The 144179-nt window shown below is 43.4% G+C and overlaps 2 protein-coding genes across 2 annotated transcripts in view; one reads left to right on the top strand and one right to left on the bottom strand.

Moving 5' to 3' along the window:
- The window catches only part of TTK (TTK protein kinase), a 35927-nt gene extending 34068 nt beyond the window's left edge, over positions 1–1859 (bottom strand). The window contains exon 1 of the mRNA XM_044421639.1: positions 1719–1859. The gene's annotated coding sequence lies outside the window, so the exon portion shown is untranslated. The remainder of the gene's footprint in view (positions 1–1718) is intronic.
- Positions 1860–39814: 37955 nt separating this feature from the next.
- ELOVL4 (ELOVL fatty acid elongase 4) lies at positions 39815–93576 on the top strand. Its single transcript, XM_044421646.1, has 6 exons — positions 39815–39905; positions 70840–71027; positions 76183–76263; positions 87661–87832; positions 91797–91924; positions 93307–93576. Exons 1-6 carry the CDS (start codon positions 39815–39817, stop codon positions 93574–93576), a joined length of 930 nt encoding a protein of 309 aa, XP_044277581.1.
- The last annotated feature ends 50603 nt before the right edge of the window (positions 93577–144179 follow it).

The raw sequence follows: 144179 nt of genomic DNA, 5'->3' as shown, positions 1-144179 counted from the left end.
TCAGAGTTTTACTAGCAGCAGAGACTGAACACAAAATTGGAATGATCTGCCTGGTAAAGAAGCAGTCTTTACATAAAATAAAAGAACATTTTCCACAATACCACCCCATGGGCAGCATACATACAAATCCTCAAGGCCAGAGGATAACCATCATATCATCTCAAAAGCATTTGGGAAGGTAGCATGTCAAATTAAGCCAAAGTGAGAGCCTCATATTTAGCTACAGGCAATTGACTCAAAGAAACAGCTAATTGAAGAAACTGTCAAAATACTAAAGCACCAGGTGAGCAAGATGCACATGTGTAAGCTCAAAGGTCTTGAAAGGAAATATCCTGAATCTTCATTTTATTACAGCTATTACAGAATCAGATCAGTCCTATTTAAAAAGGAAAGAGGATGACATCCTAAAGTATCAACATTTTGAGCCACAATCTTATTCCAGGTGCAATTGTGACATTCATCCAGGAGTTAAAAGCCCTGAGCATTGCTATCCTTTCAAATATGAAAATACATTTAAAAGTCTGCATTGGCTTCAGGAAAGCTAGTTTTTCACAACTTTGAATTCTACATTTAGTATGCCAGAGCCACCATATAAAAGCAATGCTGGAAGATCTTCAGAGCCGTAGTAGATACTCTGCATCATTAATTCTTGGACCTGCTAGCTGGGTGCCACCCCTACTATCCTGAATTCTTGCTAGATGACACCCTCCTCGAGCTTGAGCTTGGAACACTTAAGACTCAAGGCCTTTCACTTGGCCTGATGGATTACCCAACCATAGCCCCAGAATGGCCATTTCTTAATTTCTGGATTTAATCTACCCCAGGCCTCCTCTCCCCTCCTCCCTCTCCACTCCTAAGTAGCAACATACCAAGAATAGTAATTATCACCTCCTTTTCGGTCTCTTACCACCACTACCACCTTCCTTATCTTTCACTTTCCCATTCTTAAGCCATCTTCCCCACTTCTGACTGATATCTGTTTCTGATTTAAATCCTGATGTCTCCATTCAATTTTCATTCTGAAAACCTTGTGATGATACTGAAGTTTCAAAAACAGATTTTTTGTTTGTTTGTTTGGCAGAAGTCTTAGCTTCTAACCCAGGTTTACTGCACAGGTAGCAGCTTGTGCTCCAGCAGAAATACATACAGCCACCAGAGGGATATAGCAGCGAAAGCACCAGACTAATTCCCTCCTTGCCCAATTTTCTCGCAGGAAACACGCACAGGATATGAAGCTAAGTTGAGATGTGTTTTAAATACATGCTTCCCAAAAAACAAAAACAATAATAGCCAAATACATTATACTCACAGAGGTTTGCTTTATATAAGGTTATATAAAGCCATGGCATTTCAGGGAAAATATAAATTTTATTCCAGGATTAGTCAATGCTTTATTGAAACCCACCTGTTATGGAATTGAACCTCCCTGTTATGGAATGAACTATGATGGTTTTTAGTTCGAATGTATTTTCTATTGTTGCTAGGTGCCACAGGGATTTTAAAAGCATGTATGGTTGGTTATAAAATACAATGGCAAGCATCTTTAAGGTCAAAAGAATATGTAAAAATGAATGTAAGGTCGTTTGAAACTTCAGAATGCACATTCTTACAACGTTGTAGCTCACTGAACAAGCACATACTGTAATCTTTCCCCCCGAAACACTTTCAGGATTGTCATATATAAAAAGAAGGCAGAAAAGTATATTATGTAGCCTTACCTCTCCAACTTTGAATTATTGTTATCTGTATATTCTTGCTCAATAAATTTCAATTTTATTTATATGCTGCTTAATCCTCTTCATGAAGTGTATGAAGTATCTTCAGAGGAATTAAATTTCCATTTAGGGTGCTTAGCCAGTTAGGTGGTCAGGAAGATGAACTGCCAAGTACAAAATTTTACATAGAAAGGGTATATTACATGGAATATTACTTAGAATTTGGACACAGATTTAGTGGCAAAGTAGGCCAACAGCTGCTTAGCTCCTAACCATATGCAAATTATTCAGTTTCTGCAGTAAGCCCTGTGCGTAGTTGGCACTTTCATTTGGGGAGTGACTATAAATTGTAGAAAGATAAAGGGCGGATGCCTATCAGCTTTACATAAAAAGGAGTGTCTGGGGTATTGCAAGGTGTACTGCTTCATTCACAATAACCTGAACATAGCCACTTCTTAAAGGAATTTATTAAAGACCTAGGAGGATTGATCTTTCAGCTTCCATGAATTGTACAAATGAGAAAAATGGTTAAGTAACTTTGATACAGAGTGAGTATCACATTAAAAATGAAAGCCACAAGCAGATTAGCATTCAGAAGAATAAAGATCTCTGTATGCCACAACAACACCCAGTACATTTTTACTGCTTTGTTACATGCTCTCTGAAAGTAATACCTGATTTATTTACTGTTACTTTAGATTTAGAAACGCTATACACCTCTTCCCACCATCCTTCCTTCAAAGGGCATGAAATGAAATACAAGAAATTCAAGGCATGGACCAAAGAAGCATGATGCACTGATGCCGAACAGATCTCAGCCTTGTTAGCATCTGGATGAAAGCAGTCTGGTAGCCCTATGTATACTACCTTGACTGCAAGAAAAGTAATATATAACAAAACTTCTCATTTCATCAAACTGAGTTTTTTCCCCTTTTTGTTCTGTAATACAGGGCATTTGCATTACAGAGTTATTTCTCAGGGCCACAAATTATGGCCAATTATGGAGTGTGTGAATTATTCTGTAGATTGATAGTTCTCAAACTGATGAAAGTAAACCAGAACTGTCCAGATAGCGATACCCAAGCAAGAGAAACCTTCCCACACCATCAAGCAAGGCATGGGTAGCCTGTTTTTTCCTTAGCGGTGGATCTACCAGATTAGATTTGCAATGGTGATTGCTCCTACACTTGCTCTCTCATGCTAGTTCAATTCAAGAAGCCCTGTTCTTTTGTTTTACAGGTATTCAACTGTGCAGGATTTAGGTTCCATTTTAGTCTTCTTTCAGATGTATCCTCAGTCTTCAGATCCTCTCATCAGCAGCCCACAGAATCATAATTGAGAACAAGGATCTCTATATGCTCTTGATGAAATAAATTGTATGTGGTGGGGACAGAAAACTAACATGAAATACATATACAAGGCAAAATTTTTCCAAAAAAAGTTGGAGAAAATGCACCTGTAAGTTACTGGTAAGCTTTACCAGATTTCTTTTTTACATGTCTAAGTTCAATATCTAATAAGCATGCCCAACTTGAGAACAACTGACTTAAAACTAGTCAGAGCTTGATAAACCTCCTGTCAGGGGAGCTTCAGCTATTGGGTGGTACAAAAATATAATAAAGAAATAAAATAGTTATTTTATTAACAGAACATCAAAAGTCCATGAGGCAATATTACACCTGCAATTTAGCACAGATTTAACTAGTTTGCTAAACTCCAGAAAGCAAAGCCAGTATGGCACTCTTTCATTTGTTCTAATTGTACTTTTCAAATAATTAAGTGAAGAAATTCTCATGCCATGATTAGGAATACCAAGAAAAGCGTAAGAATGGTTTTTCAAGGGATGTATAATAAATCTGTCAAGCAAAATGTTAAAGCAGCTCTACACATCTTGCTGCAAAGCTTCAAGCAGCCCAGCAATTTGACAAACAAGGCTTATCAAGCTCCAATTGACTAAATTTATCTTAGTGGCTCACAAGTGTTACCTACTGAACTTAAGAGTTCAGTGGGAAGCAAATTCTGAACAACAGTTAAAATAGCCAAAGTCTACTGAAAGAACAAAGATAAAATTTATCATGAATTTTGGTATTCTGCAGGCTAGGAACAAATTAGTTTATTGAAGATAGTTTCTAAAGTTTTTAGATCCTGACCAAGAAAAATGCTATACTCAATTGCTTTTGTTCAGGCTTAGGGAAACCTCTCATCTGGATTACTGCAATGCGCTCTACATGGGGCTTCCCTTGAAGATGGCCCAGAAAGTTCCACTGGTCCAGAATAGAGCAGCTAGAATGTTAATGAGGACTATCAGATATGATCTTATAAACCAAGTCCTCTACCATCTTCATTGGCTCCCAGTTGAGGTCCAGGCCCAATTTTATTTATTATTTATTTATTAAAACATTTCTATGCCACCCCTTGCCGAAGCCTCGGGGCAGCTCACAACATACAATAAAATGCACAATAAATTAAAACAATAACAATTAAAATATATATATTAGAACAAAATAAGCCGCCCTGGCCAAATAAAATTTCCATGGTATTAACATTTAAAATGCTGCTTAAATAAAAAGGTCTTCGCCTGGCACCGAAAAGCAAATAACGACGGCGCCAGGCGGACCTCTCTGGGGAGCGCATTCCATAACTTAGGCGCCACCGCTGAGAAAGCCCTCCTCCGAGTAACCACCCTCCTAACTTCTTTCACGGAGGGCTCCCGGAGAAGGGCCTCTCCCGCCGATCTCAGGGGGTGGCTGGGCATATATGGCTGTAAGTGCTCCTTCAGGTAGCCAGGACCCAAGCCGTTTAGGGCTTTATAGGTCATCACCAACACCTTGAATTGGGCCCGGACTTCAATGAGAAGCCAGTGAAGCTGACGGAGAACTGGAGTCATGTGAACATAACGTCATGTGAACATAACGTCCAGGCTGTCAGCAGCCTGGCAGCTCTATTTTGAACCAATTGAAGTATCCGGACTGTCTTCAAGGGTAGCCCCACGTAGAGCGCGTTACAGAAGTCAAAACGGGAAGTCACCAGTGCATGAGTCACTGTTGCGAGGCAGTCGTACTCCAGATAGGGGCGCAGCTAATGAATCAGCCGAAGCTGTAGGAAAGCGCTCCTCACCGCTGCTGTTACCTGAGCTTCAAGTGAAAGCTCCGGGTCGAGGAGCACTCCCAAGCTGCGGACTTTATCCCTAGGAGGGAGTGCAACCCCGTTCAGGACAAGGTTCAATTCACCTTCTCCGAAGCCTGAACCGCCTACCAACAGGACCTCCGTCTTGTCTGGATTGAAGTGTTAACGGCTTGGGTATCTAAAGGAGCGCCTCTTCTCATATGAACCTATCCAGCACCTTAGATCTGCATCTAAGGCCCTTCTGAAGGAACCCCCTCCTCAGGAAATACGGAGGGTGGTGACACAAACAAGGGCCTTTTCTGTAGTGGCATCCTGACTCTGGAACAAGCTCCCCTGAGATGGTTCACCTGGCACCTTCTTTACATTCTTTTAGGTACCAGGCAAAAACCTTGTTATTTTGATGGTATTTTAATTGTTAACTCATTTTAAGTACTATTTTTACTGTCATCAATTTTGTGCATTTTATATTGGTTTTAATGTTTATTTGTAATTGCTGTTTTATATTGAATTTTATTCTGTATTTTATTTTGGTGTTGTAACCTACCCAGGGAGCTGAATGGCTAATGGGGTGGGTTAGAAAGTTAATAATAAATAAATAAATAAATAAATAAATAAATAAATAAATAGAAAAATCCCATAAAGAGCATCTCCACTGCCATCACTTGAAAATGTCCATTTAGGACTATATGAGCTTACCAATGACAAGTACCAGTTAAATACAAAGCACTCAGGGAACAATAATCTTTGAAATTAATCCCAAAGGAGTAAGCTCACAGATAGTTACAGACTTCCCTTTAACATAGAAGGATTTTCTGCATTCTCACATAAGGAGAATTGAGAAACACCCACTGTAATACTAGCAACTAGATTCAATGTCCCAAATCTTACTCATATGGAAGCAAGGGAAAGACACAGGCATTAGCAGTTACAATAGAACAATCTTCCCAATAGCAATAAAGGATTTTGTTGTTTGTTTCACTGATTAAACTGATTTTTCCCCCAACAAACCACTCCTTCACCTTCAAGTGATCACAGCATCTTGAACAAATATAAACTTGCAAGAGGTTAGAACCAAGTAAGCTAGCACTTTTTCAATCTCAACTGGCAAATTTCCTAAATGACCCACTGCACCATTTTATTCCAGGGAGGCAGCCATGATAGGCCACTGAAACAGAAATAAATCATCTTGTAACGCAGCAAGCATGTTATGTCATAAACACGGAAGGACTAGAGTTCATTTTTGACAGGTGCCAAAGTCTTTTCCTCAGATACATTTTTCTACAGTTATGGGATGAGGGGAAAGAATACAAACAGTTAAGGTGGTAAAGGCCACAAAATGAAAGACTGCACATCCCATGAGGCTTACTTCTACCCTCTCTAAGTCAAGGAATTTTTGTGCCATATCACTGCATAGGGCTGCCATGTCAATGTTCTTTATGAGATTGTTAGGGTTATTCTTATTGTATTCCCTGGGCCTGAACAAAAAAAATTGAGTGTGCATTTCCTCAGCCAACATGGTAAGCATCTTCACACTTCCGAAATTATGTTCAATAAACTGATTTCCTGGGTAATTGGCTGAATACCAAATGCAACAACCCAGAGTTCTGATTACACATCAAACAATTTACTTCTAGTTTAAGAAAAGCTGGTGCTCCTAGTTTAAGTAAACTGAAAGCAACATGTATACAGGACTTGCTCCCTTACTCACAGTCCTGCTAATTCATGAGTTAAGAAACCCATGTAATGGCATTACATACAAACCAGGCCAATGACCCTATCTAGGGCAGGACTAAGACACTGCTCAGCCTGCATCCACCCCTCACATTTTAAGACATAGGTATGAACATTTTCCTTCTGCCTTTGTCAAGGGCTGGGGAGAGAGACTATTCACTATCCCGAAAGGTCTTGACAACCATTCCTGCGTAAAGTGTTCTTCAACTAGCCCCACCCTCCCTACCTGAAGTAAGGTCTTATCTGTTTACTTCTTCAGATGGCCAGCCCAATTCCTGTCTCCCATACATATAACAATGCTATGTGTGATTGCATGGTGCTATCAACTGGGCATAATGCTGAATGCTGTACACTTTGTTTTCTAGCAAAAGGAGCAGCGTTCCCCTCCTCCATGAGGTGCAACTATAAATTCACGTCCCTTTTGTCTGAGTAGAAGAAATGATGTAAACAATACTTCTGCAGCTATTTCTATAAAGAGAATATACATGCAAGATCAAACTTCTGCATAGACCCTGCACATCACTCTTATCTTTTCCCATAGGCATAAATAGTTGAATCATGCCCAGGACCCTATCAGGCCTATTCAACATTTCTAATCAAGAAAAAAGTAACAGAGAATTAGAACACTCAAGACAAAGCTACTCCTACTGCCTCTCCAGCTTTTCAAGGACCAGGAAAAGCAGGCAAAATGTCACATTGATTGTCCTTTAGCTGTTAAGCTTTCTGGCGTAATAGAGCAGTAAGTCTTGCTTTTGGAAAAACCAAGATGAAGCAATTCTAGCTAAGTGGTGCTCTGACTCTAGGAAAAAGCTGCTTAAGAATAGACTGCTGTTGTTCTGTTTACTGGGGACAACACCGATTCTCCAAAGACAAGTGACAAGCTGTACCTTTATCTATATTATATTTTATAATAAACAAATTCTTCAACAGCTAGCAAACTCAGTGTTTTCTTTTCAGGTTATTAGCACTATCCCAAATGTGCTTATTCAGAAAAAGCACACCCCATATTAGGTTGCATTAATTGAAGCATCACTTCCAAATCATGTGAAATTCCCCTTTATTCAACTCTGATTAAGCCTCATCTTGAGTAGGGTGCACAGTTTAAGATGCAAACAAACTGAACAACATAATCTAGGTTTGTTAAATGTTTTTGGAGTGGAATCTTGTACACTTGAAATTCTTCTGCTTACTATGAAGGTATACATATAATTTCTTTCATTTTTCCCAGGACAAAGCTCTCCCCTAAGATTAAAACTTAATAAAACAGTTCCTACTCAGTCAAGGAAGGCAGAATGCAATGGTAACCTCCTTTCCAACATTTAGAGTTCCCACTTCATTATTTAGGTGGGAGAAGGAAAAAAAAGCTCTTTAGATAAAATTTAAGTAAATAGAATGTGGTAGGAATTAGTAAATAGACCCATCCTTGATATGTTCTTATGCCTTTTCGAAGCTACCACCAGAATAAATGACCTACTGAAACAGTAGAGAATTTAGTTTTGCTAATGGATAGAGCTACATATGTACCATTTCTAGAAAAGGGAGACAAGCAAGCTTTGAAAAACTGTTTTCTTGCCAATGATTAAGTAGCTTTGCTTACTTCAAAGGAGATCCCAATAACCACAATTACTTAATTTGCTATTTAATTGTGGTTACCTTGCAGCCCCAAGCAGATTACAATCTATACAATCAGTTGCTGGAATGTGTAGCTCTTTATAGCCATGAGTTAGTGAGACAATATGTAGAGCAACTGTGGTAACACAGCCAGCCAACTTAAAAGTTGTGGAAGGATGCTCAACCACATAAAAATCTATAAAAAGTTGTAATTTTAGAAGCATGACCAGTGGCTGTATTAAATCTATAATATAGACGCAAAATGGGACTCCACGTGTAACAAAATAGGTGACTCTGTCCCAGTCCCGATATAAATAGATGCACGGAGCAGTTTAAAAGAACCCCACCCACCAAATGGGCACCTAACTACGCATGCGCGTACTGGCGCTTTCCGATTCCAGTCCTTAGCATTTTCGCTGTTCTGGTCTCGTACACGTCTTAGGAGGCAGAAGTTTTTAAGCAGGGATAGCCAGGCCAGCACGCACCCAAAGCAACCGATGGGGTCGCTACCCCACCCCATACACACACGGCATCTCTCCGGCCTAGGAGCCACTGCTGCTCCCTTAGGCTGCCCCGATAGATGCTACATAGAAGCGAAAGCCATGGGCCCGAATGCTTACCGATATTCACGCGCTCACAAAAGCAGTAGCTGGCACGTTCCCCTCATCCGCTGACACAACCGGAGGAAAGACGACCGCTCCGGTAACGTGTTGCTGGCAATGGCAACGCTAGTGTTGTTCTCTCCTGGAATAGTCCACGGAAGGAGGAGGTGAAGAAAACGCGCTTTCCTGTGTTTGAATTTCTCCAGCTGGTTTGTGATTGGCTAGCGCTATTAACGGTAGGGGGGAAACCCTGCTCTTGATTGGTGAATCCTTTGATTGGCACGGGAATGGGCCACTCGTTCTTTTCACCTCCCTAAAGTAAAATGACACCGACTTTACATCTCTTGACGTCACGCCAGCGCCGCCAAATCCCAAGCCACGAGCGCGCGCTTTCATGACGTGTAGCAAGTTAGCCAGGAGTGGGGGTGAGGTGCGCTGTTTGCGCGGTAAAGAGCTGTTGACGGAGCAGCTGCCGAGGGAATGGTGCGTAAAAATGGCTGAAAGTACGGAGATAAAAGAAAGCGTGAAGGGGAACAGCAGGGTGGGAGCGACTCCGGTCTCCGCACCTCATGAGTGAATGCCAAGCGAGTTCCGGAGTATCTTAAGAAACACTTCAGCGTTCAGCACCCTGCTTTTCCTCTTCCCCAGAAGGAAAATAAATTCCTATAAAGCCGATGGCTATTTAGGCTAGAATTAAGGAATTAGAGACGGACTTGTTCATGTCTAGTCAGAAGTGCCATTGTCTTCAGGGAATTATTCTTAGGCGGGTGTGTACAGAATTGCAACGTAAGGATTGCAGTCCTATGAACTCACTAACTGATACTCAGCGTCTCTGGAAGCAATGAAATTTATGTCTGGAAGGGCATATATAGATTTCCCTCTAATGGGCAGAGTGGAACGGGAGGTTGTTCAAAGAATGCCCTCAAATTGAACTTAACCCTTTTCACTGGACCATATAGTAAGGAGATGGTCCCTGGTATCACAAGTCTTTCTCAGCAGAGTAGGCATAAGTCTGTCACAGCAAAAAGAAAAGTCTTCTGACACTTTAAAGACTTAACATTTTTTCCCCTGCTATAAGCTTCAACTGCAGGAAGTGTAAGCCTCATATTGGCCATTCTATATAAAGATGAGATGAGAAGTAAACTGTTGTCAGAGGGAACTGAAATGCCCCACCAAAACAAATTTATAATTAGTGCAAGAAGTGGAAAATAGTGAAAAGTTGTCAGGACTGACACCTTGATAGAACATAAAAATCAGCATGTCCAAAGTCCATCAAACATAAGTTTCTTACCAATCTCTACATCTGGTTTTCCTCATAAAGTTGATTCTCCACATTGATGTGAAAATACACTACAGCTCTCTAGCTACCACCACAACAGGAGAAGCCACATTATCTGTTTTAGTATGACAAAAGCCAAGTGCAGTCCATTTGAAAAGATCCAAAAAGGAAAACTCCCCAAGTGACCAGCAAGAGGACTCTCATTTAGGTGGATGAGATAGGCCTGATAGTATAAGGAAGAATCAGAGAAGCCGAATCCACCCTCTTATATACAAAGATATTCATGGTAGAATGGACCTCAGTAAAATTTTGAAACAAAGCAATAAGCTTCCAGAAGTACCTGCCAGGTATAAACAGAGGAGTTTTGTGTAAAACATTGACAGCTTGAGGTATTACATTCATTTCAAGTATTTTTACCCCACTCTATAGATGTTGCTTGAAAGATGCTCATCCGTCAATATCCCCTGATTGTCATTAATCAACTTTCTCAATTTGCACATAATCATTTGTGATATATTTCTAGGGAAAAGTATTTCCAAATAGTTAATAAACTTAGTGCAAAGTACAGTGGTACCTCAGCTCACAAACACCTCAGTTCACAACCAAATCAGGTCACGAACAGAAATTTTATAAAAATTTTGCCGCAGGTCGCAAACTCTGCATTGGGTGACGATCGCGAGCATGCCCGCCTTCCCTGCACGGGCACGATAGAGGTCATGCTGGGGGAGGGGGAGATGGCTGCAATTGCACCCGTGTTCCCTGCCTGAGTGGACCCGTGCGTGCCTCCCCCTGCGCATCCCTGCCCATGCGCATCTCCCCCCCAGCGCTCTCGTGATTGCACCCATTTCGCCCCACCCACTGCACAATCGCTGGGGGGGGGAGATGGCCTTGTTCTTTGTTGTTCTTTGTCACTTTGCTTCACATTTTTCTGATTTAAAAAAAAAAAGTTGCAGAACAGATTAACCTTATTTACATTGACCCTTATGGGAAAATTTGACTTGGCTCACAATTTGGGTCATGACCAGAGTCCTGGAATGGTTTAAGTTCGTGAGCCAAGGTACCACTGTTCAGGTTGCTAGTTAGTTAACACTCTATGGGACATCAATTCCAACTTTGACCAGTTAATAGAATACTAAGATAAATATCTGAAATCATCAAAGCTGGAGTAGATGACTGGAGATCTGAAACAGAGAATCATCAGCATAAAGAATAAGTCTGTATTCTAACATATTAACTAGACATCCATGAATATTAGGATTTTATCAAGTACCAAGTTGGGTGGCTGTCTGTAAGCAAGTACAGGCCTACTTCTCAGAACCAGTGAGAAGGAAGTGGCATTGCCCTGAGTGGGTTGTTGATCCCTTATGATTTCTTTGAGTGGGTTTAGCTAGGAACTGTAGGTGACCACAAGAAGTGTTCTGCTATTTTGAGGCCAACTGAAGCTAGTGAGTACTGAGACTGACTCCCTATCCAACACAGAAGCAACACATAAAATACTGATAGTCTTTAATCAATAGCACAAGGGACCAACTGGATACTTCAAAGATAAATGTATCTGTGTGTGTGTGTGTGTGGTTGTAAATCCATCCCGTAAGCCTTCTGTTGCTGGTTGGGAACCATCCAGCAGCACTCATGGCTGCTAGTTATTTATTTATTACATACCAAAACTGCCCGGTTACTAAAGCTCTGGACAGTTCATAACAATTGAAAAACATAAAATACAACATAGAAAACACTATAAAATTTAAAGGTTTAAATGACAGTATAAAATAAAAGTAAAGACTACAGTAAAAGATTTAAAATGTGGTAAAAGATTTAAAAGAACAAACTGACTAAATTTCTCAGGAAAATAATAGGGTATCAGGAAGGGGGTACAATGTAGGTGTCAGGCAAGCATCTCCGGAAAGTTCATTTTACAGTTGGGGTGTCACAGTGAAAAAATCCTCTTTTGAATACCCACCCAACTGTCTGCTTTGGCAAGATTAATCATCACCTAGAATATCTATTTCTAATGAGTTGTGGAGGAGAGGAATTCATGTGGATGTAGAACTGTAAATTCACATGTCCAAGTGCTCACTTCACTTCCTCCTCCTCCTCAATTGCTCCTGCCTGTGACCCGTATGCTTCCTGAATAATTTGTGGGTAGGCAGATGGAACTGGAATTAATAAACAATCAAACTACCACACTGCTGCTGTTGCTGTCATACCAAACAGGTTAAGTACCATGAGGCACAGCTTCCAGCCATTCCATTGTCACCAGCAAACACCCCACATCTTCCTTTTCTACCAACCAATTAAAGGAGAAGGGCAGAGCACCAAAGAAATCTGTAGAAGAAAATGGCATAGGTGGGAAGAAAATGATTCATGTTTCCCTTTCTATTTCTGTGACTTGGAAAGGAATTCTGGGTGCTGGATCTCAACTGAAAGCCATTTCCGCTAAAACCCTTTCCATTTGACACATCCAGGGGTTGGAAGGTTTGGGGAAGGGGGTGTAGTCATCATCTACCACCATCACATACTGCCATCTTAGGTACCTCTCATAGCAGGACTGCCCTTGAAAGAAGCTGTTGTAGCCTTAGTGATTCACAGTGAGATCTGCTGTTTTATGCTTTGGATAGGCATTTATGAACATTCTGTTAAGTAATTTTCACTCATACTTACCAGTGTGCTTGAAGATACTGAGGTGATTATTGATTATAGGTCAAGGTTCTTGACTGAAACATATAAAAGTCTCAGAGCAGTTAAGAATCTTAGAAGTACTTTTGGTAAAGTGCAATGAATCTCTACCTTCTTGTATAACTTGTGGTGGGGGGAGATAAATTCCGGGGGGGGGGGGTTCCAGTAACGGATGATGATGGGGCTGTTTGGCCCTGATCTGTCATTAAATCCCTATAGAAAAAGAAGTTGAGTGTCAGTAAAGGTGTGAGGCTCTGACACAGCTCCTCTTGGGGACATAATGGTGAAGAGTTGTGTGAGTCACGCTGTAAGTGTGTGCAGGACCAGGATCAAGCCTGTAGGTACTTGTAGAGATTGGAGCCTGTGCAATCCTGTAGTACCACTGGGAGGTCTGAAGGCTCTATGGAAGGCTTTTCTGCAGTGTTTAGTTTTGTCACAGCAATATGGCTTTCGGGGTGCCTATTGCATTGCTGTTCCGATCCTGCTTCTCCCCCTGCTTTGCCTTCTGCCTGTTCTTGACTACAGTTTGACCCTGCCTTGTCAGATACCTGATTCTTGCCTTTGCCTCTAGTCTTGATTTGCTTTGTCAGTTTTCTGATCCCCAACACTTCCTGGCTCTGCCTTCGCTTCTGGATCTGTCATGCCTTGTTTATATTTGTCCAGACTTGTTTCTGGGTCTGCCTTTGCCCTTGGACCTGCTATGCCTTGCTAGATACTTGCTTGTTCTTCCCTCTTTGCCTCTAGTTCTACTGTATCAATGCCAAGATCTCCATCCTCCTCAATCACCCCTGGTCATGATACTACAGCCATAGATACCTATGACCTACATCCCAGACCTGACCAAAAAAACCCCAAACAAACAAAAAACAGTGAAGTTTGATAATCAGTGGAGATGAAGAGGAAAGGCATAAACTGTAGGAGTGAGCCAGAAGAGGAAGAAGGTGGAGGTGGTTCTTCCGGACAGCTTCTGGACAGAGTAACAGTAGTTAAGTAATTGATCTAAGTTGTAATATCTTGACTTGGTCCAAGTTCCTGTCAAGAAAGAAGACTTCAGGGAATGTTGAAGTGAGAAGAGAAGACTTCTGTATCAAGAAGGTCAGGGTCTGGTGTGAGTGATAATTGGAAGATTCTGTTCAACTCTATCCTTCCAGGGAGTCTCTGAGCACAGAAAGAACTTAAAATCTTGTCCTTTGTGTCATTTGTGAGAGCATATTAGGATGGAGTTAGGGAAGGGATAACTAGCTTTAGAGAAATGAATTAAAGATGTAATAGCTTTCTTAAAGTGACAGTACACACCCAAGTAGCTACTGTGACATTGGTGGCAGTGTCTGCTCTGATATTGGTGGCATATTAGGGGAGTATTTTCTTGCAGAAGTAAAAAGAATGTTCCAGTCCAAGGACCAAATTCAATTTCAGAGAAACTCTCAGGAGCATGCATTCCAGTGGTGTACAGGGTTGAAAGGAAAGAACTGGAGCCCAAGGCTAAAAGGGATGAGTCCTTCCTCCAAAGAAACTCAAATTCTAAAAATGCCATGGTGAGTAATTTATAATAGAAAGTAACTTCTATTGGATGTGACCTCTGCTCCTCCATGCAGCTGTATCTGTCTTCCAGTTGTCCAATGTCCTTGTATTTGCATTTGTACTGAGGAACAAAGCTATTGAGGCATTTTTAATTTTTTATTGTGAAATTTCAACAAGAACAAAAATAGGAAGAGTATTGTTTCAGAACTTTAAATATATCAATTTCAGTGCAAGCAAATGTAGTGCATGTATGTATTTGTGTGTAAACATATTAACCTTCTAAGCATTATATATAAACTTTAAAAAATCAGGACAAACTTCCAGACAAGTACCATTTGCAGGTGGAATCCTGTTCAAATGTTAAAAGCATTGGAAGGTCTACTCCATGGCTACTCAATTTCTTCTGAGGGATTCTTGCCCACAGTAGTATACATGGTGGTCATCTTAAATAGATTCACCCATTCCTATCCATTTTAGTTCACTGATTCCCAAGAGGTCGATGTTCAGTCTTGTCATCTCATGTTTGACCACGTCCAGGTTGCCTTGATTCATAGATCTTACACTCCAGGTTCCTATGAAGTATAGATCTGTACAGCATCAGACTTTCCTTTCACCACCAGATACATCCACAACTGAGTGTTGTTTCAGCTTTGACCCAGTCACTTCATTCTTTCTGGCACTACTAGTACTAGCCCTCTGCTCTTCCCCAGTAGCACATTGGACATCTTCCAACCTGAGGGGCTCATCTTCCAGCATCCTATCTCTTTGCCTTTTGGTACTGTCTATGGGGTTTTCATGGCAAGGATACTGGAGTGGGTTGCCATTTCCTTCTCCAGTGGATCACCTTTTGTTAGAGCCCTCTGCTATGACCTATGACCTTCTTGGGCGCCCCTGCACAGCATAGCTCATAGCTTCATTGTGCTACACAAGCCCCTTTGCCATGGCAAGGCAGTGATCCATGAGGGAGTTCCAATGGGTTACAGACGTAAAAAGTTACAATGGCATGATCTTTCCCACTTGCATGCCAAAGAAGTTGCTCTGAAGGAGGGGAGAGGATGGGGTGCTATTACATAAAAGAGGAGGAGGGTGGGGTGGGCTGGTGTGAATTGCCTTTTGTTTGAGCTGCTGTTATTTGTCAAGTGCCAACGAGTTTGCTCTGGACTGACGCCTGATCAGTGTCAGCTTCATTTCAAGGATGCACACATGCTGATTCTAGAAAAGAAGGTTTTCTCAGGCCTGGTTATGTTTCAATGATTGCACGATTTAACCAATGACACTTCTACCTATTGCTTTGGGCATCAAGATAATTCAATTTACTAGTCCCTAACTTGTAGCCTGTAGATGACTCCAGTTGCACAACCTGTCATATGCAAATACTTAAATTTCCACGCTTACTCAAATAATTTCAAAAGCCAATGTAACAGCATACAACTTGCACAATGAACACACATCACCATGCCAACTATATTTCTACTCAGTTACTCAGATGAAATTAGTTGAATATTAATTTAAAGGTCAAGATACAAAATCATCCTTACAAACAAGTACACACCTTCAGGTAACTGACACACCCATTAAAGTGGGTGTTGAAACAATAGCACACACCTGCAGTATATGAGACAGCAGGCTTACTGTGTAGAAAAACGCTTAAGATTTGACCATACATTTTACTCTAATTTCAACATAACATCATCCAAAAATCAGTTTGGCATATGGTTAGACTCCAAGTATATATCTTGCAAAAGTATATTTAACCACACCTAATATGTTAGATGCTGTGATGATACTTATTTAAAATGAGCTTTTAAATGGATGAATTGTACTGTACATGCTTGCATGGTACAAATTAAAGTTTATATGGAAATTCTCTCTTTCTGTCATGTGCAGTTATCAATAATTCATCTGAAAGATTAAACATTTGTTATGAGTCAAAGGCCACAATTGTAGCCCATCTGTGGACAATAGCAGCGATTAAGGGTGGCAAGCTCTAAGATGCTCTTTGCCTCATTCATTGGGACCTAACCGCTGCCATGGGTGTTTTGATTGTCAGCTACCAGAGAGAGGGTTTTCTTTGTAGTAACCCACAGCTGAGAAATGAATTTTATCTTGGTCCAGCCCAACCCATCTGTACAGCGTATAGAATAGTTCTGAAAATCCAGTTTTCACTGGCTTTCTTCTGTTTAACCCATCCCATCAGCTACTGATGAAAGAAACAATAAGACAATCTCATGGACTTTGTTAGGTCAAGTGGCCCAGACCAACTACCTCCACCTCTCTAGAAAAAACTCTTAATATTTAGAACAATAAAAATCTCACACCAGTACAGTTTTCATTAAGTTTTATTTAAAATACCAAAACCAGAAACTAGCCAGTCAGCAAGTACACTTGAGTCTTTCTTTTGCCATGTACAAATTACTCAGGAATTCTATGTTTCCTTTATGTGCATGTATCAAGAACTTATCTGCAAGATTAAACATATGTATGTGCTGATTTTACCAGATTCTAGTTGGAACATTTGGGAAATCAGAAGAAGACAGACTTGGAAGGGCAGCAGTGAAAGAACTAGCAAAGATCATATCAAGTGCAAGGTTCAATTTAGATGCCAGGAAGTACTTCCTGACAGTTAAGACCCCGAGGGTGTGGAATGGGCTTTTACAGGGGGTGGTTGAGGCCCCATTGGTGAGAGTGTTCAAAAATAGGCTGGACATGCACATGGTGGGCATGTCGTGAGTGGCTGGAGCTGGGGGTCAGACTAGATGGCCCAAGAGACCCCTTCTGACTCGTTCTGTTTCTATGTTTCTGTGATATTTTAGTAGACACCAAGGCCAAGACCATCTTATTCTCAGTCACTGTGTATTGAGTGTAAAAGCTGAACTGTGAAGAAAGCTGCCAGGAAGAAAACATGGTGCTGAAAGAGCAGCTTTTCAAATACTCTAGACCAGTGGTCCCCAAACATTTTCAGGCTGTCCCCTCCTTTCCTCTTGGGTGACAAACCTATGCCTCTTTCTTTGTATTAGAAGTGCTGGGTTGTTGTACCTTAGGTGAATTAATCAACACCCCTTACTTGCCCAGCCCCCCCCATCCCTCACTCCCACTCTCACCAGGCCATTGGGAGGGAGGTGCCATGGTGAATGGCGGCTGGTGGGGCTGCAGGGGGATGAGGCAGTGTCCTTGGTGGCGGCGGTGGCGATGACAGTGCAGCAGGTGTGGATAGTCTTGGGTGCCAGCTGACTTAAGCCCTGCAGGGAGGAGAGCCCCAGCTTGGCCTGCCTCAGCTGTGTCATTGCTTGCCCAGCCTCTCCCTCTCCCTCTTCCCCACTCTCACCTCATTAGGAGTGGGGCAGTGTGGTGGACAGCGGCTTGCAAGGCTTTGGGGATTGAGGCAGGCTCCTCAGCAGATGTTCCTGAAAATGTCCTTAAGTGGCATTTATAGGCAAGTCGTATCACGTAAGTCAGTCAAATTTTGTCTTAGTATATGTATTTATATATTTACCTTTCTATGTATATAAAATACTTAAGAAACACTTCTATCTTCACTAAAACTTCTTAAACACAACAATGTAATAATGATAATAATACCATAATAATAAAGTAACTACAGGTACTAAGGAGAGGGAGAAAGAGAGAGAGAATTTGAATTTGTGTGGCTTTTTAGTATTGTTAAAAATATATCTTTAAATGGTTTAGAACATTCTTGAGGTAACATTAACTGATGATGGACCTGGTGCTGGAGAGTCAGGGTTACCACTGGAGTTGGCTTCTTGCAGTAGGCCTCAAAGGTTGCCTGTGCAGCCATTTTCTTTTTCTCATCATAAATGGCCTTGTAGCATCTGAGCAGCAAATTAAAAAGTAAAACCAAAGTGGGACTACACACCCTACATGTGCCCTGAATCACATTGGCTTGGGTACACTTGACCCTGTGGAACAAAAAGCCATGGATAATCTACCTCTAGGGAATTAGGCTGCCAGTGGTGACACATTTCTAACCCTGCCACATGATTCTTCAGAGATAGCCTTGACAATCTCTAGTGAAACTTGTATCTCTAACGAAAAGCCATGCATATCTCTAGGAACTATGCAGCCACCCAGCTTGGCATGTCTAACGTGTTGCATAGTTCCCTAGAGATATTCATGCAGGGTTTATGGCAGCCCCTGTGTTCCTGAGTATGGGTTATTTGTAACCTGGAGACTACCTCTAATCTAATGCCCCCTGCCAGCTCTTTTTTCCTCACTGCCCCCCTGGATCTTTCCACCATCCCCAGGGGTGTGGTATGGCCCACTCTGGGAATCACTGCTTAGACTGACAGAAAGATGAACAAGTGAGTCCTAGATCAAGTCAAGTCAAAATGTTTCACGGAAGCAAAAATGACAAATCTGAATATGTTATTCTTTGGGCACATAATAGGAATGCAAGACTTCCTGAAGAAGATAATCATGATACAGAAAAGACAAGTCTACTCATCAAGTAGTTCTTAAGCCTACTTGATGAGTAGAACTAAGCCTTGAGTTGCTGGTTCAACATGGGCTTATTTATAGAAGCGGTAGAATCTTGAGGCTTATGAAAACTACTTTTTCTTTATTTTCTTTCTTGCAATGTGCTTTAACTAGAAGGGAATTATTATGCCTCTTTAATTCTTACAGAAACTTCATCATGAAAATGGGGTTGGAATGTCAGCATTTTGGAGGTCATGTAGACATGGCTGAAGATTCTTTACTGATTTTACTGCTTCCTGCTCGAAGAAGGGAACTGGCAGCTACACCTTTTTGCCACGTGATAGCAAAATATCAGGAGATCATATGCATATGACAAAGTGAACTGTGCTAAATGCTTGCTAATTACTGCACCCTGATGGAACACCCTAACATATATTAGTGCCTCCAGATGAAAGAATGCTGCTAGTCTCCAGCTCCCACCAGCCCTAACCAGCATAGTCAGTGATGAAAGTTGACAGAAGCTGAAGTCCAGAACAATATCTGGAGGGCCACACAATCACATCCAGAACGTTATAGATGGATATTACAGACATCTAGCAGCAATCTTTTTTGCTGTCTGTCATAATGCTCAAAGGTTATTTTATCTTCCAATGAAGCTGAATGGTAGGAGATTTAGGACCAATCAAAAGAAGTACTATTTCACATTGTGCATAAACTATCAAATTCGCTGTCACAAAATGTAATCTTGGCCACCAACTTGATGGCTTCAAATGAGGGTTACATCAGTTCATGTAAGATAAGAGCTATCAATGGCTACTAGTCCTGAAGGCTATATATACCTCCTGTATCAGAAGCAATATATTCTACCAGCTGCTAGGGAACATGGGTAGAGTGGTGGTGATGTAGTCATGCCCTGTTTGTGGCTTCCTCATAAGTATCTGATTGATTACTGTGCATACAATTCTGGACTAGACAGGCCTTTCGTCTGATCCAGCATGGCTTTTCTTATGAATCCATTCCTACTAAACTGAGGTAGCATTAGTTATAATCTTTATATACTGCTCATCAGCTGAAGTTTGTGTATTTTATTTGATGTTGTGAGCCGCCCCGAGGCTTCGGCAAGGGGCGGCATAGAAATGTTTTAATTAATAAATAAATAAGTTATCTGGGCACATGACAAAACCACATAAACTGCAGGTGGTACAATCCAAGTTCAGCCAAAACTCAGGTGGTGAGATGGTACATCATAGGAGAACTCAGGTGGCTTTCTGAGTCAGATACAAGAAACGCTGCAGAACTACAAATCAAATCTAGATTATGCAGAATTGCACAAGCCAAGGCCTAGAAAAAATGAGGATGCAGTATCATCAGTGGCAAGTCTAATGCAAAAGAGAATCAAGCCTGTTGCTGGTGCACATGCTATTATTATCATCTCCACAACAGAAGCATTTGGTCAGGAAATACCCTCCAAATGGATGAGAGTGTAGAAAACAAGACATCAGAATTATGCCAAATTTGCAACTGAAAAATACCTGTGATATCCTATACCTAGAAAGATTATCCATTATACCTTGAAAATGAACCATTTGAAAATTTTCAATAATGTGTGCAAGAAGAAGCATGTGAAAAGCAAGGGAAGATCAATAATTCTGAAAGTATTGAGTGCACTGTTTGGTTACATCCTGATGGCACAGAACCAGACATTTGATGGCAGATATACTGTCCCATCCAGTATGTCATTTGCCATGGTCTTCGGCAACCCAGAAGGGCTCCATAAAAAGCCCAACATGGTTGTTTTAGCTGGAGGGCTGGCCCTCTCCTGAAGCAGAGTGAGGTGCCCGCATCAGCCAGTGGACCTCTCCCCCACCCCCAGCAGGAGGTACCACTGCTGCTGCCTCCACACATGCTCTAGAGAGCCCCACCTGCTACTCTGCCACACGTCATTTTGTATTGTGTCTAAGCCTGCAGGCAGAGAGTGGGTGAGTTTGCATGACATGGCAACCCACCCTGCAAATTAACCATGCCGTGGCTTGGTTTGCATAGCAAGACAACCCATTGTGGGTTGTCACACACAGCGGATTGTTGTGTGAATCCAGAGTGATTCCCATAAGATGGCTTACCTGAGTCCAAGAAACACCCCCTGACAACCCAAGTGTTCTTGGAGAGGCTCTTGTGCCTACAGTGGGTTGTGTTGTCCAAAACCAGGCAACCAACCATATCATGGGTACCATGAATTGGCCATTTAGGTGCTTGTCGAGATGGCACTCAACATGTAAACAACCCACATGTTCAGAGCAATAAAACTAGAGTCCTTTATTGCTACTTGTCTACAAGATTTACAACTCAATAGATAAGCTCTTTAGCTGAGGTCCTTGAAATGCAGACGTTAACCCTCTAGTGGTGTCTCTCCCTGAGCCCACATGGGACTAGCTCCCTTCGTTCCGCCTTTCTTCCCTCTGACGTAACTGTCCCTGCTTTTGCTTGTATCTTCTTAGAATTCTGTGATTGGTCGCTAGAGAAAAGTCAACCTCGCCCCCTGCATCTTCTGTTTCGTGTTCAGGAAGTTCAGCATTAGAGGGAGGAGGGGCAGCCTGCTCTGACCCTTCCTGGGTGGAACTGGCAGTGTCTTTTCCCTCAGGAGTCTCTTGCTTTGATGAGGGCTCGGGTGTTTGCTCAATGGGCAGGGAGTCAGGGGGAGGTGCGGCTACCTGCTCAGCCATCCCCAAGTTAGGTTGTGGGATTGGCTTTTGGATACAGGGTCCCAAGTGCAAGACCTCCTCGTGAGGTGCTGTCTCTGTCGGGGCTTCAGGCACAACACTACCCCCCACTCCACGACCTCCCCCTCCCTGGTGAGGACGAAGATGGTCGCCCCCTGGCTTATGTGGGAAATGAGAGTGGAAACGTCTCAGGAGGGTGGGAGCATGGATGTTAGCGACAGGCTCCCAACTTCGGTCCTCGGGGTGGGTAGCCTTTCCAGTGTATTAGATATTGCAGGCGCCCCTCCAGAATCTAGAGTCGAGGATCTCTTCGATTTCAAATTCTTCTTCTCCATCGACTATGACGGGTGGAGGGGGTGGAAGGTGAGAGCGGAGGGGGTGTTGCTGTGGAGCTGGAGAGAGTAATGCTCGGTGGAAGACCAGGTGGATCCTCATGGCAGGGGGTAGGGCTAAGTGGAAGGCAACGGGGTTGATTTGAGCAGTTATGTGGAATGGTCCGGCACGTTTGTGGGCCAATTTGCGGGAGGGTACTGAGAGGGGAAGATATTCGATGGATAACCAGACCCAGTCGCCAATGTGTAGAGGAGGTCCAGGCTGTCTTGCCGGTCAGCGACTTCTTTGTAGGTCGACTTGGTTCTGTCCAATTGTTGCTTGAGTATAGATTGTACTGAGGCCAAGTCGTGCAGGAAATTTCCAGCAGCGGGGACGGACGACGACGGGAGTGATGAAGGGAAGGCACGAGGATGGTAACCGAGGTTGGCGAAGAAAGGAGTTTGGCAGGTGGAGGCGTGGACGGAATTGTTGTATGCGAATTCTGCCAGTGGAAGAAAAGAGAGCCAGTTGTCCTGTTGGTAGTTCACGTAGCAGCGGAGGTATTGTTCGAAAGTTGCATTGAGGCGTTCTGTTTGTCCATCAGTTTGCAGGTGATGGGCAGAGGAGAGGCGGAGATCAACCTTGAGCAAGGTCAAGAGTTCCGACCAAAATCGGGACATGAACTGACTGCCCCTGTTGGAAATTAAAGTGAGGGGCCACCCATGTGCTTTATAAATATGGTGGATGAACAGGGAAGCAGTGGTCTTGGCGGAGGGGAGTCCTGTGCAGGGGATAAAGTGGGCCATTTTTGTAAAAATGGTCCGTGACGACCAGTATGGTGTTGAAGCCACTTGATCTGAGTAAATTGGTAATGAAGTGTGCCAGGGTCTGGGGGGCATTTCCACTGGGTGAAGCAGTCTTGATGGTTTTCCCGGTTAGCGTTTGGCGTAGGGCAAGAGAGTACATACGATTTGACTTCATGGTACATGCGGGGCCACCAGTAGTCTCTAGAGAGGGTGTGCAATGTTTTGTAGACTCTGAAATGTCCTGCAGGTGGAGAGTCATGACATTGCTGTAGTATCCTTTTGCGGAGTGACAATGGAACACAGGGAACATGGTTGTAGAGCAGGATGTCGTTCTCAAATGAGTAGGCGGCAGGAAGGGTATGTGTCCTACTTTGTTCCGTTTTTGTGCGAACGAAGGGGTCAGCTTGTTGTGCATGGCAGAGGTCATCGTTGTAGGAGGCAGAGATAGATGCTGCGGCTGCAATTTCGGGTTGTAGAATAGGGGTTGGGTCGGGTTGTTCCTCATTGTTGGGGAAGTATTCAGGTTTCCTGGATAGAGCATCAGCCAGGAGATTTTTCAAAGGGGGTACGTACTTGATGCGGATGTGAAAGCGGGCGAAGAATAGAGCCCATCGTGCTTGTCTTTAGTTGAGTATTTTGGCAGACATGAAATGGACAAGGTTCTTGTGATCCGTTTGTGTAAGGATCGTGTGGAGAGAACCTTCAAGCAAATGTCACCATTCTTCTAAGGCAGCTTTGATTGCTAACAGTTCTTTCTCCCAGATCGTGTAGTTTTGTTCTGAGCTGGAGAGTTTGCGAGAGTAGAAAGCCACCTGTCTGAGGTCAGTTGTGGACTCGTTTTGTGACTGTAGGAGAATTGCTCCAATGGCTTTGTTGGAGGCATCGGCTTGTAATATGAAAGGCGCAGATGTATCTGGATGAATCAGTTGGTGTTCTGAAGTGAATTGGCATTTCAAAGTGGTGAACGCGGATGTGGCGTCGGGTGGCCAATTCAGGCGGCGCCCCTTGTCCTTCAAGAGGTCAGTCAATGGTGCGGTTAGATGAGAAAAGTGTGGTATGAGTTGGCGATAGAAGTTCACAAAACCCAAGAACTTTTGCAGTTCTCTCTTTGTTTGTGGTGGTTGCCAGGATAGAACTGCCTGTATCTTTTCAGGGTCCATCTGTAGTTCATCTGGGGAAATGCAGTAGCCCAGGTACACGAGGGAAGTCATGTGGAATTTGCATTTTTCCAGCTTAGCAGAGAGGTTGTGCTCTCGCATGCGTTGTAGGACTGTTCGCACGTGGTGAACATGAGACTCAGGATCATTGGAGAAGATCAATAAATCATCCAGGTATGCGATTAAGAAGTCATCGAGAAAATCGTGGAAGATCTCATTGATCAATCTGCGAAACGATTGTCCCAAATTTAAAAGTCCGAAAGGTGTTACTAAAAATTCAAAGGTGCCAAATCTTGTGGAAAAAGCAGTTAGATGTTCATGTCCAGGGCGTATGCGCAGTAAATTGTAGGCGTTGCGGAGGTCCAATTTGGTAAAAATGCGTGCTTGGCCCAAGCGTTCCAAAATCTCCGAGATAAGTGGCATGGTGTGCCTGTTAGGAACGGTGATTGCGTTCAAGTGGCGGTAGTCAATGCAAACCCTAGGTTCTTCAGAATTTTTCCAAGGCACGATGAAGGGTGTCGCTGAAGTGGGCGATGAGGAAGGGCGGATGAAGCCTTTTTTTAAATTGGTGGATATGAAGTCTTTAAGGACTTGGAGTTCCTTAGGTTACATGGGTCATAGTTTGCCAACTGGGAGGGTTGCCCCTGGTTGTATGTTAATCTCCATGTCACATGAGCGGTAAGGCGGTAGTTTGTCAACCTCTTGTGGCTCAAAAACGTTCCAAAAGTCTTGGTATTGCGGAGGGAGGGCGGTGGTGGAAGGTGGGGAGGAGGTAAGAGGAGCTTGGGTTGTAGGGTTGGCGCAGTGTTGAGAACAAAAGTTAGAATTGAAGTGAATTTGTCCTGAGTCCCAAGATACTTGTGGTCTGTGTCTGATTAGCCAGTCCATGCCAAGTACTACAGGGTATTGCAGGTCCTTCAGTAATAAGAAAGCTGTTTGTTCACAGTGTTTTCCAATTTGTAGAGTGAGGGGGGAGGATTGACCGGAGGAGGGGCCCCCTTGCAGGGGACGTTTCTGGATAGAGTCCATCTGGAGCGGGGTTGGAAGTATTGATGTAGGACAGGGGTCTCAAACTCAACTTACCCGGGGGCTGCTGGAAGTAGAGTCTGGGTGAGGCTGGGCCGCATCAAGTAGTCCACCACCGCAGTGTTGGTGGGCTGCTCATCCCGCGTCGCTCCCGGAGGCCAGCCCAGGCGCCACCAGCGCTTTGAAGGCCGCAGGGCCCCTCCCCTGTGCCCCGCCTGTCCCAGCAATTGGCCCACGGGCCGCGAGTTTGAGACCCCTGATGTAGGAAAACAGTGACTTTCAGCAAATTCTTCATCTATGAAGGAAGCAGTAGCACCACTGTCAATTAGTGCTGTGGCTCGAATTGCAGGCTGTGGGTGTGCTTGTAAAGTGATATCCACCAGCAGGTGTTGGGCGGTAGGAGTTTTTTCCAGGGATTGGCACCCTTGTGATTTATGGGTGGGTCACGGTGCTTAACGACGTTGGGACTGGAAGTTTCCCGCCTGCTTTTTTAAAGGGCATGACCGTGCCATATGGCCGTTATGTCCGCAGACAAAACATGGCCCGGTCAGGCAACGGTAGGCTCTATCTCCCCTTGGAATGCAAGGCCCGGAAGCTCCCAGCTGCAATGGCTCAGGTTCCGGTTCCAGCTGGGGTGTCGCCATGGCAACGTAGCTCTCAGGCGGGAATTGTTGGGGGCTGGCTTCCGCACACAGGAACCATCTTCCTTTAGTTGGCTGCAGGTCAGCATGGCATTCCTGTTTAGCGCGGGCTCTCTCATTAAGCCGTGCATCAATTTGAATGGTTAAAATCATCAGCTGTTGCAAAGTTGTTGGCATGGATGTGGGTGCCAAATCATCCAAAACCACCTCCCTCAAGGCTTCGCGGTATTGTACCATTAAGGCTTCCTCATTCCACCCTAGGTCATTCATAAGGAGCTGGAATTTAGTAGTGTAATCAGTGGCTGAGGCGTGCCCTTGTTGCAGACGTTTTATCTTCCGGATGGCCATTTCTTTGCAAGATTCTACACCAAGGAACTTCTCCAGGGTGCCTATAAACAGATTGGCGTCATTTAATACAGGGTCTCGGGCGATAAGCCTTGCAGTTGCCTAGCGGGCTGGGGCCACCGTGAGTTGATTTATTAAAAAGCCTACCTTCATCTTTTCGTCGGTGAAGTCATTAAGGCGTAGACTAATGTAGAGTTCACATCGTGCTTTGAAAGTTGAAAATCCTTCTTTTTTCCCGTCGTATTTCAGAGGAGGCTCCAGGGGGCATCTTTTGAGGCTCAGCTCTTGATTTTTCTTTGAGGCAGTAGCTGTTTGTAGTTTAGTGTGGAGGTTATCTAGCTCAAGTTGCATTGCATCCATTCTCTGCGTAGCGTCTACATACTTCGTCCTGAGGAGGGTGTTCTCGTCCCATAAAGTTTGGAGTTCTTGAGCAGCTTGATCTCTTGATTCCATTGCTGTGGTTTCTCAAAGGTGGAAAAAGGAAATTGTTGGATGAAGAGAGGAGAAAAAAAATTTTTCACTCGGCTGTGTGGGTTGCACTAGAGGGTTAACATACTGTCCAGATGGCACTCAACATGTAAACAACCCACATGTTCAGAACAATAAAACTAGAGTCCTTTATTGCTACTTGTCTACAACTCAACTTATTGCTACAACTCAATAGATAAGCTCTTTAGCTGAGGTCCTTGAAATGCAGACGTCAACCCTCTAGTGGTGTCTCTGCCCGAGCCCACGTGGGACTAGCTCCCTTCGTTCCGCCTTTCTTCCCTCTGATGTAACTGTCTCTGCTTTTGCTCATATCTTCTTAGAATTCTGCGATTGGTCGCTAGAGAAAAGTCAACCTCGCCCCCTGCATCTTCTGCTTCGTGTTCAGGAAGTTCAGCATTAGAGGGAGGAGGGGCAGCCTGCTCTGACCCTTCCTGGGCGGAACTGGCAGCGTCCTTTCCCTCAGGGGTCTCTTGCTTTGATGAGGGCTCGGGTGTTTGCTCAATGGGCAGGGAGTCAGGGGGAGGTGCGGCTACTTGCTCAGCCATCCCCAAGCTAGGTTGTGGGATTGGCTTTTGGATACAGGGTCCCAAGTGCAAGACCTCCTCGTGAGGTGCTGTCTCTGTCGGGGCTTCAGACACGACAGCGCTTACCAAGCACACCAAAAACCACTTGCTGCACTTGCCAAGCTTTTCTGGGCATCTACTAGTACCAGCCAGCCCACAAGTGTGCAAACAGCACTGACTTGCTGCTGCATTTGTGAACCAGTTGTGGCTTCTTGTGGCTTTCTGTCCTTTTCCCCTGTTTGCTTATTTAGGATATTGCAGAATCTTTCCAGCTTTTGTGATCCCCATTGGGATAGCCACTGGGCCCCTTCAAAGTGCCCAAGAAGGACTTCGGGGCTCTCAGTGGTGAGCAAGCATATTATTGCTGCTGTAATCATTAGCACCATTATTGATGTAATAACCATAGTTGCACAATCCAGGATCCTTGGCTGGGCAATGTTTGGGGGGAAACCTGCTGACAAATTACATCAGGCATCAACTCTGGATGTTAACCCAAAGAGTCCAAATAGGCTTTTTCTTCCCTTTGCTTTCTTTGGGCTGGCTCAAACGACAACTGTCAAGGGAAAGCAAAAGTGTGAGTACGCTTTACACACAAAATGGGGGAAGTGCAATTTACACCCCTTTGATGGTGAAATCCTAAGTTCTTCCTTTTGCCCCTCATAGTCCTTCCGTTGATGCACATTTTGCTGTCAGAATTGGGTCCCCTTTCAAACTGTGATTTGACAGAACTATGGGTGTTTTCTGACTGGGACATATCTATGCACAAGCAATGGACCACTGTGTCATGAAAGCCAGGCCACTGTCTTATTTCTAATGATAAACGATTGGTAGCTTTTTGTTTTAGCAGAAGGATAAACATGCTTCAAATGAATACACTTAAAAAAAAAAAACCCTGTAAAATTATGCTTGTCTGCCCAGATGCCTAATTTGTGTTACACTGCATGACTGCGGGTCATTTCCAAGTGTGCAGATTTTAAAAAATGTAGCTGATCAGGCCCTAGGTTTCATTAGTTTATATTTAAAAAATAGAAAGCTGAAGATTGGCAATACAATACGCAGATTTTAAAATAACCTACATTGTACTATGCTGCAAGTTTTGGACTAAATCAGGGCTTGCAGGTTTCAAAAATAATTGCCCAGGCTCATGGTAATGTTAACTTACAAATTAAACTACATTTCTGTAAATATCTACATTTCCAAAGCCACACAATTGAGTGAGTAAGTGACTGACTTCTCTTCCTCACTGCCATGTGAAGGATCCTGAGGAAACATATTGCCCCCAGTGGCTCAGAGAAGAGCTATTACAGCCTAATACAGTGGTGGCGAACCTATGGCACGCATGCCGCAACGGGCACGCAGAGCCCTCTCTGTCGGCACACAACCCAAGTCGCCCCAGCATCGCCCCAGCAGACAAGCATCGGATAACAGCTTACATACAGGCCATGCACATGCTCGGAAAGGTGTAGTGGCACCAGGCAATGATGTCACAAGCCGCGACTCATTAGCCACAACCTGTCCGAGCTTCCACATGGCCGGTCAGTGCACTGCCAAGCGGGGGGGGGGGGGGGGGGGATTTGCTTGGATTGGCTGTGAGTTGTTTTTTTAAACTAAAACTTCAGTTTTCAGGTTTTATTGCAGTGTTGGCACTTTGCGATAAAGAAGTGGGTTTTGGGTTGCAGTTTGGGCACTCGGTCTCTAAAAGGTTCCCCATCACTGGCTTAATACATAGGTTAGGCTTGAAGTCAAAAGAAGGCAAAAGGAATAAGCTAGTGAAAAATCGGCAACAGAGTTCAATTCATATCCAGTCAAACCCCAACTTTCACAGGTTTAACTCTCGCAGATTTGATTATTTGCAAGTTTGCCATCAATAATTAATAGGAGGTTTTTTGGAGTTTTGCAGCCAACTGCAGAAAGTCATCACCATAGAGAGAGGGGCATCCCTTCCTGCCTCACCCATTTGGAGAAAGAAATCCTTCTGGCATTTCCTTGGTGCAAAGAGGAGGCACTTGTGAGTTGAGCGTGTGTGCGGTGGGGGGGGTAGAGATTTTCACAATTTTCCCATTTTCCGCACCCCCATCTCATGCGAATGTGTGTTAACTGTACTCCTTTATATCTGTGAGAAACTGCATTGTGCTCCTCCACCCCCATGCTTTGTCCTACCAATCCTTCACCTTGTGTCTTGCGCCTAAGGGCATGGACTGCTTTTGGAAGCAGCTCTGGACATCTAGGGATATGCAAAAAACAAAGCAAAACAAAATAATTCTGAACGTATGTAAAAAGAGGCCTCTGAATGAGAAACCATTACATTTAAAATAAAGCCCTGGTTCAGATGACACAACAGGCTTCCATGGGTTAATTAAAAACTTTGCAATGCCAGCTCCCATTCTAAATATGAAAGTTGCAACTGGGTCTTGCCACAGCATTCAAACCCCAGCAGCTGGGGTTATTTAAGAATTACGCAGCCCTTTCATTAGCCATAGTCTGTTTTAGGGGGACTGTGTACCACCAAATCATCTGTGTTCTCTTCTGGTGATATTATAACTCTTAGCAGTGTGACTAGCTTTATAAAAGTATAATTTGATGTGTAAATTGCCACCTGCCTTCCTCCACTCTACACACACGAGCTTTCTCTACCGCACCTTCCCAGTTTTTTATTTTGACGGGATTTGCAGGCAGAAAATAATGCATGTGCGAGCACACGCACACACAGAGGCTTTTTTCAGTGCACAGCTGCACAGCAGTGTGACTGTTAATAACTTTAATGGCTAGACCCTCCTAGCTGAAATATATCTAGGTGCATGGCACAGTGTAGCTAATGCTCCTGTTAACCATATATTTTGGCAATCTCTTGTTGTTGGTTCTTTTTTGAGGGGGTAGGTTTCTATACTGATAAACTCTGTACTCTGTACTGGAACAGTGATGACTTGTTCACTGATGAGTATGCTTTTAAAAATAATTTACCTGCTTCTTGGAAATTATTTAATGGTCAGTTGACATGGATCTGCTGTAAATCATTTGACGGGTAAAAGAATGCCGTTACAACATACGTCCTGTATAATACAATGGACTGGAGATGTTATAATGTTTTCAGTATTTGAATGGATATAATAAAAGTATTTGTAATTGTAATAACAATGCTAGTGGAAAAGATTCAGACCAAGTAAAGTTGATTGTGTATATACTGTGAATGGGGCTTGCTGTTGTGTATAGCAGCAGTCCCCATCTTTTTGGCACCAGGGACTGGTTTTGTGGAAGAGAAATTTTCCATGGACCAGGTGGGGGGATGGTTTCGAGATGATTCAAGCACATTACAGTGGTCCCTCATATGTCAAACTTAATTTGTTTCAGGAGGCTGTTTGAAATCTGAATCATTCGAAGTCCAAATCAGTGTTCCCCATTAGAAATAATGGAAAGTGAATCAATCCATTCCCAGACTCTAACCAATACCCATTCAATAAATTTAAATAGCAAATACAGCCTCCTGAAATGAATTAAGTTTGAGGTTATATATGAGATGTGATAAAAATATGGTGAATGTTTTAATAAAAACATTATTACAGTAAAAGACACATTGCCATTAATGTCATTAATTTTTTGTAAGCCATCCCAAGATGTTTGTAGTGGATGGGTCAGAAAAGCGTTTAATAAATATAATTAATTAATTCCCCCTCAAAAAGCTCCTCCTTGCTTCAAATACACCCCATCATTCTTGAGTGTCTTTAGTTGCACTGCCATGGCTGCCTGGATGTCCTAAATCAATTCAAGAGGATTCAAGACAAGACAAATTGATTCAAGATGAATCGATTCAGGCCATCGGGGCTGAGTACCATACGTATAAGCCAACTGAAGTACATAAAGTCTCCAGAGATCATTTTTGGATCATAATGCTGAAGGGTCATCATTTTTTCATCATGATGCATCTGAAACCTTTGTGCAAAGCATGTTGTTACACTGGGCAATGAGCTAGAGTTTAACTTTTATGTTAATTGACAGTCTGCCTGGTATTCTGCCTTTACTGATGCTAATGTGTTCCTTTAGATTAAAACAAGGTCAAAGTCTGGAAGAAAGTAGTAGACTGCAGAACACTTGAGCTGAAGTTCTGCAACAGTCATATTCTGTTCAGCCTCTGCTTACTGGTTAAATTGGTACCTGGATGAATAAAACCTCAATTTGTTCATATGGGACTGGAATGGAATATAACATTTGGCAATTCAAGCAAGAAAATTTGACTGAAAGGACCATACCCAGTAAAAGGGCATTGCCAAAGACTGAACAGATCGGAAATGGTCTGACTACTAGTGAGAAAGCCTACTTATGGAAGCTGAAAAGCTTAAGAAAGTACAGCTAAGGGAGATTTGTGATTCTCTATGGATCTCTGGGGCAGATCATTGTAAATTTGCAATCAGAAGTCACTGTTCTAAGGGATATAATGTCACACTCAAATAGTGCTGAACATAGAGAACTAAGGAATGAAAGACTGCATATATGGAAACTGAGAGAGCAGATTGAGGAGTTCAGCGCTTTAACAGAGGAAGAGAAAATACAGAAGCGATATAGAGCGGTGCCTCATAGTTCGAACAACTCTAACTTCAAACAATCCAGAATTTGTACATTACAGTTGAAATAAAATCTCTTTGAAGTTCAAACAACACTTCTAAGTTTGAACTGCAGGTGCAGTGTAAAAATACGGTTGCTGCGTTAACATCACTTGTGCAGAAAAGTCATCTTTCAACTCTCATTGCTTCTATGCCTTTTCAATCCTTTTCAGTGCCTTTTCAATCATTCTCAGTGCCTTTCAACTGCCTGCCTTCCTGATTCTTCTCACTGCCTTTTTGATCCTTTTCTGCTTCACCACTCCTCACTAAAATATTTGGACAGTAAATACAATTTTCATTTTATTATATAGTACATATTTACCTATTTTATTGTTTTCAAGTTTTAATTAATACATTTGGCATTTAATTGTGCTATTTTACCTTAAATTATGCATAGTTGCTGTTTATCAAGATGGGTATTGTTCAGGATCTGAGAATGGATTAATTCATTTTCCATTATTTCTAATGGGGAACATTGCTTCAGACTTCAAACAATTCAGAGTTCCAGTGGCCTCCTGAAACAAAGTATAAAGCACCACTGTACTGAGAAAATTAAACTAATACAGACTCAATTCCAGACAAAGATAAAGATAGGAAATGCTGGTGGACTGCATTTTCTCACAGAAAATCATTTGTGAGAGTGGAATCAGTGTGTGTGGGGGGGTGATTTTTCTTAGAGAGGCAACCCTTCAGTCAAAAAAGTGCTGAGTTTTAGCACTGAAAATGAAAATCAGATATAGAATGGGGCAGCGACCAAAAGGATTCTAATTAAGAGAATTTATCCTTTACTCTTCTTGAAAAGCTATCTGATAGGGGGAAAGGATCTGATTTCATAAAGGCATATTTTGAGACCCTTTCATGAGGACTATGATGCAACTGAACTGTGGTTGCAGTTGTCAAATGCAGTACAAGAAGCACCCCAAAATGTACTATCAATTTGTTGGATCCAAGGCAGATCCTCATAAGAGATTTGATTCTGCATGGCTAGAAGTAGATTCTGGCCTAAACTATGAATATCCCATGTACAAAACATGTTTCTCCATCCCCTTTTTACAGGACGCCAGTGTTACAATATTGGGATTTTGATGCAAACTTTTTAAAAATGACAGACAGGGTACGAGTAACATTTTATTTGAAGGGCAACTTGGTTATCAGTGAAGAAAGAAACTGCAAAAATGGGAATATAAGGCCTATGTCAATCCAGATAAAGGTCCAAGTGTACAGAAAGGATTATCAGTATTTTTAAGCAGGAGCCAGGTTAGCTCCAGGCAGTACCACCAAGTCCACCACCAGGTTCTTCTCACGGGAGACCTTTCTACTTCCTCTCCCTGCAGCTTGGACAAGTGATGATCCTTTACTCCAGATTCAGCTGGGCGGCTTCCTGAGCCACTCCGCCACATCCGCCTCCATGTTGTCTAAGCAAGTCCTCACTAATACATCACCAGACAAGCACTTTGTGACAGGCTTGCTGAGTTTTTGGACTGGAATGGATCTTTTTCTCATTGCTGAAATAGCACACAAGCTGCAAAAACTTCCAGCACGGGTCCACGTCACTCTCTTTCTCACTCAGTCAACTTCTCCACCTTTGCATCTGCGCAGTGCACTACTTTCGCAATTGTGCTGCACATGTCCCCTTGGGCTTCTCCCCACCACAACTAATGACTGGCTGTTTCTACATTGTCTCCTCTTCTTCCCACTTGTCAGCTCACAAGTCCCATCAGCCCAGATTATGGCAACCAGCCCACTGCTAAAGTGTGCGCCAAGGCAAGACTGCAGAGCCCCTCGCTTGATGTGACTGAGCACTTTAAGTGGCCGTCAGGCCTTGCAGTAAAGGACACTGACCTAGAGCCTGGGCAAGGAGCGGCCCCTTCTCCCAAGGGATGGGGTAACCCTTTGCTTCAGGGAAATGAAAATCAACCTTGACAACTTAAGAGCTATAAACAGGGGCATTAATCTTTCAGAGCAAGCTATGCAGGCTACCAACCAAAGTGCTAATTATGGAAGGCAAAACATTGATTCGTACCAAAAATGGAGGAAGGGTTTATAGGTCTGGCAAACGGATCAACTGTAATAACACTTGCAACCATTACTTGAGATGTGGATGTAGTGACCTGACCTCCACTCATCAAGGCAAGAGTGACCAAAACACCCGTTATTGTTGTAATTCCTTTTGTGAACACGCAGCTATCTTAGAGGTAATAACCATATGCAAACTCAGGCTGTCAAGGAGTCCCAAGCTGAGAGAAGAGCCAAATTCTCAACACAGCAAATCCACTTCCCTAAGTTGGTCTCCCACAATGCCCCTGTCTGAAAAAGATCTGGAAGCTATTCAGGATTGCAATTGGTTGTGCCCCACAAAGGCTATAATAACCTACCCAGATTTATATACAGACATTTGGTCCTGGCAGGGAAACCAATGAGTCACTAACCCTCTTCTGCTAACATTGGACCCAAGGACACCCCCTTGAAACATTTCTGCTAAATGGTCCTTCTGCTGCCCTGCTCCAGGGTTGATGTTCCTGGCTGAGAAGCAGAAGACTCTATCAAGACAGAGCCTTCCAGTGGAGAATGATTCACCTCATTTGCCAGTCCTCTATGCTGCCCTTCCCACTCCGTTCACTAGGCGTAGGATGCCTGGCAGAACTAAACTATCAGGTCTCTCATTAGCCACAGCTGGGCCATACACGGCACGGTTCTCATTTGAGCCTGAATCTGTGTGTGGGGTGGAACTCCCATCAGTAAGAGGCCACGCAAGTATGATGTTGCAGGAAAAACTGGCAAGCAGGAAATTGTACAGCCAACACATCACAGTCACTGGGTTCGTACCAGCAGGAATATTAATGCTGAAATAGAAAGATCCTCCAAGGATAGTTTGTTCAAGAACTTGGTAGTTCAACTGTGAAAATAGCTGGAATCCTCAGAATAGATACCACAATGGGTCTGATAAACATGATGAGCTCACTCGTAAGCCTGAAGTCCTGCTTTGCTAGTAAACATCTTTGAGTTTTCAGAGCAGGTGGTACACATCCAAGAATTCAAAAGTAAATTCTTTGGATCCTGTCAGAAAGTACACAACTTTGAGGAGTTTTTCAGCTTGAAAGAATCCACTGAAGACTTCTTTTTTAAAGAGATTCCACAACTTTGGAGCAAAGGCAGATAATCTACAATTGGTTATTCAATCCACAGTTAACCTATACTGTCTGGGTTTCAACATCACATAACAATCCTCACCCAGACTAATTGGGCTTGACTATTAAAAAGGGTGAAAAACACATCTGGCAAATGCTATGGCAAATTGTGGGTTATAAAGAGATACCCACTGGAAAGGCATTCCAGATTCATGGCCCCAAGAGACTTGAGAAGACCTTGTCTCTTGCATTTGCCTGTCTGAGCTTGCATAATTATAGGACTGAGACCAGGACATCCAATGCCACTCTGAAAAGCCAACTGGTTTCTTGTGGGAGGAGGTGACTAATAGTGCAGGTTTAACTACTCCAGTAGGGCAAGAATTGGATCTCTTTGAGGTATTTGTCTATGTCCTCTTGTGACATTAATTAACAATATTGCCAGCAAGAATGTTTCAAAGGTGTCTTGAAAATAGTCACCAATGCTGCTTCTTTATATTCTAGACAGATAAGTTTTGAAAATTTATAAATATTCAGAAAAATAAAGTACAGAAAAACTTCTGGATACTTCTCTGAAGATACAAAAATGAAAGGATTTGCTATACAAAACCCACTGCAGTTGCCACCACAGCCCAAGGATATCCCTGCTATCAAGACATGAAAAAAGGGCACATGAACCTGACTTGCCCATGACGTGTTTCCCCAAAAATAAGACTGGGTCTTACATTAAGTTTTGCTCCAAAAGATGCATTTGCTCCAAAAGATGCAAAGAGCTAGTCAGGAGGGTCTTCCGGGCCATCTAGTCTGACCCCTGGCTCCAGTCGGCTCCACTCATGACATGCCTTCCATGTGCATGTCACATGCCTACCATAATAACATGGAGCTATGTAAGTTGCCTTGGGTCCCTCACAAGAGGCAAAAAGGTGGGATACAAATGCAAGATGATAATAATAATTTACCAGAAGAAGGGGGGATTTTAGAATATTTCTTTGCATTACTTAGAAGAAAACAGGGAAAAGTCAATGGCCCTCCTCTCCTTCCCTTGTTGATAAAAACCTGTGGTTGCTTAACTCACTTCTTTGCTGATGCTTTGCCACAGGAGCTGAGACCCTTTATTGCCAACTTGATCCCTCACAAGCCTGGTACAGCTCTAACTCGCTTGCCCCAACTTCAGCTGCAGCCAATCCGATTAGAGGGCCTCACTTAAAAAGCAAGGCAGGTGGCGTTTGACTACTGGTCTACACTAGCTTCCAGTGAGTGGCAATTTAGGGCAGTTGAGTTATAGCCAGCCTGAAAGTAGACAGTGCTCCTCTGTATATGCGATTCTTGGCTGATAATATTGGACAAACCAATGCGTTAGCTATGCAAACTGTGTAACTCAGCATTTTGAAAACAGGATAAATTGCTATGCTCATGGTGCATCCAGTTTATAAAAGTATAGATAACTAAATTAAAAATGTGAAACTTTTCAACACAAAATCCCAGGTGGTCACTGAAGCTCTTCTCTGCTGAAATGTTTCACATTTTAAAAATCTATTTCTGATTGTTAAGCATGTATACACTGGATGTGCTATTGCTGGTTACTTGTTTTGTGATTACATAGGGCCAGGCGAAGGAGGAATAGCTGAACCCAGGATGTGACAAAAGGTCTCATAACAGGAGGGCTGCCACACACAATGTCTGCATGTACATATATCATGTCTACTCAGAAGCAGTGTGCCTTGGAATGCCAGTTGCTGGGAAATATGCATGGGCAGAGGCGCTTACAGGTTTTCCATAGGCAACTCGATGGCCACTGTGGGGACAAATGCTGGACTAGATAGGTCTGTAGCGTAGCTTTTTGGATGCGAAAGGTCCTGACATCCAGTGAAGCCCCTTCTGGGCAGATATGGCTTTGCTACAGTTATCCTAGTTTGATAACATCCAGATTTAATTAATATAAGATTGCCTTTCAAGACTTCAGTTGTTTCAGATGTTTTCTGTAGCCTGGTTTGTAACTGAGATATACCTCTCTATTTTTTGGTTTTAAACCATCTCCATGAATTTCTAGTTTGTTTCCGTACAATCCAAACTGATGACACTGATCAGTGAAACCTGAAACAGTTTGGGACTGACAGACTACCTTCAAAGATCTGCTTCTACTCTATTTCAATGTTCCTGCCTTCAAAAGCGGATGACAACTGGGAAGAAGTCCTTCTCTGTGGTGGCACCCTCCAGGAACATGTTTGTATTGTGTGAACCACCACTGTCATTTAGATGACAAGTTGAAACCATTTATGCACCCAGGCACTGGCCTCTCCTGGCTCAACCATTTAATGGTTCAGTAGGTTTGCTGTTCTTCACTTTTATTTGCTATTGGGGGTGCTTCCAGATGGAGGATTCCTTGTACTAGCTTTAGCTTTTTCTGCTAGGCAGATTTTCACAAGAAGGAAAAAGAAATAGAGGAAAACTGCAAGTGTATCTGGACTTTTTAAAAATCTGCCAGTGAGGCATGGAGCCATAAAAGCCTTGTCTAGAAGCACCCGTATTTCTATTTGTTGTACTTTCTGCTGTATTTTGGTGCTGAAGGAAAGCAATCCTGTACTGTACTTTGCTTATAGAACACGTCCCCCCGTTGCTTGTCTCTTTGGGCACCCGAGTAGAGAGGAGTGAGCCCACCATGCTGCCTAAAGGGGAAGTTCAAGCATGTAGTCCTGTCTGCTCATCCGTCTCTTCTCTCCTTCTTGGCAGTGCAGCACCAAGAGTTGGCCATAGAAGGAATAAATTCTCATCCCTCCAGTTGCTCACCTGCACACTTCCCCTTGAGTGGCTTGGCAGTGAAAATTCAGTCTAACTAACCTAATCTTCCATCTCACCCAATGAGAGAGACCCTGTTTCTGCCGAGTGGGAGAAAGTCTGTGTGAGACATACCTGGTGCTCCTCCCATTGTACCTGGCATGCTTTGGGGGATACACAGGGAAGAAGGCAAACAAGTCTAGCAACAGTAATTCATGCTCTGGTAACCTCTCATCTGGATAACTGCTATGCACTCTATGTCAGGATGCCTTTGAAAATGGTCCAGAAACATCAATTAATTCAAAATAGGGCAGTGCAGGTGTTAACAGGGAGCTTATCAGGCCGGTCCATTCTCAGTGCCACTGGCTCTCTGCTGAAGTCCAGGCCTGACTCAAAGTGCTAGTATTGACATTAAAAGCCTCAAATGGCTTGGGGCCAGGTAATCTGAAGGAATGCCTCTTCCCATATGTACCTATCCGAGCCTTAATATTATTTTTTGGAGTCCTTCTTAGGGAGCCCCCCCACCCCCAATGGAAGTAAGGAAGGTGGTGACCAGAAGGGCCTTTTTGGTTGTGGCACCCGATTTATGGAATGAGCCTCCCAAAGAGGTATGCCTGATGCCCACTCTTTCTTCTTTTCATTGCCAGGTGAAAACCTTTCTTAATCTTTCATGTCTTAATATTGTATTTTATTATATATTTCATGTGCTTATGTGCTAATTCGACTATGGTTGCCATGGGTTTGTTTTGTGCTTGTTTTATTGGTTTTATTGTGCAATTGTTTTATTCCTACATGCCATTCTTGTCTTGTCTATATGTACTTTGACTTCATTAACTGCCTAGAGAGCCATTTGACTGTTGGGTGGTATACAAATGAAAAAAGAAAGAAAGAAAGAAAGAAAGAAAGAAAGAAAGAAAGAAAGAAAGAAAAGGCAGCAACCGGCTCTACTTCCTCTCCTGCTCACCCTCTCTGGGCACTGGAGCTCAGTGGATGGAGCCTGCGGTGCTGCGTGGAGCGTGTCTGTATGCTTGAGCAATCATCCGCCATCGCCACCCGCCCTTCCTCCCAATCCAGGTGGTGCAACATCTGCTGTACTGCCCAGAGTTCGTCTTCCAGCAAGCAAGTGATATGATGAAAATGTTGCTCCATGACCAATCCTATATATTGTTATTACATTTGCATCCTCACTTGCTTCCTCTTCCAAGGAACCCAAGGTTCTTCCTCTCCATGTTATCCTCACGACAGCAACCATGGGAGGTGGGTTAGGCTGAGAGTGGCCCATAGACACCCTGTGAGCTGCGTGGCTGAGAAGTGTCTCAAACCAGCATCTCTCAGACCAGCGCTTCCAGCCACCACACCACACCAGCTCTCCTGTGCCACTTGTTGCTTTGCACACAGAGAGGCAGAGGGCACAGGCGGCAGCTGCTGGTCCTTCTCTGGGCCCAGTCCACCATACAACAGCAAATCCACCCTGTTCTGTGTGAGCAAAGGAGTAGAAAGTGGCCACGACATAGAGGAGAAGCAGCAAGCCAGCACCACCATCCCCTGCTAACTTTTCTTGGCTGGCCCCCACTGTTGGAGGATCAGGCAAGATCCACCCCTGCTCCCACCCCGGCAAGTCACTCTAGAGAAATTACAGGTCAATGAGAAGGGATAAGGTAGGCCTCCTGTGTACAACCCTGCATGCAGCACTGCGTGAGGAAAATGCCTGCACACGAGCAAGGGGAAGCAGAGTTTACTGCTCCGCTTTTCTCTTGAGGCAGCTCCATTCCTCCTGTTGTGGTACCTGGGCAGGAGGCAAGAGACTGGAGTGGGAATAGCTGCCTCCTTGGCTTTCTTGCATGATGCTTCCCTCAGAGGCAGCGCTCAGAGGACATGCCATCGCAGGGGGGGTCATCCTGGCTGGGGATCACCGCTGCGCCTTCTTTTGCGGTGGCACCGAGCATCCTTTTGGAAATACCGGTTGAACGACGCATTTAGCTGACACCTTGGTGGCAGCTGCTTAGGCGGAGGCACCTGTGGGACCCTCTCGATGCCAGCCCGTTTTGTGGGCCCTAATTCCGCAAGGCGCAGATGAGGCTGCAGGGATCCCCGCTCATGGACGTCAGTGCCGCACGGGAACCGGCGGACCCCGGCGCCACTCACGGCACTGCGCCTGCGCATCCCGGGCCGCCTGGAAGAGCGAAGTGAGATGTCACCGGGAAAGGCGGGGGGGAGGGAGAGAGGTCACGTGACTCATGCCGAGCTCCGCGCCGCGGTCCATCCCAAGGTGCCGCAGCCTCGGCGCCTGTTCTTCCTCCTGCCCGCCCTCCCGCCTTGCCTTTCCCTCCCGGCCCGTGGGCACGGGAGTCGTCTGTATTGAGGCGGAGCCTGGAGATAGATACCCAGAGACAGAGATTTAAATTTCATTCTCAGCTCGAGTGGGGCAGCAGCAGCAGCAGCAGCAGCCCCGGCGTCGAGCCTCAGCCTCGCGCATTCCCTGCCCGTCCTGCCGGCTTTTCTGCTGCTGCTGCTGCTCGCTCCGCTGCGGCCGGCCAGCCAGCCCGCCCGCCAGCCAGCCAGCCAGCCATGGGTCACTCCGCCGCCGGAGAGCCGGGCCTCATTGCCAACGTGGTGAACGACACCTTGGAGTTTTACCGCTGGACCTGGAGCATCCGAGGTAACCAAGCGCCGCGCCGCGCCGCCGAGGCAAGCTTTTGTTAAGCTCGCCGCCGCCCCCTGCCCGTCCACTGCTCCCGCAGTCAGCCTGCCCTCTTTCTTTCGCTGTGTCCCGTGCATCTCGCCGGCGCGCCTGGCCGTCAGCACCTGCCGGCCGGCTCTCCTGCCAGGCTTGCGCGTCCCGCTGGTGCGGCTGTCCCGGCGCCGGCGCCGGCGCCGCCTCCCTCCATCTTCTTCCCAGCCATTCCTTAGAGGGGCAGCTGCCTCCCTGCCCCCTTCCTCTCCTCTCCCCTCCGTCTCCTATTCCTTGCCTGCTGTCACTGTCACACAGCGGTCAAAATGGCTCCGTGGCTCTTTTCTTGTCTAAACCCATCTGCGAAGCAAGGTTGCAGAGCCGAACGGATTTGGAACGTGCCGTTATGTCTTTAGCCTGGGCCTCCGAAAGTGGATATTCATCATCATTATCCTCCTCCTCTCCTTTAGGCCAGAAGGAATGGAAGTATAAATGCAGCAGTAGAGGCAGTGCCATTTAAGTTCTCTGCCTGGGCTTCTGTTCCATCACTTCTTAATATTTTCCTGACTTTTTCAAGTATTGACCACTTACACAGCATTTAGAATCATCCAGAATGGGAAGGAAAATCGAAAATCTTGATATTATAGACTGTGCTAAACTATGGCCACGGTAAGCCTTTATCTGTGTTGATTACCGCATAGCTGCTATTTCTAAGCATTCACCTTTTAACTGGTGGAATGCCAGTACAGAAGGTCATATGGCAGCTCCACACAACGTTAGCACAGATGTTTGCAAATGGAGGGACACTCATATTATAGGGAACCCGATAATATTTGAACGGGAGGCACATGTTTGCCATATGTCCATGCATACAGGACCCACAGACATAACATTTGGCTTTGGGAATATCTGGTGGTCATGCTGAAAACACCTCATTTTTCTGTTGTGTTTTAGCAACTCGGAGGCTAGGTGTTTACCATGACACAGTAGATCTCAATGCTGGCTCCGGGCAGATCCCAGTTTATGAAGATGGACTCCATCTTCAGAGTCAATTTTGTGGCTTACATTGCAAAATTAATTATTCGGCTTTGCAAGGCTTGGATGCACTTTATAATTAAGTGTGATGTAGTATAGGGGCTGGTTTTGACATTTTAGTTTAAAAGGCAAGGTTGCTTAGGGCCACTCTTTCATGTTTGAATTGCTTTCTCATTGCAAAATGGAAGCCAAAAGTTACACAGAAGCTGGAATCAGCTGGCAGAGCAATGTTGAATGTGGTCATTAATAAAACGGTTAAGAAGTGTCATTTAGGATTGGCACCAACAGAACAAGTTCATGGTTCCAGGCAGATTACAGGTGCAGGGAGATAATGCAGTCATGTAGAAAGCAATTCTATGCATGTTTACTCAGAAGAAAGTCCCACCTTGTTCAGTGGAATTCATAAATAAGGACGCTTAGGATTGCAGCCTTGAGAGTTGCCTTACCTATTAGTATAGAATACTGACTTCTGACAGGCACGCTTCCATGATAAATGCAAGATTTAGTATATACCCACAGAATGGAATCTGGGCACCAGGCAAATATGTAGAGAGAGCTTCATGTACCTTGCATGTATACTATTCTGGAGCCAGGATTGCATTTTATGTAGACTTAAAACAGAATCTGTGAGATAGTCTTTGCAGTTTGCTCTCCATGCAACTAGAAAGCTGGTTAACTGCTTATTTGAAACACCAAGATGATTTTGCAAGAGAAGATGGATTTCAGTGCTGTGAAGTTATGGAGTCCATGTGGCTTGGTCATAGATTCCAGGAGTTTATTACTATATGAGCTGTCTTGCTTCCTGTTCCTTCCCCTTTCTACCATTTGTCAGAAAGTAAATTGATCCTATGCTTTTACTTCAAAGAGCACACTTGCATGATTGCACTTTATGGGTTGTATCAGCAAATAGTCTAACTTAAGTCTCATTCATTTCAGCTGGTCTATTCTAAATAAGACAGGTGACACCCCATTACTTGATCCCAACTTATTAGTTCAACTTCTACATTTCCCCTTAACTTAAAAGATCTAGTAAAATAGCTTTGCCGTTTCCTCCTTTTTTGTAGCAGTTTAACAATATTAACATTTCATTTAACATTACCAAACTGTTACACTAGTACCACTAAAGATTACTTTTTAATAACAAAATAGGTTTTGTGATCTTTGTTGATAACTCCTTTGCCTTCTCAGTGTTACTCATCAATGTGCTGGAATGAGCGTTAGTAAAAAGATCACCACTGTAATATGGAGTAAGATGGAATCAAACAAGAATCTTATAAATGCACTTACAACATAAATTATTTTCCCGTTTCTATCTCTCTTAGAAATACTAGTTGTCATGTTGAGAAAAAAGTGCCTAGCTTCATTGTTTAATAGACTATTTAAATTTCATTCATAGTGGTCAGCAGTAGAGCATAACATGAGGTTCCATAATAAGGTATTTTAGTTAAAATATTAAAGCAATGATATTCAGTGTACTGGGTCTTTAGGATGATTGGCTGAACACTGGCTGAACACTGGCTGAATGCCAGTGCGGTGTAGCGGTTAAGAGTGCTGGATGAGGGCTCAGGAGATCCTGGTTCTAGTCCCCACTCAGCCATGGAGCTCCCTGAGTGACTCTGGGGCAGTCATGGAGTCTTAGCCTAACCTACTGCACAGGTTTGTTGTTTTGAGGATAAAATGGAGAGGAGGAGAACCTTGTAAGCTGCCTTGGGTTCTTCACAAGAGAAAAAGAGCAGAATATAAATGCAGTGTCGTCATCATCATCATCATCATCATCATCTAAGATTTTGGGGACAGCTGAGCACAAGTGAGATAGAATGCAATAGTTCATTTGCAGTGCTAAACACATAGATTTACAAATCCGTAAGTTGAATCCAGCAACACTCCTGTGGAAGGACTCCTTCTGTCAATGAGAAGCTACTTGGTCCCTGTTCTACTAGCTGAACAGGAAAGGAAGTGATCCTCCCTGACTCCCTGTCCCTTGTGGTTCTCTGTGTCCCCCACCCCAAAATCTGCTCCAGAGATCTGGGAGCCCCTCTCGGTCAGGCGTACAGTGGAAAAGGAAATAGCGTCGGTGGAAACATTCCTAAGTGAACTTGACTCCGGGAAGTTCTTGTCAGCACAATAAAACTGTCATTCCAATCCAGAGAGTGCCAAACAACTCTCTTTAGGCTTTGACTCCTTTCATGTTTGTGTTACAGGTGTGTGTATTATTTTATATTCAAATTAATATCTATATATCACTACAATTAACCTACATGGGATTGGGGCCAGTATTATTTGTGTTCTTGCCAGTGTTATCAGTCACTTATTCCAAACCTGCAGTGGTGGGGAGGGAACAGCAGAAGACTGAGCAGCTTTCTTAAGCCTTCCCAGAGAGTTCCTGGCTAAAGAAAATGTGGAGCCAAGGACTTCCACTGTAGCTCATGCTCTTAACCACTATCCTGTGATCACTGTTGTTTTCCTTCACCTAAGCTTTATTTTATAAAAAAAGAAAGAAAAGAAAAGAAAACATGGGGCAATTTTCTCCCATCTCTCTCATGGAATTCAAATATAGTCCTGGCACTGATATCTGCAGTTCCTATTGTACTGAAATGGTTTTGAAAGTGAGTACAGAATGAGTGCTTTTATGGAGTACAGAAGACTTCCATATCTTCTTCCTCTGTTCTTCCATATTTCATTGGTCCTCTGCTTTCGCACACCTGTTGTAGTGCTCTTTGAATCCCAACCCTCCTTTATTTTTAAAATATCAAAAAGGAAACTAAATCCTGTACAATTCTGGTGAAATTTAATGATTTAGCTTTCTGTTCCCAGGCATGTGGTTTTGTCAAACCTGATGGTAGAAATCCCTGATAATGCCAGTGATGCTACTCAGCAGATGACTCAGAAGATCTTTCGCACTGCAACATAATTTCTCAATCCACATCATCCTGAAATTATACCACACTGATATGGCGTTGCCCAGCAATCATATTATACAGGCCTTGCAATGTGTTAATATTGCTTAACGAATTAAGCATTTCACCATATTGAAAACATCACTGTACAGCGACATTGCACAACGACTTAAGAAACTTTATTCTCATCTAGACACCTACACAGTTTCCCTTGATTGTTCCCAGCATTCCCATATGTCTAAAATCAATCTCAATTTCTTCTGTCGTTTCACCCCATCTCTAAGCAGGTGCCTCAGGGCCAACTCACCCACCTGCATTCTGATAGCGACGTGATCCTCTCTAGGCCGTTACTTTCTGACAGGGATTAGCAGAGAATCCCATACGTCCTGCTCCTCCCCATAATTCCACCCTGTTCTCCATGTCCAGAATGCCTTACAGTTTATCCTGACAAGTGCTTACCGTGGCCAGTTAGTGGGATGTGACATAAATCCCTTCAGGGCAACGAATAGCACATGAGTCTCCATTGCAAAGTGACCATTCAAAGGCTACTTCAAAAGCTAATAACTTGGTCATTAGCTACTTCAGAAAGAGGATTTCTTCCTTTGGAATCTAGATCAGGCATCCTCAGCCATGCACTTGCATATCTGTTCAGTATGATTCCCATCATCCTCTGATAACATGCTGGCTGGGATGATGGGAGGTGTAATTCCACATATCTGAGGGTGCCAGGTTGAGGAAGCCTGATCAGTTCTATCCAAATTTGTAGGAGGTTCTATTCTAACATCTCAACTTCCATGTTCATCCAAATATTGAACTTTTATTTTTCTGTAATTTGAGAACTTTCAAGGTAGAGCAAATATTTGAAAAACAGATAATCTTAGTGCTTTTATTTTGATTTTATTAAGAATTTACTGATTAAAAATTTCAGGGCTGGGACTCAGTGAATATGAGGTTAATAAAAATGTGAATGATTGTAATGGAATGTAAGGTTAACATTAATAAATAAGTACACAATGATAATTAAAATTACAAAGTATCTTATGATTTAGTTCTGTAAGATTCCACAACAGGTGGGTAAGAGGGAGATACGACAGACAGAATGATGCATGTTATGGAGAAAACAGAGAAGGACCCATATTTCTTCCTCTCATAATACTAGAACCCAGGATCATCCTATGAAGCTGATTAGTGAAAGATTCAAGACAGATAAAAGGAAGTACTTCTTCACAAAGTACCTAGTTAATCTGTGTAGTTCCCTTCTGCAAGATGCAGTGATGGCCTCTAGTGCAGATGGCTTTAAAAGGAGGTTGGTTAAATTCATGGAGGGTAAGGCTACCAATGTGTACTAGGCCTGAGGGCTGTGTGCTGCCTCCAGGATGAGAGGCAGCAGTGCTTTTTTTGTAAAAAAAAAAAAAAAAAAAAAGGTGCCGGAACTCACCCATCCCAAGCCAAGCAGCCCTCACTATCAGATAGCAGCCGCAAAAGCAGCCTGCAGGCACTATGTTAATAATGTTTGCTGCTGATCTGCTACACCATTCAAAATCACTTTGTAAAATCCATTGGAAAAAAAGCTGCCGGAATGCCGTCCTGGTGCGTTCAATGGCAAAAAAAAGCCCTGAGAGGCAGTATTCCTGTGTATACCAGTTGCTGGAGAAGAAGGGCACAAGGATGCTGCAGCACTCATGCCCTTTTTGTGGGTATCTTGTGGGCATCTGGTTTGGCACTTTGTGGACTATAAGGGACCATTGGTGTGATCTAGTAGAGCTAGTTGTTCTTTTAGAGAAAATGCGGAATGCAAAGGAAGATTTGAACAGCAGTGGAGCTATATTTGTAAAACTAAGCCAATATAATAAACATAGCCATTTGGGAGAGTTTTCATATGATTACATCTATACACTATTATATTGAAAATAAATATTGGGAGCTAGGAAAGTATCAATAAAAGTCAAAACAAAGATTGCAAGTTATGATAATAATCAATCTGCAAGAATAGTATAAACTATCTGGTGTACCTTACTAGTATATGATCTGATGTTTTTAATATTTGAAAATGTCTGTGCTATTATAGACAATCTTTTGTGGAGTCCTTATTTATACTTGTTCACCACTGCACACATACCCCGTAGTTGACAGTTATGAATGGCTGAAAACCCTAACATGTGATTCTTTAAAATTTTGCTCTCGTGTTAAAAATACGATCTTTTTGGATTAGTGACCTTTGAGCCAGTGATATGAATAAATATTTCATTAGGTTTTTCAGCATTATTCCAGCTGAACATAGGTTTTGCACAGCTTGTTTCTTATTTCCTTATCTTATAAAAAAAATCAACTCACCTTATAAAACACAGGTGTTTTGCTTATCACACCTTCAAAACATTTAAGCATGGGCATGATTTGAAAAGTGATCATTCTAAAATGGTGCGAAGTAACCTACAGTCAGCACTCCCTTTACCAGCCCTTTCTCATTCATCTGCATTAAGAAGCTGTAGGAGCTCTAGCCACACAAGCCTTCCACTGTGCATACAGAACATATACAGCAGGACCCCCGTATCAGTGACTGGGTTTCAGTTAACCCTGGTTGACCTCAGCCTGAAGGATAAGTCCTAAAATGCTGTAAAGTGCCAGAGAGTAGTCATAAAGTGCATCCTTGAAGCAAAGAATCTTGATTTAATAGGGAAAGAAAAAGATGGTTTGCTGAGCTAAGAGCAAATGAAATTGTAAAAAAAGAAATGTATATATAGTGCTTGCTATTATCCGTGGTTTCAGACATCTGCTGGTGGGCTTGTAACTGATCTGCACAGATAGAGGGGTCCTGCTGCATTTCCTTTTAAATGCAAATTTAAATTTTAAATCTATATGGGACAGCCCATATAGATAAATTATCTGAATGCAAGAACAGTACAACTCACTGTTTTTGGATTCTCAGCTTCTGGCAGCAACAACATAATTTCTTCTGGCAGCAACAGCATAATTCACTTTGTACTGTCAGTGAGTAACAATGACCAGGATCCAGGCAGCCTTGTGAGCAGCCAGGAAGCACCTCCGTGCACACGCTATGTGCATGGCTGTTGGGTAGCTGCTACAAGGATACAGCTTGCTGATGGAAGTGCAATGAATTGAGCCATAGCATTCTGCTATCATATTATTTTTTTACCTATATATTGTTTAGAGAGGATGATTGCATTATTTATCGAAAGCTCTATTATCATTAACCCTAACCTAAGACTGGATCCAATGCTGTGCTGCTGGGATGCGTTCTGTCGGTGCCACTGCTCTCTTCTGCCAGATACGGTGCAGCACCATGTGGAAACAGGTTGATCGAAATGTGAACTGCTCATTATTTTTTCATGCAGGGATTATGTGCTCTTTATGCTGTACATGGGAGATCTCTTCTGGATCCAGTCTCGTCCTAGATATTCTCATATATTGTATTTATTTTGTAGTTTCTGGGATAAAGTAAAATTCAGTAGTACTGCCACAAAAGCATTGTAAAATTCTATATTTTGAAGGTAAAGTAAGTTTGCCCCATATTTCAACTTTTGCAGGAACATTGTCTGAAGAGGTTAATGGCTTTATGGCCATAACCGTGGAACGTATTTTGGGTTTCAGCTTTCAGTGAAAGCAATTCACCAGTGGTAGCGTTCACATAGCCTCTGTTTCCGTGCATGTCAAGTCGTATCCTCACTTGCAGAGCTGAGAATAGGAATAGGATGCAGAGCTCTACTCAGCAGAAGCGCAATCCATAATCATGTATTTATGGAACTGAAAAGTGTGCAGTCTATGCCACAAATGACATCAACTGAAGGAGATGTATGTGCATGGGAAGACTGGAACAGGTTTTCTGTAGACCAAGCAGGAGATTTTATAAGGCATAAAGAAGACCACAGAAAGAGCCATGCTGAATCGGACCAAAGGCCTATTTAGGCCACGCATAAGAAGCCCCAAAATAGGACATGAAGGCCATAGCAGCCTCCTCCTCCTGTTCACAAAGGCCTACTACTGGCGGTGCCGGAAATAACATGTACTGTTCTCTGATTTGGAGGCATGGGGAGCTGCCCTGCACTTGTTCTGCTCCAACCTGGCTGGCTGGCTCCAGAAGGTGGTGCTTGCAGGATATTGCTCAGCATGGAGCTCTTGAGGAGCCAGTTCTGTCCGCCATGCTGTTGTATACCTACACGAAAACCATTGACTGTTGGGCTGCATTGCCTTCCGCATGCTGGTGACATGTGGCTCTACTTATCATCCGTCATCAAGTGAGGCTGTGGATGTACTAGGCCAGTTCTTGGTCATGATGACAGCGGGTACAAATGGCATGGTGTAACTACGTGTTAAGTTAAAACCCCTTTTCCCCTGTCCTGAATTGTCCACCATTCAGTGTCATGGGATGAGCCCAGGTTCTAGAATGATGAGAGAGAAAGAAAAACTTTTTTTCTGTCCCTCAGCACTCTCTCTTCACCTGCATGGTTTTGTACATGTCTTTCCTGTCTTTTCATACTTGCCCTTTTTTCAAGCTAAACAGTCCCAAACATTGTAACCTTTCCTCATAAAATAGCTACTCCAGTCCCTTCATAGTTTTTGTTGCTCTTTTCTGCAGCTTTCCCTCTATGCCTCATCAGAGTTGAAATAGATTGAGCTCATGGTCCATGTTGTGAGTGCATTCCTCCTCTTCTTGCCCCAAAGCTCCAAACACCAGGCTGTCTTTCTTGCAAAACAGGTTGTTGGTACCTCACAGCTGCAAGAAACAGCAATGCTGTTGGCTCCCTTCTGAGCTGGGGGATTACCCTTTGTGCAGACAAAGAATGACTGTTGAAGCCAAACCAAAACCCTTTCCTTTCAGTAACTCGGGCTCCACCCTCAGGGTGGCTCCCACTGTGTAGGGCCAGGTGGTAGGGTCAACACAAGCCCTCTAAGTGGGCGATTCATCTCTCCTGATGCCTCATGCTGGGGTCAGGGGCCAGGAAAAGCAACGTTGGCCTGGGAACCGGGGGGGGGGGGGGCAGTGACCCTTAAGCTGCTTGTCTCTCAGATCTCACATCTCCACTGCCTCAAGGTCCTCTTCTTCAGAGAAATCCCAGTCCTGCTGACACTGGGATACTTGCCAAGAGTGGCAGTCAGCTCTGCTTACTAGTCCACATGAAGGCATCCTCTGATAATTAATTATGGAAAACCAGGTACCTTGATTAACCCACCTATTATCTCACTGTAATCAATGGGATAGAATGATTAGGACCACAATGTTAAGCTGACCAGTATAGGTGGAAACATTGTACTGAAACATTGACTAGGTAATTGTACCATTGTCTAGGTAGTCATACTGCTGAGGCTTGGGTACCAGTCATGCTAATTCTTATTTTAACTCATGGCAGAGAGGGAGGGAGGGAGGGAGAGCATTCAAAATTCTAGTATTTACAGAAGTTGCTACTTGGAGGTGCCAAGATCAGTATAACTATCATAACAGAATCAGTTACTTTTCCATTGTGAAATTGTGAAATTTTCCATTGTGAATTTCTAGGAAATTCAGGACCAGTGCTATAGCATCACACCATATGGGGACTTTTTATTGTTATTGTTGCATTTATACCCCTGCATTTTTATACGCAGTGGAGCACAGGGCAACTTACAAGGTTCTCCTTCTCTCCATCTTGCCTTCAACCCTGTGATGTCGGTTTGGCTGAGACTCAGTGACTGCTCCAAGGTTATTCAGTGAGATTCCAGGCTGAGTAGGGACCAGAAACTGGATCTCCCAGTACTTAGCCAAATACACCCATGTTCTAGCCTGCTACATCACACTTAGACTGCAATCTCTGCTTATTTACTCAGAAACAGGCCCCACTGTGTTTCCTGGGGCTTACTCCTTGGTAAATGTGCTGCCTTAATAGTTGTTTGTTGTTTGAAGATGCTGCATGTTATCCCATTTCTGTTCAGAGTCATGTATAGTGTGGTAGAGTGTTTAAGTGTTTAGGTAAGCACAGAAAGTTCAAATCCAAAAGTAATTTAGATTAAAATAAAGACAGGTTTATTTTTTAACAAATTGGGTCACTTGGAATGTAATAGATAGATAGATAGTTTTTCTTTTGCAAGGACTTCCTTCCCCTAAGGACTTGGGAAATTTAGCTTCATAGCTACTGTTCTAGGAGTCAAAAAGCGCTTATAAGAGACATGGGGGCAGACAGACAGCCTTCATTAACCTCAAGTGAAACAAACAACCAAAATTTACTCCAGTTTGAAGCTCCTAAAAAGTTTAATTTCTTTTAAGATCACAGACTAAACTGGGGGGAGGAGGGGAAGCATTTAAAAATCCTCCCTAGCTAAAAGATCCCCAAAAGAATAATTATTCCCTTATTGTTGACAACACACTATATATGAAAAATGTTGACTGGCAATATTATCTTGAGACATGCCATTTGTTGTATTTTCTTCTGAAGATATTCACATATTAAGCATTACACATTAATTATTTGTATGCTCACACAGATTATCTTCTGTCAGCCATATTTTAATGCAAAAGTGTTGGTAGAACTTGTCCCTCAGAGACTGTAGCAGCCTCCCCAACCTGGTGGCCTCCGTAAGCTTCATATGCTGGGAGTCATGGTAGCTGGGGATTGTGGAAGCTTTGGTGCAAACATCTGGAGACCACACGCTTGGGAAAGGCTGGCCCACACAGATGCATTCTCCCTGCCAATCCTTTCTTTCCATGCCTAGCCTTTTCCTGAATACAAGGCAGAGGTGTCCGGCTTCCAAATGTTTGCCTCACATACAATACAATAAAATGCCCATTTCACACAAGGGAAACTGGTGATAATCAGGAAAACACACACTAGCAAAACAAATACCTCAGGAAAAACCCCAACCCTTTCTAAGATGCAGATCCCATCCCCAAAAAAACTTTTACTTTTTACTGTCTTTTACTGTCCAAAAGCAATCCAGTATAAAGGCATTTGTGAGACCCTCTGGGGACTGGTAGAAGAGTGGCAGGAGGGGAAGAATAAGCCATAGTTATTATCAGTGCTTTTTTAAGAAAAAAGGTGCCGGAACTCATGAAATTATTTACCTTTCGCACGTAGTCAATCACTGTACACACACCCACACACATCAGTTGTGTAACGAAACATAATGGTTGCCACCTGCAGTAAGCACTCAGCGCGCGGTCACACGACCAATCACAAGCTGAGCGGTGGCATCACAACCGGCGTGGACGAAGTACGCATGCTTCGGATTCCACACACAAGCAGCCCACATGCACCGTTTTAATGATTTTGCCACCGACCTGCTACGCTCAACAGGACGATTCAAATCCATGTGGACCAAACATCAAATTTTCAAAAGTTACTTTTAAAACTTGGAAAATCTGTTGAAAAAAAGGTGCCGGAACTCCATTCCGGTGCGTTCTGTGACAAAAAACGCACTGGTTATTATCGTATTTGTTTACAAGACTGTTTTGCTCATCTACAAAGCCAACTCTGGCTTGTTCTAGAAACCATGGGTTAAAACAAATCTTTGCTTCGCATTATATGCAAATGCTAAATCTGTAGCATTGCTAACCCAGTTAAACACTGACAATCCTAAATGTTTAGGTTAGTTCTTAATCAGGACCTGAAGATGGTTAAAAATCTGGGTAAGAATAAAGTCTGTTTAGTATTAATCATGGTTAGAATAAATAACAATGGAAAAAGAGCACATAGTCCCATAAACACTTAATCATCCCTTCACTGTAGTTAAGAGTCAGGCAACTTCGTGCCTGCTCTGTAGCAGCCCCAGTGACCCCTCCCACAACTCAGTGAACTGTTATGCTAAATAGTTTATTGCTCAGACACTGTGAGTTATTGTCATATCTGAGTTTCCCTTATGTGCAAGAGAGAAATTTAGTGATGCCCCAATATGGCATATTTTCCACAGAGAGGTCCACTGTCCTTCTGGCATCTGGCCAAGACTTTTTCTAGTTTAGACACAATTTCAATTGCAATGACCAGTTTTATCTAGCTTTTCAGATAAAAGGGTGGTGTAAAAGTATTTCATGTAAGTAAATGAAGACTTATTCCAAGGTATTCCTGTATGCTCGGGGGACTTTTTTCAGTACCAAGAGCCAGTGTTGCTCTCATGGGTCCTGTTGCGTTATGGAATGGCGGGGTGCAATGGGCCATCGATACAATGGCTCCCAAATGCACTGTGGAGCCTGGAAGGCTCCCTGATTTACTGGGGAGGTCCAGAGAGTGAAAAAGGTCAGGCACATAAGTGGAGGAAGACCTGTCATGAAGAGGACCGAGCACATGTAAGAGTATACCCTCATGCCTGCTGCATGAGGATGAAACTTGTTTTGCAACATCCATCACATTCTGGAGTAGCTCTCTGAGTGAGTTTTTCTGAGTGTTTCAGAGGTTGCTTTTATCTAACCCAGTGAACCCAACAGTGGAGGAGTTGGCATGATACTGTGAGGATAAAATCGCTCACCTTTATGCAACTTTAACTCTGCTATTGGTGCAGTGTCTGTTGAGGTTTCTAGTGCATTATCTTATCCTGTTTTGTGAGATGAGTTTCAGTTTTTGGAGCCTTAGAATGCCGACAACATGCTGGCATTTGTACAAACAAACTACCACATTGTTCTCTTTTTCCTTGCCCTTTGTGACTTATTCAAGCAGGCCATGTGGAGTTGACCAGAAGATAAGGGCAGTAGTGAATGCATCATTGTCTAATGTCACACTTACTGTCTTGAAGGAGACAGTTGTGCAACCACTCCTGAAAAAAGCTTCTTTGGATCAGTGATATGTGCTATTATCTGGTCCTAAATTCTCCGTTGCTGCTCGAGGTACTCAAAAGAATGGTGGCACCTCAACTGTAGATTCTCTTGAGTGAAACTGATTATCTAGATCTATTCCAGTTCAGATTCAAGCTCAGTTTTAGGACAGAATCACTATTGGTCAGATGGATGGATGGATGCCTTTCTTCTGGAGATGGGTAGGGGAATGGGATCTTGTTACTTCTGCTGGATCTCTCAATGGGTGTTGAAACCACTGATCATGATAGTCTCCTAGACAGCCTTCATAAGTTGGGAATTGAGAGCACTTTTCTACAGTGGTTTGACTCACACTTACATGGTTCAAAGAATATAATTGGACGACTGTGCCTTGCCCTCGTAGCAGCTGGACTGTGAGGCATCACTGGGTACCACCTTGTCCCAAATTATGTTTAATATCTATATAAGCCATTGGAAGTGCTGAAGGTGTCACCAGTATGTTGATGCCACCCTATCAAGAGAGGCCATGCATATTCTGAACTGGTGCCTGGACACAGTTATGGCTTGGATAAAGGCTAAGAAACTTCACTTGAATCATGATAAGACAGAGACCCTACGGACTGATAGTTAATAGGTTTGGGAATTGAGCAGTTTGCCTGTTCTAGATGGGAATGCATTGCCTCAGGGGGAGCAGATTCACAGTCTGGAGGTGCTGCTGGATCCTTCTTTGTCAGTGGAAGTCAAGATGGCCTTGGTGGCCCAGAGCACCCACAATCAATTTCTGTTGGCACACCAACTGTGCCTGTTAGAGCACAATCTAGCCATGGTGCTCCGTTCACAGGTAGCCTCACGCATAGACCAGTATATGTGCCACTTCCCCAGGGCCTGGTTCAGAAGCTGCAGCTAGGGCACAGTGCAGTAGCCACCCAGCTATGGTCGCAAGAGAACTGTGCCAAAAGACCTGCACTGGCTCCATATCAGCTACTGAACCATGTTCAGGGTTCTGTTCTTGTCGTACAAAGTCCTAAACACATAATCAACATATGTGGCAGAATGCCTTCCCTTGTACATACCCAACAAACCATTAAGATCCTCGGAAGAAGACTTGCTGGCCATTCCAAAATTGTCAGAATGTTGCCATGTAACATCTCAGTTGGGGCATTCTCTGTGGGAAAAGTTTCCTCACGCAGTTCAGGAAGCAGAAAATGTGACATCCTTCAAATGCCTCCTCAGAAAGCACGTGTTCACTCAGGCTTTCCCTGGCTCACAGCTAAGTGAAGCAGGCCATTCCATTTAGCTGCCCATCTACTGCTTTGTACGGTTGTTGTAACTGAATTGTTTCTAAATTTGTACTTTAAATGTGGGTTTAATTGTGATTTTAAGATTTATATGGAAACCATTTAGGGATTTTAAATGCTTAGCTATATAGAAATAGTACAAATAGAATAAGGACATAAATTATTAGTGGTCACCACTGAACCTAGAAATTATGGCCGTAAAATGAAGCTTCTTACAGATGGAATTTCAAAAGCAAAACATAAGAGAGATTTAGTCACCAGCAACAATAGAACTGCTAAATCTCTATGAAATTATTTGCCATAAACTGTGTAACAATGTATATGTTTTGTTTGTTCAGATTGTAGATATTTTATCTTTAGTGCTAGTGCTGACAGTGAACAGGTTTTGAATTCGTACATGTGAAACATGATCCTGGGAGGAAAGCTATCATGAAGTGTCTTTCAGTCCTCTTTCTACTTAATTTTGGACATCTACATAGAATTCATCTCTCTTTCATAACAGAACTTAATTATGGTTTCCAGCACTTAATAAGCTTTCTTATTTCAAGACAAAGGCAGCAGTGCCAGACTTTTAAAGTAGTGAGTCCAGTTCATGTAACTGGGGCTTGATGGTAGCAGTACCATCTGGATCTTTATGTAAACTCCCTTCAAAAGCAGGGCAGATTTTAAATATATCTGCATGGTATCACTGTATATCAAGAAATAGCTAGATATGTGGCAATGGCCTTTGTCTTGCAGTTTTGTTTAATGATTCAGATTAGGTATTTAAGTTCACATTTATTTGAGCTATATGGATATTTTGTACTGCCATTCTTTGTTAGATATTCTGGCTTTACTGACACCATGGCTTATTTCCCCCATCACATCCCCTGTCTTACAAGATTGTCACGAATTTAAAATGGAATAACTTGCATGCTTTTCTAAGCTCCTGAGATAAAAGACAAGACACACATGATAAACTAGAGTTAACTCACTGAATATCTTTTGGCAAAGTGGATTCTCACATACATGTTGTGCAACTGGCTGATCTTGTAAATAAGGAAAGGGTTTGGTGCAGTTTGATTTATATCTGGTTTAGAATTTAGGGCTGAAGCATATTGTTTAGCATATTCAATTATGATAGAATTGTATATTCATGCGAAACTTTACAAGTGCTATTAAAGTTCATTGACAGGTATGTTTTAAGATGTATGTTTCTCAGAAACATAGCCTAGGCAATTTCCCTTGGTGGAGGCAGCCACTGATCTTATTTCTGTGGATTTATCTACAGCATATAATGTGATGTTAATACTGCTCCAAATTATATGAGGTTAATTTGTTTGTAGATTGACATGCACAGGTGGGAAAGGATCCCAAAACATCTTCACCTTCCACCTTTCATGCAATTTCCTTGTCTGTTCACAACCATTGCTCCTCCGTGAGCTCCTATGCCTTGCAAAGGGTGTGATTCCAACCACAATGGCATCATTGCCCCATCTAGCCAATCAGATAGCATGGCATCGCTGAGTGAAAGTAAAGCTTTCCCATTGTCCTACTTCTGATTGTGGGAGAGGTTCGTTCTGCATTGCTCCAGCAAGCAGGCCACTGCTCCCTCTCTTGCTCCAGTGCCAGCACAAGAGATTCCTTGCCCAGATGCAAGCTCTGCTGCCCTATACTCATGTATCATTCACTGCCAGTAGTGTAGAAACACGTGCATACTCTGTGCTAATCTGTTCAACTGGGCCCAACCCAGTTCGTTGAGAAACCCCATTTGAGAATCACCGTTCAGAATCCTAGGATAAATTAGAGAAATGTCAGTGTTTGGGGTTGAACACCACTGAAGTTGTTGTCATTGTAGAAATGGAAGGTAGAAGTGGAACACTTAGTTAAAAAATGGTGTACATTCAGGTATGTGTCCCTCTTTACTAACAGCCGATTGAGATGAAATTAGAAGGAATAACAAAGAGTTGCAACTCGACCTCCCATTCTGTGGACAGAAGAAACAGAAGGCAATTGCTCCAGTTGAGGTATCTCACTGGAAAAAGGTGGAGAAGCATCATCTGCTGATTTCTTCCCTCCCTCTGCAACCACGTGTACCTTTCAAACATCTGCCCTTGAGTACATTTCTGATGCACATTTTCAGAGCGTGCAAACAGTCGTGCAGGGGAGAAGGAATAAGCAAATTCTGTCACCCCCTTCCACTGGAGGAAATAGTCCCTGTGTGGGACACCTCTCAGAATATGCTTGCACTGACACGTCAAGGAATGTCACTTCCTAATCAATATTTAATTATTCCCTGCAATTTAATGGAGCTGTTCTGCATGTTGTCCTATAGAGGGGACTGAAGCCCAACTGAGAACCTGAAAATAGAATATAGGTCCATTCTGTCCTGCTCACTGTACAGACCAGTGAATGTGTCCCACTCCAAGCTCCCTGCTTTAGAAATCACCTTTTGACCATTGCAGAATTTCTGCAGTCATGCTGATATATTTATAAAGATAATACCAATACAAAAATAAATGAGTTGGTAAAATACAGAAAGCATGCCTTAAAACTTAAAATATAAAATGAATATGCTTTATAGTAAGCATAAACTTGACACTGAAAGTGAACTGAAATGCTTAATTCTAAAGATTCTGCTAAACTGATCGCACCAAAAAAGCAGGTTAGTGGAAAGGAAGTGTTGCAGGGGTGTATCAAGGAGGATCAGACAATCCTGCAGATCTGCTGGATGAAAAACCTTCCCATTCTCTCAGGGTGTTCCCTGATTCAGAGAGAAGATAAAGCAGTCAGCAAATTTATTTTTCTTCCTGTTGGTCCCAGGATTTTAAAAAATGTATCAATGTGTGAAATCAAGCAAAGCAAGATACAAACCTTTCCATCCATCTCATAAAAGGAACTTCAGGATATTATAAAAAAAACTGTGAACAGAGGAAAAAAATAATGACACCTGAAAAAATGTCCAAAAAGTTATTTACATACTTCTTTTAAAATCAACATATTGGGTTGAAAAGGTCATTAAAACTGTTTTGGGCAATTCTGTAGGCAGAACCTATTAGATAAAAAATGTTCTTGGTTGTGTTTAAAGCCTTCTTTTAACTGCAGGTCCCACATGTTTTACAGCTCAAGGACGTACCTCAGCTTTCCTGGGTTTAATTTTTGCAGATTTGATGACAGTGGCACCTCTCGGTTCACGACTAAATCGGGTCGCGAACAAACATTTCATAAAATTTTCACTCAGGTCGCGAACTCCGCATTGGGTGATGACTGCGATCACGGCCATCTCCCCACCCCCCCAAGTGGGGAGATGGCCACAATCGTGCTGGGGGCAGGGGGAGGGAGATGGCCGAGATCACGCCCATCTTTTCTGCAGAAGCATGCCCGCATTCGCACCTGTCTCTCCCTCCCACAGCATGCCCCGTTCGTGCCTCCCCCCCCCCCAGTGCACCCAGATGATAGGTGCGATTGTGGTTGTGCTGGGGGGCGGGGTGGGAAGATGGCCGCGCTCATGCTGGGGTGGGAGGGGGAGAGATGGCCGCAATCTTTGTTGTTCTTTGTCACTTTGCTTCACATTTTTCTGATTTTAAAAAAATAGTTACAGAATGGATTAACCTTATTTACATTGGACCTTATCGGGAAATTTAGCTTGGCTCACGACCAATTTGGGTCATGACCAGAGTCCTAGAATGGATTAAGTTTGTGAGCCAGGGTACCACTGTATTTGCAAGTTTCCCATCAATAATTAAATGGGATTCTTTTTTGGGATTTTGTGGCCTCCTGCAGAAAATTGCAGATGATATGCATAGATAAGAGAATACCCAATATATACAGTATTTTTCTGAAACATACTTCTGGTTGCTTGTTCCACATGTTGTTACACTATTGTTCTGAATCTTTTTATTTATTCATTCATTCAGTCATACATGCATTCATTCATTTATATTCTGTAGACCAATAGTCCAACAGGACTCTCTAGGCAGATTACAAAAGATGCAGAATCAGAACATATATGCCAGTAAGTAACAATAAAACAATAATATATATAATATAACAATAAACCAATAATATAAACAAAACAATTTACATAATTCTTAACAATATAATGTACAGCTGAGAGTGTAAACAGTAATGAAAGAATTAAGAGCAATGTGAGTTAACATTCTAAAATTTAATTCCAATTAATATTTACACAAATCATTTATTAAAATATCTGGAAACTAGTGTTGATTTCACATGGCGCTGAAAGGATTGTAAAGAAAGTGCAAGGCAAACTGCTGTTGGGAAGCTCTTCCATAGATGGGGCTCAGCCACTGAGAAGGCCCCTCTTCTGCTCACCATCCTCTTTACCTCCTTGGAGGATGGTTCCATCACAGAAGGGCCTCTGAACCCGATCTTAAGGGTCTGGTAAGTCCTTCAGGTATCCTGGTCCCAAGCCATTTAGGGCTTCGTATGTTAAGACAAGCATCTTAAACTGGGCCCAGAGCAAAACTGGTAACCAATGAAGTTGGTATAGTGTGATCTGGTGTGACCTGAGTGCACACACTTGCTCAAAGTTGAAGTTTCCAGACCATCTTCAAGGGCAGCACCACATAAAGCGCATTGCAATAGTCCAGTCAAGTGTTTATCAAAGTGTGGATGACTGTGGCAAGGCTCTGTCCAGGTAGAGCCAAAGTTGGTCAATTAATCATAGCTGTGAAAGAAGGCACTCCTGGCCGCCAAGTCCACCCACTGATAGTTTTGGGTCCAGGAGCATCCTCAAGCTAGCAACCCTGTCCTTCAGGAAGCGTGCAACCCCATCTAGGACACGTTGATGGGCAGACAGACCATCTACCAACAGCCACCTCCATCTTACCTGGACTGAGCCTCAATTTATTGGTCCTCATCCAGTCCATTATCGAGTTCAGGACAGAAACCAGTTCAGAAACCACCTCACCTGGGAATCATACTTCCTGCTCACTTGTTCCACACATTATTACCATATATGTTGGCATATAAAATGACCCTTGGAACCAAAAATAGCAAAGCAAAAATTGGAGGTTGTCTTATATGCCAGTATATATGATATATTTAAAAAAGAAAGAAAGAGAGGGAAATTTGTGAAGCCATTGCTGCAGCTACACCATTGGGTGTGAAATGAATACAGTCAAACAGAGAGAGAGAGAGGTACACATATGGCAAACGGTATTAAGAGTTAAGGTTTGGAGGTGGGGGGCTAGAGTTATTCGTGGTTTTTCTGCATTCACATGGGTACTGTGGCCTCAACACCTGAGAATTTGTAATTTGTAGGCTGCCAGGGAATTTACAGAGCTGGTTACTGGAAGGACTAGGACTTAAAGGGAACAAAGAGCAAGGTTGCTATCCTTGCGCTATATTTTGCCCCAGGAAGGCAGATCACTAGCAGTGGTTCAGAGGTGTTGTTGGAACAGAGAGCCGTGGATGAGGGTACTTGTTTTGGTGTCTCATGAATTCCATATAAAAGGTATTTGTAGCTTGCATGGTCTCAATTATATCCAAATCTAGAAAACTTAAAACTGAAAAGCTCAGAATGACATTCCACTTGGATTTCAGACTACCTATTTAACTTGAGAAATTTTCATTAACTTTTCATTGCTTTCACTTTACAGAAAAATCTGATATTTTTAGCTGGAACTGGGTTTCTTATTTCTTCTTCATTTTCATTCCCAGTAGTGCTATTACAACTATTCATCTGTTAGTGAAATTCTGGCACTTGCATGACAATGCGATTCTGTAATTCTGTAGAACCAGAAGTGTGGAGAGAGGGGTCTTCATTATAATATCCTTTATTTTTCTATTTGCTTTTGAGTGGCTTGTTTGCAACTAATGCAGTTTCAGCCCCTCCTTTTTGCTGGAATGTTAATGTAGCCAATTCTATATTAGGGCTTGCGGAATACCTTCAGCTAGCTCTGCCTTCAGTAGTTCAAAACACTCTGTGGCACTATCAAAAGCCAGGCAACTGGAAGTTGGCTCTAACCGGCATCAAATTCTTCAAGTTATTTTCCTCTTGAAATGTAGCTGTGGCCCAAAAGGCCATTTATGCCTCTGAGTACTTCTGTGGCAGTGTTGATTTGACTGTATTCATTTAGGCCTCCAGTGAAACCATAGACTTTTGATATAGATTCCCCTATTACCTGGGGAAGTTGTGGGCTCTCCCTCACTAGAGGCATTCAAAAAGGGTCTGGATAGTCATCTGAATGGGATGGTGTAACTTCGGGTCCTGCAGAAGCAGGGGGTTGGACTCGATGGCCTTCCGGCCCCTTTCAGCTCTACTATTCTATGACCCACTGAAATTGTTAAATTCACATACCAGATATTAGGAAGGTGTTGTTGTTGCAAAATATTGGTGTTGTAATGTTTGTTATCCTTATTTTGGATGCATTGTGGCATTAAATAACAGCATGATAAACTATGCCTCTTGAACTTCACAGTATTTTGGATCCACAGTCCCCTTCCCACCTCGACCCCCAATATATTCATGTGTGCTTCATGCTTGATCAGGGAGATTTGGACATAATGCATGACCTTAGTGGAAACCAGATGAATTCAAGTCTTAGTTCATGAAGATGGTTTACTTTCACTAGCCATAGTTAATGTTAACCACAACTTAAACTTCAGGTAGCTCATTAAAGTTTGGGTAATCTCAAATGGAAGTAAAAGCTTCCAGGCTTCTCATGGCCATGATCAGGATGCAGACGCCTCGGGTGGCAGGGAGAGACTGGGCTTATTCACATAATGCTAAGCCCTGGTTTAGCCTTATTGCTGAACACAGCTTGTGTGTGCGTGTGCGCGCGCGTGTCTGTGCATGCACACACACACACGTGCATATATGTGTCCACATATATGCATAGGCATGTAACGACTGAGGATAACATGGCATGCATCTGCTAAAGCAGTCTTTCAAGAAAGGTTATGCTACAAGAAATTTCTAGTCTTTAAGATGTAACAAACACTTTAATGTGTTGAACAAAGCAATTCCAAGCATGTATTCTGAGAAGAATTTACTCCCAGGTGAGTGTTTAGAGGATTAGATCCCAAGGAAAACAAATAGCAAGTTCAGAAGTTATTTTGATTAAGTACACACTTTGACAGCCATGACCACCTACCTGTAAGAGTAAGTTTGCTATGGCAAACATGCTCATTCTTTCTAGAAATTCTACAAATTTTGTGCTGGAATTGTTAATAATAGAATTGATATTCTGACCAGGGAAAAATTCTACAGCATATAGTTAAACTACTGACATCTGTGTTGTGTTTGTTGACTCCAGTATTCTAGACTGCAGAATACTCCTACAAATATGTATGGATGAGTGACACACTTTCTATAATGATTTATGTTCTTTAGTATGAGTAAGTATTATGTATTATGAGGATTCACACCTGTTCTTGTAGCTAGAACCACACCCACTTGTTCTGAAGTTTAACAATGTCTATTCTTATAAAAATAGGTAAGGTTCAGAGGATGCCGGCTGAAGCCTTGTAAAACATGTTGTTGATGTTAACTATTAAGTTGTTGTGAACTCTTTGGATTTCATTTTGTTGTTTCATTACAATGGTTGCTCAGTAGATTAAAAAAATAATGCATGGCATCAGAAAAAATATATTCAAAACAATATTTGTGCATCTTGCATAATAAGATGTTCAAATAGTTCAATAATAACAAGCAGAGTGTACTTGAGCTTTGAACTGAGATATCAGTTAAAACTTTTCTAGTGGATGTTCACAACTGGTAAGAGAAAAGTGTACTGTGGAAGGGCTGTATAGACCGATTCAGAGTGAATGTTTCCCTCCTAGTAATGCAATTGCAGACATCAGAAGAAGTAATGCTGATTGGACAGAAGGATGTGCTAGATTGGCCGTGTAAGTGCCTTTGCGCTGAAAATAGCAGTTGTGGCTATTAATACTTGGTAAGGCTCCCCAGATGAATTAGTGAGTAGCGGTTCATAGCTAAAGAATTAGTTTGCTTTTTGTATGAAAATGTATCTAACCCAATACTGATTCGGCATGATATATGAGCCTAGGAGTATATGCAAAGATCTGCTATAGCTGTAAAAATATGCTCTCCAAAGCTTGTATGAAAGTAGTAATTAATAGGACACTCCGGATTCAGTTCACAGCCAAAGCTTTGTTCCAGCACTTTAAATGCTATAACTACTTACTTGGGAAGATGATGTGCTTGCTTAAATTTCTCCCAGTGAATTTAGGGGAAATTAAGATTAACTTCAATTTTTTAATTTTTTGCTTTCGTGTTTACTGTACTCGTACATAAAGTATGATATCTAATCTTGCACAAAAATATTCTTCTTTGTGCAGCATTTTATTTCCTTTCCTCTAAAGCCCAATTGCATTGGCCACCAGTCTGCTCTGTAAGATCCTCCATGCTCTGGAGTAGATTTGGGGGTTGACAAGGGTACAGAGGGAAGAGAAAACCTTTTCCACTGATAAATGCTATCTCTTCATAGGAGGATACTAGTGGGATACTATCCAGATAGGTCAAATGTAGATTTCCCACAGCCCATATTTATAGTGTCCAGCACCTTGAGAATTTAGTTAGGGGGCTTTTAATTGCTTTTTTAATCATTCTAATGTGCATACTTATACAAACTAAATCACACATTTTAATATTTATTTATTATTAAAGTACCACTAACACATTGACATCAACTGTTTTCAAGTAATTTCCATGCATCTACCACAATTTTATGAATGTCTATGTTTGTACATGCTTTCTTATTATTACTAGAATTTTTCAAAAATTAATTCATACAACAAGTTTATAGCTCACTGTCTAAAGGAGCGCACATGTATCCAGGTTTATAGATGTGATTTGTTTTCTACTGTTTCTTAACAACACAGCCATTTTGCTGTGATCAAATTAGAATCTTGGGTCTTAGGATTTGAAAGACAAATGCATTAATCCACTGAACCATTTGGTCACTCTGTCAGTCCTAATCAGGCAAAGGCACAGGTTATTTTGAAATGAAGCAGTTGTATGCATCTGACATCAAAGGAGGTTAATTTCAGCATACTATATCCATGAGCTTTTCCAGAGGTTCATATGTTCAGTCAGTCTTGTCAGATGTATAAAGTCAGGATTACCATCCATTAGGCAAGGTAGACAGTAAGAACTCATTTAACTATTCTGTACTACTTGCCTGGACAATATCACCTTGTTGTTGGGATCCAATGAACACCTTTAAAATCCAACCTTGGAAAAAAGGATACAATGAATATCTGAATGACTCTAGTTTAACAGAAACACAAATTAACTGGTACCACACTCCAAAACTAGACTCTGGCCAAAACATTATTGGAGCACCTGGGACCCCACATTGTTCATCTAAATGTTTTAACATCACTAAAGCAACATCATTGGCTATTGATAAGCACTGGAGTAGGGTGACGGGGAGGCAAGATGCAAAATCCATGGGTGATGTTGTGGGTTTGTGGTACAAAACAGAGTTGAAGCCAGTGAACTCCAATACCCTGTTATCGGTCCCTTTTTGTTCCTGAAGAATGTTACAAGCAAGGAATCAGTGTTGCAGGTTTGAACTATACTGGCCTGGTCCTCCAAACCATCTCCCCAACTGGATTTCGGGGAGGTGCAGGGAGTGGGGGAAGCAATTCCCCTGTCAGCTGCTGTTCTTTTGATGGGCAGACACCACTGGATACAACCATTGTGTATCCCTTAAAACAATGTGATGTAAGTCTACTCCCCTCTGTCTCTGCACCCCAAATTTTTGAAGTATAGAGCTGTTTTTAAGAGTTTTATCTGTATTACTGTTGTGCTGTGAGCTGCCCAGAGAGCCTTCTGGCTACGGGGCACCATACACATGCAGTAAATAAATAAATAAGTGCCAGTGGGAACGATGCTCACCAAGGAAATGGATACAAGCAGTTGCCTTTTTGGATGTGCAAACTGCACTTGAAGGATTCTATGTTTATGGGTGACAGTGTTTTCCAAGTAGGGGGGGGAAATACTTGGCAGAATTTTATATAAAGGGATTTTACTCTTTAAGTATTTAAGAATTCTTTAAGAATTGTGATAGTATGATTCATTTGATAAAGTTTACACACCTCAGAATTAGGAATCCATGAATACAATAAAATGTTCTTATGATCAAGTAATACAATACTCTCCTGTTATTTTTTCTTTGGTAAAATGTTACACAATGCATTAGTAGATATTGAGTGCAACCAAGTTTGAACAGGAGAAAGTTCTATAACTGCCAGCTGCAAACTGAAGGGCTTTCTCCTGTCTATGCAGAATTGCACCCTAAATGCCCAAGATGATATCCAAAGTCGCTTCTGAATGAGGACAAGCCACTCCTCATTCAGCTGTGAACTCTAGTTGGTGATAAAGCAATAATCTTAGCCTAAGCCATTAATACTACAATATGAAGCATAAATTAAAAACAGATGAATTATAAAGTATACCACAGAATGGTATCGATTAAATGTAATCAGAGCATGTGTTTTTAATAGGTCCTATAATGTGCATGATTATTGTGCTTGTTTAGTCATCTTCCCATGCCTGTATACTAATAGTAAATTCACTATTTGACTGTGGATCCTTAAGTAGGCAAATAGCACAGTCTCCTCAAAAAGAGTATGTTGGATTTGGAGACCACAACAAGACAAAATTATAATTAATAAAATTATGCACACAGAGGGAGAGAGGGAGAGGCATGCTTGAGCAAACAAGATTTGCAGTAGTAGAGAAGACTTTTAGAGGAACACTCCTCTCGTAACGTCAAGTGGCCCCAAACAGTCCAATTAAGGACTGACCATACTCTGTGGCAGTGGGTTGCCAGCTGATCATTGGAGGGGGATAAACAGAAAACAGCAGGAGAGGATGTATACATAGACTCGAGTGAACACAGAAAAGGCATGGCTGGCAGGGGCACTCTACACAGCCAGATTTTGTTGGAGAGCCTGTTTGTTTAGTCTCATACAAAGATTGTTTAGTCTCATACAAAGATAACATGGTTATCTTTGCCACTGCTTCACCCAGTTGTGGGTGGCGAGGGGAGATTCAGAGATCTCAACATGAGAAAGACACCTACACACAATATAGTGGTTTCCTCTTGCGTGAGGTTATATGGAAAGCGATAGCTTAAAAATTAAAAGAAGCAAAACAAAAAAGGCCCAAAAAGTATGGAGCATGCTTTAGTGGCCTCCAGATACCATGGGCTGAGAGCCGTTGACTGTCAGGTGTTGGGGAAAAAAATATAAAGGTCCATTCAAGTGCCTCACCATCAATGGCTTCAGGGAGGGAGATTAAGATAACTCGGAGCATTAAATGTTCTCCTCTCCCATATATGTGAGCTTAAAATGGGAAAGAGCCTTTTCCACTTTCCCTCTCTAGAACTACCAGTTGCCCCTGTTATATCAATAAAATCTATGAGGGTTGAGGCATTCCACCAGCCCTGAAGCAAAGCTTTGAGACATAAGAGCACTACAAAGCAATGGCGGGGGGTGGGGGGGTGTTTTGGCACTGCCAGGGAGAAACAAAGGAGCCCCTCTTTTTCCTCCTCTGCATGCCCCAGTTCCATGCTGACTGGAGCCCCGAAGAGCAGCTCTCCTGCTCAGCGCTGGATGGGGCTGTTGCCATTTCCCACTTGCGCATATTCTAAAAACAATCTTTCCAAATTCTTTGTGGATGCAACAGTAAGGCCCTTAGTTGAGTTGAACAGCACAATGTGCAGAAGGCAATGTAGTGTATTGACTATGCATAGAGGAAGAAGAAAACCACAGTTTCTTGCCTCATCCCAGCCCCAGTGCAAGTTCAATATAACTTCTGAAAGATCCTACACATGTACAAACTGTCCATGCGGAAAGAACCTATGTGTGTACATAGAGTCTTGTGAGAAGTTTTGAGGCAAAAGCTAAGGTAGCAACTGTAATTCCGTTGAATCTCTGCGTATATTTAGTAAAGTGCCTCACACTGTCTGCCCAATCCTTTTGTTTTAGTGCTTAAATGAAACGGCACCTCTGTAATGTTCTGAAAACCAATTGGAATTCCATTGAATCTCTGCATATATTTCTCCTATATTTTATATTTCATGTAATTCCATTGAATCTCTTTGACTGCTTTTGTTTTAGTGTCTTAAATGAAACTGCACCTCTGTAGATCTGAAAACTAATTGCCGTGGCTGTTGTTGAAAGGCTTCCAGAGCCTTTGGGATGGAGTATGATACCATTAAAATTACATCAAGATTTAAAATGAATGACCACATAAAAAAAATTAGCATATGTTCTTCTGTGCGTGCTCAGCATAATCAAATGTGTATACTTCCAAGGTGAGAGAAGATAAAATTTGAATTGATAGTTGAGATGCTCCAGCTGGAATCTAGTGAGAGGGAAAATTGAGGAAAATCCTTGAGGAGAGAAGGGTGCTTGCTGAAAGCGCTTCCATGGAGTAAATGGCTCTATACTGCCCACTGCTAGGCTGTTTGAAGGACAGGGAAGCAGGGATGCTCAGATTTTAGGCCTGTCTCTAGCCTTCCACGTAGCAGAGAAACTGAGTATGAAGGAAACCAACTTCACCTGAAAAGGGTGTTTTCCCTCAGCACATGCCTTACACGTGCCTGGATCCTATGCATTTTGTGCATGGAACAGCTTCCTTTCATTCACGCATTGCGTGTAGGTCATCTACACAATGTCATCCAATAGTATTTTATTTATTTATTTTTCGATTTATAACCTGCCTTTTTCCTACAAAGGGCTCAAGGCAGCTTACATCATTCTCCTCCTCCATCTGATCCCCACAACAACAACCCTGTGAGGTAGGTTGGGCTGAGAGTCTGTGACTGGCCCAAAGTCACCCAGTTGGCTCCATGGCTGAGCAGGGACTAGAACCCAGATTGTCTGAGTCCCAGTCCCATGTTCTTAACCACTACACCACTACATGGAGGAGGAGAATGATGTAAGCTGCCTTGAGCCCTTTGTAGGAAAAAGGCAGGATATAAATCGATAGATAGATAGATAAATAAATAAATAAATGGCATCAGTTGTTTAAGACTGAAAGAAGTGTTGGCTGCCTTGGTTATTCAAAGTTTGCTCCCTGCGGTGTCTTTGTTGCTTCAGTGTTCTTTTCAGTACTTGCATTCAGAGGAATCCAGGTTTCTTTGAGAGGAGAATGTTTACTCACCCTACTCAATTCAATAAGATTTACATCCAACTAAAAAGCATGCATTTTATTGTTCTGTAAATATTATGTTTTATGGCATTTTAATGCATTTTATTGTTTTAATCAGTTTGAATTATGCCAGTAAGCTGCCTTTAGTGCCAGTTCTTGATAGAAAGGTGGGCTACAAGTCACTCAGTCGATCACTGTATAAGATTGCACTGTAAATCACAAAATTACTAACTTACAGGAGCCCTCATGTTTCACTGCTGTTCTTGATGTTTCTAATAAATGCTCTTTTGGTTGTCCTGCAGAAAAATGAGATGTAAATATCTTTAAAATGTATGAGGCAGTTTTTCTTGGTTGAAGTCAGCATTGCATGGTAATAGTCTGAAAGATGGCTAATAAATAAATCTGGGTTGACTTAAGTGATTCCAGGAGCTTTTATACTAGTGTATAATAATGCAGAGTGGTGGGCCGTGGGTGCTTAATGGGGTTAGATGTCTGTGCCTGAGGACCTAGATAGTTACATTAAGTTGATGTGAATACATCAAATGAGATCTTCTGTACAGATTTTTCCCTATTGTTGCTGAGCATCTTGCGCGCATCTTGCACTTAGGCTATCAGGTCCTCTACATATGCTGTGCCCTACCATTTAATGTACCTAAGAAACAAGCCTTCTGATGTTGCTGGTTAGTCACATCTGGGCAAGGTCTGCCAAGATCCTTCTTTTTGATAGGCTGTTGCTGTAGCTTATGAAATGCTGGGATTGCAGCATGTGGCAACCTCCTAGCATGGTTTCCTTGTCTATGCTTGTGAGGTGTTCTTCTGAAAACAGCCACCCTTTTATATTATCCATACATGTTGTTCCTGCTTTTTTGGCTAAGGCTGTAAACTGGTGTGCATTTTCCTGATTTTCCTACTTCATTTGTATAATGTTCCTCTTTTGAAGAAGGGAGAAAAGATGAGGAGCAGTTTGGCCGAAGACGTGCTAGCAATAGTTTGGGACTAGTCCTGCATTTTGGACAGAGCAAGTGCATGGAGGCTAGACAGAGGACCTCTGTGTTGGAGGAACTGTCTTCCAAGCCCAGCCAGGTCAGAAGCAGGCATCTTTTTTCCCTTTCAATTGCCATTTCACTTGCTTATCGGTCTGTCCCGCTCCAGACTCCCATTTGTTCCTGTGGGAGGGAAATTCACTACACCAGCTGCAAGGCTCATATTGTGTCCTCCGCCCACCCCACAGTTTGAGGATAGGTGGTAAATGCCCACATTTGAGTCCCCTTCAATATACCCGAAGCACACCCCTATCTATCTATCTATCTATCTATCTATCTATCTATCTATCTATCTATCTATGGGCCTTCATTAAAATCCTGGGATGGGTAGCAACCAAATTTTGGCCCAAATGGTCCATGTCCTGGTGTGCATACGCCCAAAATACACAGCAGAAAAAGGTATTCTTTCTTTTGAAGGATTTATTCTCGAAAATAACTAGCTACCAATGAATCGTTCCAGATGGCGCATCTGGGCAGTTCTCAGGTGGCCCTTTTATACATTGATCATCAAAGGGTTGCACATAACACACTTAACACTTTCCAATGGATTACGAAAGTAAAAAGTTACAATGGCGTGATCTTTCTACTTTCATACCAAATAAGATGCTCCAAAGGAGGGGAGAGGATGGGGTGCTATTATATAAAAGAGGAGGAGGGTGGGCTGGGCTGGTTTGAGCTGCTGTTATCTGTCAAGTGCCAACGAGTTTGCTCTGGTCTGGTGCCTGGTCAGTGTCAGCTGCATTTCAAGGATGCACACATGCTGTTTTCTAGAAAAGAGGGCTTTTCTCAGGCCTGGTTATGTGTCAGTGATTGCACGATTTCACCAATGAAAGTTATATCTATTGATCTGTACATCAATATTAAAGCAAAAACAATAAAACAGCAATAAATTACTGTCAAACATATAGTAAAACCAATCAAACAGTCATCAGCAAGGCTGATCGCAGCAGCAACTAGTCACTCCTGAGCAGAGGGCAGAGGGCATTCCAAAGCTGGGGTGCTGCCATGGTTAAGGCCCCGTCTCACGTTGTCTCCCAGTGTACATTCCTTATTGATGGATCAAGGAAACGGGCTTGCTCTGTTTGCCAGGTCTATGAGCAACAGCAGGCTAGTACAGAAAGAGGCATTCCTTCTGCTACCCGGTCCTGGGTTATTTAGGATTTTGTAAGCCAATACTCGCACCTTGAACTGAGCCCAGATGCAGATGGGCAGTTCTTTCTTATGCTTCTCACCAACTGTTCCTGTCCCCATCTAGGAAACCACACTGTGAAAACAATTTCTAGATTGCTTTCACTGGCAGCTCCACATGAAATACATCACAGTGATACACAGAGGTTAGCAAAGGCTACCCTTTCTCTGGCCAGGATATTGCAGATACCTCAGCAAATCTGATGACCTAGCTAGTAGCTTCATGTGGAGCACAGAGGACAGAATACAACCCATGATTCACCATAGAACAACTGCCATGGGGTTGAACAGAAGCCCCCCAGGACTGCTTTCTGGAAACTGTTCTGAAAACAGGAATGGAGCTACCATTCCAATCCATGAGTCCATGGATATCAAAAGCTACTGAGAGATCCAGCAGAATCACTGAAGCCAACCTCCCACTGTGTCCCATGAAGGCATTCAAGGCTATGGCTTCTGTCCAAACCTAGGCCAGAAGAAAGATTGAAACCTGTCTAAATAATCCATGCCCAAGTGTTCTTGGAGCTGCCCATCTGCCATCGCCTCAAGACCCCTGTCCTAAAGTGGCTATTTAGCAGCATTCATGACAAACCTCTGGGTTCCACAGAAGGCTTTTTTACGAATCAATTCCCCATAGCCTCTCAACAGATGCTAATCATTTCCTGCTTCCTCAAATCAGTTCCTCTCCCCACAGCTAGATTTTGGAAGCTTACGAAGGGCAAGAATAAAATATACATGTGGTCAACCAGACCTTTCCAAGTCAGTGGGCACAGTGGGCACAGGCACGGCGAGGCGAGGCAGCAGCGGCTGCGGGAGGAGGACTTGCTGCCCCCAGGCTCACATAATTAAAAGGCAGGCTGTATAAATGGGCATGGAGGGCCGGATCCAGCCCACAGGCCATAGTTTGAGGACCCATGGTGTAGGCTATAGATGTGAGGAATTTGTTTAAAAGATTATATATAAAATCCCAAGCACCCTGTACCTTATTTATGGTGTTGGGGGGGGGGGGGGAATCTCTTTTTTTCCAAGAAGGGAACCCGTTCTGAATGTGGGATATGAATGAAAGTGTTATGTTACCATGCCTGACTGTTCAGAAATGTAGTTTACATGGTAGTTGATGGGAAAATAGAATGGCTGCTCAAGAGATACAAAGCACGTTTCGCCTTCTACATCTATGCATTTGTGCAACAGTTTACTCTTTAAGTATTGCATCTGCAATTGCCCTAGTAAATTGTATCCTACATACTAATCATGGAATCGGTTCTCCGAGTGCTGTGGCCAATATGCACACAGCAAGAGGAAGGCATCCACACATCTGAGGGGAAACTTGTCTGTTATGCGCAAGGCACCATTAGAAGAAAAGTCTTCAGGAGTAAGACTTCCCTTTCCCCACAGCAGCCAGTAGGACCTGGGCATGCTGACCCAACTGATGGCTCAGGAAAGGGGATGGAAGGCAAAGGAGAGGGGGAGTAGAATTGGGTGGCTGGATAGAAAATGGTGTCCCTAAATTGTTCCAGGACCCGCGTAGTTAACTGAAATTGTGTTTCAAATGTAATGAGAAAACATGTTTTCAGTAATTCCTTGTCTGTTTTCTATAGATAAACGTGTCGATGACTGGCCCTTGATGCAGTCTCCCTTTCCTACAATGACTATAGGCACTCTTTACCTCCTCACTGTTTGGCTCGGACCTAAATGGATGAAGACAAGGGAGCCTTTCCAGTTTCGTTCACTGTTGATTTTTTACAATTTTGGAATGGTTCTACTTAACTTCTATATTTTTGAAGAGGTACCTCCCTTTCTGTTCTCTCTATATGTGCACATATATAATGCAATCTTGTACATGTGTACTTAGAAGTAACTTCTGCTGAGTTCAGGTGAATTTACTCCCAGGTAAGTGCATGTAGGATTACAGCCCAAGTGATTTGCTAGTTATGATCAAGAATTTCAGCCAAATGATTTGGACCATTTTCTATGTATTATAGGAAGCAAAGTATCTTTTTTCTTTGAAAGTGTTAGGTTGGATATAGAAGAGTATGGAGCAGAATTCCATGAGGGCAGAAGAGGGGAGGCCATTTCTGCCAGTCTCCCTCCCCTTCTGCAGCCCCATTAAATCTCCTCTGGACAAGCTGTCCTAGAGATTTCCTCTCGGGTGATCCCTAGATCAGCATGGAAGGAGGGGCTGATAACTGCAGGAGCAAAGAAGAATTGATGGAAGTAGCCATTCTGTCTCTTTCCTTCAGTGGGGAGCCAAAAGCGGATCCCGCTTTCCTCCATGAATGTAGATAGATTTATTTTGCTGTGAGCTGGGTCTTAATGGAGTTAATAGAAGTCGCTAAAACTGGATATTTGGTGATTTTCCTCTGGAAATTTTTTGTGTAGAAGTTGGCTTCATACAATACAGGTCCTACTGAAGCCTGCCCCATAGGAACTAAAGAAAATGGGATGCTCAGTTTGTACTGTTGGCCCCAGGGAAAAAAAAAAACTATTTTAGGAAACAAAAGGATAGTGAAGACAATTATTAGTTTATTTTGTGTTTATGCACTGCTCAGTAATCTGGTCGAATTGAATTGTCTAGCTAGCATACCATTTGCATGACACAGAGTGATGTCAGATTGCATCTTACAAAAATAAACAAGAAAGCATGTCTGCCAGGAGCCTGTCAGACATAACTGACTCAGCACAATTATGCAAACCGGAGAGAAATCAAAGTACAGCAGGACCCCCATATCCACTGGTTCAGTTACAACATTTCCACTTAATCATGGTTGATCTCAGACCCAAAGAGAAGATGTAAAGTGCCAAAGAGGAGTCATAAAGTGCTCCCTTTAAGTGAACATTCTCATTTTAGTAGGGAAAGAAAAAGAATCATGTGCTGAGGTTGCTAGGATGTATGGTAAGAATGAATCTTCTGTCTGTGAAATTGTGAAAAAAGAAATTTAATAGGTACAGTATATAGTGTTTGCTATTATCCACAGTTTCAGACATCCTCTGGGGAACTTGGGTCCTATCCCCACAGACACAGGGGTCCTCCTGCATTCACTTCTTGGCCTTTTGGCTAAGATCAAGTGTGGTAAGAACTTGATAAGCCCTGTGTTTTCTAACTGCTGAACCCACAGACAAATCTAGATCTAAATCTAAAACTCAGAGCATTAAAAAGGACTTATAAAAGCAAACCTAACACCTGACTCCTGATAGAAACACTGGAAAATGAAACTATTTAAGATGCTATTTTCAATCACAAAGCAAGAAAAGCATTCATTTAGGAATGCTAAAACCAAATTCTGTTTTGGGTGCATATGTTTGCTTTTTAAAATCACACAGTTTCATTAAGTCCCTCGAACATTTATTTTCCAATTAGTTTATTGACAGAAACAATGATTTGACAGAAGCAATGAGAGCAATTTTCAGCCGTTGCAATCAATGGCTATTTTTACATGGCTCTGGCTGAATATCGCTTAAATACGGGGTTTAGCCTCGCGTCACGGACCGGCATGGCAAACACATTTGCATGGCACTACGTGATACAGAAACGTTACTCTGCTGCACACATGCGGATCACAGAACACTTGGGATGAGGTGTTTATCCATTTATAAATGGTCTGCACTAGCCGTTTGTCTCAATGGGTCTTATTGCTATCATTTAAATGAGTTCTGGTGTATCTGAGGAAGTCCGTAGGCTGTGCGATTAATTATTTTAGATGCAGAGAGAGATGCCCCCGTGATCTGGGGAATCAGAAGTGTGGTAGGAAGTGCTGCAGCACTCCCAAAGCCCTGCCACTCTGTGAGGAGGGACCCCTTTGGCATTCCCCTCGTTCTGCTCACCTGCCAGCATTCTCTGAGGCAGTGATCACTGTTACATGAGGAGACAGCTGGATGGCATAATTATATGTAATTGTCATTAAAATTGACAGTTACATAAAACTGACAACCGGGACAGTTTAATTGCAAGTCTCCCAGTCTAGAAGAACTGTGCATCCCACTTCAAGTTATTACTTCTAAAAATCATCTTTAGACATGGTAACACTGGGCCTGATCCAGACCTGTGCTCTGGCACCACTTCCCATGCTTTTCTGTATGGTTAATCCTGGGGCAGCAGGGGAGGTGACACTGGGGACAAGAGAGGGAAGGGGAATCAGAAAAATCACTGGATTTTTCTAGATCCAACCCATTGACCTAGTCTGCACATAACATCAATTCCTAGGTTGAAGCAACCCACTAATTATTGGGGTTGCATGTGAGTAAGTAAGAAGTATGTGCTACTTTCTGCCCACTCATCACTTTCTTTTTTGAATAATTTTTCATTGTGAAAATTTCCAGAATTCTGGGTTAGTACAAGACAAACAAGCCAGGATTTTAATTCACCAGTAAACCATGGGTTCAGACTAGGGGAGACGAGAAATGTCTTCTGTTTATTTTTGATCTTTTTATCCAGTTCACCATTTCCAGACCTAACATGGACTTGGATGCAATCTGTAGTTGAGGTCTGCTCCAAGCTTGCAATGTGAATCACAAACAACAACAAAAAATGTTTGATAGCATGTGGATATTTCAAAAAGCTATACATTTCTGCACAAATACGTTTTAATCATGGAAGAAGAATGCATATATTTCAAAAATGCATACATATTTTTAAAAAGTACATTTAAGAGGCGTACATTTTGAAATGACTCTATTTCAGAAAGACACATGATTAAATCCATGCATTTGGGAAAAATACATATGGTATTTTTAAATTGTTATATTATTATTATTTATGTATGTTTTTATGTATTCTTTGTGAGCCGCCCTGAGGCTTGGTTGCGATGGGGGCGGCATAGAAATGTTTTAAATAAATAAATATGGAAATCTGAAAGGATTTTGATGCAAAAAGGGGGAAAAACTTGCACTGGGATACAGACTTGAGTCAGAATGAGCTCTGAGAACTGGGAGAATGTTGGTGAACTCAAGTTTTGCTTATGTAAATTCTAGGTTGTTCTAGAGTTCCCCATTCCATCAGGCAATCCCGGAGTGGCAAGTGAAGGGGAGGAACAGGGTCTCCCTCACTCCAGCAGCATAGGCAGGCACAAACAATTGCCAGTATAAGCTACCACCACCTCAACCTGAGCAAGGTGACTCTCAGACCACACAGGATGCCCTAAAGCTTGGAAATAGGAGACTAAGCTAGTGCCTTCTCTTTCAAACTAGACCTGAAACTTAAAACTGTAACAATTAACCATGCAGAAGGCTCCGGATCTAGCACTAAGATTTACTTGAAAGGAAACACACACAACTTGTGGAGTAGGTGTTAAGGTTATTTACACAAGTTAAAAGGAAAGGGGAATTGAAAGACAAACAGGAACCAGGGTAACGTGTGGAAACAATACTTCAGACCAAAAAAAGAAGTTAACTAAACCCGTTCTTACATACCCAAGTACAGGTCTCTGCATCAAATGGAGAGCAAACTGTAATACTGACAGTCAGTAGCCAGAAAGCAAAACTTATGGCAAAGAAGACAAAACCAGACACGCAAGATCAACATTAGGCTTTGATCAATCCGAGGTGATCCTCCTTAGTCAACTGCTAGTGGGCTGAACAGCTTCTTCAGAGAGGATCTTCCTTAGGTCATCCCAGGGTGACGGAAGAATGTTCTCCCATTTTCGGGAGTGGAGGGGTGTGTGGACAGTTCTCACCACAGCCCAGCTGGTATCAGTCTGATTTGACAAGAGCTAAAACATTGCAGATAGTTTGATGAGTATGTGCACGTATGTTATCATAAAATGGAGTTCGTACAGGCAGCTAAAACAAAAAGAAAATGGAATTTGGGCCTGTTGGTGAGTGCTCACTCAAAGAGAAAGTGGCAAGGGATGAAGCATGTGCTCTCATTCACAGTCCTCACAACCCACCGGATGTCACGCTGAGTAAACCACCAACTTCAGATGAGCAATGCTTTTCAGTATCTCTTCTCTCCAACTTACAAATTCTTGCTTATAAGAAAATACTCCTTTTTCATTTTCATATGTCAGTATAGTTTAATAAATTAAATTCTAAGTTATGTTCCTAGCTGTCCGATAAAGCAAGAAATGATATAATATGAATAATTTGTTTACTTTCAGTAGAAAAAAATCAATTGTTTGTTTTCTTAACCAACTTGAGAATATATTCTATTCTGTATGGGAATGGTCTAAATTATATGCAGCCCATTAAACCAGTTGTGAAATGTTTGTTTATACAAACCAAAATGTGAAACAAGAATGGGTGATAGATAGGTATCTTCAGAATTGCTCCTTGAAGTGTTATTTGCAGGTGAGTGTGGTTCAGTGTTTGCATGAATAATGGTATGAAATGATAGCTCTACAGAACTAGCCCGTTTGAGTTCCACATAAAGGTCACAGCCCGCACCCCTGTGGTGAGGATGGCATTCAGAGGCTTGTTTTAGGGCTCCTGCAGTGTCCAGTATGTTGCTGCCGTGATGGGTACAATGCACTTTGGCAGACCATTCACTTCTAGACAAGACTGTACCTCACTGCATAGCTTTGAGCAGACTGTCCTTGCCCAGAACTGACTCAGTATAGTGAGTGATCAGGGTGTTGGGCATGTGGAGAAAGAGCAGGCTGCTGGAGGCTCTAATCTCTCTCTCTCTCTCTCTCTCTCTCTCTCTCTCTCTCTCTCTCTCTGTGTGTGTGTGTGTGTGTGTGTGTGTGTGTGTGTGTGTGTGTTTGAGAGAGAGTAAAGTTATGGCCCATGATGTCACAGAACACGCTTCATAAAAGACTCTGGAATAAGAAAGAACATGAGAGGGGAGAGGCAGTCTAAACTGCAGCTTTATTAGGAAGTAGTAACCACCGCCTTCTCTATCTATGGCAGTGTTTGTACAAATACTGCCTTGCATATATTTAAACTGATGATTGTTTTCAGGAATAATAATTAACAGAAAGATTAATATATGAACTTAATGTTTTCAGCTATTTATGGCATCAAGGGCTCGAGGATACAGCTATATCTGTCAGTCTGTGGATTACTCAGATAATGAATATGAAGTCAGGGTGAGTAATGATTTCTAATATCAAATAGTCAATTATATATAAGTTAAGTGTCTTTCAGTGGACGAAGAGGCTGTACCAGTTTACTACGATCGGTTCTGGTATTGTTGGGAATACTGACGCCACAGCCAAAGCACATGTAATGTTGAAAGTACTTTTTAATAGGTTTGCTTCATCTGATAGCTTTAGTTGAAAAGTTGAGCAACTGTACTTGCTCCTGATTTGCACTGGATGTTTTACTGCCTGATCTGTCAGTACCCAGCTTCAAATGAAGCCTTCAAGAAGGGGATTTCGGATAAATGAGACATGTTTTAGCAAGCAACCGTTGTGAGCCCTTAGTTTGTTATGGATCATGACCTTGGCACTGTGGCTGCTTTTCCCTTCAGAACAGAAGTGGCCAGACTAAGCACACCCTCTACTGGCAAAGTGACTTTGACCTCAAGATGCTGCCATTTGTTGCATTGCCTGCTATAACATCGTTTGGAAGCTTTTATGAGATTCCATAATTGCAAGAAGGTGGAAAGCATGGATTCATAGTGATGATTTACAGATATGGGCTGTTTGTACGAGGCACGGGTACTGCTAATGGCTAGTGACAACTTCACACTTGGCATTGCATTACAGTTCGGGGGAACCTCATAAGTTTGGCTTCAAGCTGTTTCAGTGGATCTTCCCTGTATTCTAACACAACATAAGGCTAGCAAGCAACTCGGGAGATTTAGCAACAATTATTCTGTTCCCTCTCCGAATCAAATTCATGTACGGCGGCTGCATCTCCAGTTATTTCCCGCCTATCATACAACGACCATTTGACCTCAATCCAGAAAGACACCTACACTCAAGCACTGGTCCTTTCCTTGGACCAAGATGATAGCTACACTCTAGTAGGTCCTGCTGCTATGCAGCATCCGGCTGTAAAGGATTAAGAAATGAATGGCGACTACGGAGCATTGCATAGTTTCCAGTAGATATTACACACAAGGTGTAGCTTATGCAAAGTGTTAGGGTGTGGATGAATAATGGAGAATACCTAGCTTGAATATCACGCCACAGATGTTTTTAAAGCTTTCTGTTAAGAAATTTGGGTGTACTTAGGAAGATTTAAATTTAGGGTCTCCTTTGAAGCAGAAAGCTTGTTATTTTAACTGGGTGGTAGTTAACTGGTTTATTGTATTAGCTGACAGAATGCAATGCGCTGTGGCAGCAAATATTTGAATCAAGGATTCTCTCTCCTTTTTTATTTTTGGACCTGAATTTTAACAGGCAACTGGGTTCTGAATGCTGAATAAGCATAAGGAAACTTCTTATAACAATCTAAATTTTTGCAAACACTAGAAAAATCTACCAGGCAGACATGCCTCACTTTCCCCTTTTGCACTTTGTCAGTCTAACTGCATAAAAGTACAAACAGTCTTCAGCATCCAGGCTTACAATTTGTTGTGTCAAATTGTCACAATCCATTGCCACAATCCAGTAGTATAGTCCATGCACAATATTTACTAATTGATGGCATTTATTAAACTCTTCGTAATTTTTTCTTTCCATTTTACAATACAGAAAAACCCTATCAATATGAAACTAATATTTGATGTACTGGATAAACTAATATAAAATAATAACTAATAAAAAACTAATACTGCAGAACACAAGAGATAAAACCAAATGGCAAGGAGTAAAATAATAGAAAGTACTAAACAGTATAATATATTTTAAAAGTCTTTAAAAGATCTTGAAAGCCTTGGAGAACAGGAAAGGCTTATCCTGTGAGCTTCCCCCGAGGAGAGCATTCCAGAGTGGGGGCAACCTGCAAAAAAGCCATCTCTCCTGCTACCACCCTTTGAGCCTCAAAATGGGGAGGTACCTGAAGGTTTTCTGTTGATGAATTTTACGTGTGGGCAAGTACATATTATATGCTTGATACAGTAGAGCTGTTCCATCACATTCTGAGGCCCCAAAACCATATAAGTCAAAATCAGTGTTCAGGCCCAGAAATTTATTTATTTATTTATTTATTTATTTAGAAAATTTCTATGCTGCCCCATTCACCGAAGCCTCAGGGCGGCTCACAAAACATTAAAATGTAATACATTAAAAATATAAAACGAATTACAATATAAAATAAGTTGCCCTGGCCAAAGAATAAAATAAGGAAATAATATTAGCAATTAACATGATGTTTGAATAAAAAGGTCTTCGCCTGGCGCCGAAAAACAAATAACGACGGCGCCAGGCGTACCTCTCTGGGGAGCGCATTCCATAGATTGGGCGCTACCACAGAGAAAGCCCTCCTCTGAGTACCTACCCTCCTAATTTCCTTCACGGAGGGAGAAGGGCCTCTCCCGCAGATCTCAGGGGGTGGGCGGGCGTATATGGATGCAAGCGCTCCTTCAGGTAGCCAGGACCCAAGCCGTTTAGGGCTTTATAGGTCATCACCAACACCTTGAATTGGGCCCGGACTTCAATGGGAAGCCAGTGAAGCTGACAGAGGACTGGAGTCATGTGAACATAACTCCAGTGCATAACTCCAAATTAAGTCAGTGCAGGCAAGAAAGGACAAATAGCACCTGCTCCCAGTTAGGATTCAGCCATTTTTTGGAATAGCTGAACTTTCCAGGTTGTCTTCAAAGGCAGCTCCATCTTCAGCACATCATTGGGAAGTTACCAGGTTTGCTGCAATTAGGCTATCTACCTCCAGTTAGGGTCATAGATGTCAGCCCTTCAGGCCCTGGAAGGCCCTGAGCTTCTAAAAGAAGTCACAGTAATGGATCAAGGAGTAAGCTAGAACCTTTTTGAACCATTTCAGGGGTTGAAACCACTTCAGAAATATGCAGATGGTACCTCTCCATGAAAAGAGAAAGATAGCTCTGCATATTAGATCAAAATATATGTATATCCTTAGAACAGAACAATAGACACAACATATTCATACTTTCACCCCAACAATTTTGAACATTGGTAAATTGTGTGCATTTCTGCCTCCTAGCCATTGATATGTCTTTAGCCATACAAACATAGTAGAAACCATGGCACCCATGTAAACTAGGTGTTGCCAGGACTACTCTGGCACAGATCAAGAGAAACAAATGCACCTTATTTTAAAAAGCTTCCAGTTAAATTGTTACACAACTGTGGCTTGCTCTAAAATGCAAGATACAGAGATCAGGGACCTCTCACTGACCCTTTAATCATAGTTGTTCCTGTAATCTTTGTGTGCCATCTGGTGTCTTAATAGTCTTCGATTTTGTGTATATGAAAGCCCATTGAAAAGAAATGGTCATATTCTGATAACATTTGGTTAGGATATATTTAGAAGCTTTCCAGTTAAGCATTCTAGAATCTGCCTTCATGCCATACATTCTGTCAGACTAGTTCCAATAATAGGCAATATAGTCAATCGGGCATCATCAATGCTTTGAGTTTTACTCTGCTGTTGTTTATTTGGTGATTGCATTTTTTTCAGTTGTTTTGTACTTATTTGTTTATTTATTTATTTCTATGCTGCCTAACAGCCAAAGCAATTCACCAAGCACATTTAAAAAGGATACATTGCATAAAAACATATTAAAACTTCATTAAAAGTTTACAATACAAAATTTAAAGCCATACAGTAAACAGATCAACAATAAGAAAAAACATTCAGACCTGTTGACAGGTAGCAGGATCCAGAGGTTACTTGAATGCCCTGCTGTAGAGGGTGGTCTTTACCTGCTGCCTCAAAGATAGTAAGGTTGGCACCAGGTGGCTCTCAGTGGGAACTTGTTCCATAACTGGATGTTTTAATATATATAAAGAAAATCACAATTCAGAATCATATCCTATTTTTTTCTGCTACTATTATCAACAATGAAACATGTCTGTTCTTAAACTAAGGCAAAAGAAGGAATACAAGCCTATTTATTCTCACCTGTGTCTACCAGGCATTTGGCAAACTGCTACTAGAGGTTTTTAATCCTTTTTTTCCTCATATGAAAACTGATATATGAAATAATATTTGCATGTAACCTCAAGTATATTGTTCTTGATTGAATTACTGTTTGAATTTCACTTTGAACCTGGTGAATATTTTCTCAACAACCCACAACAGAAAGGTTATAAATAGGTAAAGAACCAAGGTTTACATTTTATTTGATGTTCTTGGGCACCAAGATTTTCAGAAATCATGGCTGGAAAAGTTGAGCCATAATCAGTCCTGGATTTTAAATTCTTCATGCCTGGACAATCGAGAGAAGTCTGTTCATTGCAGTCAGAGGTCTTTTCCATTCTGCATTTGGTCAGGAACTAAACAAATAGGCTTCTAGAATTCAGTTGCACTATCTGAAGTCACAGTGCTAAGCAGATGGCACATCAGGAAAAGGAATGGAATCTTTGCGTAACTTTTGTATGCTTTACATATTCACAACTTTTAAGAATGGAAGATAATCTACCATTAGGAATCCTTTCAGTAGGAAAGCTTGGGAATGCATTATTAGGAGAGAGCTGATTTTCCATCTTGACTTGGCATTCGTTCTGGTCACAGAGAAAGTGCGGAGTTTCAGTTTACTTCCTTCAGGGAGATGGTTTCCCCAGTCATTTTTACAGGCGTTACCTCTAGCATCGTACAGACAGTGGTACATTTTGGCACTCCTCATGGCAGCCCCTCCAGCCACACCTACCAGGATAGTCCAGAACTGAGGCAGTTCTAGTCATCCATATCCACGAAGTTCTAGGAGCTTCAACTCTATCTGGAGCAGGTTTGAAAAGGGGATGGATCTTAAAAGCCTGCTCGGTACTTTATATTACAGCATAGAATAATAAACCATTACTGGGAAAATCCATTCCCCCAGCTAGTGTGCAGCTAAACTCAGAGGGAGCACAGAACTCTGACTGGCATGAGAGATTACATCATCGCCCCTGCATAGAAAGCATCTCTGCAGGCTCTGCCTCCATTACACAACTGGGATAGTGTAGATTGGTGACCTTCTTGGCCCCTTCCAGCTCTACTATTCTATGTTTCTGTGACTGCTACAGAATTAATGGCATGGAGCCCAGTCAGGAGACTGAAGGGCAGTGTTCAGATCTAGAATCAGTTAAGCTTTTGAGTCTCACTGTAACTTCCGTAAAGTATGACCTGCAGCCTGATCCTGTGCACATTTACTCAGAAGCCAATCCTAGTGGATTTACTTGAGTTGGGCTTACTCTCGCGGTGCAGAGAGTACAGCCTCAGAGCTCTCCAAACATCATGCAGTTGTTCCATCTTTTGCTCCTTAGCAGTTCTTTTTCTGGCAAGAAAAGGCCTAGGAGAAGTGGTGGGAAAGCACAGGAAGGGCATGAATGGATGAGGACATTGTATGGACTGTTTGTAAAATTCCATTAATGAGACCAGATAGTTGCACAATAAAAGCCTCATCAGAAGGCCCTCAGGCCTCATACTTCTCAGTAAACTTTCATAGGATACACTGTAAATTTGTAATTCTAAGTGCACTAAAATTCATTTCTTTAATTACAGTGTTTTCTGTCTCCTTCCCAAACTTTAATTGTTTGGCATTTTATTTAACAGATGGACATATTCTTGATGTTTGTCTACCTTGGAGCACAATTTATTCTAGATTCAGAAGAACATAATGGTCAAACACAGAGCAAACATTTCCAAATTTGATAGCAAAATTGAAAATTGCAACTGTTAAAAGCAGTGCCATTTCTTTTGTGTTCCCTGGTTTTGATTACAGAAAAAAGGGAAAGTTATCACTACTGTCATTTTTTAAAAATATCCTCCGCAAGTTTATTTATTCATTAATTTTCCATATAGTCCAATAGACAAAGCTTTCTGGCAGTTCACGAAAATGACAACCTCAAATCCAAAACATAATATAAAATCTTCAGCATGCAACATCTAAAAATCATTTTAAACTTAAAAACAATTTTAGTAACATATGGGGACTTGATAAAAGCAACTGGCAATATTTTCTTATTTAAGGTATTTCTATATCGTTCAATGTGGCAAGTTTTTGGAATGGTGTAAACACATACATGCATCGCATGCAATCAAATGCTTGCGGTAGAAGAGAGTCCTGACATGGAAAAGATAAGTGCCAGTGGGACGTGCATCCCACAGTCAGGGGGCCCACCACCCAGAAGGCCCCCTCCCTTGAAGTCATCCTCCAAGCTCCTTCATAGGATGTACTCAGAGGAGGTCTCAAACAGTGATCAAAGGGTATGGGTAGATTAATACTGAGAAAGCCAATACATGACTGCCAGATTTTGTCCAAGCTGCAGCTTCCAAACCATCTTCAAAAGCAGTGCTGTGTAGAGCACATTGTGGTTACCTAGCTTGGAGGTTGCCGGAGCTTAGACTTCTGAAGCCAGGTTATCCCTGACAGGGGGTCTATCTGGGCCACCAGCTGGAGCTGGTAGGAGGCACTCTATGCCACTGAAGCCTTATGTGAAAATGATGCCTCCAGGAGAACCACCAGCTGCAATTGCATCCAGAAAATACTGAACCACCTCCATGCAGTCAGAAGAACCACCCACAATGGTCTTGCCTGGACTGAACATCAGTTTATTACCCTCGATTCAGTCCATTGTCACAGCAAGCAATTGATCTGCAAGCATTTGCTGCCCTGCCTGATGAAAAGGAGAAATAGAGCTGCATGTCATCAACATACTGAGGACAATGCACAGTAAAACTCCAAGTGATGCCACAGTGGTTTCATGTGGCTGTTAAATCGCATGGTGGACAGAAGCGACCCTTCCAGAACCCCAGTTTGCAGAACCCATGGGGCAGAGCAGCATCCCCCGCTCACAACCTTCTGGAGCCATCCATCCCAGTAGGACGGCAGTGAATTAGCTCCCACTCCCAACTCAGACAATTGCCCAGGAATGTCACCATGGTCAACAGTATCAAAAACCACAGAGAAATGAAAGAGAATCAACAGGGTCACACTCCTCCTATCTCTCTCCTGACATAGGTCAACACGCAGCGCAACCAAGGCTCTTTCCATGCCCACACCTAGCCATCTTCAGCAGGTCACCTACCAAGGGACTTTTCCGCATATTCTTTGAAGGAAGTGATATTCCATCATGTTCCTAGGCTCCTTTCCTTATCCCTGCCACAAATTATCTTCTGCAAGAGGTTGAAACTTATTGTCAAAATATGCCAGTACTGTCCCTGCCTGTTCATCATATTGATCAGGCTTAGGAACTGCCCAACTGAATGTCACAGTTTTGCAACAATGGGGCAAGAGCAAGTCACCTAATCAGAAAGGCAACTTTGTAATATTGGGGGGTAGAAAAGGGGAAGATACAGTCTCTCTCTCTCTCTCTCTCTCTCTCTCTCTCTCTCTCTCTCTCTCTCTCGCAGTCCGCCAGCCCACTGCAGTAAATGTCTGAGGTTGTTTTGCTACCTCTGCAGCTGCAGTCAGCAAGGACACAGAATGGGCCTTTGCCAGTCATGCAGCCCAGGCTGTGGAACCCCTTTTCAAAAGAGAATAGAATGGACACTTAAGAATTGCCGAAGAAGGGGAAATGCATAACCAAGCATGGCAAAAGTTGTGCAATTTGCATAAAAATGGCATGTTGATTATAGATACACAATTAGAGATTATGCTGTGTAAATACTGATGCCCTGCAGTGCATCAACCATGGTGTAGAAGACCATGGTCAGTTGACTTACATGCCTGCCTACTCAGGTACTAACTGTTAACTAGTAACAATTCTTATCCTTTATCTTTAAACCATAATTGAGCAGAAAAAGTCCTTCAAACATGGAATATTGTCAGTAGAGGAGGGTCCTCTGGCAGTATTCAAACAGAAGCCCCTCCTCAGTGAAAGACAACACATATTCACCCTGCTAGTGTGCCCTGGGTGCCCCCCATCCACACACACACTTTCATGGCGTTTGGACACACGCTTAGGACAATTTTATTTCACCAGACCCTTGGTCTGTGCTAAATTATTTTATTTCCTTTCTCCCTGCTCTCTGCTGTGTTGTTTTTATTTAGAGAGCAGTCCTATGGTCCCTAGGAAAGTGCCCCAGGGACCATTGGATGGCTCAGAATACCCCTTCTGAGTTTGGGAGAGTTCTCAGTCCTGGCAAGGGGAAGTCCGATCTGACCGCAAGTCACTTCCACTCACACCAGTCTTGGAAGAACTGCGCCAACTGCCTCTCCAACACTGGCAAATCAGCCTAGGAGAGAGGGAAAAGAGGACATTCTACATCAGAGAGGGAGGGGAAGAGATCAGAGGGGGGCGAGATATGATTTGTCCCGGAGCCTTCTAAGCTCTCTTCCCTCTGATATTTAAGCACCCTCAAAGACTGAAAGCCTCTTTAGCAAAAATGAACAAGATCAGACAGCAGGGAGGCAAGATCCCCTCTCCTGCTTTCCCCACACTGCCGGCTTTGGCCCCACAGGACATGGGAATCTTGGAAGCCTTCCAAGCAGTAGTGGTGCAGTTCACAGGATTGCACCTGTAATTTGCTAGCTCCTTTTTCAGTGAGGGGTTGCCTATTTTATATCCCTTGATTACATTATATTTAATTGTTAGTGTAAATTGCCTTTGAGTCCCTTGTAAGTACTGACAGTAGGGGTATACTATTTTAAATGAAATAAATATAGGGACTGTGCATTTTATTTTATATATTGGATTTCTACCAAGGAAATGGCACTCAAGGCAGATAACAACAAAAACTGAAGTGTAAAGCAAAAAACATTATTAAAACTATCACAAAAATACATTGAAATGAAGCAATAAAAGAATAAACACATTCAGCCTAACAGGAAAATTTACATGACAAAGGCCTTCTTGCCAAAAAATGTTTTTGCCTGAAGTGGAAGGACAACAGAGAGGGAGCAATCTGACCCTCCTCTGCAGGGACTTTCAAGGCCTGGGAGCAGCCTCCAAGAAGGCCCTCTGAAAGCATTTTATTATAACTGAACTGCTAGACATCTATATGTCTAAAGACCTGTTTCCTTAAAAAAAAAAAAAGTATGTATTCATCTTGTAAGTACAAACTATAAGTTCCTGTAATCCTAGTTATACATGCATTAAGCATATATTTTAATTAGAAATGCAAAATCTCTTTTATACAGGGTAAGCATTTATCCTATAAGGTATGAGAAAAGACAGGATATTCTTTTTTGCGTTCTCCCAAAAGGTGTTGTCTTCATTAGTGCAGTTCTGTTCAGAATACTTACTCAATTATAGCTCTTATTAGTGGGTGTGAGTTCAAGCTTTATTGTGGGAGCCAAATACTTGACTATCTGGTCCACAGGCAAACCATGCCATTGATTGAGTAATGTGTCTTTTAATACCTTTCTGGGCATCCTTTTTATCTGGGAACTCCTAGCTCTGTAGGTGTTTCTTTTCCTTCTTCCTCTTTTTTATTTCCCTGTATGCTAGACATTGTACACATCATCATCATCATCTGTAAATTATATATTATTCACATATAGCTATAGATATGTAATATTGGTTATTTGAGCTCAAATCCCAAACACATACCCCAAACATTCTGTCTTCCAGGACATTCAAATAAGTCCCAAGTCTCTGAACAACAACTCCCAAATGATATGCTATCAGTGGTTGTTTACAGGGATGTCATCAAAGCAATTGGGCACAAGGAATATTAGGCCATAGGAAGATCGGAATCAGTGTATTTATATTCCACCTATTCTCCAAAGACCTCAGAGCAGCATAGATGATTCATTCCACCCTGATTCTCACCATGACTGTGTGAACCAGCGGTGCTGACAGTAGGGACGTCAGGACTGGGCAGGGAGTCTTACTCCGATCCCCCACAGGCAGTCCAACTACACACTTAACCATTGCGTCATGGAGGCTCTCATACCGGTTGTTAATGAAGGCATTTTTACGGATACCAATTCTGAAAGCTGTTGCTACCAAAAGTGTCTTAAGGATTCAGCATTTGATATAGGGTGTATTGAAGAGACACCAAAAAGTATTTCCTTTAGATTTGCCATATCTCCAGTGCACAATGTTCTTGATATTTTGATGCTACTTGGACATACCGGCTTCAGTCCAATGTTGCATGAGCAAACTTCTGTTCATATAAGTGGTTTTTCCTATGCTCTGCTCCCCACCGGCAAACCCATCTTGCACCTGGCATACCTCCCAAATTTGCTCTACAAGACCTCCCAGTGTTGCCTGAGGACTTGCTCAAATGCCAGGGGCAGGGGGAGCAGCGCACAATGAGGCAGAAAACTGTGCCTCTCTTGTATAACTGGAAATCTGAAGTGTATTAATACACTGTTATTTATGAAATACTTTTTAAAAATGTAGAACCAAGTTGAACTGACTTCAAAATAATTAGGGATAGAAACCACATATGGATCAAGCTTTCCAAAGTGGATTGTAAAATATAGAATATTTTATTTATTAATTTTGAAATAATGTCCTTAATGTTGAAATGTTCCTTTGAAACATTCCAGTTGGTTTTAACACTTGGTGGACAAGGATGTCTTGCTGGAATCAGCAATTTGTGTGACTGTTGCGGTATTCCGAAGTTTGCCTTTAAGTAAATTTTCCTTTCTTGAACTAGGATGTGTTTTAACCCGTGGTATGGACCACTGCCTTGCTCAGTAATCTGTGGTGTGATGTGGGTTTTTTCTTCCACACATTCCAATGTGTGGTAAAGGTTTTGTGGAAGCCCTTCAGAAATTGGTTTCCTGTACTAGTAATCTGCAGTAGGTGACATTACATGACATTCTCCTATACTGTAGAGTAGGGATAGAGAATCACTTGGCCTCCAGATGTTCTTACATGACAATTAGCATCAGCAAGCATGGTTAGTGATCAAGAATATTGGGAGTTGTAGTCCAATAGTGTCTGGAGGATCACAGTTTCCCTAATCTTACATGGAGTCTGACAGCTAAAGTCTTTAAAAGAACCACTTCTATTTCCTGCTTTTTCTCCATGGCTCTCAGATTATTTTTCCTGATGTTATTTATATATTGTGAAAGTTTTCAACATTCGCATGTAAAGAAATATTTCTTAATCACTTATGTATTGTTTTCTTTCATACAGATGAAGAATTTAATGCACACATAAAACTTGCACTTCCTTTATCTCTAGACTAGGGGCTCTGTATATCCCCAGTATTAACTAGAAGAAGTAGAAGGGTGTAGTTTTGCTTCAGGCCATAAAAATTAGAGGCTCTGCCTTTAATCCTGTGCAGTAAGGAACCTCATGGAGGACTGTATTCTGCCAGAAGTAGTTATAGTGCATCAACATGGACAGTGGGCACATCCCTGCCTGCCATGCTGGGACACATGAAGAAGGCTAATATTCCATAGCAAAGGAAATGTCATTAACTAGGGAACCTACATCAAAATAGGGTATTGTTTTAGGTGGTATATCCACTTGACCCAGTATATGAATCCTTACATTCTTATTTCTCTGTTACAGATAGCAGGGGCTTTATGGTGGTACTTCATCTCAAAGGGAATTGAATATCTGGACACAGTATTTTTCATCCTAAGAAAGAAATTTAACCAAATCAGTTTTCTACACGTCTATCACCATTTCACTATGTTTACATTGTGGTGGATTGGCATAAAATGGGTTGCAGGTGGACAAGGTGAGTAATATCCCCAGATAAAGATCCGAAACTGACACTTACCCTGATAATGAATATTGATTGTGATTGTCATTTGCAAGTATTTTTCATACTACAGTGATAGGGTAAGTATGTGTTCAGTTTTGGAAGGATGAATGAAATAAGGAACATACTTCTTTTTCTGGGAAATGAGGGGGAGGAAAGAAATACAGTCCTAAAGATTATGAAACTTTTTCCACATGGGCATAAATGGTATGATTCAGCCATTGCATACACATTCTCCTGTTTGTATTTCAAGTCTGCTTGCTGTATGAAGCAACACACCGGTGTTGCTTTGTTAGAACTAGATTTCTGCAATTGCAAAGACAGCAGAATTCCTAATTCTGTGTTGCTGCTTAATCCGACATATCTCCATGATGACTAAGGATGCAACCTTAGGCAGAAAAATATAGAATCATACACATGGAAGGGGCCTAGAAGGCCATCAGATCCAACCCCTTCTCAATGCAGGACACAAGTTGCCAACCCAAAGGCCCTACAACTCCCATCATTCACCAACCCACCAGAATGGGCAGGATTCTTTCTTGTCTAAACAAGCGTAGGATTGCACTCTAAAGAATTTACAGGCCAAGCTTGTCCATTGTACTCAGAATTAGGTCCTATTAATTTCTGTGAGACTTCTGACCTTGAATGTTACCTACTTTTTTTAGGCAAACAACAGTTTTAAGCCTAACTGAATGTGTATCACCTTACTGTATACATAGATATCATTGATTAAAAACTAAAATATCCTTTGCATGTGTTGCTTTTCTACTCACTTAAAGATAGTCTGTACATCTCCCTTTGCTGCAATGCTGTGGCTCTTATCTTTATTTATTTATTTAGGAGGCTTCTATGCCGCCCCATTCGCCGAAGCCTCGGGGCAGCTCACAATAATAAATAAATAAACACAACATAAAAACAATATAATTTGAGTTGACCTGGCCAAGAATTAAATAAATAAATAAATAAATAAATAAATAAATGATATTAACAATTAAAATAACGTTTGAATAAAAAGGTCTTTGCCTGGCGCCGAAAAACAAATAACGACGGCGCCAGGCGGACCTCTCTGGGGAGTGCATTCCATAGATTGGGCGCCACTGCAGAGAAAGCCCTCCTCTGAGTACTTACCCTCCTAATTTCTTTCACGGAGGGTTCCCAGAGAAGGGCCTCTCCCGCTGATCTCAGGGGGCGGGCAGGCGTATATGGACGTAAGCGCTCCTTCAGGTAGCCAGGACCCAAGCCATTTAGGGCTTTATAGGTCATCACCAACACCTTGAATTGGGCCCGGACTTCAGTGGGAAGCCAGTGAAGCTGACGAAGGACTGGAGTCATGTGAACATAACGCCCAGTCCCCGACAGCAGCCTGGCAGCTCTATTCTGAACCAATTGAAGTATCCGGACCGCCTTCAAGGGCAGCCCCACGTAGAGCGCGTTACAGAAGTCAAGTCGGGAAGTCACCAACGCGTGTCTTCAAAGGCATCTTCATACAAACTCTGTAAGCATCTCTTAGCAGGAGAGAACAGAACAAGCCCCTTCCTTCTTGAGCCAGATATGGCCAGTGCCCCTGGGCAAAACAGTTCTGGTTTTGGATTTGGATTCCACACATTCTGATGTGTGGTAAAGGGTTAGTGGTAGCACTTCGGGAGTGGATTTGTTCTTCCGAAGAGTACAAGAAGAGCCATGCTGAATAGGAGCATGAGCCCATCTAGTCCAGGATTCAGTGCACACAGTGGCCAAACAGTTCGACACTGGAAGCACACAAACAGCCTCCCACCCAGGTGCCCCAGCAACTGGTGTGCCTAAGCATAGTGCCCCTGATGCTGGAGGCAGCGTATAGCCTTCAGGACCAGTAGCCACTGGCAGACTTTATCATGTCAGATGACATCATCTGAATACATAGCAACCCATTTCAAAATTCTGTGCACAGACGGTTGACTTGTAAGCCATCCAGAGGCCAACAACATAATTGGGCAGGGTGCAAATACCCAATAAAATAATGCTATGCACTCTCCTCCCTGCAATTCGTTGCACTGTAAATTGATCACATTTATTACCTAAGTTAAGATTCATGAGTGAGGCTCATTATTTCTGTATTTGTCTTAGCAAGGATATTGTCTAACAGGCAATAAACGATATAGTTGAACCATGGTCAAAATACTAATGTATAAAGATACAAATTCACAAAGATACAAAGATACAAACAAACCCCCCACCACTGCTGCACAAAAGACAATCCCTGTGGTAAACTCCAAAATAAAATAAAATAAAATAAAATAAAATAAAATAAAATAAAATAAAATAAAATTCTTGCTACTGTTGTGCACATATATTTTGCTCTGGCCCAGCGGTTTATAACAGCTGGTTTAGGGAGGCAGGCAGGCAGGCTGCAGCTATTGCGGGGCATATCAATACAGCTATGCTGATGCATGATCATTTGCTAAGCCCAAGTGGACCTTGCAGCCTGTCACAACTTGCATGGTGCAGGTCTCCGAGAACTGCCCTGTAGTCCAGACAGGCCCACAGGTTGCCATGCCAAGGAGCCGGGGGAGAGAGAGCAGTTGTTCTGCAGCAGCGGCCCAATTTAGATGGCACAATTCTTGGGGCAGGAAGTTCATATTCGGTTGGGTCTTTTCCTGGTTTCTCTTACACAATTCTGTGAAGCTCTGTGTACATTAGCACCACTGTACAAAGAAGCATATAAGCCACAGTCCACTCTCCTAACACTGGTGCATCGTCTGCACGTGGAAGGAGGGCCAAAGGGAAGCATTCCTCACCAGCCAGTACAAGCACATAGACGTGCATACCTGCGGGGCCGTCACATAGGTCTCAAGAGTTCTGGGGGCGCCTCTCGTATCTATAGCCACTCCTGCTTGTCTTGCACTTGAGCAGAGGAGATGACTGAGTGGAAATGTGGAAGGTGCACACACAGACTCTTGACGCTCATAGTGACCAAGCATGCTGTTTTTACACACATTCGTTACTGTGGGGGAGGGGAAAGGACTCTATAGGTCAGGAGTGGGGCAACTGGTTTGCCCTGGGAGAGCGATCTCTGGCTCATTCCCCATGGACAAGATGACCTCAGAGATTCGCTACACCTGCTGTAGTCAATTTGGGCACCCATGTTGCACCTGCACATTGTGGATGGGTGTGAAAGTTGAATAGCAAAGAAAACTGACAGGAAGAAAATTGATGCTTTTGAAACATGGCGCTGGAGAGCTTTGCAAATACTCAGGACCAACAGAAAGACAAGCAAGTGGGTCCTAGGTCAAATCAAACCAGAACTTTGACAAGACTGTGGCTACCATATTTTGGGCATATCATGACAAGGCAAAATTCTCTGGAGAAGAAAATCATCCTAGGGAAAGTCAAAGGCAGAAGAAACAGAAGACCAAGCATGGGATGAATTGATTCCATAAAGGAAGCCACAGCCTTGAATTTCAAAGAGCAGAGCAGGGCTCTCCTGGATAGAACACTGGGAGGGAGGGATCTCCTTTGTAGGGTCCCCGTAAGTTAGAGACGATGTAAATCAGGCACATAACAAAAACAAGAAGAATGGGACATAACTGTACTTGTATATTCAACAATAATACTACTACTAATTCAGTAAATCTATGTGTGAAATAGGCATTTCATTTATTTATATGAGTAGTCCTATTAAGTTGCTGGAGACTAACTCATACAGCAAAATGTGTCAGAATTAAAGTTGGGGATTTTAGCTCGATTACTGCGTGTGTTTGTTAATTTCCCATATTTCTATATTTAGAATGCAAAATATTTGAATGCTACCCTATAAATAATTGTAATCTACTATGAAAGTGAATGATTTAAACTTTATTTTAATGTGTCCTGGAAATAAAGAGAAGAAAACATTGATAATACATTTCCTGTAATATATAAATAATTTTATTTGTATGTTTGTTTTGTTTCTTCCTCTCAACAGCCTTTTTTGGAGCCCAAATTAATTCTTTTATTCATGTTATTATGTATATGTACTATGGACTAGCCGCTTGTGGCCCAAAATTCCAGAAGTATCTTTGGTGGAAAAGATACTTGACCATAATGCAGCTGGTAAGTAATGTTTCTTTTTCAAACTAGTGTGTAAATATACAGTATATCTGTATATATTTGATAAAATACTACAAAACTAGAATGGTAGCATTAAGAGGATCATCATTCACAATTCTGAAGCAAGATTCTTTGTCCTTGCATCACTTCATCCATATTATTGGAGATCTCAAAGCATAATCAGGAATAAGAATGGAATTCTGAGCTAGGATAGTGTAAAGAAGGAAAGAAAATTATGCATGAAATATCTAGCAGTTGCTCCAGGAGATGTGCCAGAACATGCTGTTATTTCTTTTTTACATAACACCTTGAAATAATTGCACAGAAACAATGTGCAAACTAATTGGTTGAAATCTATGCATACCCCATGAAATAGCTTGTCTAACAGATGAAAACCTGCTATGGATTCTAATCAGTGTGTTTACAGAAGCTAAATTCAGAAGGCTGCCTCTGCACCTGTTGCTCACTGCTGAATATTGTTATATATGGACCAGGAAAAATGTCTGAAAAGTTTGAAGAAAGTGTTGCATTAGCCACACATCAACAGAGCTTAAAAAGAGACAATCTATTTGATCCCCTGAATTTATGAAGACCACAGGTTTTCAGTCAGAATCATTTCCTATCCATGGCTACTTTAAAATTACAAAGATTCTGCAGAAGAAGAAAATGTTAGGTTACTGCAATAAATAAAGCAAACGAGTTTGAATTAGCTTAGTTGGACTCTCTGTTTTGGATGCCTAAACAGGCCATTTCACAAGCAGTCACAGCCACTGATTCTGTTCTGCAGACAGCTCCTGCCAGTTGTACGAAGGAGATTTTGCACTTCCTTTGAAAGTGCAAAGTACTTATTTCTGGATCAGGACAGGAAGGTGACGGTCCCATATGTGAGCCCTGCGGATCCACCCATTCTCTGATTTTTGATTTCTAGAAGAAATGATGAATCCTCATTTGGCATCACTAAGCAGAATGGAATCACTGGTAGCCCACAATTGCACGTTTGCTTACCTTGATTCTGCCCTGTATTAAAATAGCTTTTCTTGGTTATAAGTAAAAGTGAAAGAGAGGTTCAGGCTTGGTTTTCATGTGGAAAACATAATTTTAAATGCATAGTAAGGGCGTCTGATTGGTTGTTGGTAATTAACAACTTCAGTTTCTAGAAATAATTGATGTGTGTCTTTTTTAGTACAGTAGATACTGTCCTTTTACTGTAGTACGTAAATTTGCAACTAGTTCAAACAGTGTCGCTTCTGTTTTCCAATTTGCCCTGTTTTTCTTTTGAGTCTGTTATTATTACCCAGAGAACTTTGCAAAATACACTATAAGATGAAACCGAGCAGGAAGCGTATACAGCCGAGCTTTTGACATTCTGTTTTTCTGTGTTTCAGATTCAGTTCCATGTGACAATTGGCCACACAGCCATGTCCATCTATATTGATTGTCCCTTCCCTAAGTGGATGCACTGGGGTGTCATTTTTTATGCCACCACTTTCATTGTCCTGTTTGGTAACTTCTACTATCGGACATACAAGATGCCCAAGCAGCCAGTAAAGAACGGCAAGATTACCAATGGCATTGTGGCAAACGGTATAAGCAAACCGGAAAATGGTTTAGTTGTGGAAAATGGAAAAAAGCAGAAGAAAGCAAAAGGAGAGTAATTTGATCCAGGCCTTAACTATTGTTGGCAGTGAGGAGTCTCCCATTGGGCTGTAAAAGAGAAAGAAACGTTATCCTATCTATACCAATTGAACTTTAGGTTATTGAAGAGATAGAAAACATTATTTATGAAGATTGTTTTAACAACAACCCTTCAACTTAAAATTTCTATTGTAATTATGTAATTATTAAGACATATGATTTCTATGTAAACTTTTAGACTGCTGGTGTCGGTAATGTAAGAAAGATGTGCTGAAATAAGATATATTATCAGTCCGGTGGTTAATATTACGATTAACCAAGGGTACAGTTGACCTTTAGGAGCAGACATTTCTCTGAAAAATCAAAAGCATGGTATTTTTCTTGCCCTCTTTTTCACTATATTCTCTTGGACTAGATTATGCCGTGATTTTTCCATCATGTCTGTTATGACTTCTATTGTGTAGAAATACACCTACCTCTTCAAATAACATATAACATTAAATATTAATTTCTGAAATAGAGAAACAGGCAATTTTGTGTTATCCTAATGAGGTAATATGTTTGCCTCCTGTTGACAAAATGTCCTTTTTAATTCATCCTTTCTCTAAAATGTTTGAGTCTTTCTTTAAAACAAAGACAAGCCACGGTCTGAGACAATCCCGAAGATGTACCTTTGTTGTCTGCAGTTCCATGGTGCTTCATGCTCACAAAAATTTTGGATGTTATATTGAAGGGGTAACAAAGACAGAACGTCTTTTGCTAATAACCTACTTCATTACAGGACGTGCTGAATAGAAAGAGGAGACATTCTTCAGTATAAAGTGTCTTGCATTTGAAAGCCCCATCACACAATAACTTTTCCCACTGGATTCAATGGGACTTTACTGTGATTAACTTTCGCTAAACTGGGGCTCATATGGCATGAGCAAATGCACTGAGGATGTATTGCTGTGAACTGTTTACTCACAAGATGATCTTGCTTCTTAGTACTGTAATACTTAGAGACGCACGATCTGTTTGAGCAGGCACTGTGCGCAGATCCCCACTCCTTCCTGCTGGTTCTTGCAGGCCCAGCGTGGTACGGGCAAACTTGGCTGGTAAGATCCCATGCCTTCCATGCTAGCTTCTCTCCAGTCTAATTCCCATGGCTGTTCTGCTCATCATTCCATTCTGCACCTTTATGGAGTCTCTCATGTGTATTGTCAGAGCACCTGAAACTCTTCTCTACCATGAAGTGGACACATTTAATTCATTGCACTAGTGTGAAGAAAGTACAGTAAGGATTCTTCATTTGCAAAGCCTTGGAAATGAAGAGAGTCATGCTTTGCTCCAGCCTGAAGTGAGTTTGAGGGATAGCTGGAACGAGAACCAAGGAGGTCTTTAGATTTCTCCAGTCTGAATTCTAGAGCTAACTCTATGGTATTTATGAGAAACAGACCTCATTACCCATGTATTATATCATGAAAATAAAGCTGTTTAGCTGGGACAGAAGCTTATAGAACATTCCATTTTACTTTTACCCATCTTGTATTGTCCATAATAAACAACAGGAGAACAAAGGCACATATTTCCTGATTTTTACTATGTCTGTGACTTAATGGTTTTATCCAAAACTCTATTTTTGTTATCCCAAAACATAACTGGAAAAGGTATAAATATTTTCACATTGAGCATAATTACAAGTGACCATGGTGGGCTGTTCTCCAAAAGTAAACCAAACTGGAGAGTGAGATGGCCCTCAACCAGGTTACTCAGGAATTAGTCTCACTGAACACAGTAGAATTTTCTTATGAGTAAACATGTTTAGGATTATACTCTTGGACTGAACCATACCTGTATTAGACAGATTGGTCTGGGACCATTCACCAAATTACCCTTTTTCTTAATCTTGTTCCCTTTGTGCTTTTGAGAGGGAAACAGGTGGGCAAAAATCATAGTACATAACAAACTCAAATTATGATGGTTTCAGTGAGGCATAATTAAGCATGTGCTTTATTCTTCCATTGAAATAAATGGGAGTTGTGTGTTCTTAACCTTGGCTGGATTTTTTTCTTTAAACATAAACAAATTTTTAAAAGTAAAGCTGGTTTGCATATAATTCGCCCTCTTTGTAGTATATTAAGATTTCAGCATGCTTTGGTGTTCTGTCATGATCCAGTTTAAGTGAATCATTTTGATCAAAAGATAGATGGTTCGAGCATTTTACGCCTCTACTGATGAAATTGAGAAATGCTTTTTTACAGGGATAGTGTGATTTTTTTGTTGTTGTGTTTTGTTTGTTGCCACATGTTCTGACACAGATCGTCTGGCATAATTTTGTACATGCCTAGCTATCTGTGTACTCCGGATTACAGATTCATATCCATGAGAATACCAACTAACCCTGAGGTGCAGTTCCTGCAGCCCTGAAATATGTGTTGCAAGGTGCACTGTTGCGGTGGGGCGCATGCGGCCAGGAGTGATAAGGATGCCTCTGTGCAAAGTATACCAACATTAACATCTGGATCTAGAGCTTGGTATGCCTGATTTTGCAGTAAGTGCTATTTAATAGTGGCAGAGGTTCAGGACTGCTTCTCACGCTTCCTTTCCCCCCCTTTTTGAAATGGAAGCTAATTGCATTATAACTTTTGTGCAGCAGCATGACTGTCTTCTGGAGCATCTATACACAGATAGCAAAGCCCCTTCTTTTCTTGTCTTCCTAATGCATGTACATGCTCCCAGGGAAAACATGGCCACAGAGATGCTACTTCTTCCTATTGCAGAAATACATTTTTATCTAACACAAAAACAGAGAAGGAGCTCTGAGTTTGTATGATCTTATCCTATTTATATTGGTATCATTGGAAACGGAGTATGTTAAGTGTTGCATCCTGATTTTTTTTTTTGGGGGGGTGGGGGTACAATGTGAAGAAATAGTATGGTTATAACCTGAATTATTCTATTTCTTTTCTGTGTTACTTCAGTTTCAGGCCATGGCATTTGCAGTTACAGCTTTTACTTCACCTTTAAGGGTAAAACTCTTTCAAGGAAGCTTGCATATAAATAAAAAACACAATTAAGAAATAGTACACAAATAATAATAAGAAATAAGTGCATGATACACATCCAGACTAGAGAATACAAACATAATTACAGCTAAGATCCAATCAAGGGAAAACACAATGTAAGAGAAAGCCAAAGGAAAACAATATTAATCATCATAATGGGGACATCTATGGAATCCTGTAAGACCTTCCATTTAAGGGGTTGACTGGCCCAACACAGAGCCCAACCCTAGTGCTCCAACATTTTTCATGGTTACACAAACAGCTTGGAAAGTGTTATGGAACAGGGTTCTCTGTCACATTCCTGAACCTGCTGCAGATCAGAAGTTGGAGGCAGCCAACAGGAAATACTTGCTTTCTGGCTGTATTGAGGCTTCTTCTGCCCACACGGCCCTCTCTAGCCTTCCTATTTTTCTCCTTGCTCTTTCTCTCCCTCCTCTATCTCTAACTAACTGCTTTCTTTCCCCCCACTTCTTCTTGATCTTCCTCTCCCCACCACCTCCTTACCTTGCTTTCCCACCTCCCTCCCAGCCTCTGTCCTCTCAGAGTTTCTCCCTGGACCTCTTGAGCTCACTGTTTGCCCCAGTTCCTGCATCCAGGCTTGCTCTTTCCCCTGCTTCTCGGCCCTCCAGCTCACTCTTGACTAGCCAGATCTCATAGCAGCCATGATGCAACTAACCACATTTTCCACAGGAGCCATTTTGTGGTGGTGCCTGCAGCAGTTTCTCAAATTGCTAAATATGCCCGGGAGTCCAAAAGGATTGGGGACCATGCCCGAGACCACAGCTCCTTCCAAAGGCATTGGGCCACTCGTGCACTGCTCCGCTTACTGCCTTCCATGCTGGGGGTGTGAGCAGGGCCTCCATGGCTGACCTTAGCAGGGGTTGAGAAGATGTCTCTTTCCCCAACACTGTGGAAAGCTGCTGCCATTGGATGGACAAAAAGCCTGGCCTAGTATAAGAAAGCTTTTCATGCTCATATGATGATCAAGTTTATAAGACATCTGACTATTTAAATTGAATATTCGACATTCTCTTTCGTTCTTTATTCAGAAATCCATTTAAGGCATCATTGACTCATATCGCACTCTGGCTTCCAGCTCTGTAATTCAAATGGATGTGTTCTTATTTTTTTAATTCAATACAAAGATTATAGATCAATGAGTCTGATGTACTTTAATTGGTAAACTGAAGATCATTACTGTTGCTTTAAAATACATTGAGTTCTTATAAAGACACTTAAAAATTGTGTGACGAATACTTGTTAGAAAGTAGAAAGTAGCATTTTGTTTTCCTCAGGGTGCTTTTAGTAGGTTTATCCAGAAATCTTCAGAAACAACAAACAGGTTGGTTCCAGGAGGGGTCTGAGAATCTTCCCAGAATCCAGCCCTCTTCTGTTTGTCAGTCTTTTTCTTATGTTTGGCCCTCACTTAGGAAGCAAGCTAAACCAAGAGGAAGTCCATGGACACTCACAGCACTCGGGCTGGGCAACTAGCAACCTTCTTTCACAGCATATGCAGCACAAAGGGAGGCCGCAAGTCATGAGTGTGGAACAGGGGCACTGAGAAAGTGGGCTGGGCCATGAGAAAGTGGGTTGGAGTCTGGGGAGCCAAGCCCAGAGTATCCAATGGATTCCTACCCCCAAAGTGGATTCCTTACACATTTCTGGTTCCAAGGCTGGTTCCTGCCAGCGGAAACCAAGAGAGATTCTTTGGGCGGAGAGTCTTTAAGATGCTCCAGCTGGGAGGAATTAGGGCAGTTCATTTCCACTGATCTTTCTCTCTGCATCCACTAGTGCTGTTTCCCATTCGAGAGGGTACCCAAGTTCTCCAATACAGATTTTCAGGAAAGGCGCATGAGAGACTGAAAGGAGATGGGGCAAAATCACTTCCCGTCCTGGTCTCCACAGACACAGGACATTCTTCCACCAGCAGGAAGCAAATTCCGAATCTAACCCGATATCCTGAAAGTTACTCACGATGTAACCTGCAGAGTCATGAGGTGCACAAAATGTTGCAACGTTTTGTCTACATGTCATTCTTTTTAGCACTCGGAATGGTCTTTTAAATTCTTCCCTTTCACTCCATTCTGGAGGTAAAGAAATGCTGCAGCAGTGGACCTGTAATACTTCCATTTTCTCAGATCCAACATCCTGCATGTTGGGCATGTATTGCTGGAATTGGTATTTGGGTCTTGGCGTGTTTTTGTTTTGGCAGAAGAGATGCTTGATACCAACTGCTTGTGTGGTGTAAATTCTTAATGCTTTCCAAGTAAAAATAGTGAGAAAGCTCTTTTCAGAGGTGTTTTAGGTAAGCTAAGTCATCTTTGTAACGCTACTACTCTGAAATGTCATATGTCAGAAATAATAGGCCAAAATTGTCTTAGGTTCTCAGACATCTGAAACGGATTCTGATAAGGGAGCTGTTTTCAGCTTGTTTTCTTGTCTACATATAACACGGAGATGTATCTAGCCTGTATGTGCGCGCGCGTGTGGTTTGATTGTTCTATGTGCCAATGACCAGCTAAGACAGAATGTGAATAGAATTTTTCTTTTTCTTTAATGGCCACTGGCCACTGATTTTCAGTCATACTTTCCGCTGTGTTCTGATAGTGTTATGTAGACTAGCTACAGTTCCATTTTCACTGCTATGTCCTGTCACAGCTATAGTTGGGGGAGAGGGGTTAACTAGTGTTACAAGGAATTGGGAGTCAAATTCTCTCCTAGCTTATACCCTCAAGTCTTTTAGATAACCCTGCAACAAACTGTGTGCGCAGTCTTTAGAATCAGTGGGGGAGAGCCACATGATCCTCTTTCCCCACATGGTTGTACACATAGGAAAGCTCCACAGGAAGCATGAAAGGTGCCTCACATCATACAGTGAGTGGCTTAGAGCAGAGCATGGTCTGGGATGTAGGAATGTTCATGGTTTTCTGGACTGATTTACACAGAAATCAGCAAGATTGCAGGCCTTACAGTAACAATTGTATGAATTAAGTGTTTTTGCTAATGATTTGCAAGTCACAGTTGTCCTGTGTCCATGAAAACCCACGATACTGCTGTTTCCAAAAATGCAGCCTATTAAAGGAACACAAATTAGGTACGATTAAAAAACCTTGATACCAATTCAACATGCAATTGCACTTTTTGCAATGGGTTTTGCAGAATTTTGTGGAATCCTAGACCCCAGGTATTAGTCGAGGTTAAAGCTGGCACTTCTGTTTCTCAGACAGAGTTTCTGATGCTTGTCTAACATTATACTAGCAGCTCTATCATTGTGCCTTCAGACCATGGCAGGAGAGACTGTAGAAGTCTAATTAAAGGGAACCAGTGTACTACAGAATTTGTATTCTGTTCTTTGGTGAAATTCTATTATTCTGTTCTGGAAAAAGGTACTCATGTAAGAAACTTCACAAAATCCAAGATACCATAGTGACAGTCTTACCACAGTTGGCATTCCGTTCTGTCACACTCCACACATAACCTTTAAACGTAGTGCATTATTAAAGACAGGGCTAAGCTCTTGGTAGAGAGCACACAGAAATGTAGAAATCAAGTTTCTAAGAGGTGGGCTGTTCAACATCTTGGGAGATAGTTGTTTGGTTTGCCACAGCTCTCAGTTCAAAAGATAAGAAAATTTCACGAAAGTTCAAGGCCATTGTGATAATATAGGACAATAACCAGGGATAACTGCACAGAGTAGATTTTATAGTCCTGTTCCAAGTGTGGAAATGCAAATGCACATTACCTCAAGCCAGGTGGGGATTCTGCAGCCTCCATCAACCCTGCCCATTGAGCATGCTGGCCGGGGCCGATAAGAGGAGCGTCCAGCCGCTTCCAGAGGACCACCGTTTCCCTACCTCTGCTTTATGTGATGGAGAAAGGACTCCAGTATTCCTCCTACATCATCCATATACATATTATATATGTATATACCATATAAATGTATGGTGTATGTATATATGTCTTAAAATGATCTATAAGGACACAAGACCTGGGTTAAAACCAGGGAGTCATCTCAAAATATAATGCAGTGTGAGTACTAATTTGAAGTTTCCCTGCTTATCTAGGACATTTACATTTTATTCTTTTAGTACTGCATTATTTCTACATACGGACTAGTGCCTTTACAGACTATTGCTTGTATAAAGTGGCCTACTGGCTGCATATTTGTGAATATGTCACGGACTATGTGATTGTAAAACCACTTGGTGACATGATTAAGCACTGCTGTTATGTTGAATAGCGTCCTCACTGTCTGTGTGGGCTATACATAGTGAGTCAAGAGGCAGTTCCAAACCTCCGTGACTGATGGCAAAGCATCACTGTACCTATTGACCCTGAATGAGCAATTTCATTTTAAATTTGACATAATAAATATCGGTATGTTCATTGCGGTCTGTCAAGTCAGTAAGTGGAATTAGGCACGGTCTTCTTTTATCAGCTGGAGGCATTAGTTCATTTCAGTTTTAATCCCTATCACTGTTATATAAATATCCTACATTAGTTTTCTTTTGCGGACAAAATAGTTGAAAGAGCATATGGAGCACAAGCAGGAGATAAATCATGGCAAAAGCTAAACCCATTCAACATTTCCCTTCAGTTTCGCTGTTGTTCAGAGATACTACGAAGGAGTCCAAGATCAATACATGTTATTATTTTTGCTATTTATTATTAATGTATATACACTATATGGTATCTGAACTTGCAGTTTAACAAATTACACATGGAGACAAGGTTCCCCCTGTATTATTTGGAATCAAACTATGGCCCACAGTGTCTTTCCATGGCTACTTTAGTTCAAGGTGGAAGGTAACTCCTGAATAGCTATAATAGGAATCCATTCAAAGTACTGGTCCATCTTTCTTGACATTCCAAAATGCTAAAAATGCTTTTCAGGGTGGACATTTCTCCATGTGCACAATCTGCCAAGGTGTGCTGTTGGTCATGAAGTTTCCCAGCACCCAAACTTGAAAGATTGCACACAAGTAGCTTTAGTTGGCTAAATGAAATTAACTGCAGAGGGTTTAATCTAAATATGCAAAGTAGTTTACAAAAGGCAGCTCCTGTTAATAACCAAGCAGACAAGTTTCTATGAGGTCATTTATATCACTCAGTGGAAATTCTGTAGCCTTGCCTATTAACAAAAAAAGTAGGGCGGGGGAGATTGTATGATGTCAGACCATTAATTTTCTACTCTGTGTTATCACTATACCATCTTTTACAGACATAGGGCTGTGGAACTGACTGCATCCTAAGAATATTTGTTAGTTTATTATGAACTATTCTATTGTGTGATATGTCGAATCTTATTAATAAAGACAAAACTGAACATGCACCCTTGCTAAGTTTGTTACTTCTGTTTTAGACAGGAACCTAACATATTATTGGGAATGTACCCCTCAGAGTACATTGCTTTATTTTGAATTCTATACAACAAAGACTCATTAATTTCCAAGACCATTTGCATAGACAGCAGTTCGATTCTAGAGTCAGTTTTGCTTACACGTGGTGCTGGTGTGTTGGGTGGAAAACGGAGGATTCCCATCCCCTGAGCAAATACGGGGAAATATGGGGAGGGGGAGGATGGCGTTTCCGAGAGACCCTTCTAATGGGCAGGCTGGAGGGAGTGTGTGATCCCCTGCACGCTCGCTGTCTGTGTTCATCATTGGCTACTCGTCTCTGGCTACTAGCCTATCCTTGGCTATTAGTCCTGGTGGCTCCATGCTAATTCGTTTCAGGCAGAATGCCTCCGTACACCAGTTCCTCGGGAAAACGGGCAAAACACAGTTGCAGCACTCAGGTCCTGCTTGTGGGTTCCTATGAACAGCTGGTGGGCTACTACTGTGCGAACAGACCACAAGACTGGATGGACCCTGGGCCTCACCCGGCATGGCTGTTCTTCTGTTCTGCGCTGTAAGTCTCCCCGGCACAGCAGCCTGTTTTAATGGGCGGGGAGGGGTGTACCCAGCTAAGCTCAGACATACGCCAAGAGGCATAAAAGCCTGCTTTGAGATGCTTCTGATGCAAGGTTTAGGCTTCCTCCCACCTACGGATCTTCCACTGCCATTGCTCTTCATCCCCCATTCCTATTCTCTCAGCAAACAAAATTATAAGCATGCAGCTCCTCCTTTATCCCACTGAAATCAACAGGAAAGTTTGCAAAAATGGCAAGTTACAAAGATTTCAGTAGGTTATAATTAACTTCACAGGTAATCCATTTTGTCTGGTATGAGAATCATGCTAGGACCAATTTCCATTTAGGTTTTAGAAATCTGCATCTGTTTGGTTATTTTAGTTTAATATGGAACTAAGATTCAGTTAGCCATAAAACCTGGCTTTTTGCAGCAGCAACAACAACCAACCCTCAAAGTATATAATGAGGCCACAGATGCAAGGAATATGCTAGGGAGCACAAACTGGAATTTATTAGAGAAGTCTGAGTCACTCAAAAAGCATTCCCTGCAAGATAACATAGAGAACATTTTCCTCTGCACATAAGGAGCAGCCAGGCCAATTTCCATAGAGCATTTGTAAATGCAGGGTGCAGCAGTTGCATAAGAAAGATATCACAGAATCACTCCTCTCTGAACAGGTCAATGCATGTCATAGAGTGCCATACTAAGCACACTTGAAATCTGCTTACAAAGCACCTGACCTGAAGCCTCTTTGGAACAGAAGAAGCTGGAGCAGCATTTCCTCCAAAGTGCAACCACATTCTGATGTGGTGTTGCTCTCAAAGGAACCGAGATCAGGGCAACGCCATTGTTTGCTTTCTGGGTTTTTTATGAGTGTTCCTGCATGTTAGGCTCAAAAGACACCTTTCTATTTATTGTTAGTCTGGATGAACGAAAGACCTGTTTGCTATGTATGAAATGTACGGAAGATTTATTCATTTCCAGAGCTCTTAAAACCCTAACCTTTAAAAATATGGTGCCCTTAAAAACGTGAAGGTCAGATCTTCTTTTGACTGCAAAGCAAGATAGAGTGAGCTAGTAACTAAAATCCAACCTTTGGGAATGTGTGTATATATTAAGATGATTGCAAAGAAACTTCATAGATTTTGCTTCAAGCACAAGGATTTGTACTTTAGCCTTTAGACACTTTAAGACTTACGTACCATTAAAATATTGTTCAAAGTCTGTATTTGGGGAATTGAGACTATAGATGTCATCTTAGATCCACTATGGTATTACAACCAATGATGGATGGGTTCAATCAATGGGATTTGTGCATGAGAATAGCTGATCAAAAACTTTCAGCTATATTATTGCTAATTTCCTTTTGAAAATTCTCCGCTGAGTAGCTTCTTTGGTGAAGTGCTGCTCTTATGTTAATCAGGATGTCACACTATCCCGAATGGACACATTAATTTTCAGAATTTATAAAAGGCTAATTATCAGTTGAATAGGTAGAAGGATGATTAGAAGAGTGTTGCACAGATTAATTTGCTTATTCTGTGTATAGCCAGAATGATGTCTTATATGCATCTGCTTGAATCAGTTCAGACAAAATGGATCTATTGACATGGTAAATCCGTTTTCTCAGTTTGCATGGGCTGGATCAAGACCGGCTATTCTCAATCCGCTCAAGCCAATTTGATGGGTATGCAGGGCACTGCAATGAGGAGGAGACGGTGCAGAAGTCTTGTTCCACAAGCAGTGTCCTTGCACAAGGAGAAAGAGGGATCTGAACTAGCCTAACATCTTTTGCTGCTTAGTTTCATGGGTGGAGGTAACACCTAGAAACATTTGTGCCACTTGATGTTCCAATCTATTGTTAACTTCTGGGGGATCCTTGTTTAAACATCTGTTTGGAATTCTGGAAGTTCTCCAGCTGCTATATATATAAGAGGGTTGGCAAAAATGAAAAAAACGAACAGAAATATTTATCATTCATTTTTAATCTCCCTTTCCAGTATACCTAAGCATAATACAATGTGAAAAATGGTCGGTTCCATTTATCTCAGCAGCCATAGCAGGATAACTTCCAACAGTGCAATCCTAATTATATTTACTTGCAAATAAGTTCCCACTGTGTTCAGTGGAAATTAATCCCTAATGAGTGGGTTTAGGGTAGCAGCTCAAGAAGCCTAACAAATGGCTGTCAGTGGTATTTCTGTACTTTTGGCCTGAGGGTAAAAGCATGAAACTATAAGGATCAAGGTAGCACCCACAAATGTACAATAGGTTTATAGCAGCAGGAAATTTAGTGGCTTGGATTCAGTGTTAAGCATACTTAGAGTAGACTCACTGAGATGGATCAGACTTGTTAGTTAAAAGTCCCAGTGATTTCAGTTGGTACACTTCTTGGTGTGAGTAGGTCTGGCTGTACCCTATTCTTTTTATTACTTTTTGTCATGTTCTAATCCTGGAATTTATGCATTTGTTGTGTCCAGCTTATCTACTAAAATGGTGCCTAGGTTGGGTAACTGTAAAATACAAAGTAACCTACAAACGGATGCAGGTGGCGCAGTGGTTAAACTGCTGTGCTGCTGGGCTGGTGGATCGAAAGGTCGCTGGTTCGAATCTGCACAACGGGGTGAGTTCCCGTTGCTCTGTCCCAGCTGCTGCCAAGCTTGCAGTTCGAAAGCATGCAGATGCAAGTAGATAAACAGGTACCACTTCGGTGGGCAGGTAACAGCGTTCCGTGCACTTCGGTGTTTAGTCATGCCGGCCACATGACCACGGAAACTGCGGACAAATGCTGGCTCCCTCCGCTAGGAAATGGAGATGAGCACCACCCCCAAGAGTCAGGCATGACTGGACTTAATGTCAAGGGGAAACCTTTGCCTTTACCTTTAACCTACAAACAACAACCAATGCTCAAAACTCTTTGTAACTCAAATATAGGTTACTATTTGTACTGTGTCCATGGGGTACAGTAGATAAACATCAGCTCTGTGCCCCCTCACCTATTAATTTGAACTTTTCTCTGATTACTAGAGATCTGAGTTAAGGTAACAATCCAGAGAGTCTGAATTTTGTCCAGGCCAGGCTTTACTGTTTGTTCTGTCCATAGTCCCACGGAGCCAGCTTAGGACTGAAGTGGTCCTACAGCCAGGTAGTTACATACCTATTTATTTATTTATTTATTTACATATATTTATAGGCCGCCTATAATTGCTGAGGCCTTCCTAGGCGGCATCTGCATCCTCAGAAGAAAACTACTTGGGCTTTTAGCATCTGTGAAGGGCTGGCCTGGAAATGAGTATGACAGTACAGGAGCGGGCCTTTCCTCTGCCATATAGGAATTTGATTAGGGGAGGAACATTGGCAGTGGCTCTTTACGCCGAAAGCCAGAATGATATCTCTTACGTGGTGTAGATATGCTAAAGCACAGCGGGGGAGAATGGAATGCAAAGATAAATCTGGGAATAGGTAACATGATGTCATAATTATGGACTAGAACACACTGAATACCTGCTGCAACTTTAATTGCACTGCAAAATAGAATAATGATCCTGTTAAGTCAAAATAATATAGCTTTGCTGCATCAATTATCTACTTATATGAAAGTTCTTCTGCCTGTGTTAGTCCAATACTTTGATCTTAACTGGCTGTCATCAGACCTCCTTGTCCACACACCCAGGAAGTGAGGAGGTTGATATGGGATTGTAAAGGACAATATATTCATTACTTACAGGCACTTCGGATCAGTATCAGAACAAGCAAAGGCGCACATACATAGCCAAAAGCTGCATGAACAGCCGCTCCCCAGCTCCGTACACCCGAGTCACCCCAACACAGGCAGCGTGTGCTTCTCAGCTTCCAGTTCTGTCCACACCAGAGCCCTGAAGGTCCTATGTCAAATGAGTAGCCTCGCAGTGATTCCATCATGCTAGGAAAATGGAGAAGGCAGAGAAGAGCGCAGAGAGGAGATGAGTGTTTGTCCATAGCCAAGCGGTATGACTGTGGCCCTGTTGATTGACCTCCAGCCTACAAAGACTTGTCAGCCCACCCTTTGAGAAAATACTCCATCAGGCAGAGCTAAAGCCCTGTCAGATTTGCCTTTCCAGAGTGCAGCAAATAGCTCTCTCACCCTAACACCACCTTAAATGTTAAAGACATGCTATTGCCTGAAAGGGCACAGCTTCATAAGCAGAATGGTAAATTCTAGTGAATTGCCAGTCAACTCTTCTGAGACAGCTGTGGTCACTGGTCATCTCTTGTCAGGGAGATTATTTTGTCCAACCATCAGATGTTCTCCTAACTCTAAAGACCTCAGAAGGATCACGCAGTCCTTTGAATCCTTTGACCCTGGCCTTGAATACAGGAGAAGACAAAGCCCCAGAGATTCTGCAGGCTTTCAAAGCACATTATGTGTTCTACAGAGAGTGGGCCAAGTAGGATCATAACCTACTTCAGGTCTACACCTATATTCCTGGAACTCCCTGATTGTGCCCTTTAGTTGTTCCTTGAATTGGGAGTGAGTGACGCTGGTTGGCTGCTGAGACCATGACACTCCAGAAACATTCAGTGTGGTTCACCAGGGGCCAAGGCAGCACATTCTCAGAGGTGTACAATCTAAAAATGAAACAATCTATCAATTATGCAAGCCTTTCCTGGCATGTTGCCCTCCAGATAAATTGCTCAGATTCCACCTTCTTCAGCCAGCATGATGGGAGTTGTAGTCCAATTCACCCAGAATGCAATTCATTTTGGGAAGGCTGAGCACTGCTATTTCCACACTCTGGCACCCTAGTTTGCTTCCAGAACACCCAAATGGATAAAAGTTTTTACTAACAGATGGAGCCTAGACCACTAGGAATTAATAAGGTGAACTGTTGACCTTATTATATAAAAGCCTATCATAGAAAAACCTAACTGCAGAAATCTTCAGCAATTCTACCCGTAAGTGAACAGTCTCCTCCATCATCACCATCACCATCATCACCACTATTATTATTTCATTTCTCTGCTGCTCACAACCAAAGCTGTCTGGATGGTTTATGCAATGAAGAGGAACAGCTCAAGGAATGTCACACCAGACTCTGGCTCGGGCAGCCACTTCTCATCACACCGTGTCTCATGGAGACTCCAAACCCCAGGCAACACAAGGCATTAGGCTCAATGAAGGGCACACGCCTCCTAAAACATATACCACTGAATCCCAGTAAACATTGCACCCTGATGAGCCCCCCGGCTTGCATATGGCCTCACATCTGACCAGGGTGGTGACTCAGCACACAAGGCACGAGAAAGCCACAGGGAAGGCATGGTCGGTTGCATACAACATATCGTGTCCTCCCAGGGGTGGAAGCTTCTTTGCTCTCCTGCATCTCTGCATCTGAGCTCGAAGGTTCTCGGCCATCAAATAACAGGTTTGCTTGACTGTGTCAATGTCAGCACCCTGGAATGTGGGGCAAGTAGAGGGGCCCTCGTTTTTTCTTAAGGACAGCAAAGCAGGTGTTAAGGCAGTAAAAGCCCGCAGAAGCTTCATGCGTGCTGAACCCCAAAATAAAACAAACAAGTCCCCCACAAATAGCACACGGTAGAACCGTCCTAATTAGCAGTATACCAAAAATTTCATCTCACATTTTAGTTGACCATTCTCATTCATTTTGACAGAAAATAAATGTTTTTCAAAAATTAATTCACGGAAGATAATTTCTGGGAAGCTTTTCTTGTCTGGGTTCAGGCTTCATGGGCTCACCTTACTCATGATGTGGCCAAGGAATGTGCGTACCGACCCATTTTTCACTGTACAGTCATCTCTCCGGCAGCCTGTAGCTTCTTGGCTTCCCACACTTCAGTTAGCTTTATTATACCTTGCTTCTCTTCTCCCACAATGCCCCAGGAGAATGCTAGGCATGGCTGCCAACACAGGGACCTCCTTTTTCACACGCAGCAGCAGTGCAATTATTCCCCTCTCAAAAAAAGAGGAAAAAAGACCCCAGAAATAAAGTGTGCTGCAGAGACCAGCGTTGCAACAGTTCCATGGAGTCTGGCCCTCTTCTGTTCAATGGACCTCTTTCTCGTTGTTAGGAAGCGAGCCGAGCCAATCTTTATCTACCTGGACGCCATGTTTAAGGTCTGGGGCCTCCCACCGATTCCCACCTTTGAGGGGGGCTTGGATGGTGGCAACAATGAGAAGAGCCTTTTGAGTGGTGACTTTTTTATGCCCGGTTAGGACCATCCTCTACAACAGGGCATTTAATTATTTACTGGGGCCTGCTGGTGGTTAGACGGCGTTTAACAGGGCCTTCTCAACTTATTATACTTTTGTTGATGATGATGTTTTAAATTTTGTACGGTTATTTTTATGATATTTTAATATGCTTTAATGGTATGTTTTACATTGTTTTTTAAATACGCTGTTGTGAACCACCCAGACAGCTTTGGCTGTTGGACAGTACAGAACATAAAAAAGCTAGCCAGATCTCCCACGTCCTAGTCCAGCACTGAAACCACCACGCCACTTTGGCTCTCGAGGATCCTAATGTGGGGTCCTAGCACTGCTGTTGAAAAGGCATGCAGCTCTTCTGTCTTTGTCCCCTAAGCAGATTCTTGCAGCAAGAAAATGATCAGAAGATACCATGAGATGCCATGGGAGGGTTGCACACTGAAGAGAGAGACATCTGGACCATCCATCACTTTCAGTGAGTGAAGGCAGTCAGCCCCACCATAGAAGGCTCATTTGAGAATCAATAGACAATTGACTGGCCAGGATGGTAGACAGAATGCCAGGAGAAGGCTGCTGATCTTCAGGGACTTCTTTTGCTGGCCAAAGGTAATGCTTTCAGGTGTGGAAGAGGATATTTAACTATATAGCCCATATACCTGTCATTTGGCTGCATCAGGTAGGAGTAATTGTAAGACACAAACATCTAAATGGCTAAACACACTTTTGCCCACATAACTTGGGCTTGTGACTTATCTTATGCTTGAATTCTTCAACTAGAAGCAGATTTCTGGGGAGGTGTAATGTAGGATTCAGTGGAAGGGGGAAAGAAAGGAAAGAACATTTTTTCAAAGCTTGTCCTGTGTTCATTTATTTGAGGGATCCTGCCCTTTCTCAACAGAACAGCTTGATCTGTGTAAGCACTCCCAATGTGAAAGTGGTGTTCAGTCAATGGAAAGTTGGCTTCCATACAAAGTTGGCTTTGTGTTTGCACAAACACAGAGAAGGTATGCCACAAGTTAACAAAATCTCCAACACAGTAACTGATGGACTAGCAGGGGGTGATCTGTCTTCAAGCCCCCATTTTGCCATCCCATAGTGCTGATGGAAGGGCATTTCCACAAGACGGGGTAAGATGTAATTGCGTGCTGTGGTTGTGAACTGCCCAGAAAGCTTTGGCTATTGGGTGGTATGGAAATATAATGCAGAAAGAAAGAATCATAGAATCACACAGTTGGAAGGGGCCCAGCAGGCAACTGCCTGCTCAGTGCAGGACTCTGGTCTCCCATCCAGATTCCAACCAGACCTGACCCTGCTTAGCTTCCAAGATCAGGCAGGACCAGGTACTTCAAGCTATATGGAAAAAGAAGGAGGGAAGGAGGGAGAGAGGGAAAGGGAAGGGTAATTTTCTGCCAGCCAAGTGGTCAACCAGTTCTGGGTGGCGGGGGCATACTCTCCTGGCCTAGTTTCGGGCTGCTCTCAGATTCAGCATTGTCAGTGGAGGTACTGGTGGCCACAGTGTTGCAAAGCACCCGTTATCAACTTAGGCTGATATAGCAGCTACTTCATTATCTGGACAGAGACGGCCTACCGAAGTTTATCTATGCCCCCAGCCACTTCCTGCCCCGCATTACTGCAATGCATTATGCAACTGGAGCTACCCCTGAATACGGCCTGGAAGCTTTATTTCTTCCAAAATTGTGCAGCAAGACTGCCTGATATGATCATCTTATGCCAGTAAGTTGCTATCTCCAGTGGCTGGCAGTTTCAGGACGAATTCTAAGTGTTGGTATTAACCCTTAAACCTAAACAGTTTGGAACCAGCTTGCCTGAAGGATCACTTCCTCCCACAATATACCCCCCTAGACTTCAGGGTCATTATCCGAAGCCCTTGTCTAGCTGTCCCCATCAAAGGAGGCGCAGTGGGTGGCTTTTCTGTGGCTGCAGCCTGATTGTAGGGACTTCCCAAGCACCCACGCTATAGTTTTGCACGGTCAGATGAAAGCACTTCTATTTGCCCAGGTGTTTCAAACTTCAGACACGGAGAATGCCAGTGCCCGCATGAGTACAAGCACAGGGCATCAGGAATGGAGATTAGATTAGCTCAGAGATTAATTAAGTAACTTCATTACTTTGGAATTAGCAAGGGAATCTTTTCGTGAAAAAGGTTGGTAGGAATAATGCTGTGACATTCTCTTTCTCTTCTATGCATTTGATTCAGACATAATACGCTTTGCCACACTCTGTGCCCTCCATGTCTCTGCATATTATTACTGTGATTGCAGTTTGTTTTTGAGGAGCTATGCATCAAACGAAATAAACTTGTGTCGGCCCATGAGAAAAATGTCACAGGCAGGCAAAATCCTCCAACATGCAGGGCTTCAAGCATTGATGCAAGCATAGATCTGTTGCAGAACGGTGCTGACAGGGCCAAGGTGACCAAATTATATCACACTGGAAAGTCACCAGATGCACGATTACCACTACATTTCTGAGCCCAGGTTAAAATTCCGTATTTTTAGAGCCTCACCTGATTTGGGACCCAGATTCTTGAAGGCAAAGTTCACATGTATCAGCCTACCTGGAGTTGAATGGGTTGCTGCCAGTCCATTGAGCTTCATAACAACAGGTGCTGGGAGTGGCCCTGAAGAAGCATGTTTCATGAACTCAGTTTTTAACGGGAGCTGTTTTTTAGATTTTAGTAGGTTTGGACGAAATGTTTTATTGATGGCATTAGTTGACTGTATTATTTTTTGCTATTATATCACTGGATAGGATTTTATTGTATTTTGAGAAGATGTTTTTACCCTTAATGAACACTAGAAAGATTTTAAATTAAAAATAAAGGCAACTTGATTTGGTCCTAATAAAGATATTGCCTGACCATGGATTTTGGCATTTCTGCTAGGACAGTGCATTTAGGTGTGCATTTTCTGAACAACCACGAGAGGGCAATAGTGACCCAGTTAACAAAATTGGTACTTTTTATGTTTTAAAGGTTCATGATTCAGTGATGTGCTGGGGGGGGGGGGTGACGACAGGTTATTAGCATTTTTTTAAACTTAGCACCAACATTAAATAAAACAGCATCTGAAAGCAAATTAAGCAGGCTTGACTTTAAATATGCGCAAGTTATCTGTAAATCTGCTTGTGTGCTTTCATGCTATGAATAATACGGCCTTTTAAAGATTTGTTATATTTGTAAAGTGCCCAGATAACGTCAACTACTGGGTGGCATAGAACTGGAATAAATGAAATAAAAAGAAATCTTAGGATGCCTCTATCCCATGTTGTGCGTATCGTCCGTTTTTCCATGTGTCCATCAGACTTTGGCCTCCGCAAGTATCATCACCTGTTATGACAGGACTGAAATACACCCAAGCAACGATGTTTGCCATCCTGGAGGAGCCCAGCATGCAGCTCATGGGAAGAATTCCGTTTAAGAGCTACTCTGCACATTTTCAGTGTCGCCAGGCCTCCTTCTCCTGATGCTGGACTTGCAGCTTTGCTGAACCTGCTGCTGTGCTGGCTTCATCAGTGAGGCCTCCTCGCGTTCCCCCGCAGCTGACCCAGCTGCTGCTGCAACCCATCTGGCGGAGGGACCCTCTGCGGATGGACAGCCAACTGCTCGTGGAACGTGCCCGATCCAGCGGCGTGGAACCCTCCCTTCGGCCTCGCTCGCCCATTCAGCAGGGCGCCTCGACCCTCCGTGTTGCTTTTCCAGGAGGCTGGAGGGGCTGCTCGGGGGGGGGGGGGCAAAGAGTGGAATCCTATTTTCAGGAGTTGAAATCTGGACCTGACCTGACCCAACTTCTCAGAAGGCTTCTTACTTTCAGGAAGGAAGCATGAGGGGCAAGACAAGCCAGGCCCATGGGGGAGAGGTGTGGGCAGCGTAGGGTCCCCATCTGTCCTCTCTTACACAGGACAGTCTACCTTAAATGGGTGCCAAAAGACCACGCTCTGCTTTGAAGGCATCCTGCATCAGAAGGACAACCCAGTCCATGTGCAGTCACCAGAAGGCGGCCCCTCAGAGGGGAGAGCTGAGCCTTGAAGTCATCGCTCCACAGTGCCTGCACAGCAGACAGAGCAAGGCACATGGGTCTCCTGCTCAGAGTTTCCTATATTCCAGTGAGATGCATTATGTTTCCATTGAATTATAATTTGCTTTTCCATACCCTAATAAAGGTATATGTTGACCTATTTGCCTGCTTATGACACATACATAGCTAATTTTCTGAGTCATAAAACAACTACATTACCGATTTAATGGTGGCCTGCTGTACATGTGTTGGATATTTTGTCTTTTGTAACAAGACGAGATAACAGCTCCGCAGCCCAATAAGTCCAAACTGGTCACAGATAATATATGGTCCTTCATACTTACTCATCAGCACATTTCTTGCCAATATTATCCCAAGCTTTTTATTCCTCTGTGAAAGGGGACCCAGTATGCTGTGGATATTCTCAAAGGAAAGGTCTCCACAAAAAAAAATCAATATTTAGCATCTTATTTCAGAGTTGAAAGGGGTTTTTTTAGGAGTGATAAAGCAGTTTTTCTGACTATCGACCTTGAACACTGATCAGAATATTAAAATGCTCCTACGGACTGGATTAAATTAAATCACCAGGGGGCATAATTTCCTCCATATATCACAGGCCCCCAATAAAAATGGCTGTTTTTATCTGAGATGGAGACATTGTTTACCATGCCTAGAATTTAAAATATTCTCTCTCTAGGATAGCGAAGTCTGTTATGAATCCTGTCTTTCTAGAGTCAAACAACAACTCGTGTCTAAACACAAAAAGTGCCTACCTCTTATTATATATAAGCAAGAATCAGTGCAATTAGACATGGCTATGGGGCCCTGCGACATCACAGTGGGGCGAATCTATATTATTCGTCAGACTGCGACGCCAGAGCTTGCCGGTGGCTGCCCCCCCTCCCAGCTGCTTGCCACGTGGACCCCTGCCGCCTCACACTTGTGGCGGCCACTGGGAGTGACATGAAATTGTCTTTAGGCGTGTGAGTGTGTGTGTGTGTGTGCGCGCGCGCCATATGTTTAGATGTCTTTCTTTTGTATGTTTAAACTACCCAGAGAGCTTCAGCTATTGGGTGGTACAGAAATACAATAAATGAAGGGGAAATGCATGTGTGAGGAAGGCACGGCTGGGGGAAATTCTGCATGGAGGGATTGTGTCCGGTTCCTGACTGTCACGTCCAACCAGAGCCTAGCAGAGAAAGGCTCGGGCAAAATCTCACACAGCCTGTGGTCGCTTCTAGGTTTATGCAAGGATTTGCTCATGGCTTCACACAGCACAGCAGCCCCCAAGAGGGGACTGGATATGCAAACTTGTCCCTTGCACGGACCCCATACATCCCGCAGCTTCACCATGCGCCAAACAGTCCACGGCTCTTGTGTTATGCAAACTAGCCCCTTGTGTGTGTGTGTGTGTGTGCAAGAGTAGCCAAGGCAGACCGCTGGTGCAATTTTGTCCGGCAGGTCTTAGGAGAAACTGCGGGACCAGGGCTGCCAGCAGGATTTTCTGGACGGCTACAACATTTGTGCCGGGTGCATCGCCACCACCAGCTTGCACACCTAACTGGACTGCTCCTACTCTGAACCCTTATGAGAAGCAACAGAATAAAAACATAGTAAGGAATGAAAGGTATCTTGAGAAATGCGTCCAGGATGGTTTCCATCCATCAGGGGAAAAGGTCCATGGCGCACAGATTTGTCAGCCCTGCGAGGGGTTGGCCCTGGGCCCTTTGTACGCAAGGCATGTGTTCTGCTTCTGAGCTGCAGTCTTGCCCCTTAGATCAGGGGTGCAAAGTCTGCAGCCTCAGACCATGTGTGGTCCTTCCAGGGCTGTTTGTACAGGGCCCCATGACCTCCTGCAACTACTGCTAGGTTAGCTTTTGATGCTGAACTTGCATCCAACAAATTTAACACAGAATTTGGTGCCACCCACTTTTCTGTACTGCCTCCACTGCCAATTTGTCCCTGGTCCTACTTTTATTTATTTATTTTATTAAAACATTTCTATGCCGCCCCATTCGCCGAAGCCTCGGGGCGGCTCACAACATAAAATACAAGAAATAACAATATAAAATAAGTCACCATGGCCAGATAAAATAAGCAAATAATATTAACAATTAAAATGACGCTTAAATAAAAAGGTCTTCGCCTGGCGCCGAAAAACAAATATTAGTTATTCCCCTTTAAAAATGGACTCCTTTTGCAGGTAGATCAGCTAGCTATTGATCACCACTTGGCTTTGAATGACTTGGGGTTTTTTTTTCCAACCAAGAACAGCAGCTAGAATTAATTCCTGCTTTGTTAAGATAAAGAGTGTCTAATTTCTTTCTATGTTCCCCTTGCAAGAGGAGCCCAAGTGCTTTGACCAGATGGAAAACACTTCCAAGAATGCTGGAATTTATATTCCCCCAAATGGAGGGTGCAACAGTTCCACCCATTGCATATTCCTAGATAACCTGGGAGAGCCAATCCCTCGGCCACCACATGACCTGCTGACCTGCGAATGGCTCCTCCCTTACTTCACCTGGGACTCATTGGTCTGGAACTTCAGGCAGTTGTGACTTCACCAACTAGCTACTTTTCCCTTCTCTATTTCCTTTGCCTCCCCGTCCCCTGCAGCCTTTTTTCATACCTCGCCTGAAGAACAGATCTGGAGAGCTTGAAAGCTTGTGCATTTGGGGTGGGTGGTGACCTTTTGCTTGGCTTAGTAAACCTATTGCAGCAACATGGTTTTTGGAATAATAATAATACGCATGCATTTAGCACTTTCAAGTGCTCTTGGTGCGTTGCCAAATTGTGATCTTCACAATGCCATGTTATTTCCCTGCAAGATTCAGGCAGGGAAAGCCCCTCGCAAGGCAGAGTGCAGACTTTCTGGTTCATAGCACAGCTCTTAGCCACAGTGCTAACTAGCTCTCTGATTCTTGATATCTATTTGCTATTTCTGGTGCTACAGCTTAGGGAACTTACATGTTATAAAAATAAATGCTCCCTTAAGCTGTTTTCACGACAGGAAGCTGCAATTTTGCAAGGGTACCAATATTTTTTCTTTAAAACTCCCTACCTTCTTTTCTTAGAAATACAGGTCTCTGAGACCCATCAGACAATTGCTACGACAGCAAAACAGTCTGTGTAGTGCAGACCCATTCTCAGCTTTATTTATTAGACAAGCTAAAGGCCCACAATAAAAAGAACATTTGGGAATATATAAGCAGCTGCCTTCTTGCAGGCAGAAATTCCTTTGTCTTTAATGATGGAGTATTGATTTAATTAATGGTTTCACTTTTCCAGCATGAGGAGTCCTTGACAATGATGAACAAATGCATGGAGGAGGAAGCTCTTGCTTCCCTGAGCTTTTCTAAATGGGTCTGTTAATCACAGTATCTACTGTCTTTCTACTAAATGATTCCATAATCTATAATATAGACTCTGTATACCGAGCAGCTCCAATCATCTCTATGTCTCTTGCTGTTTGCAAATAGACTGTAACTGATTCTCCTGCAACATGATATCAGCTCGGCATTCACGGTGGACCTGGTTACGGTGCGGAAGAGGTGAGTGGCCCTCAGGTTGCACAGAGCTGCAGCTGCAGCGCGTCTGCGTGGGATTCCCTTTGGAGGTGGAGCCTTGAACAGGATCAGCTTAAGAGCGCCTGATGAAAAGGCAAGATGGTCCCCCACTGCCAGGAGTCTGCTGGGCCGGCTGGGGAAACTCACCTGAGTGCCAGCATTGGGGCAGCATCCTCCATCACACTGGAGGGCAGTGGGTGCAGGGCAGTCCTCGTGGCATACCCAGCCCGGTCCTTCAACACCACGCCAAAGCATCTCATCCCCTGGCAGTGTTACCTACCGCACTGCCTCATGGGAGGGCTGGCTGTCGCCTTGGCATGCTTCGAGCACCTTCCTTGGCTGTCTCCGGCCTTCATATGAAGCTCTACAACCAGACACTCTTCTCCAGTGAGCTACAGATTGGCTGAATGACGACGTGACGGCTTAATGGAGGTGCAAGCAAATGTGGGTGCATAACAAGTTATCAATCTCACACTCAGGCTGGATTACTGAGAGGTACTGCTGTGCGACAGGTGCAAAGGTCCACTCCTAGCAGGCTGGGTTCCTGCACCATGAGGTTCCACTGCTTCGCTGTGACAGTTCATGGAAAGGAACAGCACTTTTGGTGCAGAAACAAGGGGGAAGAATTCAGCCCAGCCAGGGTATTCATGTATCTGTTGCCACTGACCCAAGCGCATTTCATTCCCTGGCAGGTGCTTGCTGGGTACTTCCCTTGCTTCTTTCTGTTTTTGCTCTCTGTAATCATTTTCCTGTTGCCCTTCTATAGCACTGTCCGGACAACTTGTGGCCCTCGCGATGCTTTGGCCTACCGTCCCCACTGACTGTGCTGGCTAGGCTTCTGGGAACTGCAGACCAAACAGTCTTTGTTCTGGAAAGCTGCAGAACACCCACCCCAGCTACAGCACCATGCCTTCCTTTGACCCCCACCCCCCCACCCCACCCCCGGCAGGCTTCCTGAGCAGCAAATGTGAATCATGGAAGTAAATTGATAAATCATCTGAGTCGTAAGCCATAAGGAAATCCAGCAATGTGCTCCAGGGTCCCTATCTTGGTACTTGCCAGGCTCCTCGCCAAGGGAATGCCAATAACAGTTGCTGTCACCAGTTCTCTTGATAGTTACTTTATTTCTTAAGGTTGTTTATTTAGTTTAGTTTAGTTTTAGCTGGGAGGCTGGCAGACTAGGCTTTAGGGGCTTTCCTACAAAAGGCTGTCAATTTCTGTATCTCCTTTCAGTTTCATTGCCCATTGAGATCTGAGTCATATACAAAGAGCTCTTCCTTTCCTGCTTCTCTGCCACGAACGTCTAGGTGGTGCTGTGCTGTAGTAGAATATCACAAATACACCAGGAAAAAGAGTACCATTTCCCCTGTGTAGCTTAATACTCGATTTTCCCCATTCTGAGACAAAATGAGATAGTGCTCTGAAAACAACAGAAGTAAAACTGGAGGATTACACCATCATTTAAAGAATCTGTAAACAGCCATGAGCAGGAAGCAGAAGTGCCTCTGCCTTGTACTTAAGTCGCTAGACAAGTTAATTTTCTTTTCATCTCCCCAAACTGCTTTCTTGTTTTGTGATCAGGAATATCCTTCACAGCAATGTTTGATGTACTGGGAAGTCACCCCTCCCCATGGCAGCCATTTTGTGAGGGCACCCAACACAAAATTCTAAATGTGTTCACTGAGAGACTGGAGTCCCCTGGGACACACCGACTCCCATTGCCTCTTTCTTGTTTGGCTGTAAGGACTACACATGTCTGCTTCACTAGGTTATAGATTGAAAACAGTGCGATTTTGTTTTGTTTTGCTGCATTGGCTGACTTCTGCATAATGCTGAGACAAAATGCAGCTTCAGTGGCAGTAACAGATCAGAGGACAGGGCTTGAGCATTACAGCCTTCGGCATCCAGGGGGAAAAAAATCCAAGACATGCTCTGTGACTCATTTTCTTCAAGGTGTAAAATATCAGCCTTCTGCAATTCCACCTGCTGGAGGAAAATCTCATGGTTGCTGACACATTCCATCACCTAAGAAAGGGAATCTGCATTCGCTTTTTTAATGACTGCTCATATCCCCTGAAAATACCATGAAGCCCGTGGTTGCCTTTATATTGTATATGATTTGGGGAGCGTTTATAGGTAGTTACTGGTCACAAAGCTTTGATCCCCCTGCCCCCTGTGCACACATGCACCGCCCCCCCCCCCACACACACCATTTAAGTCATGTACCTCTAGCGACCTGCATGTCACAAGACATTCTTGGCATCTTGGAAAGGGGTCAGTGAAACATCACTCACCTCCCTGAGGAAAGACCGGGCTGACTGATAACCTATGAACTAGAAGGCTCAGAAAGAGTTGGACATGGCAGCTCCCAGCTGCTCTGACTCCAGGTGTTTCTGAAGTACAGCTGCTTCTTTTGAGTATTCACCCAGCTGTTGCTCTCAGCGATTACTCTCCCAGTACTTCTTGTTTCTGAAGATTGGATCCACAACGGACACCTGCAAGACCTATTCCTACCTTTGCATATAGCCAGCAGCACTCTTGAACGCAAAGCTATCCCATGACCATAAAGCAAGGGTGGGCAACCCAATCCCCTCCAGATGTTTTGGACTACAGTTCCTGTCAACCCCAGCCAGCATGGCCAATGGTCAGGAATTAGGGGAGTTGTAGTTCAAAGCAACTGGGGGCAATACCAAAAGGCTTTCCCCCAGCGTAGTCTACAGAAAAGGACCCCTGTCTTGGTAAGAAAGCAACCTCTTTCTTTATTACATTTCATTTCCAGTCTTCCAAGCAACATATATGTGGACATCCCATTTTCTGTTCCCAACAACCTGCAATTAAGACAGGTCTGAGGCCTTCCAGAAGTTTTGTATGCCAAGTCCCATCAAGCCCAGAGACTTTGGCCAATTGACAGGCTTGTTAGTCCAAACATTCTGGGATATGGAAGGCCATATCTGCTCCCAGGTCACGAAGGACTGAGCTGTCGGCATCTGAAACCAAATTTCCTCTCTCCAAGCCTTACATTCTGTCCACTGGCCCATGGCAACTGATTTTGCAATGACATGCCAAACCACCATGACTTCAAAGTCACAGCGGCTTCGTGTGCTGTCCAAACCCAGAATGGTGTTGCCAGGGCACCTTAAATTTGGCTTGCATGCTACCCTGGTAAGCCATGGCATGTTGTAGGGTTTGCTTCACTAGCCATAGCATCCAAACCAAGACAAGACAACCCATGTGGGGCCAGCCCTACAACAAGCGAGCCACTTGGCTGTGCAGCTCTGGCCGGGTGGCTCCAAGTGCACGCCAATAACCGTTGCTAAAGGTGCTCAATGAACATACTCGGTGTCAGCCAGTTCCTTGACAGGGCGCCTGGTCAAAAGATGGTCTTCTTGCAGGGCACAGCCACGCGGCCCCTCGCCCACTTTCTCTTTCCTGCTCCACAACACAATTGCCAGCTGGGAGGGCCTGTGCCCACGTAGGACTGCTGTCTTCCCCCGGTGTGGTCCCTGCGAGACAGGCCAGGTCGATGCTCTCATTTCTGACCAGATCATGGATGATCACAGGTTTATTATGGGCTGGCCTGACATTACAAAGGAGCAACGAAAAGGATTGTGAGGGACTTAAACTCCTCTCCAAATCAGGTTAATCCGTCTAATGGACTGGCTACTGCTATTGGGAAACAAGGAGTACTGGGGGATCATATAGTGAATCCCCTCCCAAGACTCTACACATTTGGGCATAGATTTTTTTTCAAGGAAAAAGAGAAGTCAATGTTAAGAAGACTCTTGAACTTGCAGGTGAACATTGTTTTTGAAACTGCCTTGTAGACTCTGATCTTTGTTCCCATGAAGCCACTACTTTGTTTTTGACCATGTGGGTGCAAGACAAGGCAAAGACAAAAGCAAAACCCCTTCATTCAGTAACAGTCTTGTTTATTTGTTTTCACAAGAAATGCTTGAAGCCTAAAACAATTGCAAAATAACTTCCCACCTACCTAACTGTTTAGTCTTCATAGAATCTCAGTGATTTTCTCAGCAAATTCTCCATCCTAAAATGGATTCAGCGATAGGGTGATGGTGCAGCCTGGTGAGGTGGGGAAATGTGGGGAAGCCGTGTGTTGGCTATAGCTAGAAGAAAAAATGGAGATCCTGCTGCAGGAGGGGGTGAAAAACGAAGAATTTGGGTTGTGCCTGCAAAAGGATTATCATAATCCTTTCTAATATTTGCTGAGCTCTGCAGTGATAATTGGATGTGCTTTTCCTCGTCTATCTTAATGGTTTCCTAGGGTGATTCCAAATGAACAGCTCCTAGTACTGTATTAACAGTCAAAAAGCATTGTGCAGATATTTCATCTTTTTCTCCTTACTGATTTTTTTTTTTTTTTTTTAACGATAAAGATGAAAGAAGTGGTGGGAAAACACAGGAGGGTTACAGAAGACCATGAGGTCTAGGAACCCGCCCCACATGCAAAGCTATGAATGAGGTGAGCAATTGCACAATAAAGGCCTCATCTGGAAGCACCCTTAATAAGGAGTTTAAAAAGCATAATGCAAGTGGTGCACAGAGAGAGAGAGAGCGAGAGCGAGCGAGCGCTGGATCAAGGTTAGGCCCATTAACTTTCATTTTGCAAGCGATTTCCAGCTAACATGCCATGGAAAAAGACATTTGTGCTTTGCTGTGTTAGGTTAACTCTTCCACCCAACCCTCTTCCCTTTGAAAAAAGGAAGTGACAGTGGCCATTCAGGATAATTTTCCTCAGGCAGAGCACCTGCATGGGAACAAACTGATTCTAAAAGTTGGTTGCACAGTGATGGATGGTTTGCTTTCAGGTCTCGCGCTGAGAAACTTCTCCACCATTTTTTAATTCTCAGTATAACAAACCTGTTTGGACTGGGGGGGGGGGCGGGGGCAGGGTAGTGAATGAGAAGGGGGGGGGAGAGAGAGAGACTGGCCCCAAGCCAGAGAGAGCGCATTTAATATGCTAAGCTGGGATTGGGATCCAGACCTGCCCTGCGCAAAGCCAGAGTGCTGTCAATCACACCATGCCACCTTTCAGGTGTCTGTTTAATATGACAAGCTTCTTCCTGCCATTGCGCTGCCTGCCTTGGCTGCCTATAAGAACATAAGCACAGCCCTGCTGGATCAGACCCAGGTGGCCCGACGTTTTGCTTTCACAGTGGCCACCCAGCTGCCCATGGGAGACCCACAAGTCAGGCGGGGGCCCCACAGCACCCTCCTGCTCGTCTTGCCCGACGCAGAGGGGCAAAGGCACCCTGGCTGCCCTGCCCTGCCCTGGAGGGAGCACAACCGTGGTGCGGTGGCTGGTGTCGGACTGGGACATCCGGGTTCTAGTCCTCACTCAGCTGTGAAGCAAACTTGGGTGGGCTCGGGCCAGTCACAGACCCTCAGCCCAACCCACCTCGTCAGGATGAAATTGGAGTGAAAGAGAACTATGTCGGGCTCCACAGGTTCCTCGTAAGGACCCAATGTCCATGCAGTGTTGGCAGTGACAATGGCACTTCTCTTTCAAGCTAAATGGGCCCAGATATTCCAAGTTTTCCTTGAAGGGGGGGGGTGCTCTAGACCTTCGTCTTATTTATCTTTTTGTTTTATTTAAAAAGAACAAGAGGAGGAAGAGGAAAAGACTGGTAAGTGATAGATGATGGTGATTTATTTGGTTGCTTTTTTAAAAAAACAAATCTAGCTGCACTGAACTGCAGCAGCAGGAAAAAGGAGTGGCAAAACAACAATGCCGGGGAAGCCACGTTTAACAACATTACTGGAAAAAGGAGTTTTTCCACCATGTGTCCCAAGCGCTGCATTAGATGAGCTTTGGTCTAATCTGGCCTGGCGCTTGTTACGTCCTTAAGTTATGTTCTAAATGCATTCGAGTTTAAGCACAAGTAGCTAAGGCCACAAGCCAATGTGGCAGCCCATAAACTTCCCTCGGTGCTCCCCTTTCCCTCAAAACAGGTAAACACCTGATTTCCTCTCTCTAAGTGTGTGGAGGATTAGCTGATTTCCTCTTCCTCCTGAGAAAGGGTTGGGGCACTGCCTCGATGTGGCAGCAGCTGGGCGGCACGGCCTCTCCCCTCGGCCCCACTGAGCACCACCCCGGCACCTCTCCCAGGGACTCTCTCTCCCCCACCTCTGGGGCTTCCTCTGGCATGGAAAGCGCTGCCCCAGGGAAGCAAAGGTCCTCCCCGGGCAGGGCTCCTGCTGCCACCTCAGGAGGCTTTCCTGAGGCCACTGCAGAGATTCTTTTCCTAGCAACTCTTAAGGAAGGAAATGAGGAAATGAGATCGTACCATGGGGGCATTTTTATATGCTTCTACATTCACGCAAATATAGCTGGTGGGTGGAAAATCCATGCCTTGATTATATCATTTTAGAGGACAAGGCGGTGGATCATGTGGGGTAAACTTTCTGCATTAAAAACAGAAAACATGTGGAAAAATAGATTTTAGGCCTAAACTTCTCCTTGACATGCTAGCTTTCCTTATGCAGGAATCTTTTTACTGTGCAAAAGCATTGGAGCATATTTAAGGTTTAATATGCATCTGCTCTTGGTGTCAGCTGGAATGTAGAATGGCTTGACTGGCTCAGAATGTTGTTAAGAAAAGGCAATTAATGGCAGAAGCATTTATGTTAATCTACCACAGTACTAGCTAATGCAGGCTTAACATCTGAAAGAATTTAAGGAATTCTTATCTACATGCCATCCAAGGAGATGTCCCGCCACTAGCAGGATTAAAAACTTCAGACACAGAAGCTGCAGCAATAGGTATGGCTCCTGAGATACTGTAATAACATTACCGTATTTGCTGATAGCACTACATCTGTCTTAATTCTACTCATTACAAATGGGGAATGCCATTTTTGTTTTCAGCAGCTCAATAATGTGAAGAGTTAATTAAAATTTATGAACCTATCCAAGATGGTTTTAATTGCATTTCAGTCTTATTTGGGCTTCAGGAATGATACTGTTACAACAACTGCATGTTGCAAACTGCTGGAGGGACAGAAAATTCTCTTGACATTAAAGTCTTGCATAAAACATTCTCATCTTTGGTGGCTCCCAAGGGATTGAGGAAGGCTGGTTTCACCATTTTGTTGCTAAGATCAGTGCAGCAGGGTGTTTCTGTGTGCTTAAAGCTGCAATCTTTCAGGTTTTCCATCAGAAAATGTCCGTGATTTTCAGATATTCCTGAAGAAGAAACTGTTTCTGCTCAAAATATGGGTGCTTCTGAATCCATTCTTCATGCAGCCAAGCTTAAGGCATCCAAAGAAAGAGCCATTGGGAACCCAAAGGCCAGCCTTCCCCAAACTTCATATTCTTGCAACAGTTATCAGAGCCATTCCTTGCCACCACTCCATGACACATTGCAAAACATGAGGAGGATGCGGAAATCCGCACTGTTTTCAATGTGATCCCATCTTTAATCTAAGCCTACTACACTGGAACCACTTTAAAATGATTACTGATTATGGTCTTGTCTACATGAAGCATTTATTGTGTGCTTATGAACCCTCATGCACAGAAGTGTATGGGATTTTTTCACAGCAATCTTCTCCCAGGGGCTCTCCCATTTTTTCCAGCCAATTTTCCCTTTTTTTTCCTTTTTTTTTAGAGCGAGGAAAGTCGGCTATTTAAACTGCCTGCAGAATACAAGCCTCCTGCAGAATTGTAATTCTGCTACACTGCAGCAATACCACAGTGCCACCTTGTGGATGGTTAGTGAACTGTAATGGGAGGCAGTGAAATACAAACCCAGGAGGAAAAAGGCACTTTTTTCTTCCCGCAATGAAACCCGAAGAAACTGCAGCAAAGCAGCAGGTTAACCTATGGTATAGGGAAGCCCTTGGTCTTTCTGCTTATCTGTTCTTCCATTTTTTTCCTGCTATTCTTCTATTTCTTGCCTGAAAGTGCTATATGATGTGTTAAGTATTCCCTTCAGCCTGAGCCCATCTATTTAAAATGCTTCATTATCAGTTTTGATGATGCTAAAACAGGCCTATATGAGACTCAAGATAAGGAAGTTTGGAAACCATTCCTTGATCAACTTCTTCACTAGGTCAACTTGGGAGCCTCCAGATACGTTGTCCAAGGCTGGAAATGATGGGATGTTGCAGTCCAAGGCATCTGAAAGGCGCCTGGTCAGGTGATGTTTGACTGCATCATGGAAGAGCTCCCTACATTAAGCAACCGAGATTTCAGCTTTTAATTTTTGTTTACTCTTCATCAGAGCAAGCTCGGGGGATAGAATTGTGTCACACAGCGAGATATATATGCATGTTGACATACCCATATAAGGAATCCATTTCATCTTGATTAAGCAAAGGCACAAATGAAGTCAATATTTCACCCACAGTCCTTTCAAAAGGTGTGTACGCCATTAGCTGGTATCATGAGATGCTTAATTATTTCCAGATGTGAAAATTAATGTTTAGAAGCAGGAGGACATTTTTAAGGGGCACCTCCTTAAAATATAATTTTAATAATTTCATATGGAACTGCTGATGAATAAGGGATTTTCCAAAGATGTGCAAGATCACCAGTGGATTATTTCCTGCTAAATTATGTAAAGTAGCTGGATTAGGGAGAGTAGGTTGTATCGGCTTATGAAAATTAAAAGGGGTGAAATCCTGCCCAGCCACAAGAAGGCCAGCCCACAAGGATACATAAGCTTAGGAATATGGGGGGGCAGGGGTCCTGGGGAGGAGCAGACCAGATAATGAATTCTTCAGTTTCGAATGCAATGGATGAGAATGCCCACATAGCTTGCTTGCTTGCTTGCTTGTTTAGAAAACTCTCTCTCTTTGAACAGATGAAGCTCTGAGCAAATAACTTTCTCCTCTGTGCTAGAAACTGTCATGCATTCAGATTTATTTATTTTTTTAATCAAGAAGCAAACAGCAGTGCTTTCTCATGTTGCAAAGTGCGATCATGAAAAGCAAAGAGTTGTCCGACGGTGACCCAGGGTCAGCGCTCAGCTTCCAAAAAAATCACCTCCGTATGTTTTAGCCGGAGCTGCTGTCACAGAGAGGGCTCTGGAGTGCGCCCGGTGCCCTGCTTCTCCTCAGCCACGAGGCAAGCCCGGTCCCCCATCTCCTCCTCCCCATACACAAGAGACGAGTGAGAATTCTATCATGCTGTCTTGCCTTCTCCTGTCCTGTCCTGTCCTATTCCTTCCCCCACCTAATGTTTTACTGCTTCTGTCTGTATTGCTTGTAGGGTGGCCATTCATGCATTGACAAAGGAATTGTATCACCAAGAAATAGGGCCAAAAAGGACACCAATGTGCATAATATTTACATATGCACATGCATGCGCACAGAGAGAGAGAGAAGACACAGGTTCTCTCTGCCTGAATGCCGCACTAAGCAACTGAAGTCTTCTTCCAAATGCCACCTCCAGAGAGGCTTACCTGGTGACAGCAAGGATAGCCAACCCCAAGGCCTTCTGCAGCTCTCCAGTCCTTACAGTGCTCTGACTTGAACAGCCTTTTAATAGAGGGTACCTTCAAATACAGGGCTATCCTCTAGCAGTGCTTCAAAATAAAGGACTCTCCTCTGCAAAGCAGGACACCTGGCCACCATCATGGCTTGTGATGGCCTTGTGAGGGATATGATGGCCATGCAGGGGATATCCCTCTCATAAGGGCATGTTAAGAAGGATCTGGCCAGTTATCCCCAGAATGCTTCAGGGGTGGGAGGAACGGAGCACTAGATAAACTGGGTGCGGTTGTTCAATTGGTCACCTTTACAGCCTTCTACTAAAGGTTGTTTCAAGGTATTTGTATAAATTCAGAAGAGTACACAATCATCTTCAGGCTTCCAGAAATACTCTTGCTGGAGGCACGGGGTGGGGGAGCCCCGAGAATTATTTTCAGTGGTATAGTGGCACAATCTGAAGTGCTGGCACTCATTCTGGCAGTCCCCATAGCCACACCCCCAAGAAGAGCCCCAAAAGTCAGGCGGATCTGTGGATCCAGCTCAGCAAACCTGTCCTATTGGTTGTCATCTCCAGGAGCAGGAGTTCTGTAGAGCTAATTGCCCATCCAAGACCAAGTCACCCTGGCAAACATTGTACTACGAAAGAGAACAATAAATGGAAAATCCATTTTGTCCCTAGCTACTGTGAGGATTTCAGAGAGAATGGAAACATCTGAAGGGGTAGCAGGCTGGCAGATGCCACCGGCATGCCTGCTGACCGGAAAGCAGGAATATCCTGGGAAGTGCAAGGCAGGCCCCATGGCGTGCCACTCTTCCTTCCAACGCCTTGGTGCTCTCTCCCAGCACCTGCTGCCTGGGACAGCCAGTTCATTTGCCTAATAGCAGGGCTGGCTCTGTTGGGTGGGGGGGTGTTATGTCCACTGTCCTAAATCTCATTCTGCTGGACAGCACGGACACATGATCTGGATTCCTGGGCAGAGAAATAGACAGTGACCACATCAATAGCTTCAGAAAAGAAGATTTTTCATAGCACAGTAGCAACGGCACTGCCCACACCATTAACAGAACTTTGAAGAGAAATGTTGGTGCCTTCAGTGCTTCATTGGGAACATAAATGTACCCAGAGCAACCCAGAACGACAGGAGATGAAAAGCTCCCTTATTGAGAGCTGTAGCCCGAAACACGGAGTAAGTTCCAGTGACCACAGTCCATGTGCCTGGGAGTCTGTTTGTAAGCCTTGCAAAAGCACTAGTTTCTTCTCCAATAATCAGAAGTCTAATCTGCATCACAATAATCAGTGAGAACTAGACAGCTAAGAGGGAGACAGAAAAAGAGGGGGAACTGAAAAATAAAATAATTTTAGGTAATGAGTATGCTGCAAAGTTGCTGAGAAAGGAGTTACAAATGGCTGCATTAAAGTTAAATGAGATCGGTTTGAAATGCATACATAATTTGAATGTAAACGCTGAAACTGCTGCCCTGACAAAGTACTTGTTTAAAAAAATAATTTGTATACTTCAAAATAGTTAAAACACGTGATATATTCATAATGACAAATTCCACCAAAAACATCAGACATAGACTAATAATACTATGGAATGTTTAGTGTGAAAACAAGACTTTTTTCATTTTCAAACAGTTTATAATTCGATAGAAAAAGGCAATCAGATCAAAATCTTGAATACTTTCTGATTTTCATTTAATGAAAATGAACTCATGCCATTATGTGCTTGAGTTCTACAGGAATGCAGAGTAAGCCTCGGATATCTAGCCAAGGTTTAAAAAACAAAGCAAACATTTGTTTCAAATTTGATTCCAGTTGCACCCAGAAGGATGAAGGAAAGAAGAGCAGTAATGTGTGCCTGATCAGTCATGATATTATTATGAGAAATGTGTCAGTGGCCTTTCCCAATGTGCGACCATCCCAGTGTTTTTGGACAACCGCTCCCATTGGCTAAGGTCAGGGATGAGGCAAGTTGCAGAAGTTGCAAGCATTTGGGGAGCCACACATGGGGAAAGACGGCCCCGGAGTGCCCTGGATGCTCCTGGCTTCCGCTGGGGAGGACCTTGTGCAGCAAAGAAGGCGGGCAGGATGCGGAACCTGGTGAGAGCAGCAGTGGGATGTGGCCCAAGGGAGCCAGCAGCTCTTACACATCTCCCAAAGAGAGAAAATGTGTCATCAGGAAGAGGACACCGATTGCATAGCAGTTGCACCAGCAAATTCACATGCTTTGAGACAGACACCAAAACTCTGGCTGTGATTTGATTTAAATACCCATACAAAACAGTTCACCCTAATGCAGGAGACTGTGGCCAGCTGAACAGTGTGCCGTCTCGGTCTGTTGTCCAGGGATGATCTCAAGGGCCCTGCTCTCCATTCTTAGGGCTCTTTGCCTTTAATCCAGACTTGGACTGGAAAGCCCTTTCGACGGAAGACAGCTCTGAAGAGGAGATGGCTTCCAACCACCCTTCAAACAGAGGACTGCCCTCTGTAAAGGAGGAAGTCTGGTGGATTGCAGGTGGTGCAGTGGGAGTCAGAATCAGAATCTGAAAAGTAGGTGGTGGAGGAGGGGAAGGAATGGGGGGGGGGGGCTGAGTCAACCTATTTTGGAAGAGAGGGAAGGGTTGAAGGGTTTTTGGGAGGGGAAGGGGAGCAGATGCAGGACCTGTCCTTGACACGTTGACACTGGGAGAGACGAGCTGCCCAGTTGGAGCACTTCGTTGCTCTCACCATCCTGCTCTCTGCTCCCCAACCCCCCCGCCCGAAGTTGGAGCCAGCAGCCTTACGGAAAGGGAGGGTCCAGGGGCAAGTTCCCGGTTTGGATTCAACTCTTTACATGAGCAGAGACTTTCCTTCTAGTTTTGGAAAAAGGCTGTTTAGAGTTAAATTACTCTGCCAGCTGCAGAGTTACAGTAAAAGAACTGCGTTTCAAAGGATTGCCTTGAGTCTCTGGAATCTGAAGGAAGCAGGGAAGGCACCAGCTCACGACACCTGGTTCCCCCAAGAGCCTCAGGCTGCTATCCCTGTCTGTGCCTCAGCCCCACTGAACACAGTAAGACTCCTCTCTGAGAAAACAATCCTCCAAGTGTTTGTTACAGGGTATAAAGGATCACGGCCAGCTGGCTCAGAAGAGGAAGGCTGAGTCCCTGAAGTCCTCCCTGAAGATCTTTGAAGCCCTACAGCCGTTACTGAGGCCCATACAGGATGGGGCCCTAGCGACTCTCTCTGGGACTATGGCGGGAGAGCAGGTTTCATTCTGCGACTGCTGCAGCCCCCGACAACTGTAGTTCAACAACTAAAACGTGCACATTCACTGCATTCACATCACACATTCCAAATCTAGCTTGCTCTTTTGTACCTATTTGACAAAATTAAGGGCACAAGTGCATGCCATTTAGACAGAAAAAAGTCCTGACTGGAGCATGCTGGGAGTTGTAGGCTTTTTCCCGTCTCAATCGGCATAGGTCTGCACACTAACTGTATTCGATTAACAGCATCACCATGTCCAGTCATGGTTCTCTGCACCGCCACTTCGCTCCTGCCAGATGACAAACCAGGCTTCCCGGTGATCACCTGTTATCCATGCTTTTAGGTGCCACAGGGCAGAACAGGGAACCTTGTGGGTTCACTGGATCTCTGTCTTTCCCTGTCAGAAAAACACCTGAGAGGCGCTTCTGCCAGCTCTATTTCTGTAGCAGGCTATGGAAATGCATGCAGTTTCACAAGGAGAGTGTTAAAGACTAATTTGTTTGCTAACAGAACAGATGAATAACAAGGGAACAACAAATAGCATTGCCTTCCAGCTCAAAAACATTGTACTACATCAGTCTGTCATTTTTGATATCATCCATATTTCATTCTGTGGCTCATACCTTTAGAAGGAATCCACATTAACTGCATGAATATGAGGAAGGAAGCTTTGCAGCTTAATCAATGCTAAAGGAAGCTTAGATGAGCAGGATGGACCAATGACTCCCATGATCAGGCTGTGCTTGGCATGCTGTAGGCTCCTCCCACATTAATTGTTTTCAAAATAAAATTGCCAGTGGTGGTGAGTTATGGTGGGTTGCTTGACATGCGAACAAGCCACACTGTGCCCAACAGATAACTGAGCTCACCGTGAATCGTTCACACCATCTGTCCCCTTCTTTTCCCTCCTTAAGCCTCTCATGGGTTACTGAAGAAAAAAACGAAAGGGAAAGAAGCCACATCGAGCCCAAAATGGACTGTGATTGCAGCAGAGGGAGGGGGAGAAGCCAGTGTCGGCTGCCCCAAGTTGAACACGGGCTCTTTTGTGGCAGCTACTGGCAGTTGACCAGGAGCTGCTTGGCAAAAGCAGCAAAGGGGTTTGTTGTTGTTGTTGTTGTTTAGTCACTCTTGCTAATTGCCTCCATAGCAGATTCCCCACACCTACAATGAGATCAGTTGCTTGGGTCTGGACAACACAACAGCCCATTGTGAGTACAACAACCCATACAACAATCCACAGGTTGTTTGGATAACTTATTGCCCACAAGCAAGCCACCCTGAGCAAACTGGTCTGGGTTTGCACGACATCCTCACCATCATGAATAACCCATTGTGGGTAGCAACCCATAATGGGTCAGTGTCTTTGTGAACCTGGTCAATATTTTTGGACAGAGAGTTAAAGAAAACCTGCCCCTGGCTAGCAGGGTCTCACCATTCAGCTGTCTGACTCTTCTTTTCCTGGAAGACTCATCAAAAGCATCCGGTTTTCTCATGTCAGCCTTGTAATACCTTCTCACCTACATTTGGCATGTTAGAGCAAGCATAGAATCAGGAGCCTGGCGTTGGTCACCTGATATTCAGGTATCTCCTGCATGGCTTTGCTAAAGGAGAAAGCAGTTCTGTGGTGATACATAACAGAGACAGATTTGGTTAGCAAATGCTCTCAATATACCCTCTACATATGTTCTGCTGCAACTGCTGGATTTAGGGGTAGCTTAATGCAAGAAAACGTTAGCTTTTCTCCAGGGTTCCTGATGAGGTATTTGGGGCTTGTGATCAGAAGTCTGTAGGACCTAAGCCAAGACCTTCATGGATGTCTTCCCCCAATTCCAGTCCACCTCAAGGGTCAAAGACCTTTCCTTCTATCATACCTGCAGGATAGTGGAGGTAGCACAAGAAGCAGAGGACCACTGAAAATAGGAAAAGAGGAACTGTGAGGCCTCAGTGAAGGGAGGGCAGGGCATGTACAGCCAACAGGTTGAAGAGTCATACCCTTCAGCGTGGGAGGGCTAATCTGCATGGAGAGATTCATAAGGCCCCACTTTACCAGCTCATGGTAGAGAAAAGACTACTTGTGCCAGTTTTCCACCTGTGCAGCTTTTCATTGCCACGATGGCATTCTTCCACCAGTGAATTCAGACATACTGCCAAGGAAGCCAGCTATATAATTGAGGGAAATTATTTTCCTACACGTAGGCAGAACATCAGGCCGGCCTTTGAGAACTTTTGCAGCTAAACTTTCACAGTGTTCCAATCCAGAGGGTGTCATCCAGCACCCCTCTTGCAGTGTCTCCACTCGTGCATTTTTACATTTGAAGAGCTCACAGGCAAAGAAAGTCACGACTTTTTTTGAAGCAATGGAGCTAGTTTCAAAACACTTCACTTTTTCAAATCCAAACATATAGTCTAGGGTCAAATTCTGAAAGGGAAAAGGATGCTAAAAGTTTTCTGTAGAATCTTGCTATTGAAAACTAGTGATTGACAGGTCCCCATGAGGTCACCCTGGTGCCCTGATCTCTGCAGTGGTTGTAGATATGCATTGGGCAACTGCAGTTGTGGCACAGGAAAAGTAAAACAAGCAGCAAGCCCATCATAAGGATCTGGAGTTTGGAAAACAAATTCAACACACCCAAAGGTTCTGGTCGGGAATTTGTTGCCAAACACAGGAAGCAACTGGCCGGCATGTGTGGAGCGAGCCCAGTCTCTGAGCGGGGATGCATGGGCAGGCCACATTCCCCGGCTGATGAGTGATGGGCTCCATCTGAGGGGAGCAGCCCAGTCACCAGGAAACTGCATGCCAAGAGCGGTCCAGTGACGGCAACCCAGCGAGAGGAGGATTCCTGTCTCCCCCACCCGCTTCCTAGTGGCTTGCTCTGCATCTCCGGAGCTCACTTCCTCCCCTCGGTGCAGGGCGGGGTGCTGCCCTTCACCAATGTAGTCACCAGTTTAACTGCCAGTCTGGTGGGCTTCTGTACTTGGAGAGAGAGAGGCGCCACCTTGTCCTTCTTCTCAGGCAGCAACATGCCGGGCACTAGAGAGAGTGCAGAAGTGATCGGTGAGGCCACCAACAACAAGCCAGGTGTCCACTGGATGCAGCTGAGAGGGGAAGATCAGGAGGGGAATTTTGAGCCTGTCACTTGGGTGTCAATGGGATCATGTCAGGGTCTAAACAGGCTTGGAATCAGTCAAGCCATTTTTAATTTTACGTACGCTGAAGCTTGAGGGGCAGGAAATTTGCAGACTAATAGGTCTGTCATGTTAAATTACTAGGTCATACCACAGCTGAGGGACAGTGGTAAATTCTGAAGCAGCTCAGCATGAGAGTTCCCACAGTCATGCCCTGAAGAAGAGCCCAAACTGCAGGCGGCAATGTTGATCCGTATCAACAAACCTGTTGGAACAGTTTTCATCTCCACCAGCATCAAATCTTTGGAAAAGTTAATGGGTCTAAATTGTCCATTCAAACCTGAGCTGCCCCCGGCCTGTTTTGCATGACAGCAGAGAGTAATAATTTCTGGGGTGTATTGCTGCTTCCTCCAGCTGCTGTGAGGATTCCAGGGCAGCTCACAGGGAGCCAGGGGGTGCCGGAGGATGTGTCAGCAGCAGACGAAATCGGAATCCCTGCCAATCCAGAAGTGCCAGCGCCGCACCCCTGCGAGTCCTGATGCTGCGGCAACACTGCTGGAGGCCTCCTTGCGCAACATCCGTGCATTTATCCCCACCCTCGGGGCCATGCTATATATCAGTGCTCATCGTTCTCTGACAGGGTGAGGTGCCAACAAAGGGACTTGCACCATCAAAGAAGAGGCTAGAGGAGCACACCAACGTGCTCAGTGTTCACACGTTGGTTTATCTGTACAGATATGCATTTGGTCATAATATTATACATTAAACAGGCATTGGGTTTGTACTACAGGGTGGAAGAGGAGGATGAGCTGGTGGCCTGATATGGGACTTTAGGGGCCAGCTATTCCTTCTCTTCACCATTTATCTTTAAACTGGAGCTCGACTGGAAAGCACTGCAAATAAAGGACACCCTCACAGCAGAGGATAATTCTCCTGCATTCCTTCAAATACAGAACCATGCTTTGTAAAAGAGGGCACACGGTCACCCTAGATTGAATGCAGCAGCTTTCCCCCACTTTTTGTCCACTGAATATGGCTGTGGGTGATGGGAGTTGTAAACCCACATATCTGGAGGGCACCTGTTTGGGGGAGGCTAGAATTAAATGGTCTGTTAGTAATCAAATCCAGAGTTCTCATGGCTTTTGATATGCAGATACGAACTCACACGCCAGTATTCTGGGCCTGGGTAGTTGATGGCTTCCAACCACTTGCATTTAAACTGATGTTCCTAGTCGAGAACGCATATTCCACATCTTCATCAAAATATGAATCCAGCCAGTTCAGTGGCCTGGCTGAGCATTGTGATGTGGAGATGCACAACAATGTACTATAGAAGTTTGCTTCTGCACATGATCAGGGTGTAAATTTTGAAGTGAAGCTGGACCAAGAGTAATGAGAAATAAGATATGAAGTGCTGAGCATGCAGCAGCTGCATGAGCCAGTTGAAAAATGCAAGAGGAGCCTATCTGGGTTATAGAAACAACAATTTTCAAAAGAGAAAGGACAAAGCAACCAGTTGTTGGAGCTGCAATGCTACTAATGCTTCTCTTCTTCCTATGTTTTGGCAATGCCCAATGGCAGCTTCCTTTAGGGAGGAGGTCATAATTCCAATAAATCCCATAATGGAAAATTCTTTAACATTTAAGGATGTGCATGTCCTTTTGAATTACCTACCTGTCTCTTGGAGATCAATGAAAAGCCAGTGCAAATGGATATTTCACTCCCTTTTGATAGCTAAAAGACGAGGACTACAACATTGGCATGCAGCGGGTGGCAGATTTAATTAAACTTTTTACTTTGGAATGTGTGGTCTTCAGGTATAATCTATAAAGCTATTTGGACTTCCTTTGTTGAAATTTAGGCATTGTGGTAGTATGCTGTAATATATATGTGAAACTAGTGTTGTGGATTGTCTAAATTTTACTGCAACATTGTAATGTTTAGTTTATGGAAGCAAACATGAAGAGCTTCAGATTCCAGCTTCTGGATGTGGAGTTGCCTATTTGCAGCTTGAACTTTGTCCCAAACTTGCACTTCACCTACCAGAGTAATGAAGGATACTTAAGTGGAAGGAGTCATGTTAAATGCTTGCCTAAACTTGCACAAATTATTAGCTTTACCTAACTTTTCTCATGGTTTCAGTTTGGCCTGAAGGGAATACACATCACCAGCCAAACTGCTTCGGCTGGTGCATCTTGTTTTCGGAGCGTGACTGGGCAGAAGGCAGATCTGGATCTACTGGTAGGTTCTGACTTCCTGTTGTTGAACAACACTGCAAGTTACTCAGTCTCTCCTGACCTAAATTATCCTGCTGAAATGGAGAAAATCTGGAGTGGTAAAATCCCTCAAAATTTAATTCCTTTTGAGTGAAAAAATTGCCAAAATCTTTTATGCGTTTATGTTTTTTATGTGACTTGGAAAATTCCAAATTTAGCTATTCTACAGTCAATTCTGTTGAAACGGGGACTTTATCCTCTGATTGTTAATCCACCTCAGCTACTAGATAAAGCCACTAAATCTTGCCTGCACTTACTGTCCCTTTTTAAAACCTAGTACAGAATCTAAACTTACCTCTGGCTTAGGTCATATAAAGATGATTTGGTTTTTCTCTCTGCTCCACTGATATAAGGACCAGTGTGCATTGGCAATTTGGAAACACATCTGAATAACAGCAGTATTTTATTTTTCTCAAATGAGGGAACCAACATTTCCCCTTCCTGGATTTCAGGCAATCCTAGGGACAACTTCAGGTCCAACCTATAAGCATCACATGACCTGCTAGGCCTAATTTGAATGCTTGCAGACTCCTTTTCCATCACTTTATCTTGGGACTCTGAAGCCACAGACACTGACTTTGCCATCAGGTCAATTTTTCCTGCTCCCTTACGCCCCCACCACATCCCCCACAAACCGGTCATCTTGCCTGGTAATTTTTAGAGTTTGCACATTTGCAGTGATCTTGCAGTTGGCCTAATAAAGGCATTACACCAAGATGAAACATAGTGTTTCTGTTGAAGTCAGCTTGGTTCCCTGTGGGGTTAATTTGTGAATTCAAGAATGCCTGTGGTAACACCTGTATTATCGAACTGTTTTAAGTTACATGGCAAGCTATCAAAATGAATTTAGATGTATATAGTTCCAATTTAACATCACACAAGTCCAAGTCTATGCCCCAACCACTGATGTTAAGGAGACTGAAGTGGACCGGTTCTGTGAAGGCCAACACCTTCTAAAATTAACACCAAAAATGATGTCCTTATCATCATGGGGGATTGGAATGCTAAAGTAGGAAGCCAAAAGATAACTGGAATAACAGGCAAGTTTGGCCTTGGAGTACAAAATGAAGCAGGGCAAAGACTGGCAGAATTTTGTCAAGAGAATATGATGGTCATAGCAAACACTCTTTCCAACAACCCAAGAGACGACTCTACACATGGACATCACCAGACGGTCAACACAGAAATCAGATTGATTATGTGCTCTGCAGCCAAAGATGGAGAAGCTCTATACAGTCAGTAAAAACTAGACCAGGAGCTGACTGTGGCTCAGATCATGAGCTTCTGGTTGCAAAATTTAGGCTTAAATTGAAGATAGGAGGGAAAAGCACCAGGCCAGTCAGGTATGACCTAAATCATATTCCTGATTAATATGCAGTAGAGGTAACAAATAGATTTAAGGAATTAGATGTGATAGATCGCCTGAAGAACTATGGATGGAAGTTCGCAACATTGTACAAGAGGTAGAAACTGAAACCGTTCCGACGAAAACAAAATGCAAGAAAGCAAAATGGCTGTCTGAGGAAGCTTTACGAATAGCTGAGGAAAGAAGGGAAGCAAAAGGCAAGGGAGAAAGATACACCCAATTGAATGCAGAATTCCAGAGGATAGCTAGAAGAGATAGGAATGCCTTCTTAAATTAACCATGTAAAGAAATAGAAGAAAACAATAGAATAGGGAAGACTAGAACTCTTTCAAGAAAATTGGAAATATGAAGGGAAAGTTTCATGCAAAGATGGGCATGATAAAGGACCAAAATGGCAGGGACCTAACAGAGGCAGAGGAGATTAAGAAGAGGTGGCAAGATTACACAGAAGAACTATACCAGAAAGAGCTTAACATCCCTGATAACCACGATGGGGTGGTCACTGACCTCGAGCCAGACATCCTGGAATGTGAAGTCCAATGGGCCTTAGGAAGTCTGAGCAACAACAAAGCTAGTGGAGGTGACTGTATTCCAGCTGAGCTACTCAAAATCCTAAAAGACAATGCAGTAAAAGTGCTACACTCAATATGCCAGCAAATTTGAAAAACTCAACAGTGGCCACAGGATTGGAAAAGGTCAGTTTACATTCCGATCCCAAAGAAGGGCAATGCCAAAGAATGGTCAAACTACCACACCATTGCACTCATTTCACATGCTAGCAAAGTTATGCTCAAAATCCTAGAAGCTAGGCTTCAGCAGTATGTGGACCGAGAACTACCAGAAGTACAGGCAGGATTTCGAAGCGGCAGAGGAACTAGAGATCAAATTGCCAACATACGCTGGATCATGGAGAAAGCTAGGGAGTTCCAGAAAAACATCTACTTCTGCTTCATTGACTATGCTAAAACCTTTGATCACAACAAATTGTGGCAAGTTCTTAAAGAGATGGGAATACCAGACCATCTTATTTGTCTCTTGAGAAACCTATATGCTGGTCAAGAAGCAGCAGTGAGAACTTGACATGGAACCACTGATTGGTTCAAAAATGAGAAAGGAGTTCGGCAAGGCTGTATATTGTCGCCCTGCCTATTTAACTTCTATGCAGAACACATCATGAGAAAGGTGGGGCTAGATGAATCACAAGTTGGAATTAAGATTGCCGGGAGAAAGATCAACAACCTCAAAAATGCAGATGACACCACTCTAATGGCAGAAAGTGAAGAGGAACTAAAGAGCCTCTTGATTCGGGTGAAAGAGGAGAGTGCAAAAGTTGGCTTGAAACTCAACATTAAGAAAACTAAGCTCATGGCATCCAGTCCTCTCAATTCCTGGCAAATAGATGGGGAAGAAATGGAGGTAGTGACAGATTTTATTTTCCTGGGCTCCAAGATCACTGCAGATGGGGACTGCAGCCAAGAAATTAAAAGACGCTCCTGGGGAGGAAAGCTATGGCAAATCTAGACAGCATACTAAAAAGCAGAGACATCACCCTGCCAACAAAAGTGTGTATAGTCAAGGCTATGGTTTTCCCAGTTGCAATGTATGGCTGTGAAAGCAGACCATAAGGAAGGCTGAGCGCAAAAGGATTGAGGCCTTTGAATTGTGGTGCTGGAGGAGACTCCTGCGAGTCCCTTGGACCGCAAGGCAATCAAACCGGTCAGTCCTAGTGGAGATCAACCCTGACTGCTCTTTAGAAGGCCAGATCCTGAAGATGAAACTCAAATACTTTGGCCACCTAATGAGAAGGAAGGACTTCCTGGAGAAGAGCCTAATGCTGGGAACAATCGATGGCAAAAGAAGAAGGGGATGGCAGAGGATGAGGTAGCTAGATGGAGTCACTGAAGCAGTTGGTGTGAATTTAAGTGGACTCTGGGGATGGTGGAGGACAGGAATGCCTGGAGGAATGTTGTCCATGGGGTCATGATGGGTCGGAAATGACTTTTCAACTAACAACAAGTTCCAATTTGCAAAAGAAATGTAATAAGTTGCAGAGACATGACCAGGATGACCACCACTCCCACTATTTATTTATTTATTTATTTATTTATTTATTTATTTATAACTTTTATATGCCATCACCACATGCCTCAGCATCTCGGGACGGCTCATAATGCACACAATTAAAAGCAATAAAAAATAACGAATTTCGGAAATATAATATAAAAACAAAAATAAAAAGCAACTGTTAGCAATAAAACATTAGTTTAAAAATAGCAGTTAAATAAAAAGATTTTAACCTGGTGCTGAAAAGAATATAGACTCGGCACCAGGCACACCTCTCCAGGGAGCACATTTCATAATCTGGGCGCCACCATAGAGTAGGCCCTGCTCCGGGTAGTCGTTCTTTTTAATCTCCTTTAAAGAGGGCTCCCAGAGCAGAGCCTCTCCCACAGATCTTAAGGGGCCTGAGGGCATGTAAGGGAAGAGGCGCTCCTTCAGGTATCCTGGTCCCAAGCCATTCAGGGCTTTATAGGTTAAAACCAGCACCTTGAATTTGGCCCAGACTTCAACTAGAACCCAGTGTAGTTGGTAGAGTACTAGCATTATATGAGAATAATGACCAGTCCCCAACAGCATCCTGGCAGCTCTATTTTGCACCATGTGAAGTATCCAGACCATTTTCAAGGGCAGCCCCACATGGGGCACATTACAGTAATCCAACTGAGAGGGTACCAGAGCATGAATCACCGTTGCTAGGCAGCACTTGTCCAGGTAAGGGCACAGCTGGTGGATCAGCCAAAGCTGTAGGAAAGCACTCCTTACCACCACCTGGGATTCCAGTGACAGTTCTGGGTCAAGGAACACTCCCAAGCTGTGGACCCTGTCCTTTAGAGGGAGTGCTACCCCATCCAGGACAAGGTCAAAGCCACTTAACTGAAACCACGATCCACCCACCAACAGAACTTCCATCTTATCTGGATTGAGGCTGTTTATTGGCCCTCATCCAGCCCATTACCTCAGCCAGGCACTGGTTCAGCACAGCCGCTGCCTCACCTGGAGTAGATGTAAATGAGAGGTAGAGCTGGGTGTCATCAGCATACTGGTGACACCACAGCCCAGACCTCCTAATGACCTCTCCCAGCAGTTTCATGTAGATGTTGAAAAGCATGGGGGACAAAATAGAGCCCTGTGGAACCCCATGGCAAAGCTGCCATGGTGCAGAGCTATAGTCCCCCAGCACCACCTTCTGGAGTTGGCCAGCCAGGTAGGAGTGGAACCACTGCCAAGCAGGGCCTCCTACTCCTAACCCGGCCAGCCTATCCAGAAGGATACCATGATTGATGGTACTGAAAGTCGCTGAGAGGTCCAGGAGGACCAACAGGGACGCACTCCCCCATCTCTCTCCCTGCACAGGTCATCGTACAGGGTGACCAAGGCAGATTCAGTGCCATAGTCAGGTCTGACACCAGACTGAAATGGGTCTAGATAATCCGTTTCATCCAAGAGTGCCTGGAGTTGTCCACCACCACCCGCTACAACACCTTGCTCAGAAACAGGATGTTGGCCACTGGTCTAAAATTGGTGGCCACCTCTGGGACCAGGGATGCCTTCTTCAGGATAGGCTGGATCACCGCCTCCTTCAAAGGGGTAGGGACCCGGCCTTCCCTCAGTGAGGCATTGACAACCTCCCGGACCCAGGGACCAATCCCTTAACTGGCTTCTTTAAGTAGCCAAGAGGGGCATGGGTCCAAGAGACAGGTGGTAGGACATACCATTCCAAGCACCTTGTCCACATCATCAGGCTGCAATAACTGAAACTCATCCAATAATGATGGACCAGATGGCGCTCTGGATACCTCCCGTACTGGATTCAAATCAACTGTGGAGTCCAGATCGCGGCAAATCTGCACAATTTTTTTCCTAAAGTGCTGGGCAAAGTCATCACAGTGGGCTACCGAAGGTGCAACCACTTCCTTCTCCTGGCCAGAATGTATCAGGCCTTGCACCACTCAGAAAAGCTTCGCTGGATGGCACTGTGAGGAAGCAATGGAAGCGGAGAAGAACAGTCTCTTCACTGCCCTTACTGCCACAGCATAGGCACGATAATGTGCACATACGTGTGTTCGGTCAGATTCGTCCCGAGATTTCCTCCACCTGCGCTCTAGTCGTCTCCCAGTCTGCTTCTTCGCCCGCAACTCAGGCGTATACCATGGTGCCGAGCGGGCTCTGCCCGGCGGGAGAGGACACTGAGGAGCGACTGTGTCTATTACCCTGGTCATCTCCCTATTCCACGAGTCGACCAGGACATCAACAGGAGCGTCAGCTTTATCTGTGAGCTGCCCCGAGGCTAAATAGCAAGGGGACGGCATATAAAAACTTCAAATAAATAAATAAATAAATACCTGCCGGAAAATCCCCCAGAGCCCTCAGGAATCCGTCTGGATCCATCCGGCTCCAGGGGCAGACCATCCTAATAGGGCCCACACTCTTCTGGAGGGAGAGATCAGACCCGAGCTCAAACCTCACGAGGAAGTGGTCTGACCATGACAGAGGGGTTAAGATCAAGTTTCTCACTTCCAGGCCACCCTCTTCCCGTCCCATCGAGAAAACCAGGTCAAGCATGTGACCTCTTTCGTGGGTTGGGCCGGTGACATGTTGAGATAGCCCCATGGCTGTCATGGAAGCCATGAAATCCTGAGCCGCCCCAGACAGTTCCGCCTTGGCATGAATATTGAAGTCCCCCGGGACCAGCATACTAGGGGTCCTCAACACCAGGTCCAAGACGATCTCTGTCGGCTCAGGAAGGGATTCTGCTGGGCAGGAGGGTGCACGGTACACCAGCAGAGTCCCTAATCTGTCTCGGTCGCCCAACACCAGGTACAAACACTCAAGACCTGGTCTCGAAGGGACAGGAAGCCTTGCAAGGGAAATATTGGCTCGATGAAACAGATTGATTCCCCCTCCCCTCCTCTCCCCTCTGGGCGTGACCAGTGTTGCACAAGATATCCGGGTGGGCACAACTGTGTGAGGGAGACATCTCCCCCTTCTCCCACCCAGGTCTCGGTAATACATGCCAGGTCGGCCCCCTCATCCATGATCAAATCATGTATGACGGATGTTATATTATGGACCTACCTGGGGTTTAACAGCAACACCATCAGGCCTGGGGGCCAGCTGATATTGCTGCCAGGAACCTTCTGGTTGGGGGAGTAACCAGAAGAGGGGACCGGTATCAAACATCAGTCCCTCCTTCTCCTATGTAGGCCTGTTAGACCCCCACACTATATCTTCCCCTGCCCATCACCACCCCAATGGTGGTGCCCACCTGCTCCCCAGGTAAAATCATCCCAAATTAAAAGACAATAACACAGTCACCACAAATGAACACTAACAACCAGAAAAAAAGAAAAGAAAAAGAAAAAAGAAAAAAAGGGGGGAGGAGAAAACAACAACAACGACAAAGGACCAAAAGGAGCAAAACCCCAGCCCAGCCAGGCCCCTCATGGCCCCAAATGGCCTGCCCTTGGCCGTCGTCTCAAGACCGCCCACCCTGGTCACAGCCAGCAAGAAGAGGGCTCCGTCTGCCCTCCCACGCACTCCTCTCATGCTGCCTGCCGTGTCCGGCACAGATGCCACCTGTGCGGAGAGGCAGGGGAGGGAGAAAGCATGTGCAGGACCGCGGGTGCCTTGCCGGTGTTGGGGAGAGCGGCGGCAGCTGCGTCCCAGCCCAGGTGCATCCCAGCGGCGGCGGCAGGTCAGCAGTGAGGGCGTCAGGGCAGCCGTCCAGCAATGTCTCAGTCCCCAGGCCAATGCTGGTAAACGTTTGTATTATCAACACATTTTATCAGCAGACTTTGTTATCCCAATGAGAGTACCCCTGCCAATTCCCAAAGTACTCTTGGGTGTAACCCATCAGGGCCCAGCACCTTTGGCACATCCAGGACCCTGAGGAGCTCCTCAACTTCTAGGGAGGTGACTCCAATCTGTGCCCCCATAACCCCAACCTCATCTAGCCCCCACCCCCAGTCTCCCTCAACCTGCTTTGGGGAGAATACAGAAGCAAAACAATCAAATAACATCTGTGCCTGTTCCCTTTCATCAGTTACCAGATCCCCTCCCTCCTTTTTAAGTGGTCCGACCACCTGTCTCCCTCTTCCTATTTACATGAAGATAGAAGCCCTTTTTATTGCTCTTGACATTCTTCACAAATCTCAGCTCATAATAATCCTTAGCCTTGTAAAGAATCCTTCTGCATTGGGTCGCCTCCTCCTGGTATACTCTTGTCCACTTGCTCCACTGTCCATTTCACGTGGCGGTCCCTTTTCCCTCTGACTCCTCTTGCCACCTCTCTTTGCATCCACAGTGGTCCCTCCTACACCCCCACCCCCACTTTGCTAATCAGCAGTACTGTCAAGGCTTGCACCTCCCAGAGCTCCCTTTTTAGAGCCATCTACTTCTCATGAACTTCTTTGCCTTCCAGACTTCCCCCAGCATGGCCTTCAGCTGAGAAGTCCCAACTCCTAGAACCTGACCTAGAGCTCGTCCCCATTCTCCTGATCTCAAAGATTAGGATGGAGTGGTCATTTGCATCCAGAGCTCCCATAGTCTGTACATCATCCACCAGATCCTACCTGTTGGTCAGGATAAAATGTAGGGCATGAGGAGCAGTAGCAGAAGAAATCACACCATTGCATCTCTCTCCTGCCATTGGTTGTTCATACGCCTCTGAGGTCAGGGGTTGACATGCATCCGCCATGGGGGCAATTAGATTATGCCCTGCAACTATTGAACTGAGTCCCTTTGTGTACTCATGATGGTCCATTGTGTGGAAATGGCTTGTGCTTCTAATTTATATCCATCTTTCTGACTTCAAATACTTTGAAATAATATCTGCAGAGGCCCTGGGAGTGGCTCACTGGAACAATTTTGAGAAAAGCCACAATGTCAGTGTGTAAGAGTGATCGTCTTATCACAAGATCTGTGGAATTCAAGCAAAAACAATTCAGCAAAATATATGTGTGTACATGCAAAGGTGGAAAGCATGCAGCCTTACCAGTACGTTTCCTTCAGAACAAATTTCAACACTTTATTTTCTTCTTCATTCAAAAACACCTTCACTCACCTTTTCCATAAGCAGATTTCTAACCTATTAGGTTTCCATGAAGCAATCCTGCTTTTCAGTCCTAACACTTCTTCTCTTGATGCTGCAGACTAAACACTCCCAGCATGTTCTTTCTTGAAGGATCCCACCTGGTCACAGGGGAGCATAACACACAGCTGCTGGAGGGAGCGCTGCAGAGCAGTTCTCGGATGAGCACCTTCTTCCCAAGCACAGAATGGCTCCAAGCACGTGCACACCCAACAGGAATATGGACTGAGACAGAGAGAATGGAAAACGGAGCAGATGGCCCGCTTCCGACTGCATGTGGCACCCAGGTTGCCTGTGGCACATCCCAGCGGCTCCCTACAGTGCCCAGTTCTCTGATGCAGTTCAAGAGTGCCCCCTAAAGCATCCTTGGCAAGTTGGCACACTCTAATGGGTATGTTATCTATGAGATTTTTATACTGCCCAATAACTGACGCTTTCTCCTTTGCTCCTTCTGAGCAAAGATTGTTCAGCTGGAGCTGATCTTCTCAGGCATAACTCAATCGCATGGTCGTTAAGAAGGAGCATCCTGACTCCCTCATTTGCTAGCAAGACCAGCGCCACCCGAAACGGGGAGTCCCATACCTGGACCCAGCAAGTCAGTCTCTGCTGAGTGGCTGGCTTTGACTGGACACAGATTCCTGCCAAAGCAAGAGTTTGCCCATGCTCTGCTGTTCTCCAACAGCATCTGATCAGGAGGCCAGCCGGCCACCTCTCAGGTCATGCCTCTGCAGTAAATTCTGCATATGCCCCTGAAGTACCTTCCTACACCGGCTGGCGTTGACTAGAGTGCCTTCAGGCCCTGTCCAATGGCCTCCACTGCAGATGCACGCAAGCTCCCGAACTCAGACATTTATGGGCATCTGGCACATGGAGCACCGTGCAGCATCTCCACCACTGCAGCACCTTCCGCTGTGCAGTACATCTCAGTGGCCCTTTTCAGCAAATAGCAGAATGTAGAACTACAATCAGCACGGACAGGATCTGTTCCTATTTATAGGCATAGGCGCAGGCACAGCCACGAGCAGCCCTAAGAATCTTCTACGCATGGCTCACATGGGCATCAGCAGTTGGTGGGTATGGAAAAAGGCCAAGGATGATATGGGATTGGCCAGTGGTGTTGCTAATCATTACCTTTCTGCCCCACTTTTTGCTCTTGCAAGAGACTCAGGGCTCCTTCACGATCACCCTCGTCTCCCTTTATACTCACAACCACCTCCACCACCATGGGGAGT

The sequence above is a fragment of the Varanus komodoensis genome, unplaced genomic scaffold (assembly GCF_004798865.1).
Source record: "Varanus komodoensis strain SLA01 unplaced genomic scaffold, ASM479886v1 scaffold12, whole genome shotgun sequence".
Lineage (NCBI taxonomy): Eukaryota > Metazoa > Chordata > Lepidosauria > Squamata > Varanidae > Varanus > Varanus komodoensis.
Note: the sequence above shows the minus strand (reverse complement) of the source record. Positions and strands in the feature narration are given on the sequence as shown.

What these genes read in the sequence shown, in the direction of transcription:
- ELOVL4 (XM_044421646.1), top strand. Translation starts at nt 39,815, where the DNA reads ATGGGTCACTCCGCCGCCGGAGAGCCGGGCCTCATTGCCAACGTGGTG. An exon ending in CTGGACCTGGAGCATCCGAG is followed by an intron (nt 39,906 to 70,839) that starts GTAACCAAGCGC and finishes TGTTTTCTATAG; the next exon opens with ATAAACGTGTCGATGACTGG. An exon ending in ACTTCTATATTTTTGAAGAG is followed by an intron (nt 71,028 to 76,182) that starts GTACCTCCCTTT and finishes TAATGTTTTCAG; the next exon opens with CTATTTATGGCATCAAGGGC.